The sequence below is a fragment of the Vanellus vanellus genome (genome assembly GCF_965231255.1).
Source record: "Vanellus vanellus genome assembly, chromosome: 5".
In the NCBI taxonomy this organism is placed as follows: Eukaryota; Metazoa; Chordata; class Aves; order Charadriiformes; family Charadriidae; genus Vanellus; species Vanellus vanellus.
In genome coordinates this window covers 28,676,291-28,809,239 of record NC_138910.1, presented here as the reverse complement: position 1 = coordinate 28,809,239, position 132,949 = coordinate 28,676,291, and the positions used below count along the sequence as shown (strand labels likewise).

The following is a 132,949-nucleotide window of genomic DNA, read 5'->3' as shown; positions in this document are numbered from 1 at the left end:
TGTGGGGAGAAGAGGGGTGACTGCCCAAGAGCACCGCTACTCTGTCACCCAGCAGCCACGCGTCAGCGCAGGGCTCTGCTAGCATGGTGTCAGGCTGCCTGCAGCTCTCCCCATTGGACACTGGCACTCCCTGCCCTAAAACAACCAAGGACTGAAGAAGTGAGTGTCATACAGCCTTGCTCTTGGTGGTCTCTACCCCCAAAGTTTATAAACCATGAGTAATACATCAAAAAATACCAATTTTGCTGAGGTTAAATAATAAATCCTGGTTGTCAACCCCCTTGCTGATTGTCAACACGCCTTTTGAGAGAGCTGATCTGAGCCTTTGCTGCAAGGGCTCTGGGAAGAAAAGCCAACCAAATCAACTCCCAAAGGGGCTGCTGTACAGTGTGGAGCTCCAAGCCTTGTCCCTTACCTCCAAGAATCAGCCATGGCCAGGCTTGCACCTCACCCTGATGAATAACAACTTCACACTTCAGTAATGGGCCCCACACTCCCTCCTCCACAGGAGCTTCAGCTTGGACTCTGCTCATGTCACATCTGCTGCTGCTGCTGCTCCAGGGGTTGTTCACACCCACAGTCCCAGGACTCCTCACATTTGTGCCAGGCTGGAGGCAGGCTGAGGCTTTCCTTCTCTCTTCGTTCATTTGCTTCTCAGGTGTGAAGTCAAGCTGTCATTTGGCAACTCCCCAGTAAACCTGCATGATCCTTCTCTCTGCAAAAGGAGAAAGCTGTCAAGATGTAAAAAGGAAGGTTCTCCAAAGATGCTGGTAGGAGTTTTAACTTGGATTAGCAGCACCAGACTGTAGGGAGGGAGAACTGTTAATTGTGTCATCTTCTCTCTGTGCTTTTGGGTGCCATCAGGGCCTGCTTTTAGTGGAAACCTGTGAGAGTCTGTCTGCTCTCAGATCTGTACTCAGTGTCACCAGCCTTCTTAGAGGGAGCTCCCACCTGCAGGTCAGGCACCTCTTGACCTCTCAGTCGCCCTGCCGGCAGGTTTTAGGGTGTAAGAAAAAGTATTATCTGAAATATGTGCACACAGCTGTTCACCAGAGTAGCTGGACTAACCTGTCCGCCTAATTAGGTGCTTGTTATCACAGCATGTTTACATTTTAATAGGGTACTCTTTTGTGGATTTAAATTTAAATATGAAGAGCCCTCCTGTCAGAATAATGGCCAACCTGTAATCCTCTGTACACATACAAAAAATAATTAGAAATATTGTTTAAATTAGACCAACTGAATCCAACTACCACTTCCCTAAATTTACATAAATGTCTTCCCATCTGTCAAGTGATGTGCTAAACTAATTCTAAGTTTTTATATTCCCTCAGCCCTAATTACAGTATTACACACTTTAACTTTTCCAATGTTTTTTTAATCCTTTTGTGCAAGATTTTCCCTTAGATCAATATCTTCAAGACTGAAAAGCAAACATATTTTCCACCTAAACATGCTGTTCAAACAGTCACCAGAAAATAGAAAGTAGCTGGAGACTCCAAATTGGAGGTCGAGATGCAAAAGCACAGGGACACCACTATTATTCCGAGTTCCCACACATGCATTAGGTTTTTACTTCTGCCAGTCACCCAAGGGAGTTCCCTGCTCACAAAAACTTGCACAGACAAGCAGATCCTTTGGTCACATGCAATCTTGCAGCTGGGCACTTTGTGTGCATGTCCCGTATGCCACACCGAGAATTACCAATTCTTAATTAGACAAAAGTAATAATGGGGTAACTCAAAGGCCACCTATTTTTGGCACCACAGTAAGAAACCACAATCAAAAGCCTCTTCTATTTTCTTTGCTATATGGAAAACTGAACAGCACAATCACCACATTGGGGTATGTGAATAAACATCCCATTTAGGCAGATGACCAGGTCAGATCTCTGGCAGATCCTGCTGCAGGTTTTCTGTTCACTTGTGTAAACAACTCCACTCTAGTTTAATGAGGTTCCCATTTTTCCCTTTTTTTTTTTTTTCACGTTTTTAAATGGTAGAAACAAAAGCTGAAAATCCTTGTGCTTGCTGCATCACATGGAGCTGAGCAGATTTGCAGCTGGATAAATGACAAAAGGATTCTGTCACCGAACATACAGTTGTGTACTGACCACATACATAGGACCATGCCCTTTAGCCAGCAGGTAGTGTTTACTGGAGAGGTGGGGGAGGCAGAGAAAATTGGACAGTTGAAGGAAATAGTCTGTAACTGAAGTATGTTCCTTCACTCCCTCAACAAGAACAAAGTCATGCAACCTGCTCACTTCACATAGTGTCTGGATTCGCCTTTGGCTGGCTGGCAGGTCTTTGCCAGTCTCATAATCCAAAGCACCTGAAGCGAACAGCAGCTTATTTAACTCCCATGGCTATTCCAGAATGCCAGGGGTGGCTTCCTGGCGCAGAATGCAGCTCATACACGTCCAGTGCTGCAACAAATGGTGCCAGGATCCCTAAGGCATCTTAAACACTCAACCTCCAGGCCTCAGTATAAAACAGAATGAACAACCCACACACCCTGCAGTGGCACATTCTCCTCCTGCTTCCTTGGGCATTCAGCAATTTGCTGGGCAATCAAGATTGTAACCACAGATAACCTCTCTCTGCTTATGAGATACTGCAGCTGGGTAAAGCGCTTGCTGCACAAAGGAGAAGTGACCCATGGGGTAGTTTATGTCTCATGGAAGCATTTGCCCTAACACTGCTGTTTTAGAAGCACCTCAGACAGAGACAGTGCATGATTGACACCTGATACCTCACAGCACCTCCAGAGAGGGATGGGACATGTTGCAGAGATTCAGACTGTTGGTTTAGGACATGTCTCATTCCAACTACCAAGCTTTTTTTTCTAGGAATTCAAGTTTTCTCTTGAACTTTATTTCAATATAGCACTGTGCAAGGACAAACCCAGTACAGGGGGAGAAACTCTCCAAGGGAGGAAGAGGTCAAGCTAAATAGAAAAATAATGATCTCTTTCTAACATTTCAGACTTTAAAAAGAAAACAGGCAACAAATGGTCTCAAACAGAAGCCAGCACAAAGCATAGCTGCTCATCTGTTTCCCTCCAAGGGTTCAAAGGACAAAGCACTTAGGGAGGGGGGGAGGAAAGAACTGCTCTAATTTGATTTTCTTCCCTGCCAGTATTCCTTCTCAAAGATGCCAATCCAGACCAACCGCCAGGCCATTCACACCCTGTCCTGACCCTTGTGGCATCCCCTCAGTAAGGTCTGATACGGCTGCTGAGGAGACAGACCCTAAAGGGTAGATAGTGGAGTTAATGCTCCACTACAGCACATGGGAAAATTCATCCTCTCTCAACTGTTGATTCTGGCTCACTACAGACTGGAGCAGATGTTACCGGCCTACTTACACTTTTTTCACGTTTGCAAGTTTGCTCTGCAGCTACAACAGTTAGAACCATTCTATGAGGTCTTAGTTTCTTCCTGTATGTAATTTAAGTTCAGATTTTTAGGTACTTGCATAACTCCAGGAACTTGTCCCCTGGAGCTTTTTTAATCCTGTCCTGTTTGTATTCATGCTTTTCCCACTTAAAAAAGTTTTTTATGACCTTGCACATTCTTAGGAGCCACCAAACAAATGTGTGTTGTTCCTGAAATTAGCATAACTCCCTTGCATGAGAAGGATAATAAATAGCATCTGTGAAGTCATCTTTCCTCTTTCCCTCATGCATCTGGTCAAGTAATCCCCTTTCATGAGGCTGTGAAGACTGTTCCTCTTTGCACAGCTTTTGTTCACTATCACAGGTTGCATCTCTGTCCTTCTCCTAACTGCTCTGTCCTCCTGCTTGGCTAACACATGGGAGTGTTTCAGCACTTTCTCTCACCCACAGCTATTTTTGACAGTATGGTAACAGCACAAATCTCAACGATGCAGTACTGCCTATCAGGAGATGGAGACTGATGTCTCCCCTTCAGTTGCAGCAGCTTCACCCACCTCAGCCTGAATCTGGTTTGACAGAATATTTATGCGCAGAAGGCAGCCAGGCTTCCCTGCACTGTCTCCTCTGAGAGGGAGCTTAAAGGACTCATTTATTTCGAAGGCAAAGACATCTCTGAATTATATGAGTGAGCTTTTAGCAGGAAAGAGTTAGAGCCTAAGCTGTACCCATCCTGATACAAACTAGTCAAAGTTACAACCTCTGCAGCCTGGAATATAAGACAGGATACAAATGACCGACTATCATGTGTCAGCACACAAGGTTTGATCTGTCTCAGGCAGGTATAAGGATTTTTATTTTTCAATCTTTGTCTTTGTAGAACTGGGCTTTCCAGGGAACACAATGGAGCGAGGTGTTCACACCCCTGTGAACAAATAGGGCAGGGTATTTAACCTATTTTGCAGATGCCAACCTTAGCTAACAAGCTTCTGGTGGGTTGGGGCCGAGCTGGTGTGCAATTGGGGTGTACAGCAACTTGTGACATTGGTTTCAGGAGCCCCTATAGGACTACTGCTTCCCCAGGTAGGGAATGGGATTGCTGCGGGAGATATCCCCAGTGTGGAGCCAAAGGTGAATGGCTGGAAGGCCACGGGTTGGTCACCCTTCACCTAATGGAGTCTGGGGTTGAGCCATTACTGAAGGAGAAATAAAGCTGAAGTCTGCTGTTCAAAGTAATCATACAAGTCTGTGCAGATCCCTGGCCTCACACAGAGATTTATTTGAATCCAGTACACCAAGGCATTCATCCTCTAAACAGCCTCATTCGCCGCTTTGTGTGCTCATGACCCATGGGGCCCAGCTACGCATTAGATCCCCTCTTTCCCTCTCTGCACTTTTCTGCAACATGTATTCGCTAAATATAATCTGACAGCTTACTTTCTCAGGTCCACAGCCTCAACACCCATGCGTTGCTTTGCTGTGCCAGAAGCTCTGTTTGACAAGTCAAGCTGTAGTCTCCCTCCCAGCTCATCTTGCATGAGGAACGAGCACATCCTTGTGTCCTCTCCCTTTTCACACCCATCGCTGTTGTTGGAAGGGGCTCACACAGCCATTTGCAGTAGCACATCCCTCAAAAATCTAGCAGACTCAGAGCCATGCAGGTTGTTTTGCAAATGCCAACTAGCCCTCAGCTCTAATCAGTTTGTCCACTTCCAGTACTTCCAGTTTTGGCTTAATTCTAAGTCTCTTTGAAGCCATCACACATGTATAATTTCATTCCATAAAGGGGTTCTCACATCCAACTTATATCTTACTACTCTTCAATAACTTTCTGCCTCACCACTTCCAGAAGTGCCATATTCCTCCAATGTGTGCTCACTGAAATGTCATTGAAATCTGCCTGCTAGTTGTATTACCTCACCTATTGCACACCAAATCTCAATGGCCTATTATTTATTCCAGAAAAATCTGGTCCTTGTCAGGATATGTGACAGGTCCAACCAAAGGGCTCATTTAGCCACTTGCTACCTGTAATTCTCGATTCAGCAATCCAGAGTTCATTAGAGTACTGAGTGTTATTTAAGTATTTACATCACTAGGATAAAGAGATTATTTCAGGGCACAGACTGGCCATCATCTCTTAATATGTAGGGAAAGGAGCAGAGGAGCAAACATATACAGCTGGTGTACTTTTGTTCCTCTGCTGACAATCTGATTTTTCAAGCTGGTTTTATAAAGAAAAAGTAGAATGGAGAAATCCTTATCTTAAAAAAATGCCTGGGAGCTCAGTGAATTCAGCAGCTCTTTGGATAAAATACCCACAGTAGCCTTCCCCCTCCCCTGCCTCCTCAGGAACCAGCAGTATTTCTCACAGCTTTCCATTAACTACTTTTATTATCTGAATGTCTGCCCACATGAGTAATTGAGTGAGTCACATCAGCAAAAGACTTGGAGTTTTATGAGGAGGCTGCACTGTAAAATTTTTTAAAATCACAGTTTAATTTACAGAACGAGGATTTTTAGCTGTGGTGACAATTTCAAGACCAGTGCTGCAGTAGTGGGAGAAAGAAACACACACAGAGGTGATAAGGATTTCTAGTTCTTGAGGGTAATTGAGAAAATGTGATTGCTCAGCTCACTTTACCACACTGGAACAGTACAGCTATAAAATATATAAAGGCTAATGCAGGATGTATGTTTGCAGTAATTTTACCTTTACTATGTAAAAGCCACCATCAAGCTTTCTCAAGCACAAAAGTGTTTCACTGGGATCTATGGCGCATATATAGCAACAGGCCCTACCTAGTTATCACTGCTGGGGTATGAAACTGGAGGCCTGATCCAGCAAACCCTCTATACCATTTCCTTTTTCTTTGCATTATGGCAATACTAGACTTACAGAGCCATCTAGCATTTAAATAGTCAAATAGGTGTTTATTGGGATATTCAAAATCCAAACACATAAACAGCTTCAAAAATTTGGTTTCTAATGACTGAAAGCCACAACTAAGATTTAAGTGCAACTGTGCTAGGCCAATATATGAAAGTCAGTGGTATTCAATGCAATCACACAGCATAAATAATAGTCACAGTCATACAAAGGTTTGCAGGCCCTGGCCCACACTTGAGGTTAATTTAGAGCAGTCTGTTAGCAAGCAATCAATTTGCTCCTTCCTTTTATAAGAACAATACCATCAAATCAAGGCGCAGGCTCTGGGAAAATTTAATATGAATTCTGCACAGCAGAAGGACTAAGTGCTCCAAACACCCTCCCTGTTCCCAATATCTTGCTCACCAATGCATGTGGGGCAGCTGCAACCATTGATCCAGTTGGTTTTCCGTCATCCGCGATGGTGTATTCTTGTAGGCATCCCTGTCGGCTCCCATTAACTCACACGGCTCACTCCTCTCCTCCCAAGGCACCTCTCACCCATTCAGACTCCTGGAAGAGCTTGCAAAAGCAGGACAGCTACCTCAGAGCCAGGGCATGTTCAGAAGCTAATCTGCCACACAGTGGGCAATCTCCTTTCTCCCAAAGCAGGACAGTGGTAGGTGGTAGCCAAGCTGCCAGAAGGCAGGGCTTTTTAGCCTGGAAGCTGTGTTTGTGGAAGCTTGGAGCTACGTGAGAACACTCATACACGTTGCAACAAGACAGCAATCCAGTTACTGCTAACATCCATGGTGTTCCCAAACCCCATCATTGCACCAGGCTGACTTACAAGCAGCCAAGGATGGAATAAGCTTGTGACATACTGGATACTGAAGGCTGCTGAGCAGGGATTGGGGTTGCTGCATTTCTGTTATCTCGGTATCACAGAGTTCCTGCATCTCTTCAGCTGTAAGGCAAATGCATGGAGCTACAGCGTCAGCATGTGCAGCACAAAATACCAGTGGTCTTAAAGGAAGGGATGGAATAAACATGATATATATAATCAATAACTCACAGCTAACAAGCCATGCATGAGTAAGTCATTTGCTTTTCAGTCCAAGAAACTACAAAGCCAGAGTCTGCATTTTCATGTTAGTGCTGACGTCAGGGCATGAATATTATTCCCAGGATTAAAAATAATATATCTGACGGCAGTGAGTTCCAATAGAGGATCCAACAGTGACATGAAAAGTGCAGCTTTTTTCCACGCTGATGGTGGGCTTTATCAACGAAGATGTAGGGAAGGGTAATAGAGTTGCCCAAACCATGACATCACCTTAGCTAGATCTGAGCATTGCTTATTCTGTATCAGGATCTCAGCCAACACACAATAATGCTACCAAGTGCCAATTTCCACACTTTGCTTTTTCAGACACCCTTATTTGCTTCCCCTCACCCCAAAACATAAATGGCCAAGTATGATTTGCTGTTTTTCTCTTCCTGTTCCAATATATTTTTTTTCCTTTCCTGGATTCGCAGCCTAGGGAAATTTGGTCAGGGCAAGAGCCTTAATGGGTAAATAGCACTTTCTCTTTTATATACAACTATTCATTCCCTCCCAGCCTTCCCTCCCCAAGGCTCCTGAACACAAAGTACTTGTAGGAATCATTCAGTCTATTGCCGAAACACAGCCCCTGAGCCAGCAGATACACAGCACTGCTAGCGCATCTAGTTTCATCAGTTAAATTAAAGAACTGAATCCAGCGGATGGCTGGGCCCAGCAAGCTCTTTTTTAGAGAGGGTACCCAGGGCCTTCTGCTTAAAGCTCTGAAGGGAAGATGATCGCTTTACCCTTGCTGCAGTGTCTGAGTCATTACTGAGTTGGAAGCGACTGTTAAAAGAAAAAAAATAAAAGCCTTTTTTGGTGAGACTAGAAAGTTGGCAGCCAAGCAGGCACAGCATTGGGTGTCTCACTGCCAGGCTTGTGACAGAGCTGACCTGCCTGGATGCCAGCAGGGAGGTGGGAGCAAAGCGTGCCAGGGCCCGTGAGTTGCTCAGCACTGCAGAGACTGGAGCAGAGAAGCTTCAGAGAGGTTCAGAGGTGGCCCCAGCACTGATACCCCATGTAAAGAGCAAACATTTCCTGCCTAGTAGTGTCACTGGAGCATCACTTGCCCACCTGCAGTGACGTTTCACTGTCCTAAATGTAACCAAGATGCTCACCAGGGACACATATTACTTGGTTCCTCTGCCCTTTCAGTTCTGCATTATCTCCTCTTTGGCCAAGGCAAAAGGCCTCAGCGACCTTATCACCACTATTATCACTTATCTGTATATCAGTTATAATTAAGATTTTGTTCCAATTTACACTGGTTTTAATGTGGAATCCTGCAAGATTTGTCCTTGTGACTTTTTACCGGCCTAGTATTGATCTATTTAAATGACTTTTCCCATTAAAGAGATGATCAAGTGCTTGCGCCAGAGATGTTGGTGTAGATACAGAACTATGATTGATGCTTTTTGCCTCCTGGAAGCTAGGCTTTTCTTTACAGCAGCATTAACATCAGAGCAATTGCACGTACTTCATTTATCTTGGGTTTAGGCTCCTCTGTAAAAGAAATAGGAATGACCTGAAAAGTAGGGGAAAAAATTCTTTCCACTCCAGCCCTCCCCCAAATCTTTTTGTGGGAAACACAACTGTGTTTTGAATGCTAAAATTCACACAGATTTAAAAATACTTATCTTCAAGGAATGTTGCCATGGAAACCCTTATCTTCTCTCCTTCTCCACCCTCCATATGTGAGGAACATTTTCTTCATCTTTTTTTTTTTCCTGCATGTGGTAGTTCCTCTTCCCCGTCTGCTACCATCAAAAACCTGGCATTGAATCCTAAGAGATGTCACACAGGCCTTTTGTTTAGTTGAAATGTGATTGCTAAAAACCAGTCCTGAGCTCAACTAGAGAGAGATGCCAAGATGGGTACACACTCTCAGGCTCCAGAGAAAGATGCCTGGAATATTTTCCAGCAATTCCTGCTTTGGACAAGTGGAAAGAAGCAGCAAGAGCTGACATGGTAATTACAACAGTTCCACTTCCTGGTGGCATAACCCTTGAGTGATGAATATTTTCCTTTTAATTAGAAGCCTTTTCTTCCCCTTCCCTGTCACTCTTGATAAAAAGGTGCAGGGAAGCGGGTAAAGTCCTGTATGCTCAAAGTGCTTTCATAAAGGTATTGCTCTACCCCATTCTTTTTGCCCCAAAACTACAAGAGGATCTGAGCACAGAATGGAAGCTAATAAACTGTAGACTTCACTTTGCTGATCAGAATACATCTATATCCAATGGTCAATGTCAGGGACCCCCTTCTGTAGCATTAACAGAAAGCTTGGGAAGGTCATACATGGCCCTACTGAAGGGTGAGACTACAAATATGTCCTGCTGTCAGTGAGAACATGTGCACAGTAACTGAGAGAGACAGAGTACGAAGGCAATGCTACTTACCTGTGAATTAAGCAGTATGAAAATGTTCATGAACAAACTATGCAGGTGAGATAGATATATTGTTTTCCCAGTTCGGACTGCCGGCAGCTCCAGGTTGATATAACTGGTTAATGGGGGAACTGGCATGAGAGCTGCCTGAGGTATTTTAAATCAGCAAATGTCCACTCTGCCCAACAACCAACATTTAGTTTTGCAGTGAGCAGGACAGAAGTTGCCAAGACCGTCTTTTTCATTTAATGATGGTAAATAAAATATACAGCCCTCAACTCTGTGCTGCATGCCATAGCCATTACCTGCAAGTCCTTAAACTGCAGGAACAGGAGAATAATATTACTAATTTGCAATAATGGCTCTATATGCAGCTCAGGTTAATTGAAATCTAGAGGTAACACCATTCGTGGATATTTTGGAGGTAGTGGGAGGCTAGCTCAATAAGCTGTTTGCTCTGTTCAAAGTTATGTTAACAACTGTCTCACCAGTTGCCTCCAGTACAGGGGGCAAAAGTATATGGCTTTGTCAGCCAGAAACAGCCATGACAAACAATTAGCAATGGTTTGACTGCTCCCGGCACCTGTGCTAGCTGCCTGCGTCTAAGAGCAGCAGGTTGCATAGGCACAGAGATATATTTAGCCTCCTACCTTTCATGAATTTGTAGCCCTCTGTAGAAGCTATTCTACAGTAAGAGTCCAAGGAATGAAATGGCAGCTTTTCTGTATGCTTTTCAAAACCAACCTGTGGAATTTGTGAAGCAGCTTTCTGGTGTAAAGCAGGAATACAAAGCATAAAAAGCAATCATTCCCTGTATTATAGAAGCAACCTCCCCTTCTTGGCTTTGTTCCTAGACTAAGGCATTTTTTTCCCCAGGTTGCAATGCTTGCCCATGTCTCCATGTTGCAGCAAGAAGGGATCTCTGGGCATTAGATGTGTTCTTAGTGCGTGGGGTCTGAGCAGCAGGACTGACAAAACCCTATTCTCTATTGACTGGACTCCTGAGGTTGGCTATCTGCTACAGTGCAGGCGCTGACTCAGGCTTTTCCCCAGGCTGGCACCTAACAATGCTTCGGCTTTGGCTGCAGTCTTGTGACATGTCTAGCATAGAATCCCTATGCCCAGTCATCTTTTTTTTTTTTTTTTTCCCCAACAAAATTTATGGGAACATAACAATGTTGAGATTTCAAACCCCGATCCCTGTCAAATGCAGCTGATTTGGCCCAAGGGCTCAGAAGTTACTTCTTGTGAGAAAAGGGGAAAATGGCCAAACATAAGTGGGGAGGGGGGCATGCCCTATGAACACAAGTCTTCCTTAGGAAACCAGGCCAAACAAGAACCAGATGACAGGATGACCATGAGCCAGCAATGTGCCCTGGTGGCCAAGAAGGCCAATGACATCCTGGGGTGCATCAAGAAGAGTGTGGCCAGCAGGTCGAGGGAGGTCATCCTCCCCCTCTACTCTGCCCTGGTGAGGCCGCATCTGGAGTACTGTGTCCAGTTCTGGGCTCTCCGGTTCAAGAAAGACAAGGAACTACTGGAGAGGGTCCAGAAAAGGGCTACAAAGATGATTAGAGGATTAGAACATCTCTCCTATGAGGAAAGGCTGAGGGACTTGGGTCTTTTTAGTCTAGAGAAAAGAAGATTGAGGGGGGATCTTATTAATGCTTATAAATAGTTAAGGGGAGGGTGCCAGGGGGATGGGAACAGTCTTTTTTCAGTGGTGCCCAGTGATAGGACAAGAGGTAAAGGGCACAAAGTTGAACATAGGAAGTTCCATCTTAACACGAGGAGGAACTTCTTTACTTTGAGGGTGGCAGAGCACTGGAACAGGCTGCCCAGAGAGGTTGTGGAGTCTCCCACTCTGGAGACATTCAACACCCACCTGGACGCTGTCCTGTGCAACTTGCTATAGGTCACCCTGCTCTGGTGGGGGGTTTGGACTAGATGATCTCCAGAGGTACCTTCCAACCCTGACCATTCTGTGATTCTGTGTCAGTGCATGCTGGACAAGGGGTGAGGGGAGAAATGGGATAAAACTGGTATTTCAAGCTTCCAATCAAAGTAGATTAAAACTTTATGATCTTGATAGTTAGGCTGTTTGAAATGATCAACACACATAGAGTGAGGAATGGAAACTTACAGACTTCAGCAAACAATGTGGTTTTAACCTCAGTGTCACTCCAAGCAGTGCATAACACATGCTTCAGAGCGCCTTACCTCCCTCCTTTCCCTCCATACTCAACACATTTTCTTAAATGATGAGTCAGGATGGGTTTTTGACAATAGTTTTGAGCAAACACAAACTAATCATTGGCTTTCTCCAGCACTTTGGGCCACATCCTTCTTTCATATCAGTCACAGACTCCCATAGTCCGTTTCGTTACTGGCCCAGACTGAGAGCACAGTCTTACGGGTTGCAATACCTGTACAGGCTGATGGAAAATTAATAACAAATTATATGGAATTACTCCCATTTTTCATTCCTGTAACTAGGGAATGGCTGTTGCAAGGCAGCTGGCCCATACAGCTCCAGCAAGGCAGAGAAAAGCTGTAACAGAAGTCCAGACAATTACACTTGGGCAGCTTTTCTGGTGTCCGAAAGCTTCACTCCTATGACACAAGAAAGTAGATCTTTGCCGCTCAATTATATGACAGTCAGCTGTTCCCTTGTCCAGTTCCTAGCAGGGACAGTGCTATCCTACCATTTTTCCCAAGAAGGCAATAACAGGCTCCATTTTGCCTCCTCTGCACACCAGGGATGCTTTAAAGTAAAATCCTTTACCACACTGATTTCTCCAGAAGGCTTAGGAAACATCTGCAACCTTCAAGAAAAACAGGCCTTTTTGCATAAGCAGTGAAGCAAAGCCTAACACGAATTGCCATCTGGGGACATGACCAACCTTCAGTTAAATGGAGGTCAGGTTAGCAAGAGCTTTCTTGCAGTTCATTATAAAAATCAATGCGAGAGGCAGCAAGCTGAACTGCACAACCCTCCTTTTTCTGCCCAGCAGACAAAAAACTGGAGAACAGCATCTCTGTCTCACCTCTCCCCCAACATGAACTGCGCTGGGGGGGATCTGAATCTCTACAGCTCCACCAAAAGCAGAGCTGACACATTAAACCCAAGAGCAGAATTTTCTTTGTCTGATGGCATCAGAGGTTAACCCCATAAGAGCTGGCAGGCTGGCACTAGGCAGCAATAGAAGAGCCAAAACATTTTTATAAAAGCAGCAGATTTCCTGACCTGGAAGGTGCCAGTGAAAGGAACAATGTCTGGAGAAATGGGAATTGCAACTACCAAGTATTTGTCCCTATGTAAAGCATGCCCTGTCTGCAGAGGCAGTAGAAAGTAGCTCTAATGGGAGCCACACATTCCTGCCCTGCTCTGTGGTGCATCAGTATCTGTATACAAAAGCAGCTCAGGCACACACAGCTGCAGGTTGAGCAATACCTCACCTACCACCACACAGCTTTTGGGTGGGAAGGGGGCTAGGAACTGGAGCTAACAGAGAAATCAGGTTTATGGGGAAAAAATTTATAAAGATCAAGTAAAGAGTGACCCTATGTAAGAGGGAGGGCAGGGGGGAAAGGGAGACACACATGAAAAGGAAGTCAGATGGTAATTACTCCAATGAGACAATGGGGTAGGAGGTTCCTGCCTCGCAAGCCGTTCAGTGGGGCTCTGAAAAATCTTTCAGGAGTTGGCCTATGATGGCCAAAGAGAAAGAAGAAGCAGGGAAAAGCACGTGAACAAGGTATGTGATGCTGCTCTGTCTGGCACCTGTTTTGGAGAAGGAAAAGGATTCTTTGAAAGGCTTTTAAGTTATTAAGTGCAACATTAATCCAGAGCCCTATAAAATCAGCACTCTCCCTTTCCAGTATTTGCATGACCAGTCTCAGGCTGACCCAGTGCTGAATGAATTGCAAGCATCTGTCCATTTCTGATGCTGATTAGATTAGACACTGCCCTCAGAACTGTCAGGATAGAGAATCCCTCTCTCAGGGCTTTGTTCTGTGGTTTTATTTCATTTCATTATATTATTACTGATGCTTCTGTTTTCTCAGGACCAAACCAATTTTATTCCTCTTGGTTTACTAGCATTTCTCAGTTATCCTTTCTCTTGCAACCCCACAGCATGGCAACATTACACAGCAAGAGAACTGGTGGTACAATTCCCACCCCACTTTATTTCTCTCTTTCTCTCTCTCTCTCACACACACACTCACACATAATTCTCACAAGATATTATCTGCTCTTCTCAACAGTTATAGCTATAGCTCAAGGGAAGAAAAGACACTTTGAATAAAAATACCCTATATAGAAAGGCTTTGTCCTTGTGTCTCCAAGGTCTTATTTAGCTAGGGTCCATGAAGAAGCATTCCACTGGATAAGAGAGGCACTCTTATCCAGTTCTGGCTGCTGTTGGAAAGGGGCTCGATTAGCCAGAGGTCTGGTCTTCGACTAGCTGGCACCCAACAGTTCATACACATACCACTGCAAGGTTTTATTGCTTCCTTTGTAAAGGTGTGGCCAGAGATCCAAAAGCAAATGTAAAAAAACATATAAAGATTAAATCTACTTTAATATGACTACTAGTTGAGTTAGAAAAAGTACCCAAGAGAGGTATATGGTTAAGAACGTGGAAGGTAACAAAATCTGGATAAAAAATTCCTTGGCTGAGTCACTGTGGCGCCAGCGTGATTCACCCTAAGACCCTTGCTCAGAAACTCACTGCCGGCAATTTTAGCCCCTTGCTTCGCTTGCTCTTAGTTTCTCTTAGACACGGTTATCCAGGCTTCCTCCTTTGGTGAGGTTACCAGCTCGTATTTGGTCTCCATGACTTGTCCTTTCACTGGGTGGAGATACAGTTTCCTCACCAGGACACTCAGCAGAACTGTAGCCACCATATAGGCAAACCTGAGGGAAGAGGCAGGAGAAAAGAATAAAAATCTTTCTGTGATGTAAATCTGCCAACGGACAACTGCCAACTTGGACAGATTGTCTCTGCAGTAACAGGAAGAGACTGAAAGCACCTTCTCTCTTGTCTGCCACTGAGACACACAAAGACCTCCTTCCCTACACTCACCTCAACTCCGGGCACTCCTGACTTCCTGAAAAACCCAGCAAGGAGAGGTTTTTCATGGCTGATTCCTCATTGAATCTCTCTGGGTCAAACCTATGAAAGACAAAATACACTGAGGCTTTCTGTGCAGGCATAGGGTCCTTTCAGTGGCCAGAGTCTCACTAATTCACTCTCTCTAAATCATGCTGGGTAATTCCACACAGACATATAAAAGCAATCGTGCATCCACCCCATCTATGTTCCCAGCTGGTCAGCTGTGTCCCAGCTTGGTCAAAATGCTGATAAACTGAGTTAGTGTGACACAGGGCTGGAACTAATATGCGTTACCTCTCAGCAGTGGGTATTTAGCTTGAGTACACAGCTGAGCTGAATCTGCTACCTGCCCTACATTCACCTCCAGGGCATGCACAATCTGATTTGTCTCCCTCTCTCTCTCCCTATGTGCCTTCCTCTCTCACTTCCAAAAATACTTCTCTTTTCTCCTTGCCCCTCACCCTTTTCTTCAAGCAGCTGGTGTGTGTATGTCTATGTATATGTGCTGGGGGAGGGAAGCTGGTGACTCATTCAAGTGAGAAAAGTGGTTTCCAGCATTAGGGTGGTGGAGGCTGTGAGAAAACTATTATGCAGGACTGGCATGAGTTAAAACAAGATTCCCATAATCAACTAACCAGAGGGAGACTAATAAAATATCATTCAATTTAAATATTTTTTTTAAAAAAAAAAACAACAGGAAATTTGATGGATGGACGGCAGTTCTCTTTCACTTTCTGCTAAATATTTCTGCTTACACTTCAAGCCTTTGGCTCCCTGCCTAAACATCCAAGCTCTGCTTCTACCAAGGTGAAAAGGCATGTGGGTGCTGATCCTCAGTAAAAGAAGCATCAAACTTACGTTCCCCCTGAACCGAAGTGGCAAATCACAGATGTTGTAACAGGAAAGAAAATGCAGCTACCTAGCAAAAAAACAGGGAGGCCAAACAGCCATGCACAGTGTTTTTGTCCAGTAGCTAGGTGAAAGGATCACAAAGAGCTGATCTCCTATCTCCGTCACAGAAATACACATCCACCTCAGGCTACACCTCAGTCTCCTTCTCCTCAGAATAAACACACTGTGTCCATAGCAATCCTCACTGTCCCTCCCACGAGGCCTCAGCAAATCCTTCCTAAACACAGTGCGTGTCCTATCCTAGTGGGCAATCCCTGCCAAGAGGCTTGTAGATCAGTGCATCAGTGCCTGACCCTTTTGTAAGTGCTACACTTGCAGGAGAGGGCAAGTGCTGTTCTAAAAGCTCTATTCTTTCTCCTAAATCTCAACTGCCTGTTCTTTCTGTCTAGAATAACTGACCCACATTTTTTTCCAAGCCCAAGTGAAGTAAGTCAGATACATGTTAATATTTGCCACCTGGAGGCCACAGAAAGCTACAGCAATTTTTTTCTTTAACCTCCAAAATACTGGCCTAAATCCAGTTTTATTTTCACAGATAAAAGTAATGAGGTAGCATTTTCCTTCACCCTGAAAAAACAGAACTTCAGACTGACATTCCCTCCCTTGCATCATTGTTTCATGATGGCAAGCAGTGATTCCAAAGCCATTCAAATAACTGTTTCTCTCTCACAGAAAACCTTAAAAATAATTTACCAGCATTTCTCAGGGAAGCTCTGTGTGTGTGTGCACACCTGTGTGTGTGTGCACAAAAAAAAAATTGTTACTAAACTCTAACACATACACACATGCAGACTGGAGCATGGAAGGATCATGACTCTAATCGCCCCAAAATACCACCCATGAAGACAAACAAACCAAGACCTTCATAAATGATTTTCTTACAGACTCTCTTTCATCTCCAAAATCTGCTTAAGGCAGGCCCTGCAGCCAAGCAGGCTAAATAAGATCTAAAGAATATTAATTAAAAAAGGAAAGAAATTAGTTGCAATAAAAGTCTTGATTCTACGTACTTGTATGGTGACGGCCATGATGAACTATCCTGCAGCATCACACCAAGAGCATAAAGCACAAGTGTCTGCAAAGAAAATTAGGAGATGTATGTCAGAGCAGAAGGAAACGCACAATTAAAGACACCTCTGGACAGACCTGCTGGATGATGATTATTCTATAGACTACTCATATTTATTAAGTGGATTAAAAAGATAATATGCTATATTCATCTACAGATTTCCATAATCCATGCCCAGATTTTAGAATTTTAACTTCTAAGGCCCATGCTGCAACTGTTGGTGGTTAGAGAGGGTCTGATCCCGTTCCTCTTCTCTTGCTGGCATGTATGTATGGACTACTTTATTCTCTGCAATGGAAGGTACCACTCTGTGTGGGAAATATGGGTAGTATGACCAGGCCTGAAATCATGCTCTTTTATGCACAACTGAGCCCATAAGCCCCTTCAAAAGTTGATTCATCCCCAGAACCAGAAGCAAACCTGCTCAGCAAGAGAACATGAATTCTCAGACCCTCTCCCACAGAGGAACTGCAGGGCAAACATTGAGCTACACTCTACTTTTAGATGACAGAGCAGCTGCTCAGGTTCAACAGTGTGAGAAGAAACAGTCTTCCTGCCTCACCCCTCCATGGGAAGAGGAGGAAACACCAAATTTCCCCCCAGGAAAGGAGAGTGGCCTCATGCTCCCAGTACTGCCCTACCTCTTTGGGGATAGTGTGTTGGTCGACTCTGCCCTCCAGCTCCTGCAGCTGTGCAGCAATGGGAGTAAGCTTTGCTGTTCGCACTGTCTCACACAGGACTTGCCGGCAGTATCTGCAACCAGTAAGACTTGGTTAGTTTAACCTTCCCAGAGAAAAACTTGTCCACGTCCTTGTGGCAGCAAGGAGAGCTGAGTCACCTGCTGCATTTAGGGTCACAGTCTGCTCCTGGAGCTGTTTCAAGCCACACTGAGGCACTTCATATTTTTCTGGCAAGGAGTCCCAGCATCTTTGCAAGAAGCATTAAATCTTATTATCAGCTTTTAGGGAAGGTTATCGAAATCTCTCTTCACCACACTTTTTTCAGATTTTAAAACAAACTAACTCTGCTAAAAAGCATAAACACACCAGCCCTTTTTCTGAACCTCTCACCCATACAAGAGGCAGCAAGAAACCCACATGCTCACTACTCCCTTACTGAAGCTCTAACACTAGTCCAAATACAAAATGGACCGAGTTGCACCAACAGACACACGAAAAATAAAGGCACGCTATTGACCAATCATCATCGTAGTTCTGTGGCCCTTCGAAAAAAAGATTATTCCATGCTTTCTCTCTACATATGTCTAACATGAATACGACCATTAAAATGACTAATTACCTCTACTTTTGGAAAACTAGGACAGAAACCAAGCAAGACAGTAAGCAAACAAATTATGGCCTGGCAGCCAGGGCATTGATTCTGTGCTCTCCTCTACTGATGAACCTAAAGGGTTTCCTATAGACACCCTGAAGAGAGCAGCACGATCCCCATGTCTGGAGCAGACTCTCTCTGTGCTGCAAGTCATCCTGTGGTTTGATCACTTCCAGAAAAAAGAAGGGAGTAGCTTTTGGATGCCTTCTCCTAGCCCAGAATGGGCTGGGCATCAGGCTCTAGCACATGAAGCCCCCGTGCCCACCATATGAGATAACCTTCTTCTGTAGTTCCTTCCATGGGACCCACCTGAGCTGCTCCATTTTCTCATGAGTAATTGGTCCCTTCCCTAGAACATGGTCCATCTCCTTGTAGAGATTCTGCTGAACATCTTCTGAGGTTGTTAGGAAATAGACTGCCCAGGTACACACTGGAGAAGAAATCAAGATAAGACTGGACCCAGAAAATTCAATCTTTTACAAACTGCATTCAATTTTCTTACTTCCTGTATTTGCAACATTACTTTTTGACTCAAAAAAGGGTGACCTCTGTTCACAGCAGGCTGTACTGATTCCGTATTCAGTAGCAGGAGTATAGGCTGAACTCCTGTGTAACAAGAGACCCGCAAGCTAAAATTCTATTTCCAATGCCATGAGGAGCTTAGGGAGCTGTGCAGGAGACTGAGCCATTCAGCCTCACAACTCTGGGAAAGGGATTACACAGCCCAGCAAACCCTGGGGAACCAGGGTTATTAGACCAACCATACAAATGAAATCATCAGAAAATTCCCTTATTTAGGGGGTTTCCCCAGCACATCTCAGGTGAGCGCTTCAGACAGCCAATGTCTGGGGCTCCTGACAGGGAGCAACAAGAACAATACAGCTCTCTGCAGCAGGTTGGCCAGCACTTGTCTCCTGTACATCTATTTTGTGAGGTACTTAAGAGATATCTTCAATAGCAGAGTGAAAAAGAAATCTTGCATAAGAAATAAGCATGCAGGATGCAGTTTCCCTAAAGCTACAAAGAAATGTTTCTACCACTTTAAACAATCTATTCGTGAGAACTATCTGGAATCCCTGAGCAGGCAAGCCCCTTAAAATGACAGTCTTCCTGGAGTACTTGGAGAGGATATTCTCTAGGGAGAGTATTATTATAGTTGCCGAATTTAATTTCCACGTTCTTTAACACTCAGATGCACCTGGGAGGTTTTCTTTGGAGTTCCAACCCCATTGGCTGAGATACAGGGCCTGCTATTCATCCCCCTATCATAAGAGATTTTACACATCTCCAGTTTGTATTTTTACTTGGCTTTTTTTCATAATCTTTACACAAATCTCAAAGTAGCTCCTTTGAAAGTCTTCCATACACAGAACACACCTATCTTCCAGAAATTCAAAGCAGCCAGTCAGATTCCAGCACTTTGTTCTAATTTCTTTCCCATGTGCCAGAACTCATTTTACAACATGATCCTTGTGGCTTACATCTTTTGGTGCTTTTTCATCAAATTTAGAATCAGTTGGCTGGGGTTAACGTGCAAGCGGAAAGGAATCGGAAGAAATTCTAAGGTTCACCAAAAGACTGGGAAGGTTGTCAAACACAGCTTAGTTTCGACTCACTAACTGTGAGGCTGTGTCGAGAGTCCGCTGTAAAATTAGCTTCTTCTATACATCTGTAGCTCAGGAGAAACAGAATGATGAATATATTTTTTTATTAGCCTAGAATAAGTCTTATGTCATCACACACAGTTTTAGACAGCTGAGTGTAAGGATGGAAAGTTACCTACAATCTGTACTTACAGTTAGCAGTGATAATGCATCCTGCCAAGGAGAAAATCATTGTATCTTCCATAATCTAGGAAATAAAATCTACTTCAGAGAATGAAGTTCATAAGACTGTAAAGATAAAAAAGAAGTGGCACATTCTCCATTCAAGTGCATAAAATCCCTTTAGTTCAGAGAGCAGGAAATACATCTAGAAGACATGGACTGAACTCTCTACAGAACTTCCACTGGAATGGCACGAGACATACTTAATACTAACATACTTCTGGTTTATAAAAATAGCAACGAAGCAGTGCCAAGGAAAGCTACCAAAGTCTAATGCAATTAAACATTGCAGGAATGGAAAAAGAACGAGAAACCCTGCTTTAGTAAGGAATCTGACCTAAGATGCAAAAACTTAATCAAAATTAATCAAAGGCTACAATGTAATGAGCTTGTAATAGCAAAAGTTCATTACTGTGTAATGACATAACAGCTGCACAGACCTGCTGGTCATTCAGGTTCCCCTGCAGCAAGCTGTCTATAAAGACGTGCCTGTTGAATGATCTGCCTCGGCGCTCCTTTGTAACTTTCCTTAAGGTGGATTCCATCTCCATCAGAGCTTTGGAAGCAAAAAGAAATGTTTATTTTAAAACCTGGTCATTCTGAGTGCTGCAGAGAAGCAAACCCATCTCTCCAAGCAGATTTTCAGACCAGCTGTCCCTGCTGGGCTCACTTACAGAAGCAGCCTCTGTTACATGTTACTGTCAATTTGGAAGGTGGTATCTCCTATTTAGTTGAAAATGTAAGAACCAAACAAGACAGGTTGCATATAAAAAGCCACCCTTACAGGTATCACCAAGACATGTACTCTACGAGCTGAAATCATGTAAGGCGAAGTCAAGTAACAGTTAGCATTGAAACATCAGAGAACATGTTTAATCAGCCCCCATAAAAAACATTTGAGCCAGATAACACCAGTTGCATGGCCTGTAGAATTATAATGACTGAAGTGTTAAAGCACCTCCAGCCACTGATAGTGTCCCTTTTGCTTGGTGTTCTATAAGCGCAGTGCAAGAGGATGACTCTGTGCTAAAGAGTCTGCATAGACAGAGAGAGGCAGGTGGGGAAAACATGGGAGGATTTTGGCACAAAGAGTCTGCACATCTGAAGATATTTGGGTGCCTAACTCCTGGTGGCTGTTGTGGGAACTGGGGGCAGCTAGGAACCTAGATGCCATTGGCTGTCTGATTTCAATGACCTACTCAAGACTATCCAGGAAACACAGAGCAGAAGTTGGATCTGAATCATGATTTACCAAGGCCCAATTCAGCCCCTCCATCTTAGAACTACCCTTCCTCCCTCCTCTCCACATAGGAAGGCCAGCAACACTCACTATCCAGACAGAGGTTGTGAAATTACGCCCTAATGCATCATCCTACTACAACTCGGGAACAGTCCTGAACAAATGCCCATGGGAGAAGCCCATTTTAATGGGGCAATAGTTCTCCTCAGGTTCTGAAACCCACAGAACCAGCAACATAAAGAAGAAAATACTGGGTTTGGAGGATTTACAAGCAAATCCTTAGTTCTAGACACAAGCTACTTTTGTTTAACATCTATCAATCAACACTGAAGGCTTTAACTATTAACAACAAAAAAGACAGGACAACCAAAAAATAACATAACTTATTGTGAAATACATGAGAAGTAAAAGCACTGCCATAACAGACCTGTAAATCATGTTACATTGTAATAGCACATCAGAGGCTGCCACATAGAAGGTACCTATCAAAGCAGCACCTCTGTACTTGTGTCTTCTAGCCTGTGAGTGACTGGCAATGCATTCACCAAATGATGCACCATAAGAATGACCATACAGGCCAAACCAAGTGGCACCATCTGCCTCCACCTAGCACAGTTGCCTGCCTCAAAGAGAGGTCAAAAGTGGACACTAGGGAACAGAACAGGAAGGGAGCAAGCACAAGATACTTCCCAGGATCCTCTATCAGCCTCCAGATTGGACAGACCCTAGAACTAGACCTGGAACTAGGGTTCTAGTCCTACAAATTTCTTGTGCAATGGCAGGCTTGCCACTCTACTCCAAAACAATGATCTTATGCAAGAGTAACGAGGACACATCTGGTAGCTTATGGCGTGATGATCAACTCTGCAGAAAAGCCAAGTCAGCTAGGCAAATTAAGTGCTTCCATATGCTAGCTAACTCTAAGTATTAATCAGAGTGGGAGGAAGACTGTGATTTTGGGAGAAACCTACCATCTTCATAGAGCTTCTTCCTAGTCATGTTTTTGTCAAGGGACCCATCCAAGAAACCCTTCCCAATCTCCGACCAGATCTGAAAGAAGTACAGAGAGAAGAGCACCATCACTCACCACAGGCTGAGACTGTTGGGACTCTTCAATTCTTCCCTATTCAGGAAAATTAAAACACCAAATAAAATGAAGACTTCCTGTGAATACAGAACTGGTCTCCTCTTTAGGACACCATGTTCCATTCCAGATATTACATCTATGATAACTGAATTGAAATGAAACAACTGTAATTACAACTGTAGCGGAAAAGACATGGGAATCTTGAATGGGAGATGGAACTGTTTCTTTCCCACCCTGTCAACAGTAGATTTAAAATCCTCAGATGTGAACACAGCTTGGGACCTCCTCAGATTTTCCTTTCTCCGCAATGTCACCGAGCCTTCAGAAGATCTTTGAAAAGGAGAAGTTCCACTGGCATTCCCAGTAGAGTTTAACTGACTTAGATACCAAACACCTCTCAAATGCCATTGGATCTGGGTTTCTGATCCCCACAGACCCTTTAGAAACACCTTAGATTAATGGCAACAGGATCAGCAGTAGGATCTTTCTGATAGTTTCAGCGTGGGACAATTGAGGCAGAGCCCTCAAGCTCTTAAGCTTAATGTTAGCTTAATGTTAAAGTCTCAGTAGTAGCTTGTACTAAAGTGTACACAGACACAAGCTGTGTGCTGTTGGCATGGAAAAATATAATAGGAAATTTCCTGGCTCTTTGTGACACTTACTGCATCATGGTGCCTGCGGAATCGAATGACTTCCCGGTCGTCTTCAAAGCTGCTACCCATAGCTGTCTGTGTGACAGACTTCATGGCAAAGCCCAGCATGTGCTGGCAGAGTGGCACATGTTGTGCCTCAGGGAGGGAGAGCCATTTCGCTAGTAACTCTTCTGACAGCTTGAGAGGAAAGGAACCATTAGTTGGCAGTAATAGCAGCAGCCTATTTATCAAACATACCCTGGAGACATTCCCACCCAGTTCCTAAGTCAGACCACACCTTTATGGCTATGGCATGAAGCTACACTCTTTCCAGGGTTTCTTTCCATTGTTACTTAAACAGTAACATTTTAGCCTCAAATATTCTGCCTCTTCCCAAGGTTTTCCCCCAACATGGCAGCCCTGTCCTCCCCTCTTGTTCCCTCTGTCACAAAATAAACCTTAAAACCTTTAATACTAGTAGCTCCAGACTGGGAAAACAGATCATATTCTGTCTGCTGTACTGAGTCAACAGAACAATTTCTCACCTATTTGTGGTCCCAATAGCTGATTCCTTGCTCCTCCCTCCTGTCCTGGCAAATAAATCTAGAATCCAGATGCTCCAGTACCTTTAACTGCATCTGGTATCTTGGCATAAAAAGTCACCAAGCTCAGCCCTTCCCCCCAACCCACTGGAGCTAAGAGAAACCAAATATTCACACCATGCTTCAACAGGCAGAGGCTGTTCGCTGTCTCAGATGCCTACAGTTCCAGCACTAGTTTGAATGCAGCTCCTTTATCCTAGTGATCATTCTCACTAAGCTTTCCCCTGTGAGCCACACAGTGCTTCTGTGCTGTACGAAGGCAGTTACGCACCTTCTGGATGAGAGCAAAGTTACTTTGCAAGGACTTGGTGACACCATTTTCATACAGCTTTCTCCTCATGTGGCTCTCTCCTGTATCCCCATTCAGGCTGGACTGGTACCTCAAGAGGGATTTCAGCATTGTCTCAAAGGGATCCACTGAAAGCAAATAAAGGAAACACCAGTCAAAAGTCAGGCTAGTCACACCACACAGGGATGATGAAAACAGCAATCTCTAATCAGGCGCTGCTACTTCTGGGCAGTGAGCAAGGCATGGCTCCTTCCCCCAGAAACAGTCTCTTTGGGGTGTCAAGCTTCTCTCACTCAGTGTGGGCTGGGACCTCATAAGGTCTCGTCTCTGTTCCAGAGTACCAGCCTGTGATCAGCTCCCCCTGTAAAGGCTGCCTGCTGGCTCTACCAATTAACTCTTTAGTAATAACGCCTTGGAAGCTTGTTCCCAGCTTGCCAGTTCCCAGCTGGTTGTGCCACTGACTTGATGAGAACAGTGAGCTCCTTCCCCTTCTCCTCCAGCTTGATCTGCAGCCCCTCTAGCACATTCCCCCTTGACATCTGGTGCACCCTCCTGCCCTGACCATGGCTATGCACTCAAGACATAGGAGCTCATGAGATACTTAGCCAGAGGTTGCTCTCTGCACTCCTTACCTTGCTTTCCAGCCCCAGCAAACCTCATTTGACACCCTACTGCTCCTGTGTGATTTCTCTTGCAGGCACCGAGTTCCCTGCTGATGAGCTCTTCCCAAACTAACACCTACCTCTCTCAGTCAGGACTGCCTCCAGCAGAGCAGCTCTTACAGAAAACAGTACCCCACTAAGCTGCAGAACGCTTTCTAGTTCTAATCACCTTACTTTCCATCTTCCTTCTGCACAGACATTTGCAACAGTGTACAACCTAGACAAAAACACATATCCTCCATTTTCCATATCCATGGCTTACTTCAGTTAGATTTTTAACTCTGAATTTCAGCACCAGGGGCTTCTACTTAATAAATTTGCTAAAGTATATTAGGTACCAATGCAAAACTGTGCAATAAAAGATGGCATATGCTTTTCCATTTCTGTAAGCTTTTCTGTGGGTCTCACAGAACTGGCAGAATCTTTAAGGAACTATTTAGAAGCAGCAGTCAGGGGTTTTTCAAGAGGGATATTTTCACTGTTAATCGCAGTCTGTTATTTGTCCCAGATGGAGTGAAACCTCTGAGGCATCAGAAAACATCAAGGCTGGCCTAGACACCTAAGACTCTTGCCAACTGTGGATGTATCTAGGATTCCCAGCAGAGATCAGGGCCCTGTTACGCCACTGGACAAACATACAAGAAGAGGCAATTCCCACCTGCAGAGGACTTACTAACTAATGACACAAAAGCAGCTAATGAGGCCAGAGGCATGAATATGGTAAACTTTTCTAACTGCTTTTCCCTCACATCATTTCCCTTCCAATGTTTTTAAGCTCGGCATCTCACCCTCTTTCCCACTTTGAATGACAAGTAGTATATGCATGTGTCTTTTGGCACAGCAGATGGTACCTGCGGCTCTCCACGTGGAGTAGGCTGTTATGTGACTCTAGCTGCTGCTGCCAATTCCTCCTCCGAGGTACTTTGCCATGGAGTGGCTGCTGCTATTCATGCCACGATTCCCTGCTGACTGGCCCTGGCAGAGCTAGGCACAGTACTGGGGTAGCCAGAAAGACACATGGCTGGTGGTAAAGCCCACACAGCAAATCTGGCAAGCAGAGCCATTTGGAAAGGCCAGAAGATGCTTAGCACCATCATCTGCAGAAACTGCAAAGTTCTCCTGGTGCATATGAATGAAAACTCCTGGATGAGCCACAGGGTCCATTTTTTTCTCCCCTGTCTCTAGTGCAACCAGGCAGTCCTGTGCCACTGATACACTCACTGTTGTGATCTCAGGAATGCAGAGCCCAGGCTGCCCTTTGCTGAAGGCTGGCCCTGCCTCACCATATTTGGGAAACAGCTATTTCTCCGCAGCTACAGGAGGCTAGTGACTCCACAAGGTACAAACCGCCTTGTGGAGACAGAGCTCTGTCTTGCCAGCACTTCCACGGATTTCTTCCTTTGTTCTTGTCTTGAAAATGTCTCTAGAGTTACATTTTCAGTCCTCTTAGTGAAGCATACACAAATTTTGACTGTTCCTTCCACTTTCAAGGAAATTTTCTCCCTCATTCCAAGAACCTCAGAATGCTCTCCTGGACACTACTGCAAGTAAACGTGGAGAAAATCTCTAACTCTGGATAGTCGAGACAGATGCCAAGTAGAACTGAACATCAGAGATGGAAAGGACCTCTGAAGCTGCATAGTACAAATGCAAAGAAAACAGCAGTGAAGCTGTCATGCTGAAACAGGACAGGATCCATAGCTCCATCTTGAGCATTCAATGTGCTTCAGGTTCATTCTACCAACCCAAAAGGCACCATCAACTCATGGGAGTTTTCCAAGTGGGTCTCTGAACCCACTGCTCCTGGCAATCCTGAACTAGTCCACCCTCTTCACATCCACACCCTTCGCAGGCCTGGACTGCTTCCCCAGAGCCTCTCATGGGAATCACCAGTATCAGCAGCAAAGTTTTACTTCCTTTGAATTCTCCTTGCAAATTAATCTCAACCAAGCTTTAAGAGGCCATGAAAACATACCAACTTCAAATACTGCTTTATGCATGAGGAAAAGCAGTCTCCTGGCGTTGAGAGCCTGTCAATAACTATGGATGCAATTAGTCCAACTCCAAGGCTCTCATGAGACACGCACTATGAGCACCTCTCCCTCTCTTCCTCTGTCCAAGAAGTTTGGCCGTATCTGTGACACACTCATGAGATCAACCTTTCTACACTACTTGGAGCCAAACCCTGCACCTCAAACTTGGAAACTGACAAGCAGGCATCTATGAAGAGCAGCTCTGGCCTCAGGTACCACAGCAGGCTGAGGAGGAGTCACATGGCAAGAGTTTTCAGGTGGGACCAAAGTCAGGAATTGGATATAACCCAGTCCACAGTGGGCTGTTTCCTGCCCCACAGCACTGTGGGCACAGAAAAGACACAGGCAAGGCCGGGTCTCCAGCAAAACTGCGAGCTGCCCAGAGCCAGTTGGTACCTGAGAGCTACCACAACACTTAATCCCACACACCAGGAAATGGTAAAGGAACTGTTTTGCTGCAGCCACTCAGCTACTATGTGTTATTTATACCTCAAAGCTCCAGGAAAAACAATCAATAAGATTCCTCACCTCTAATAAAATTAGAGCACTTCTAACAAGTATTAGTGCTAAAAGGAAAGCACCACTACAACTACCATCGCTGTCTTTTCAGGTCTGAGCTCAGTACAGATCATGAGAACCCTCCTTAAGCCTGTTGCTGCTGCCTGTACGAGGATTCCCCCATAAGCTCTTCCTTCTGCTGGGCTGAAGACACTTTCCCGGGCTTCTCCTGCACAACAGGCTCCCCGTTCCTCTGAGAGCACTGGCAGCCTTTCTTTACGCTTGCTTTATTCAAAATCATGCCTGAGGTCAGAGGTGTACATAGGATGCCAGGTCTGGCTCACGTTCATCGTGTGCAATAGCCTAGATGCTTTCCTCTCTCCACAGAAAATACATGACTCAATGCACCCTTTTCTTTTTTTCTATGGCCATGTCATCCTGCAGGCAATTAATACAGCCTGCTCTCGCTCCTCCCCTTCCTGTTTCTGCTACCCCACCCTCAGGGGTACCCATATCCTTGCTCCAACACTCTGCTTCACTGTGTTGACAAGGGGTCGCAGCGTGACGCCATCAGGGCAGGCTGCTAACGTACGTGGGAGTACCGCACCTCCCCAGCCCAGCATCTCTCTTTCCCAAAACAATCCAGCCTCACTCCCTCTTTCACTTACCATATCCCATTACCTCCAGCTTCTGTGGTGACCCAAGCAGTGTTCAAGCAAATGCTGAACTGAAACCCTGACAGAAGCACAGTTCTATCACTTTCCTTGTCTAGAAGTGTATTATCAAAGTATGGCATGCATTTCCTATTTAACTCCATGCTTAAAAAATACATTTAGCCTGTGGCATAGCAGGACACCAGACTAGGCTGTGACTGCCTGGGTCACGTTTCCTGCCCTGAAGTCCACACACTGTATTTGTTTTTCTCCAGTATTTGGGTACTCCAAAATTCAGTACATTTCTGAGAACTTGCCTGCTCAGGGTCCTGTCACCACTTCCCTGAGCTTTGAGAAAGTAACTGTCTGCTCAATTTCCCCCAAACACACTTGAGTGCATTCAGATCTTTCAGGGTGGGTTTCCACCTTCTGGAGTGCCATTGCTATCGACTGTGTCTTGCTGATCTTTGTTAACTCCCACTCCTTTCCCAGATCATCACCAATATTTTTTGAGTCTGTCATGCAACTGTACAAGAAGCTTACCCATCATGACCCCAGCATGAAGTGATAATGAGATATCTGCCTGTGCCTAAAGATACCCTATAGTATCAGGTCAGAGGCGTAAAACCAGCACCTCATTCAACCATAAAAGATAAAAACTGGAAAAACAAGAGGTTAAACCTAAACATCAACTGAGTTAACTTATTGTCTGTGATCACCTTAGAAAGCAAAACACCCACCTAAGAGACTTACACCATAAATCAAAATATTCTCCCAGGGCTAAGAGGGTCAACTCAGCTACCAGCATCACTGACTGCTTCCAAGTCTGGAAGGTCACTAGAGATTTTCAGCACAAAATTCTACATGCCAAAGAAAAACAAAAGTTAAATAACTTCTTTAAATAATACTTTAAAACCTCCACACCGAACCACACACAGGAGCTATTACAAACTAGTACAGTTCTTTCCAGACTTAATTTAGCATATTTCCCCCTCCTAAATTATATTTCAAGCTGCTTTTAAAATCAGTATCAAGTTGTTACAGGATCTTCGACTTACTGTTTCAAATGACTAACAAGCATGATGCTTTCCATAAACATTTGCCTGTAGAGACATGGTAAAAGACACAAGCATACTAATTTCTTGATGGTCACTGGACAGCAGCAACTCTTGGTCACTGATATTCAAGTCCAATACGCAGGACAAAAGAGATACCTGAACCACCATATCAGCTGCAAACTAATTCTCATTTTCTTTCTACTTAGAATGAAACTCCAGTTTCCTTTGACATAGGGTGCCCAGCAAGGCCAGAAGGAACATACGGACTCAAAGACAAAGCAAAGGACACTCACATAATCGGTTGGGGTTAATATGCTGTTTCAGGAGATTGATTGAGCCAAAGCTGACAACAAGACGCCTTCCAAACCAGAAAGAGACCAGTGGGCCATATTTCTCATGAAGGTTCACCAGGAACTCATGCAGACTGTTGCTGGCAATGATATCTGGCAGGTTGCCATCCCTGAGGAACACAATGAGGATATTTGGTCATGAACAGCATCCACTGGCAAGGCTGAACTTGACTGGTGTGAAGATGGAAACCACTTACTTTTCATCAGTTGGAGCCAGCCCAGGGATACCTGATGCTTGCCTAGATGCCTGGAGAGTAAAAAGAAATGCATCAACCTCCGTGAGCTTAGGTTTTATACAAGTCCCACTGCTTTCCAACAGGAGAGCTGGATTTTCCACATCAACACCGCTGCACTATTTACAAACGTTAAACAAAGGCTGGATAAGCCCCATCTTCAGGCCTCAAACCTGCTAAGGCTTATGAAGCCAATCAACCGTGTGTGCCTGGTCCCACTAGCCAAACCAGGACTGTTCGCCTGGTTACATGAAAGATCTCCACATAAAGACTTAATGGATCAGGTTTGCAATATCGACCTTACACGCAGATTTTTGCCCCGGCGATCTGCACACATGCAAAACTGCAAGGTGCGCAGATGAAGCCCTCCTTCCTCAGAGGGGTCCCACCGGGGCACCTAAAACCTGCGGGGTGTGTGCCACAGCGGGCGGGCGGGGCCGCCCTCCGGGCGACAGCCACCTCCCCGGCAGGACCCGGGCCCCGGGGGCTCCCGCCTGGGGACACCCCGCCCAAGCCCAGGGATCGCGGGAAGGGGCCGGGGCCGCCCGGGGCGCGGTGGCGGCTCGGCACCGCGGCCGCTCGCTCCCTTCCCGCCTGCTCCGGGGCCCAGCACGGGCCGTGCCGTGCCGTGCGCCCACCCCTGCCCCCGCCGGCATTACCGGATAGAGGTAGAGCACAGCGCCCACCAGGATGAGGAGGAAAGTGACGGCAAAGATGGCGAAGTCCAGCATGGCCGGGCCGGGCCGGGGCAGCGGGAGCGGCGGCTGGGCCCCACCCCGCGGGCCGCCGGCGGGGCAGGAAGGGGCGGGCCGGGCCGAGCCGGGCCCGGTCACGGGGCGGTATGGGGAGTCCGCGGCGGCTGCTACTGGTCTCCAACTCCACCCTGCACGGAGGGGGCTACCTGGGCCACTGCCAGCAGCACATCAAGAGCTTCCTCGGGGAGTAAGCGCCGCGCCAGGGGCTGCGGGAGGCCGGCCCCGCGCCCTCCCCCGCCTCCAAGCGTTCTCTCCCTTCTCTTCTCCCAGGAAAGTGAAGCGGGTGCTGTTCGTTCCCTACGCCCTGCACGACCGAGATGCCTACGCCCGGACCGCCAGAGAGAAGTTCGAAAGCTTGGGTAAGGCTGGCCCGCCCCGGGCGCCGAGTCCCTGCGGCAGCCGCTGTGGGACCGTCGCCTTTTGGCGTGGGCTAGCAACCGGGCGGGCGGGCCAGCAGCCGGGCGGGCGCTCGCGGACCGCTGGTGTAAGAAGGGGATAAGGCAGCGACCGCCTCTGGGAAATCGGCTCTGCAGCTGTCTGGTTTTGGGGGATCCGGAGGGGGGCGGTGCCGCGCAGGGGGGCTGGGCGAGCTCTGGTGGTGCGCGCTGTGAAGGCGCGGGGAGCAGCGGGGAACAGCAGGGCCGTGTTTGCCAACTTCAGCCGAGAAGGAGATGCTTTGAGAGGCCTCCGGAAGAAATCTCGTTGCAAACACTTCTAACCACTTCAGGGAGGATGTTTTTGTTCCTGAATACTAAGTGGCATTTTTATCCTCCTTAATCACACGGGGGGACGTTTTTTCCCATACATCTTAAACCTCTGCTGAAGCTGTGCAACTACTGGTGTTAAGTGAACACCATTACTATAATGCACTTCAACTAGCCAGACATTTCCATGATGAGCAGCAACTGAGCTTTGCTTCAAGCAAAGATCTTTCCAGAGCAGCCTACAGCAACACCTCCACCTAGTATCTATTACCGTTCAGGGTAACTTTGGACCTGTTACTGTAGTAATAATCAGTACTCACTTCCCTGGGCAGCACACTTTGCTCCTTGTCTTGCAGAAAGAGTGCTGCTATCAAATGTCCATGTTCTTCTGTCTCTCCTGGCACTTCCTGTACTCAGGGAACCCCAGCAGGGCAAATCTGTCAAAGCCATACGTTTTAACTATTACAAAAAAAAACCCAACAAACTCAGATCAGGTATTTGCACTAGTAATGCTAGACCAGTGATGGCACATCCTATTCAGACTCACAGCCAAGCTGAAGACTGACAGCTTTTTCCTTCTCTTATTTTCTAGTTAGCCAGTAATGCTCAGCAGGGCTCTGTGCCTCAGCCTGCACCTGCTGAGTGAAATGCTCCACTCTTAGACACTAAGCACATATACCCATAAAGCAAACATTTCCTTTGGTAAAGCTGAATGCAGAAGCCCTGCATAAATGTAGGATGTACACTCTATGTTGTGGAGTTCTCTGAAATTTCCCTGGTTGTCTGGTGAGACGTGGCTCAGGGCTGGGGGGGCAGGGTGGGATTGAACATGCCACATTCTTCCACCAAACTGCAGTGGCAAAGGTAAATAATTTTTCATTTAAGGTTATGGGCTGGACAGCATTCATGAATCTTGTGATCCAGTGGAAGCTGTAAGGAAATCTGAAGCAATATTTATCGGTAAGTTTTACTTCATGCTCCCTGATAAGGGTTTATATAGGGCACTGGATTAGTCCTGCTCAGAGCTGGCACTATAGAGACAACAATGAAAAATTATTAGAAAGTACAGAAAACAGTACTTTAATTGGGAACAGTAAGACCCTAAATTTAGTGGTGGGGAGGAAAGTAGGGGAGATTCATTAATGGAACTTCATCTCCATGAAGTTTCAAATTATTAATTTGAACAGGACTTCAGCATTAAAAACATGATCGTCTCAGCTGTATCATCGCTCTATCAAGTCTAAGAAGATTCGGGGCTACTGTGCTCAAACTGAGCGTAGTCCTAATGCCATGCCTCTGGGTATTAGAATAGCGTCTGCTGTCAAACAGCCAGCTTCAGTGTTACATGAAGGACTCTAGGCATAAGCCTGTGGCCTGCCCAATGACCATTCTTTTGAAGCTTCTGTTTTTCTGTTGTTCAAAATGGGATACTACCCTGAATACAGCATAGAAAACATTAAGCCTGCTAAGTTTGTAAAGGCTTCAATTGTAACTGATGTTGAAAGCATGTTAAATAAGCTGGACTCTTTTTCTGCAGGAGGTGGGAACACATTCCGTCTCCTGAAAGCTCTCTATGACAACTGCCTGATACAGGAGATCAGGAAAAGAGTTCTTGAGGTAAAAACTAAAGGACTTAGGCCAAGTCTGAATGGCAGAATGTCACGCATAATCTTTTGTTCAGACAAATCCAAGTTGATTTTACATCTTTGGTTTTAATATATTTCAAATATTGAGCCATCTCATGCAACCTGGTGAACTGAAATTTGTGGCCAAATTAGGCTGTCATTAGTCACTGAAGCCTGAAAAGACTAAGGTCGGAGATCTGTCTTTCTAGGGCAGTTTCCCAGATGTGGGACTGCAAGACCTTGGGATGTACAATGCTGCGTAGTACCTTATAAGTAAGCGCCTCAACTTAAAATATCAATGAAGAGCAGTGCAGCATTTAATCTACGTCTGGAAACGCTGTTTTTCATCTTGAGATGTCCACTTTGTATCTCGCTAATAGATACAGATGCGTTCAAATTGCAGGTTGTCTGCTAATAAAGTGACAATAGAGTTGGATCCATACATGCCTTGTAGACAATGTCCTGCTGACGTTGAAAATGATGTAATTACCTTAGGTACCTCCTTGACCTGGAATTGGGAGGTATGAGTGCCATTGAGCCCTTCCAGTCAGCAGCCCCATTCTGGCTGCTGAATCTTGTAAGGCTCAGCAAAGATACACCATCCATGGAGGAGAAAGGAAGCAAAGTGTTCCCCTAGCAATGCGGAACTGCAAACGACTTCAGACAGATTTATGCAAGCACAGTATGTTTGAGAAGGCCAGTTGCCAAGAAGAAAGGTTAGCTAGGCTATCTTAATATACAGAAATTCAATGCCTGTTGCGAGCAGAAAAGCCAGAAAATGTTTGAGTCCTTGTGAAGTCTAAATAGCTATTTGGTTATATTAGGACCAGTTCTCTCAAGATAGCTGATTTTTACAAATTTTCCAACATTATCCATATACTTGCATGTTTGTATGGAATCCTTCCATGTACAGCACGGTACATAGTACTATGTACACAGTAGTAATACCTAAACTAGCACTAAACTGGCTGGTCATAGTACTGGTAAGCTGATGCTGTGGCAACGTTGTACTTGGCTTCAGATGGTCTACTCTCTTCAGAAGATAATTAAAAGCTAGTTCAGATATTTCCTGTAACTGCAAGGTAGAGAAGTCTCTCTTCTCTTAATAGTGAAGTCCAATATATGTGCTGATAACCTTATCAGTTCTCTCTTGTGATGGGGTCAGAGTTGTGACTACAGGATATTCAACAGCTAGTTCCCTGACAACCATGACATATACAAACTATTGCACACCTCAGAACCTGAATTCTTGTTCTGCTTTTCACCTGTAAAGTTAGTGAGATGAGATAGAAGGACTTAGTCTGATCTGATTGCTGAGTGTCTGAGATTGACAGAAGATGCTGTAAAATGCAGTTCCCAATTGTGACACTGCATACTAATCATTGCTTTTGTCTTTCAGGATGGGATTCCTTACATGGGATCCAGCGCAGGAACTAACGTTGCTACTGTCAGCATCAATACTACCAATGACATGCCAATTGTTTATCCACCTTCCCTGCAGGCCCTAGGTTTAGTTCCTTTTAATATTAACCCCCACTACCTGGACCCAGATGTTAAAAGCACTCACATGGGTGTAAGTACAGTACGCCAGAGCTAACACGGTAACCAGGATGCAGAGGCGTAACGGTGGTGTGCATTTGTGAGGCCTTACACAGCTATAGAATGTCTAACAGCTGCTCCCTCGAGCAGTTGGAAATGCCAGCGAGGCTGTAACATTTTACTCCCTCCTAAAGCTTTTCTTTGTGTGGGAAGAGGAGTTGGCAACAGTATTACTGAGGTGGAACAAAGTGATTTTCACAAACAGAAGTTGTGCAATGTCTGAAATACTGTTGCTTCATACCTGGCATGAAAATGGGAGGAGGGGGAAGAGTGAGAGAAACTTGAAATGCGATGCACTGTTTCTGGAAGGTCCTGCCATAGTCGGTCTTGCCTGCTGCTTGAGAAGACCTAACTTAAACATACATTAAGAGGCTTAAATATCTGAAGGAACCATCAGAACAGGGAGATCTTGAGATTGCATGCAAACTTGTTGTGTAAGAAAATAACTAGGCACTAGTGTCCCTGCAGAGAGCACACCCTGTTATGTCCAGTACCGAGCAAGCACATGTACTAGTATAGCTAAAAGAAAAACACTTTAACCATTGAGCACAAAGACTGACATCTCCACTGTATGGAGAAGCTGATTTTTGAATACCCTGTCAGGAGCTAATTCCTCAAGGGAACAGTTTCTGTGGTGCACCTTTTAACAGATTAAATACTTTACACCTTGTAATCAAAATTTCTTCATGGTTAGAGGAAGTATTAAGAATTAGAGGGCACTGAAGAGATGGAGGATCAGGGCATGCTTCTAGAATTTAGATGAAGTTGTTGGTACTCATTTAATCAGCTTGTCGCTAGATAAGCAGGCAGTCTTTTCCCTATAAATAACTTTTGCTATTTCTCCAAGAGGAGGCTAAAAGCTCTGTGCAGTACCAAGTCCCTGCTGTGTTCCTGTGTTTCCTTACCAACAAATCCTTCTGGTTTGATTTATTTAACTACTGTTGCTCAGTTCAGCAGCAAACCCTCAGGAAACATGGCAGAGCTGTTCACAGGAGGAAATTCTTCGGTGTAATACCTACTTGAGGATAAACAAGCAGATATTTAACCAATGGAAATCCATGGTTCACTACCCTCTTTCATGAAGGTGGCATCTCAGGCATTTGCTTCCACCACCTTCCTCAGCGCTCTTGTTCTGAGGGTGAGCACATAGAGGTAGCATTTTTTTAAAAAAAGGATGAAGTTTTAAGGCTTTTCAGGGTTGGGATTGTGCAAGTTCTTTTTGATCAACCTACAGCAATTGTTGCTAGTGATGAAGGGTAAAACACATATATCTATTAAAGTCAATCCTGACACTTCCTTCAATACATTAGTCTAATGAAAGCATTCTGTTTGAGAGGAAGTGTCTGCTTTGTTTAATGTTATGAAATTGCTGAGTGTCACACTCCTTGGATAGCTCCAAGTCCTACCTTACTGCCTGGACAGCTAACCCTACACTCATTATTGCAGGAGACAAGAGAGGAAAGAATTCGTCAATATCATGAAGAACCAAACACCCCTCCAGTTCTGGTGAGTAGTAGTTCCCAGTCAGGAAGCTCATGGCTGTAATGTGGTAAACACTTGAAATGCATTCTCACTAGCTTTCAGTGTGGGTTCCCCTGCCTGAGAAGCGTAACAGCATCCCCTCCCTGAACTGTGTCATGGAAGGCTGATCGTATTCTTGCTAAGAGCTTCAACTTTGGATTTTGCTGACTTGCACAAAATGGATTAGAAAAATGAAATGCATTCTACCTATTAGATGACTGGAGTACTCTTGCCAAACACTATATTTTAGGCAGCTCTGATCTTTCCAGTCACTGGCCACCAGTTGTATATTGTATGTTGGGGGTGGTGTGCACAAAGTTAAGATACGTCCCCCTTAATCTTTTTTGCAGATAGTTTTAACTTTACATTTTGTTTTAATCTCTGTAGGTTTCTGAATTTGCTCATTCAGTAGTATGTTCGTAATTACAGTATGTCTGTCTGGGGAAGTGGGACCTCTGAGTTTCCTGTCCCTGTGCTTGAGCCTGGAGTATAAAGTTTGTGCTTTAACAAATCCAGCTTGGCCCAAACTGGATCTAAGAATGGTGGTAACAGAAGTAATTGTGGGAAAACCGCATTTTCATTTTCTGTTTAATGTTTTCTCCTTCTTTAAAAGGGGAGAAAAAACCCGAAATCCAAGAAACCAGCTTCTAAAACAAGATAACTCACCTAATTTTGTCTTAGCATCTTTGCTAGAAATAGGCGAGCAAGAAAGTTTTGTTTGGAGCCATGGCAAGCTGCACTAAGACTGACCTGCTTGTGACAAGCATTCTAGCCTTTCAGATAGCTTCAAAATAATGTTAAATGTTTCCACCTACATTAGGGCTTGCGGGAAGGTGCCATGCTGCTAGTGGAAGGAGACAAAGCCACCTTGCAAGGAGTGACAGGAGCACGTCTGTTTTTGAGGTAAATGCTTCTTTTGAATTTGAATGGATATCCTCCTTCAGATAGAAAGGAAGAGACACTTCCATTAGGCTCCTGGCACATGCTGCCTGTCCCCCACAGCAGAAGTTACTTAATCCTTGCTTCCATTTCTCTTTGGGGAAAACATGAGCATTGCTTTATGCTGCAAAGGAGCAGGCAGTATGACAGCACTCTAAAGGATGTCTAACTTACCCAGTAAGTGCTATGGCATTATTACATCCATTGATGCTCAGGTTTCTGAACTATGGTTACCCTTCACAGAAAGGGCCCTAGTAGTCAGCTGTTATTGAAGGCCAGGGGAATGCCAGTTTGGCCCTAATGTCTTGAACTCTAGGACAAGGGAACTCTTGTCTTTGGTAATATGAACATTACTAAGAAATCTAATATATACATCCCGTGATGCAGGCAAGGAAGGGAGTCAAAACTCTGCTTGTTATGAATCAGGATGCCTTGTTGTATCCCTAGTAACAGATGGAAGCACAGTAGTCCTAGCTCCTGTTAAAGCTCACAGCATGGTTTGTCTTATTTAACAGGGGTAAGAAACCAACTGAACATGAGCCTGGAACAGATTTCAGCTTCCTCCTGATTGACAGTAATCTCCAGAATCTGTAGCCTTGCGTATTCTGCAGGAAAAGTCACTGTATGGCAAGACAGTGAGGAGGAAGGAAAGAGATGCTTCTAGTCCCAGGGTGGGTGGAGAACCTTAGCTTTATAAATAAAGGTAAATATGCATTAGTGGGCTCTTTTCCCCACCCTAATTAATGTTTCAGACATCTCTGCTTCCCAGCAAAAAGACAATTTTTATTGCAATACTTGAGTAATCATAGCTATTCTTAGCCTGAAAGGGTCTGTACATTCATGTATCCACTTTGATTCCTTAACCACCAAAAAAAGTTACTTTAACACAATTAAGACAGGACACCGAATCAGCTGTTCCTGATGCCTAGCTTACCTGCTAAATGAAAGAATTGTTCGTTTCATGTACTCCCACATTATTAGTTTTGGTTTTGCGCTAATAATAAAGGGAGAAGTTATGCATTCAATAACTTTTATTTGCTTCAGACTCATGTTAAATATATACAATGCTAATTATGTACAAAAGTGTGCATGTTAAAAATTGTCAGGTTACAAACTTGCAAATCCTAGAAAAGTGCAAAATTTTAAAACATCTTCCACCACGCTGTACAGAAAAAAAATCCATCATTAGCCAATATACACACTCTTAAAACACACTGATCAAAACAAAATAAGACAGACAGTATACTCTTAAAGCACCCAGAAGGGAAAAAGATATTGCACAGAAGACTGACAGCAAGTTCATTACAGTGCCTGAAGGCTCATTTTTGAAAGTAGGTATTTCCAACACTCCTCAGACCTAACATGTAACTCTTAAAAAAGGCATTTTTTGGCATTTAAAAATCCATTTCTAATCACATAATTGCACAATCTGCAAGAATTAATCAGAAGATATGATTAACTGCTGCTGTAAGGCCTTTGTTTCCACTCCCTCCTTAGCTTTAGTAAAAATTCATCAAGCAAACTGTGTGGCATCACAGCTTCCATCAAAACACTGACCAAAGGGAGGTAAGTCTTACAAGCAGCATTTCTCTAATCTTATATTAAGCTGCTCCTGCATAGTGAAGGGTTGCATCAGAACATGTATCGCAAGTTTTCCTTGATTTTTTTTTTCCCCTCGTGGCTTTCTTTAAGCAAGAGCTCACAGCTACGTATGACTAAAGCAGTACTGTCAGGTGCAAGACTAAGTTTATTTTTAAAAGTTACTTCAAGGCAAAAAACATGGCTCCCTCAAGAGGAAAATACTGACTAGACAGGAAGCTAAATAAACAAGTGGCCTCCAAGTTCAGTTAGATCTATGATATACGTGGATGGATGTTTTATATTTCAATCTCAAAACACCTTAGCAGCTTTAAACCATAATGTATACTGACAATTGTGCTTCTGGGACAGAAGACATTATGAAATTGTGTCTGTGCTGAGTATAATCACAGACCTAAGGTCTGCCAAATTTCCCAAGTCCAGTAGATGAAAATAGAAAGAACACACAACTGAAAGAACTCTCTCCTGAAGAAAAGTAGTGAAACACCTATTTTATCTGGGCCATTTGGGTAAATGGTAACTAAAAGAAAGATGCACCAGTTTTCTTCCACAGATGCACAGCAATTAGGTGAATTAAAACTGAACAAAGCGTACCTTTGATTAAACACTACTAGCAGTTCCTCACGTATGGGGTGTTCAAAACTGCAGTAAGATGAATAGCACTCGACTCAAACTGTACAGAGCATGCTATGCTGCCACTCAGAGGCATTTCTGCATTCAGGCATCTGATGACTATAATAGTGAAGGGGACAATAGTATTTTACCTTTTTTTTTTTTTAACTGCAGTAGCTTTTCAGAAAACCCTTGCTTCCTTTAAATGGATGTGCTAACAAGGGCAATTAGTAATAATGAGAATTTGGCTCCTTGGGATGGAAGGAGACATCTTCCAAACACTTCAGCTGAGTCTAACATTGGTATACAATAAACCTATGTGCATATGACTGCACAAAAACTACTACTCTCCTGAAAAGGAGATTACTAATAAGTGTCATGTTCACAGCTGAACCCGACATAGCTTTTAAACTAAGAAATATGAAAAGCCCATTCTAGAAAGCACTGAAGCACATGCTTGAATTTCCACCCAATTACTATAGCCCAACGTAGTGCTTTCATCTTACAGTATTTATTAGATCAGACCTTAGGTTCACATTAGGATATGCATGTAGATGTGCTTTTTAAAAATTCTTTTGAAAGGAAAAAAAAAATATTCACAGCACATAGACTCAGCATCTAACTATGCAGCAAGGTGCCTTTAAGAGTGGAAGAGAAGAGTGCCTTCAGGTGACAATACAGAGCAAGTGTCTACACAGACTCTCAATGTAGGAGCAGAAGGAGGCTGATACCTCCTCTACTCCCCTCCCTAGCTCTAAGGCTCCCTACCATACCATGATCTGTATATAGATACATTTTCAACTAAATACACATACAGAGTAAAAGCTTTGTGAAGCATTTGGTTGCTGTACATATATTTTCTAATGATTTTGTTAATTGAGATTGGGAAAGACTTGCAGAGGAACCAGGAATGAGGGAGACATTGTCTAGGGAAGTGATGTATATGGCTCCCATTGGCTAAGACAAGAGTTAAAAGGCCTACCTAATTAGCATGCATTACAAATGAAAATAAATTTATCATTGCTGCAGGACTACCTTAAAGCAGACTGATGTAGGACTGTTATCAGTCCCATACAGAATTTTTACAGTGCAGAAACTTAGTTCTTTGCACTTCATTTAAAGGACACAGAAACACAACTTTGAAGAAGATGCTTAGAAAACAGCCAAATGACTAGGCTACTTAAAGCCTGTAAAGATTTTGATAAACCTGTTTTGTGAGAATAGTAATGATAATAGGTATACCAGGGGGGAAAAAAGCTTGTTTATATCAAGGTTGCAAATTAGCAAAACCATTGTAATGTGTGTGTTTGTTACTGTTTGTTTGTTGTTTTTTTTTTTCCCTTTTTTCTTTTTAAATCAAACAGGCTTCCTAAAAACCTAATTTTCACAACATGTATTAACCATCAGAAGAAGTGGCTAGTTTAAGATTGGACTATTATATTGTGCTGGTGTTGGTAAGGTACATGGATGATAGAAGACATGGTTTCTAGATATCCTATGAGTGAGGATATAGAATAATTCATGTAAGTCAGGTACTAACTTGAACAGCAAACATTTCACTTTCTGAATGCTCGTACAGTACAAAAACTGCACAGACTAGATGAGACTTCACTACAGATAAAAAGACAACTAAAAATACTATCAAGAATAAGTAAATTGATAAAAATTTAAACATTTTACTTGAAATAAAGGAGAGACGTCTTCTAAATATCATCCTTTGGTATGCAAACTGTGCTAGGAAGAAGTTACTCAATACTGCTAACTACTTGATCTCATTTATATACAGGTATGGAAAGAGAGTCAGTTTTCAGTTTCTTTTAGATATATATATTTACACTCCTACTTACTTACTCAGCTTCAAAGGTAAGCATATCATAAACTTTGATAAATATCATTAGGGTTGTTTCAAAAATTAAATGTAAGAAGATACCAAGTAGATCTTGACAAATGTAGTGTTATGAAACAACTGTCACTCAAGACTTGTTTATTCTGAATTCCTAATCAGAATTCTCCCATCTCACAGCTTTACTTTTTACACTTAAGGAAATCGTAGTTCAAAACCAAAGGAGAACCTTATTATTTTTATGAAAAACAAGATGCTATCCTAAACTTTATTGACTTGAGGAAATCAAAGAATTATGAAAATCAGTTCACTGATTCACAGTGCACTGCATAACAGACTGCAATTCAACCAACCTAAACAGCTGATCAGAAAAATTATTTTCTACTTTTAAGAAGGACTTCTACAAATAAGTTAAAACTAAAAGAAACAACATACCAGCTAATGCTCACACTTATCACCTATATCTTTTATCTAAAGCTGGTTTTAGATAAAGGCAAAGTGCAGACCTTCAAACCTATGGGGGATCTTTCCAGAGGGCCTCTGGCAAGACCACTGAGCGTGTAATGGTGTATGCCTCCCATCCTCAAGGACCAGATAAAAGATCAAAAGGCAATGGATGTTGCCATTCTGCGTAGAGCATGAAGCAGCTCAGAGCTCACCTGTTTCCCTCCTCATTCTGCTGCTGCTTTGTGTGGAGCACAAACTAGCCCCAAGTTTGAGAGCCCAAGAACTGTCCACATTTCAAACTGTCCCAGGTACTTGTGAAGATCACCTAATGCTTGTGACGCACTGAAATTATGGTATTCAAATGTCAAAGCTCTTCACCATAAACTTCCCCAATTATTGCAACTACATTGTATTTTTACTTAAACTGACACAGTGTATTCAGTATTCTTTAATATTAAACTACTAAGAAATTAATTCAACTGTTGTATAAACATATCTAACCCACAGTAGGATGTTTTCAAACCCTTATGCGAAGCCCTCTGTGCAAGTGACAAAAAAAACACTATGCTCTCCCCAAACACTACAAAAAGACCTGTACCCTCAATTTTTCCACTTGATTCTGCTAGCCCAAAACATCACTATTTCCTGTCCCCTTCCCCTGCAAGTAAACACTTAACCTCATATCTGCATTTAAACAGAACATATAAGCATACTTATAAAAACCCATCAACTCAATGCCCCAAATGAGTTTTTTTCAACTTCCCATAATACAGAAAAATCTCACATTCTGAGCTGAAATTCTTCTAAACTACTCTCAAAAAAGCTCCCCTGAAATCCTTTCTTCATGAAATCATAATGGACAAACATATTTCACATTCTCGTATACGCACTTAATACTTCCAGAGTATCCTTAGTATTCTTACTGGATAGGTAATTGATTAAAAATAGTATTTTTCACTTCTCTATAGTTTATTTGAAAATATGTGATGTGGTTTTTTTACATACATGGATTCCAAAAAGAAACCACACTGCTCTACTTTTGGAAATGTAATGCTCTCTTGGCAAGCGACTCAGGGAAATAATTCTTATTTTCTCCTAACTTTCCAGACAATCCAGTCTGTCACAGTGTCACAGTTAGAATATTGCAACTGTGCATAGACCCACTTGTTCACTAGTCTGATTTATTTCATTTACAAAAGTTAAGAAAAAGCAACACAACTTTCTTTACACAGCGCACTAATCAGTCATTAAGAAGGATTTTTTTTTTTTTTTTCCAGTAAAGAAATTGAGGGGGAGAAAACAGTTTTAATGAGACTTAACAGAACTTGTAAAGATTATCCTTTTGCAGGGTAAGGAGGTATCACTATTTCTACAAAGTTAATAAATATTGTGCTAAAAGTTAATGAAATGAGATTATACATTATGGAGTTCCTCAGGTAGTTCAATAGCCCCCCGGCCACAGGGAATATCTGATAACATTTATAGGAGACACAACACATTAATTTCCATAAATAAATAAAAATAACAAGAACAGTGATGGTAAAGGGAAGAAAGGGGTATCCAAAAGGGAACATACTAGCCAACAACCAGTTATAGCTCTGCCTTATATCTATACTCCCCTTAACCTCATGGTATTTTCTCATTTTAATAGACATACATACATGTATATACATATATATACACAAACATACGCACATATATACACATGCACACATACCTTCGCATGCCGATCCAAAAATTCATATTTTTCCCTCAGCACCAGGCTTTTCCAACAGAATGGGGTTTATCATTTAAATCATTAACATTATAAAAATGTCACAATGATAAGAAAACACACAACCTTCTATCATCATCACGTATCGCTAAACCAAAAAAATTAGTAATGGCTTCTCCAAAATATAGCATAAAATCCGTAAGTATTTGGTTGCATATAGCACATGTAAGGATCTGGTATTTTCTTTTCCCAGGTCTTAAACACATCTTGAAAATGTATACATTATCTGTTTCCCTGCTGTTTTTACAGAAAAAAAAAAAAAAAAAAAGAAAAAGGCTAACAACTGGTTTGGTGAACACCAAGCCAAGAAACAAACAGGTGCTATTTAATCAAATTGTGCTGCAATGTTGTTAAAATGATTTTGCAGTGAAAATTTATCTCTTTTTTTGCCTTACTAATGAAGCAGATTGATCTTTGATCAATATAGATACTGATTCTTCCTCTGTGTTTCTTCAAGATATTAAATATATTATGGAATTTCTTGTTGTGTGTCTTAGTTTACTTAACAATATAAATAATTTTCAGCAGCAAGTATTTCCTACCTCCTTCAGCTCCTTCACCTCCTTTGAAGTTATTCATGTCTGTACTTTAAACAATTCTTATAATCAAGTAGTGCAACACAGATGTTCCTTGCAGAACAGCCTAAAACTGGAACTACACAAAATAAGACAGCAATAGCCATTCCCAGGAACAAATTGCAATAAATTGTTCATTGGGCTTAAAACATATTGAAAAGGCCATAACTGTCAGCTATCCCAATTTGGAATCTGACCACTGCAACTGCCAGAATTTTAATTTACTGCTGGGGAATTACAAAGCTGTCAAAGCAAAGCCAGGTATCTTCTTTGTGATCAAGGAGCATCTGGCCCTATTCAGCTTTAAATCAAATGCTACTTATCTTAAATTCAATTAGCAATCTTGGGTTTGGAGGTTTGGGGTTTTTTTTGTTCAGTTTTTTTTTTTTCCCTTTCTTTTTTGTCTGAAACAGTTTTAGCAGCTACTTAGAGAGGGATTCTGTGACCAAGTCAACACAGTTAAGGAAAAATATGCAAGCAAGCTAACTTGCATGAGTACATATGCTTATTACTATACCTCTACCATAGGTTCATCTTCAACGGACTTAAGAATCAAGCCCCTGAAAGTTGAGATATACATTTAAAGTGACAAAAAGATTAAACATGTTTCTGGAATCCATGAGAGACGGTAGAAGCAGCAATCACTTGGAATCTTGAGTGTTATATTCAGTCTCTCCTGATGAAATCTGGCTGAGCCGTTTGCTTGATCCCCACAGCTTTCGGGAAAGCTGACCTGAGCGCATCTGTTTAAAAGTAATTCAGAGAAACAAAAGGAGGGGGAAGGGATAAGGTGGATAAATTAAAAAGGAATTCAGACACTGATTCTGGTGAAATGCAGACACTACAATGTACTGCATAAACAAAATTACACCAACAAAAATTATTTGAAAACAAACCAAAAGTTACACTTAGGGATGATTCTTAGGACTGACAAAAACCAACAGACAAAACACTAATCACAGTCTTCTCTGATTTTGAACACTTAAAGGGATCTTGCCAAGTAATGCGTGCTTAATACTTAACCTACTTCAAACAGCTTAGAAACAGTGTTTAGATTGCTATTTTGATAGGAAGGAAAAAAGAGGTGAATGTCAAGCAAAAATGAACCAAATTAGAAGAAAGAACATTTTATTTTACAGATTGCAAACAGAAATTGCTAGAAGTGAAAAGGAAAAGATAACCAAAATGCAGGGCAGTGATGGCAGAATGAAGGAAAGAGAGAAAGGTTATCTCCTGGTGTCAAATTTATACGGTCTTCCAAAGATCCTGGGTGAAGTGCTCAGAGTAAAATTTAAACCAGAAACAAGTCATACTGAATATTCCATAAGTAAAGACAGATAACAAGCAACCAGAAGCTGTATTAAATCCAGCATCTGGTAGGTCTGCAATCTGACAACAATTTGTAAGAAACTGTTTTAATTTACTCCTTAAGTACAAGGCTTATGATTGGCCAATAATGATCAGCCTGGCAGCTGATTTCATAAACTAATGAAATTCCTTGAAGTTTAATAAATAAGATGCTTGCCTCACATTTCAGAACAGTTCCCAGCAGTTAGTACTACAAATTAAGCATGCTTATGAACTGTGTTCTCGAAAAGGCACAGTGCTGACAAGGATTAACACTAACAAGTGATAATCCCCCAGACTTCTGCAACATCCCAAACAACTAAGTAATTGTTAAAAAATACAAAAAACATTTATTATACTTCACTTGGTACTGTCAATGCAGAAACACTAAAGGCCAATCTTAATACCAAGCAACATTTCGCTTTATGCACAATAAAGAAGGCCAGTCTCTCCCTTTATCCTAAGGATCTGTATCACCACCAAAAGCCAGAACTACAACACTACCTTCTGCATAAGGATAATATTCTAGTAATTAATGTATTCCTTCCAAACTACAAGTCAATCAATCAACAAATAAATACCCCACATATACAGTTTTTTCAAATATATTGATTATGCCATTATAGAAAACTAGAAAATCTGGGACATAACATTGTTCCTTGTATCTTTGTGTTTTTTAAAAAAATCTATTTACATCGATATTAAGCTTGCACATCACCTGAATTATAAACAGAAAATCTTGAGGGAAAAAAAAAAAAAAAAAGGTCATTGGAAAGCCTCTACATTCTTAAAAGGAACCCGGTCTATGAAACAACACTTTCTCCGTAGTTAGAAAAATAGATGTGCTTAAGAACTGAAAAAAAGAAAACAAGAAGCCTTCAGTCTAATGAGATACATAAATTTCAGCCTACAAAAGATCTTTTCTATGGAATAGGAAGCTTAGAAATGACAGTGACTTTAAAACTGCTGTTACAAACATATGTTTAACCACATCATAAGCAGCTCCTTGTTAATTCTACAGTAGGAAAAAGCTGTCCAACTGGAAGCCAGGGAACCCTCCCTTTCCCATTGCTGCGAGCAAAATCAGACTACTATTGTGTGAAGCCTGTTTCAAATATTAAACTATGTATCTCCTAGCTAAAAAATTTTAAAATATTGGCAAATAAAGTTGGTCTGATTTCACAATTAAAATATAAAATTAAGACACACTTTTCTGGCATGTACTAAAGGTCATGCAAAAGTGATATCACATTTTCAAATAAATACACTGCAGCACAACAGAGATCGGGTTATAAAGAGAAGCAGGTTTAAGCTAACGGAAGTACTTTGAAAGTCATGACAAGAAGTACTTAAAGCAAAATCTGTGTTTTGCACAAGAAAATTGGGCATAGCTATTTGACAGATGGATGCTCTGTATCTGATATTGCATATGCAGTACCAACAAGTTTATATTCACCATATGGAGCACAGAGCATATTGGGAACCTACACAAGTGATTCTTTGTGCATTGCAATTAGAGACTCTTAACATAAAGAAGTAATATTTTTTTCCCCAATGTCAGTCAATGCATATTAAAAGACATCTGACAGAAACCATAAAAAATAATAATAATAAAAAAAAAATCAAGAAAGTAGCTTGCTCTCTTTTGTTTCCAATTTTCTTCTGGAAAATTATTTCATCAAGAAGTGGCTGACAACACTATCACGTTCAGAAAAGGTTAGCTACTATGACTTTGCTTATTCAGATGCGAGTGAAAGTCTGGAAGTTAGTCCAGCTGAGCTTCCCATCTGCAATCCCTATATACCTTTGATTCTTAATGAGAAACTTCAGTAGACCAGTCTCAGAAGTTATTTCTTTCCCACTGAAAACTGAAACTTGCTCTTAAATTTACCCTGCCATAGAGGAGACCTCTTGCTCAACTGGAAAGCAGAAATAAGTGAACTTCCCACTGTTCGGTAGAAAAAGTTCTTGATGGTGGGTTTTACCTCTGCTGGCTTGCCAACACCAACGATAATCAACTTGCCGTCCTCCAAGCCAACAAGGATGTGGCTGTACTCTTTGGTGACAGAAATGCAATGAATTGGCAGCCGCATGGCTAAGGGGGAGATGCTCAGACTCAGGCTGAAATGAACAAAAAACACAGAGAAAGCACATCATGTATTTGTTTGCACATACTCCAAAGAATCACACTGCATTTGAAATTGCTGTCCACAGGTTGCACTATAAAACATAGTTTCTCAACGATCCAGTTTACAATTTCAATTATTGTAAACTCCTTACAATAATTTACAATAATTTCAATTATTGTAAACTCCTAAGGAATGACCTACCTTACTGATGGGTAAGTCAGTAAATAAAGACATTTTCACTGAAGAACAGTAACATTAGTCCCACAACTGCCTACATGACAAAGATCCCTCCTATTCTGAGGAGCAATGGAGCTCTACAGAGCGTAGCAGTAAGTGGAGTTTAAAACTCAGTGCAGAACTGCATGAGGCTTGATCCTGCAGTTGCTCATCTCCCAGTGACTAGTCAAACATGGGGACAATCACAGCTTCCAGATGTTAGACACAGCTATTCCTAAATTCTGTCAGTTCTAGGTGTATAATTGGGATAAATGCCTGGGAATAAAGAGGTCTAGTACACCTCTTATTTTTCTTTTCTGCCTTAGTTCCCCCCTGAAAGAGTTTTTTCAGGAACACAGAAAAAAGTGCTACCACCGACAGCATCAAGCAAAGTCCACGTTACACAGCCATTTCTCAATGAGCCGTCATATTTGCATCTCAATAAACAAACTGATGGTGGTACATTACCTGTAGAGATCCCGTATGGAAAGAAATCCCTGTAAGCTGCCCATCACGATATACTCGCCAGTCACACACATATCTGACACTTCCTCCTTCAGAGTCTCAGAACCCAGATATTTTCCATTGACAGAATAGAGATGTAACGCATTCTTATCCTGAACAGATCAAAAATAAATCTGTCACAAAGGACTGACTGGATTAAGAGTGTATTATTTGTATCTTTAGCTCAGTAACAGGAGCTAACTTGGGCAATAACCCACAGGTAATATTGCTGACAACAGTTTCCTTGTTGAATGATACAAGACTACTGAGCCTATATGCAATGTGTATGCATACCAGGTCCTGTATGGAAATTTTTGAAGTTTTTTCTTGTTACCTCTTGATGTAACATGGTGTACCTATCCATCTAATCAATTCCAAATTTTCTGGAAACAACCATGGATTAATAGACAGGTCCCTATTTTATAAGGATTTTCGTTAAGCAAGAAGAAAGGAAGAAGGCATTCTCTTCTTCAGCCCTGCTGCCACCCTCCCTCCTCCCCACCCTAAATTGAAAAGCAGAAGGAAATAGGTATATTTCCACAGAGCTAGATCTAGAATAATCTTCTGGACAATGCAATGAATTCTTGACAGATCAAAGATGCAGCTAACACAACCATCTTAAGTTCCTACAGACTGACAATACCTTGGTCTCTTCCGTCCCCATCTTCCCAATGCAGCTAGCATGCCTACATCCAATAAATTTGTCTTCAAAGAAACTTCCCATGCTCATGGAAATCATAACAGCTCTACCCTTACTAAAGCAACTACACAGCTACTCAATAGACAGAATAAGTTACCCTGTGAACCTTATAGCTTTCTCTCCAATCCAAAGCTAAGAAACATCAATGTAGTCACTGGGCATCTTGCACCCAGAACTTACTGCTCCCCTTATAAGCCTCTGCTTCTGTGCACAGTGGAACTTGTTTACCCTAGTTTTCCACTTCAAAGCAGCTCGCCCAGGAATATTCATTAGCACATGCTTGGGCATCCTCCTTGCAGGTGTTTGGAGATTTTCATGAAACTTACAGAAGCACAGTATGTCTGTGATTTATCTTTTAATCAAATTTCAATCAAATTGGCTAGCAAAATAGAAAAATAAGGAAACGGACACAGCATGCTCAAAAAGTGTCGTTACTTTAGGAAATAAGGATAGAGTTAGGTACATTTATGATTAAAGTTTTCAGCAAAAGAAACAGAGGTATTCCATGAACTTAAGTACCTTAAGAGTAGTCTTTCCTTCTATGCTGGTGTGGACAACTATATGGCCTTCCCAGGACACAGCCAGATTGGGAACAGTCAGCAGGAGAGAACTCTCACAAGGTGGTCGCAAAGTCCTCACGTACTGACCTTTCCGAATAGTGCGGACAATTACAGTCCCATCCTGCAGCAACCAAATTTAGGTAAGTTGTTACTCAGTGGTTAAGTTACTGCAACGCACAGAAGGAGTATTTAAATACAGAGGGAGTATTTCAAAAGCACTTAAATCCTTAACTAAAGATGAAGACTCCTGAGCATTAGGAACTGTACACAAAGAAGCCTTCCCCTCAAGGCCATGTACTATAGGCATATGAAAAAAAACAAACGCAAACAGGGCAAGAGTGGAAGGATAGGCAGCAAATCGTATTTCATAGGTCACATTTATGACTGCAGAGTCAGAAACCTGCCAGTGTAGTACAGTAAGGTAGCGCATGGGTAAGCTGCACAGAACCTTCAAGGTTAAGGAAGAAACTGTCACAGAATTGTTTTCATGAGAAGCTTAAGATCTCCAAATAAGTCCACACACATTAAAGCTCATCTGTGCAGAATAATACAACATGGTAGCTGAGGCCTATGCTGTGCACAGTAGTTTGAGACAGCCTGATTTAAGCAGGCAGAAAGGAAGATGGCACAAATCTTCCTGATGAGCAAGGCTGAAGAAAAAAATAATCATTAAATAGTCACATCTTTTGTATTATTCTTAATCAACTTCAAATATGCTCTATGGTTTGAGTAGAGAAGAGGCAAAGAAGGGGAAAATATGAGGGTGCTTACCCTGGATCCTGACACTGCCATATCCAGCTCAGTGCTGATGCCAACACTTGAAACTTCATCAGTATGCCCGTAAAGGATCTGTAATGGCTTAGGTGCCAGGCCTACAGGCACTCCTCCCTGAGAGTAACAAAAAGTGCAATGACACATTCTCTTGCAGCTGAAGGACAAACAAAAAATAAATTTCTGGTATCTTCAGTATCAGTTGTGTGATATGTATATTTGACATAGGCCAAAACCAAAGGCATAACTCACCCATTCCAATTTATTGCCTATTATGTCAGCAGCCCTATTTACTGAAATCACAAGAATGAATGAGCATACAGTTACTATGTGAATGTGAAAAACAGAGTTACTTAGCTGACTTGTTTCTATCCCTTCAGATGTCCAGTTCTGCAAGAAGCACAGTGAGTCCTAACAGGAGTTGTTCACCCACCCATTCACTCACTTTTTCTTCACCTGTGTATCTGGGCTTGTTCAGTTCTTACAGTTTACCCTGGGGTTATGCACTATCTTCACAGCCAAGCTTAAAGAAGCTGAAAGCTATTTTGCTTAAAATTATAGCAAATCTCTTCCATTTTCTAAGGAAATAATCCTTCTCAGTGAGTACCAGTATTTTCTAAGGAAATAATCCTTCTCAGTGAGTACCAGTAGTATGATATGCAAAGGAAATCCTGCAATAATGCTCATTAAAAATAGTCATTTTCCCACATGACTGCAGGGTATCAAAATTATTTACTACTTTTGTTCCAGTGAGTGTACTGTCAGCATATCTGGACTTATTCCCAAACCAGTTCTAAGGCAAGACCTGTGCTTAGAGAGAAAGTACAGTAAATAGCTCTGCAGGGGACTCTTTATTCTCATTTCTGTGATAGAAATTTGACTGCCAACCAAGCCTTAAAAGCCTGAAGCATGCAGGAAGGCAGAGTAAGTGTCAAAATACAGAGCTGAGAAAGAGGGTGACAATGCAGAGCAGATAAGAAGACCAGAAGTGACAGTATGCAGTCCGTTGCTGCCACTTTGTAAAGACCAAGATAAAACTCTCACAAGAAGAATTTACAATACATACAACATCAAAAATATATCCATTATATAAAAAAATACATTAAAAATCTTAACAAAAAGCAATTCTACACAAAGATAATCTCCAGAGGATGACTTATTTAACTCACACTGAAAAGATAAATAAACCAAAAAATTTCCAACATTTATCCTCCCTTGAGACAAAAAAAAAATAAATACTGTTGTGAGCACTAAGGTCTCACCTTTTTGACCAGGTACCATTGGTACAACATACTTCTTGGAAAAAATTATAAACACTCCCACCATAATGACAAATTCCACAAAAGCACATGCAGTTATGCACCACTGTACTGGTTTAATGCGCTGACTTTAGTTCAATCATAAGAATAAGGTGACCTGACCAAATGTACTGTCCACAACATGACAGTTCCCCCCTACAGTTAATCCTACTTGTATATCTGTAATGCAGCAATCAGAAACAAACATTTAAAATGCGTAACAATGGAAATAACCTCACATTTTGAGTGTAAGTAGATACATACATCACACAACCACTTTCATTGTGTGAAAGCACAAGACCAATATCAAAGAATTCTGAAATGCCAGCATAAATCCAGGTAACAGACTAGAGTTATCTTTACTAACTCCTAGTGTAGTCATCAGTACTTCCCACAGAGGAAACGCAATGCTAAAATGCAAGTACTGGAGTGAACAGCAGCCTAGAAAGATAAACATTGTTCTGACTGATTCTGGTAGTACTAAGTAGTGTCTCTCTTCTTCCATGCTCCCCTCTGTACAATGGGCGATAATATTTGCCTATCCTGAAAATATCTGTGAAATCTTTAAGAGTGCCTCTAAAATAATGTACTTCAGCTATATAGTAACTAAGGTGGATAGTGAGTATTTCAAAAATAGAAGACAATAGGAGTAACAAAATTACTAAGCTAATCAATTTTAGTGGACTATCTTCCCTGCAAACCTGAAGGAAAGGAAATCAATAAACCATCATAGCGAAACAGAAGCACAAAAAAGCATTCAGAAACTGCTTCTCAGAGTATGCTTAAATAACCTACCTGCTGAACTATTTGCCATATCATACAGGTAGTATCTCTGGAGCCTGAAATCAAATGAATTCCACAGTAGTCTATTGCCAAGCAGGTCACAATATCTAGATAAAGGAAACAAAACACATGGATATTTAAGACTGATTTCCCATACAGTGACAACGTGCACGCAGTATGTCAACAACATATCCTGATCTGCAGTCAGCATAAAATGTTTCACTTTGATAAGAGCTGATGAGACTGTATTAAACAATGAAGTCATTGTACAGCCAGGTGTACCCACCTGACTTAATTAGCTTTGCTACCCAACATCAGCAGTCAAGCCTTACTTTGAAACTACATTAAACCATCACTACAATGACTAAAAAGCAATGCTCAAGTATTTATATATAACCATGGTTGAAGTATTCTTCTGTTCTTAGGCTGCCATTCTTTATAACTGATACGCTTGTCTGCCCAAGTTCACTGGCTATAATTCTTTCCCAAAAGATCAAACATCAAGGTACAATACATTAAACCTTTCATTTCACAATATAAAGAGTTACTAACCCATGTGCCTGATGTGCTGTCCAATCAGCTTGCCTTTTGTAAGAGATGTCACTCTGATGCTATTGTCCCAGTGTCCTCCACTAAAGAGCAGTTTTGCATCATGGGATACTGCAAACAACTTAGAAGTGATCTCCAGCCCTGGTGCAAAAGGACCGCTCATGTTGCGTTGTGTTCTGTAAGCAAATGATGAGCAGTTAAAAGTAATGTACTTTGCACTTCCCGTATCCTTCAAAATGAGTAAGAAACCCCATCTATAGAAGAGGCTCTATCTAAAAAAAAAATTAAAAATAAATAAATAAATAAATAAAAAATCGGTGAAATTTTGGCCCCCGATATCCATGGTAAAACTCTCACTGCCATCAGCAAGTGGAAGTAAGATTTCACCTTAGATCTTTTCAGTCTTTTATGCAATTTGATTCTGGATAATTCATGTCCCTACTAAGTATTAACATTAGGAAAAAAAAAAAAAAGGAATCTTCTAAAAACCAGAGAAAGAAAACCACCACATATACCTGCACTGTAGTATAAGAAAGTAGGAAGGCTGCCCATCATAGAGTCCAAGATAAATTTTTATGATTCATAATTAGAAAAAAACTACAGAAATAGCTCTAAGAATGAAGAACCCTGAAATGACACTTACATAACTCTTTACTAAAACAGTATTACAGATTCGAGGTAATATTAATGAACATCAGAAGATGGATTCAATGAAAACAGTACAATCCACTGATTGGAGACCAATTACTGTATTTTATTACTGTTGATGCATTCATCTGCACCTCTCCTCATCATTTGCTTACTTTGGGTTTGTCACTGTGGTATCTCTGATGAATGTAAAATAGTTGGAGATATTTTTATCATAAGGTAGCCAACCATGAGTTCCAATAATGCAGTTTAGACTTGCCGTTACCTAAAAAATTTGATAGGAAAAAAAAAAAAAAAGTCAGTGAAACCCAGAGGCATATTTTCTGCTTTCCTTTGATGGTAATGGAGCTTGCTTAAAATCCAATGTAGGCTTCTTGAGAATTTAGCACAAAGAAGAAAGCACACACACCCTACCCTCACAAATTTAAAAATAAGAAATCATCCAGCTCAGATGAGTTAATCCACGTGGTACATACTACCAAGTTAGAATAGTGTATGTTCTAGATGGGTCAGAGAAGTTGGGGGGCGGGGGTATGGATGGAACAGAAAAACCAAACAAACCAACCAACCCAAAAAAAGCTCAGCCAATCAACCCCTCTCAAACATTTCATTACAATTCAGTCATTTAGTTTAAGCTGCTTCTTTCATTCTTTGAAATAGTAAGCATTAATCATTAACAAATTAACACAGGAAGTTTCAAAAAAATTGTACTACAGTTCTGTTGCTGAGAAAGTAAGAAAGGAATCTAAATATTCAAGGTTATTTTCATCAGATATTTATGAAAAACACAATGAGAATATTAGATGTGTTCAAATTCCAAATGACATATACACATACCACATTAAGCCAGGACAATAAGTTTGACCTACAAAATAGGAATATTGGAAAAGAATAGTCTTTCCTGCAAAACACAGGTATTATTGCACGGGGACCAGTATGCAGACCATACATACAGAGGTACATACAAAAACACTCTCCTCCTTTCACCATTTGGCCATCTGTCATCGTACCAGCACCTGTATTAGTCAGTGCAAAAGTTAATTTTAGGAACAGCGCAGGCCTTTGTAGTGTGTGTACGCTACATATTGTATAGCTTAATATATGGGTTGGAAAGTAATGATAAACATAATGATGCCATTAATAACTTAATCCTGTCACTTTAAAGCTGGGCTGCATTGCACTAGGAAATTTATTGCTACTATGGAAATGGATCAAGTGGGCAACTTAAAATACACCTCACTACAACTTACACTCATGTCTCATCAGCTCTTAAATGCCATTCAACAAATCAGCCTGTCTTCAGAAGACAAATATTTAACTTGTAGCTGACATTCATTATAGGTTAAAGGAATATATTTGAAAAGGAACAGTTAAGAAGTGTTTCTCTAGGAGCTGTATGAAAAAAAAAATACAGCTATTTGACTGTCTGCAGTCTAAGAATAGTATTGACACATGCAACTCACCAAGATCTCTGGGCTTCCCTGAGAAATAAAGGAACGTGACTGATTCCTGGGGACAACAGCTTTGACGATGGGCACACCATCACTGATTCCCTAAGAGAAAGGACATGGGTTTGGTCTGATTATATCCGAGAGATAAAGGACAAATCTAGAACCTGTAAAGAGTAAGGCCCAACACCTCTGGAATCAATGTCAGACCTGTACAATACTCAAGGGGCTGGTACACACATATACAGTTCACACAGGTATGCTTTGTCAGAAACACCAGAAGTGAAACCCTGGCTCTTCAGTGAGCCTTCAGATACCACCAGTGATGCTCTTAGCTTTCTTGGTGCGGTAGCTAACTTAATACTCAAACAAGACTCCCCCCCCCCCCCCAGGTGGACAGCGGATATAAATTTATGGGGCTCAACCTCTATGAAGCTAACTAAAGAAACAGACCTCACTTTATACACGTTTCATTTTAAAATATTTTCTTTAAATAGGAAGCAAGCTTATTTTCATCTACGTTGTGACCTTTTGTTTCAAGTACATCAGAAGCTTCAGATTAGACTTTAAACAATTTCAAGTAACACATCTACCTCTATGAAGAATGACTTCAGTTCAGTGAGGTGTTGGAAGAGATTCAGAGTAGAGGTATCACTTTTAGTTAGTCTTTGCACTACCTCTTCTGCTGACAGCCTTTGCGGATGGGGCTCCTAGAAGACAATATTTGAAGGAATATCAAATTAGACAAATTTATCAATTTGTTCAAGTCACATAAGATACGCAGAATCTTATTGGCAATCTACAGGAAAACAGACTCATAAGCACCTAATTTCCCTTCTTAAAGTAAATGAATTCATTTTGAACATGGTATGCTAAATTTCCACAGTGTGACTTTTACCAATGGTAACATGGCAAAGACTTAACATTCCTAAAATTACAAACTGTTATCTTACAAACCATTATTTTCCCATTTTTTCACAGGTTCTTTGTAATTCAGTTGGATTTAACCACAAAAGTCTGATTGAAAGGAAACAAAGAGTATTACCTTTAACAGCTGACAGGGAGTTTGCCCAAAATTGTTTATCATCCCCTCTAAAGCTTTCCTTTCTTTCTCATCTGTTAAAGCATCCAAATCCACAGCCCCTGGATCACAAGCAGAATGATGAAGGGCAGAAAAAAGGAAAAAGAACATAATCCAAACAATTTATTGAGAACCAGTATGGTCAACAAACGTTGCAAAACTTTAATTGCAGCATTATCACCCTTTACCCCAGAAAAATCTCCAAACAATGCCTCCATATAAAATACAATCTGAAAACTCCACTCTGCACATGGAATTTTAAGTGTATGTGTAAAGGCAAGAATTGCAGGCTTTTGTCTTATCAAATGAATTTAATATACTTCATGCATGCAATCAGTTACACACAAAAGCCACCCAAAATTCACCTTTGGAATTAACAGACTAACATTTGTCTTCAATATTTGTTGTTTTTAAGCAACTTGCCTTTACTCCTAAACCACAAGAAACCTCTTCCCATAAATGCTTTTAAACAAGAAAATGAGAAACTAACAAAAACCCCCAAGCATTTTGAGATATAAAATACAAGCAAATGGAACGCACCCCCCCCCCCTTTAGAAAAAACTTTATTAACATTTTAGGTTCACAACTTCTGATCAAAGCATTAAATATTCTAGTTATTTGATGATATATTACAAGTTATGTTGCCATATTTCATCTACAATTCTCTTGCCTTACCCTATGCTACTGTATGGCATACTCACAAATCAAGTGTTTTCTGTCTAATACTGAAACCCCACAAGTCTGATGACAATGACAAGAGAGCATACTTCTTTTTACCTTCATAAGTACAGTAATAGAACACATTGAGTGCCTCCACTGCAGCTGGTCCCCTCTGCTTGTAGCCAAAAATCAAATCTATCCATTCATGAAGATGAGCAGAAACATACTCAGATTCCTAGAAGGAAAAAATGCTCTTGTAATAATAAGAAAAGTATCACTCTCTTCTTGAAGTATTTACTATTTTCTGTGAAAGACATTTAATTCATAAACTAAGAGTATCCACAAACTAGGTATACACCAACGTGTAGGGCAGAAGCATAAAAACATCCATTTTTGTTAAAGGCAGTAACCTGCCAGGTAAGAGGGAAAATTAATACAGTGAAGCATCACACCTAGACTATTGAAATGCAACTGCGCAAGGGAAGGTAAGCTGGTAGTTCCCTAGTACCCTACAGAATAATCTATAAAGTGCAAGGGCAGCCTTATCACCTAAACCCACCTAATTCTGCATTTTATCTCCTAGGGCAACAAACTCCCAAATGATCAGTATCTTGAGGCTCTTTCCTTTTTTCTTTTGAGCATTTTATTGGCATGCACAGGGCTTTTAACTGAAAGTTCTAATGGTCCTTGTAATGTCAAATGTAACTACAACTCTACTTCGAATGTAGTCCCAGTATTTTACACTTAAGTCACAGTGACAATGTGTAGGTGTACTTTCTTTATAATTACTTCACACATATAAACATCACCTTACCAGAGCCTTCCTGTGTTTATAAATGAAGTCTTCTGGGGAGTGGGCCCATTTGGGGAGAACAACATCATTTACCACCTCTTTGGACATTTGAAGCTGACCTAAGTTAAAACCTAGTGAATAATTTGGAGAATTTTAAGAGTTACTACAAAATATTTCAGATATCTTGATTTCTCAGTAAAGATTAAATAGCGTTATTTTCTCAATGCAAGGGAAGGCTATTGAAAATTTTTTAATGTAAATCTCCAATAACCCTACCACTGACACCAGAGGCTAAGTTCTGCTCTAAATCTTTAAAATGTTAAATGATACAGGATAACAATTGTCCAAAGCACATAAATGACTTCGAAGCTGAAGTACCAACCTTAAAAGTAGCGTTAATCATGTACACATCTATCTGTAAACATATCTGCATTTGCTTTGTTTTACCAGGATTAAGAGTCAAAAACATTTCAATGAGGTTATTCATAAGAATGAAGTTACTTGTAGGTTTAAATGATTGTAAAATCAAGGCTTCCAAGAAGTCTTAAATCCCACCAGCTTTCATTAGAACAACTCTAAATACTTAAATGACTTTCAAAAGCATGATTTAGTTGTTTCCGGTTTTTATAACTTAGAAGTCTAATAGCCTGTAGCTAGCAGCACAAACATACAAATCCATTTTTAAATTGTCTAAGAGGTAGAGAAACAATTCCCTGTGCAATAAATGCGAGTTAAAAATGGCTAGGAGTCTCATATCAGAATGCAGGAGGCTATCTTTTCAGTCAGGATTTTTTTTTTTTTTTTTCTTCTTCTTCTGATGGGTAACGAAACCATGAAACCTTACATGGCTCTGAAATGAGGTGACTTAACACTGCATTGTAAGATAACGGTAACAATCAGAAAATATGCTGGTTGCCTAGAACAAATAAAAGACCTCCCATGTTTGAAGATGTCCAAACTATATCACCCAATGAACCCAGTAAAAAGAATACTAGTATTAACTTTTGCTAACTATTTTATCAGTATTAACTATTGCTAACTTCTTCAAACATCCAAATGAGCATCTCTGATATTTCACATTAGGTAAACAACACTATTTTTAGCCATCCTCAAGCCTCCAGTCCGAATTTTAAACAATGTTTAGGCTGCTGCGTAACACAACTAGCATCTTCATTAAACAGTTTGAAGCCAGCATGATGATTAATTTCTACAAGCACACTATAAAACTTAAATAAGAAGTGCTCCGTTACATTCACAAATTGTTGTAACATACAAGAACAGTTTTGTATGAGAATATTCTGAGCAGTCAGTTTACCATTTTGATTCTCCAGGAACTCTGGGAAGTAGAAGAACTCTGGGATAAGTTCCTTGACATCATTGGGGTTGTCCATGAGCGCCTGCCAGGTAGCAGGAATAGAGTGGAACTGCCTGTCAGCACAGTCAAATCTGTGGGTCAGAAAACCCAGGTTAGACCTTGGTCATTCCCTCAGTAAAATTATAAGGAAGAAAAATAAAGGTGCTGCTTATTTGCTCACAGTATACCTGCCGCTTTGAAGCTGGATATGAAGTGTTGTGAAAGGTTCTACCCGAATGAGATAATGCATGACACCAGCAGCATTTGAGTAATGTGTCCCATAGTGAAATTTGTCAATTATCCCAAGGGGATCCTCGAAATTCTCATATCTAAAAAAAAATAAATGTTTATAAATGCAACTGAGCACTACAGCTGATTTATAGTTGAATTATACTTATTGGAGGTAAGGATTCAAATGAAATGATCACAGCAATCTATAAGAGAAAAATACATTGAGTTCTATTAAACATGAGGATTCCAATTCTGACTTAGAAAGTCCCTAAGCAAAAGACTACTGAAAGTTAGAAATGTACACCACATGAAGCCTTTGCATACCCGCTCTTATACTCTTCCCTAGGCATTTGCTATCAGCTGTCAGAAAGTGGATAAAGGACAAGACGAGCATGATTTAGCATGACTTAATAAAACAGACAAAATATCCCGCATCTCTAAGCTGAGTATTTATTACTGAAGTGACTTGTGACAGTTTCCTGCAAGATTTAAAACCCCATAATTTAAAAAAAGTGTGTTACTGTCACATGTTGAGAGATATTAGTTGTTTAGCTTAAATAAGTAAGCTTTAATTAGAATAAATTACTTAGGGTTATAATATGGTGTGATTTATGCTCTTTGCTTAGCTTTACTTAGCATGAGTAGCTAGATTTGCTGAAGCCTTTAGGCTGCAAGAGTTCATTTTCTTGGTAAATTTTCCTAGCAGCTGGTACAGTGCTGTGTTTAATCTTTATTAGTGTAAGAAAAATGTTGATAACACATTGATGTTTTGGTGGTGTTTTCCCTAGGTCTGGGACTTTTCAGTTCCCCATGTTCTTCCAACTAGTGCAGGTGCACAAGAAGTGTAAACCAGAAGAAAAGGAGGCTACAACCATCAGCAGAGACTGCAAATCAACAAGATAAGAGCAGTCAACACCCTGCCTGCCTGGACACAGAAAAAGAATCCAATAAGGTGTTAGAAGATCCCAGACCAAAAATCACCATTGGACTAAAAGATGTATGAACAGCTCACCAGGAGAAGCTGTATAGATCACAAAGGTGTGATCTATACAGGGATCTCTTTGTTCAAGGTCCCTCCCCTTTTTGGAGGCACCCAGCCTGGGCTGACATTGCTGCTGTACCTTTCAATTAAATTACTTATTTTTATAGAATCTGACACCTGAGACTCTGCTGCAGGAAACCTAGGGTCAAATCTGAAGGAGGGAGAGTGCCTGTAAGCATGTGTGTGTGGGGAGTCGAAGGGGGCACCCATCGGTGCACCGGAGTTGCCTGCTGTGAAGGTACTCTGGTCCGAGCTGTTGAAGAGTCGGGTGGTGTGTATGACTCCTTGAATAGTATGTTAATGCCTAGGCAACAGCTTCTCCCTTTAACAGAGGACGCAGAAAAGAGATTTATTTAATACTCGTGCCTGTTTCCTTTACTACTGGCAAATTTACTCTAGAGTACTATGCCACCACCTGGCTGACATATTCCTCAGTGCCACAAGGCTAGTAAGAGAAGTTATAGTTAAACATACTGCTAGAGAACCAATTTCATTACAGTCGGAGATAGAGCCTAATCATTCAAAGAAAATTTTCCATGTTCCAATTTTCAGAAGACAGCTGGTTTTGGAAGAAGCCTAGGAAGTGCAATCTGGTATGATAACACACTCACCCCCCACACTAGCAAAAAACGAAGGATCGCTACATGGATGTGTGGGTGTAAGTACTTGTCACTCCTACCTACAGAGGAGTTGCTGGAAGTCACCAAGCTATATTTTATTTCAAAGATAATAATCTATGCTTGAAAAAAGCACAGGAAGGATCAATGCTACCTCTCAGCACAGGCAGCTCAACTCATCAGTATGATTTCACATTCCTTAAAGGAGACATGGGACATTATGTCTCTTCAAGCTGCTGGGCCATTAAATTAAGTGCTTCTAGAGACTTTCAGTTTTTCATCTCCACGTCCAAGAAACAATTGAAAACTTACCACTGTAAGTGTTGCTGTTTCAGTGCCATATAAGCTAACTAATCTGAATGCAGCAGGAACAGCAAATCACCAACCTTTGCAAATGCCTCTCTGATGTTATAAAACTAGCTTTTAAAAATTCCACTGTCACCACTTTATTTTAAAAATGTGTTATTAGCCTGGATGCTCAGAAGAGACACTGAAATATAACTTGTTGTTCAAATACATACTTCTCTTTCACAGCCTTAGCATTCTTCTCATTTACCACCCCTATGGGTTTGGACAGATCCCTAAAGACTGCAGGATTATTCAGGTCCAGTTCTTCTGAAGTATAATCTCGTAAAATCCAGGGGAACTTAAAAAAAAAAGTCAAAGATCAAATTGAGATCAAAAATCCATCTTTCAAAACAGAAAAAAATACATATCTTTGTCAAAACTTTAAAAATTATTTTAATTACCACAGGATATTGAGCAAGGTCATTGTAAGTTCGTCCTGCCATTGTGTTCAGCTGAATAAGGTAGTCAAAGTTGGATATTTCTCTATTCACCCATTTCTGAAGGGGAAAAAAAAAGTTATAATGGAAGTCACTATATCAAAGATACTACTATTGCAAATTACATGTCTTGTCAGTATTTATCTGCCAGAGCATAGTATAGGCACAAGACTGTAAGAATGGTATGAAAGTCCACGTTTAATGCCTCCTAATAAAGTTTATTTTCCCTTTGATTCAGTGGCTGCACTACCTATATTTAATTGAAATCATGTTCCTGATTGATGCCAGTGCTGTTTTAAATACAGGGCAGCAGAAAACTAGCAGCCTCAGAACAAAAAAGGAGAAGAAAAACAGAAATCAAAGAAACAAAAAGAAGGCAGGTAAACAGGTACTGAGAAAAATGGGAACAGAACGTTGAAATCCATTAGAGTTCTGAGGTCAAAAATTATTTATAAATTGTTGTCCTGTTGGTTAATGGTACAGGAATTTGTGAACTAACATCACGCTTGTGCCTTTGCTCCACCGTTATATTTTAAACCAAACAACAGACAGAGCTGTGTTCAGAAGGGCTCAATATCTGTCTGTAGTGTGATGGAGACATTTCATTACAGATGATATTTTTGCTACTTCAATATACACCACGATAGCTTTTACCGTTAGGGAAACAAAGAAAAAAAAAAAAGTATTTCCAATATTTTAAAATTCATTTGTAAAGCTTCCTCCCTCAGAGAAAACAATAATTTTGGCATAAAGAGATGGAAGATAAATATACATTTATTACATTTAAAAAGACTTATCCATGTTTATGGTAATACAGACATTTTGACATTTTCCTTTTATACCAATATTATTCATTCCCTTTATACCATATTTCCTGCTTAATCTTCACATGGGTTTTGTTGAATGCCCCATAATAAAAAAGGTAGCAGGGAAAGTTATTTGCACATGTAGTGAAAGAAGTTCCAAAATGTGTACTCAAATCATGGACTAAAACCAGAAGCAAGTCTGCTACATGTTTTCCATGTTGGAACACTTGTCACAATCACATCAACAGAGCCTGGATCTATCCATTTACCTCACTGACTGTAAACACAAAACACAGCAATTCTAAAAATATGCATGTGAAAGTTCAGGGACCAGACTGAGGGTACAGCAGTTGGCAGTTGCCGTCTAAACACAAGGGGGGGAAGGAGGAGGGGGGGAAGGAAAATCAGTAGTTCAGGAACTTCCAGGACTCCTTCAAGAAGCAGAGGAACACTCTAGACCTTTTAGACTGAAGTCTCGTACCTGCATCAAACCTGAAGCTTTAAAAAGCTCCTGCGGAGATCTGGTCCCAGAAATATTTGGAGAACGCAGTGACAATATTCGACTATATACTTTATTTCGTACCTGTTAGTAAACAGCATTAATAAAATTATTCTGGAGACTGAGGCTGACAAGTAAACAACTTCTCTGCTAATTAAAATGTGAAATAAATGGAACACAGTTACACTTTTAAACACTTCTATCTCTTGCTGCATAAAACATTCAGATGTGGATGGATGTGACATCCTTCAGTTACAAGATACAAAGGCAACGTATGTTACAAAGTCTTTTTTTTTTGTATAGATGCTACACAGAAAATCATTATTCCCACAGAAGTCTTCTAGGAAATACTGCTGTTAGTCAAATAAAGTATACAAATGTTTTCCCTACAAAACTATTGCAAACATTTATTTACTTAAAAAAAACAACAAAAAAACCCACAACGACCCACAACATTTTATAGGAGTTATTCATAAATGACCTACTAGTATGTAACTTACCCTATGTTCTGATATTTATCTTTGTCCCACATACAAAGGATCACTTACATTATTGGGGGGGGGGAGGAGTATTATGAAGTATTATGAGTATTATGCAGTATTATGAAAGACACCAGACTCAAATTAGACACAATCAATGAACTTAAACTTGACACTTGTGCTAATTATATAAATCAAGGAAGTTTGGGAAACCCATACCTCCTTATTGAAGTTGAGGAAGTAGTTGGTTTGATCTGTAAGGAAGATCTCCAAAGCTGACCTCCTCAGGTTGTACCGACGCAAATGTATCTCTCGAATTTGAGAAAGGTGCCATTTGAAATCAAAACCTACCCCTAGGAAGAACACTTTGATTATTGACTTGAAATATATCAAAAACTTTTCATATAGACATAATGCAGTATCATTTCCAGTCACCCCAGAGTCATTCCTAGAAAAGGCAAATTTTATACGTGGCTTGATTAACCAGTTTGCTAGGAAAATATTATTAACTTCAGCTATTGTTCTGCTGAAAGAAAGAGGCAGCAGGAAATATCTGATAGAGTGTATTTGTTTTTACTTTCTGATCAAAGACACATTATAAATGTATTTTCTTGACAGAAAATATGAACAGGCTCAAATAGAAGCTTTTATGGTTAGAATTCCCAAAAGGCCAACTTTTTGATATACTGTTTTTGACAATTTTACCATTATTGGTGAAACATTTCAGTTCAGTGTTTTCATACTCAACTGTGTACATTATATTGAAGTTCACTAAATTAATGTAGATGATTAATGTTTACATACTACCGCTTTTTAATCATTAGTTACCACGTTTTTTAATCAACGTATGAGTGAAAACATCATTTGTCAGGTAGAACAGGGAGGTGCCATTTAAGCAGCAAATTACAGGTAATGACTTTATTTTTCAGTCAGCAAATTTAATTAATTTTTTTAACAAGTTTTTTTTTTTAAGAAATACTAAGAATAGTGAGTCAAATTAACAGCTCAGCAGGTACAGTTCCAGATTCTTGATTCTGAAGGGATCAGCCAGCCACTGACCACCAAGTACAATATTAAGTACAGATCCACAACTTGTCTCGTCACAATTAGTTTGGCACTCATTCTCAAAAAAAAAAAAAAAAAAAAAAAAAAAATCAAACAGCCTACTAAAAACAGAATGCTGAACTGTACTTAAAAGAAAGAGATACTGATCATGCTCACCTTCCTCTTTTTCAATGCTACTGTCAAAGAAATAGATGTGCTGGGTAGTGATCTCCAGCCTGCCAGGTATCACATCAATTACTGTAATGAGTTCACAGTCTTCAGACAATATTAGTTTTTCTTTCTGACTTTGCTCGTCCTTCTCATCCCTACAAAAATATCACTAAGTGTTAAGGGTTGGGTAGATTATACACTTGCTTAGCTACTTGGTAAGAGTACAGTTCAGAAAAGAATCAAATTTGAATAGCATTAAAAGTACAGTGTAAGTGATTATATGAAGCTACTTCCATCAGCAGTCTTAGATGTTTCAGACTAGGCTACCAAACATCATTTCATAGCATTGCTCTTCAGGCTCAATATTTCAGTCTCAGGCACAATGGACTTGACCGCCCTTGAGTATGAAAACATGAGGCTGCATTTCCCTTTCTTATTTAATTGCTAGGTGCTTAAATTTTCTGGCCCAGAGCAGAGCTGAGTCCTGGTTCACGTGACTAAAGTTATCTTCAGAAGTATTTGAAGTAATGGTTGCTCAGAAGCCTACAGATATGACACATCACAAGCAAGCATTTAATAACCTTTAAGGTACAAGCAAATGCATTGGTATCACTCAAAGACGTGTCACATGTCTACCAGACTTGAACAGCATAGACACACATAGGTGCATGCACAATATCACATATCCAGCTACCGGAGTGAAGCATTTGCTATCTCCCCCTGGCTGCCCCATGTGCCCCATGCCCGCCCTCCCCCCCACCCCCCGCCGCCAACTTTGTCACACAAGTAACATGAAGAAAGCACAGCAGGCCTTCTCTCTAGAATGCTGTGAATCAATAACAGATCCTCACAAATATCTGCTCTGCCTTCTTTTCCCTGAGGCTCTTTATGTCTCATTCTTGACAGTGATAAATCCAACACCAACTTTTCTGCCATTCAAAACTAGTACAAAGCCCTCAATTGGATTGTTAAGGTCAGACAAAGAAAGAGGGAAGCTTTGTATGCTCATCAACTCCACAAGTTGTTTCTCACTCCTAATCCCTATCACAGAAACAAATTTCAACCATTCTATTCTGCCATACTTACAAATTGGAACTGGCTGCTGTGTCTTCCTCTGGTAGTTCAAGAATATCATCTTCCAAATCACTCACTTTCACCTGCTTCACTGCCTCCAGAAGCAGAGACTCACTAGAGGGCTGTGTCTGGTGCACACCTATCACAAACAGACATTTCAACTCCGGATTTTTTTTGCAACAGCACTTTCAGAAAGCTAAACTACTGAGTGTATCTTCTACTGTTGAATGTGTGTTTTAACTAAGAAGCAACCAGACTTCTTAAATACTTTCAGGGGTAAGCAGACCGCTAAAAATACTCCCTGAACTACATTGAAATATATGTCAAAATATAACAGTATAAAGGGAAAACATAAACACATTAGAAAATTTTAAACTGAATTCTAATGTGGACATTTCCAACAAAATATTTTGCAGTGTTCTGCCAGACACTGTTAAAGCATGCAGATTTCATGGAAATACACTGCATTTCTTTTTTGCTTACTTGGGTTTACAAGAGTTCTTTTTTTTGGTTTGAGTATTGATATCCAATATACCTAACTTAAAGAACAGTTTACACCACTGTTTGGCACATTTCTGAAACAAAGCGATTCATATCTATACATTTTAATCATAAGCTCTAAAAGGTTTTAAATAAATACTGCCTGGTTACTCTGATCTCGTTGCTTCCTTTTCTTGAAAAAATAATCTTATGCAAGAAATCTATGTGACTGCTTATTTTAAAACAAAGGAGTTTTTAACTTTTTTGGGGGTTAACAAAAAAACAGATTTCAATGAACAGGGGTAAATGAATTCTATTCAGTAGGAAGATGGTGTTTCAGGCCAAAGCAGCACTCTGATGTTACACATTTTACTATACAGGAAATAAAGAAAAATCAAGATTTAGGTATCTACTATACACTAATTCTTGAATACAAAGAGTAAAGTGTGTATCTTTCTTCAATAAACATTGAAGAAGCCCAAGTGAAATAGCAAATATGATGCAACTTTACCTAAATTATCTCTCAGGTCACTAGCATCCTGATGAGAGTTGAAGTTGTAATTCTGCACTAGTTTTAGTCTCATACGGGAAAAATTTTCCACATTTGAAAGTTTCCAGTGAATAAGATGCTGTTTCCTAGGAAAACAAGAATATTCATAAAAACAGTTAAAAGAAGGTAAAGACCTACATGAATCAAATTATTACAAAAGTGTACATATTTAGAAAAATACTGGTCATCCACTTGTACACTGTAAAACATAAGAGCAATAAATGGCATTTTAATTTTATGTTTTGTATTGCAGCTGTGATCATCCTAAAGCACTTTGTAAACAGTATTTATTTTCTATTGAAACACATCAAATTGTTTATGCTTTCAGTTAATGACAATTTAAAGAAAAAAAAAATCTTTGTCCAGAACTTACCCAAAAGTTAAGACAGGCAAATTGTACTCTTTTTAAATTGAAATTAGCTTAATGCATAAATAGACTCAAAGTCTTTATTAATAAAAGTCTATTCTCTCTTTTCCAAAAGAACCACCGATCCCATAGGATGTCTCAAAAAGTTTCTGCCATCTCTTCATTGATAACTAATTTTTATTTGTCACTTGGCAAGAAAATCTAGTATCCAGGTAACCAGCTCAGCATTACACTTCAAACTTTGCATTTTGCTAATTAAGTGCAGAAAACATAAAAGATGCATTCAGTATTAACTTCACATCTCAAGAATGGTTATCAGTCAATGTGACTAGCTTCTAACCATGTGAAAGAGTAGGTTAGTCATATGAGCATATTCCTTTTAAGCACCATATACAGTTTGATTTAAGAACTTCACTCTTACATTTCAGACCAAGGACCACGTTCAGAGAGCAAGTAAAGCTGGGCTGCTCTCCACTGTCTCATAGTAGCTGTGTGTTGACTATTAAGTTGCTTTAGCATACTGTTGTACCGCAGATTTTCCTGTCGAGCTTTTCTGCTGAAGGGTTCCACAAAATGCTCCTGAAAGACCATTAAAAATAAATCTAGCACTGAAATAACTCTGACCTTTGAAAACACAGTTTTGTGGCTTGCAAGAATTCTCATAAATTAAGAAGAAATAGCACCAAACTTCAACTTAAAGATGTGAAGAAAGGGTTATCAATGCTGAATCCATATGAAAGCAATTCTTCATCAGTCATCAGTATTGGAAATCCTATTATAATATGTAAGTTTTTCTTTAAATTCTGGTATTTTATAATATGACTCATATTGTATTCTACCTGTAGCTACTTGAATAAAAAAGACTTACTAAAAGGATCCTTATTAAGAAGACTAAGAGAAAACAAGAGAAATGTAACTTAACTATGATATTTGCTGTAATTACCAGTTAATTCTAATGCTTAAACTGAGTCTGGACCTTATACAGAAAGGTCAGTTCAGAAACAATTTTTCCACACATTCAACTGTTCACCATTTTAAATGTTTTCATTATATTGAAAAATTCAAAAAAATAACCAAAACCACGCTGACTTAGGTCATAATGGAGAAGAAGTTTTAATTAATTCAAAACATAAATCAGATTAAAAGAGGATGCAGCTTATAGCTGAGCATAATCTTAGGTTGCTCTACTATCAGAAAAGCCTACTGTTCTGAAATAACTCTGCTTACAGGCCAGACTTAAGTAGAATGGAGAGAATTAAAAAGCATATCCTACAAGTGTATATAGTCACACTACCCATAAAGTCTTAAAACAATTAACCTGCCTGCAATCACTTGAATTGGATCATCCTGGAATTCAGTTTCTCCACCTTTTAGAATGCAATTCCCGAGATAGTTCTTTTAAGAGCAACTTGCGCTCACTCAAAACCTTACCTGAAATTTAAGCTTACTTTCTCCCCTCTCCCGGTCTCGCTTGTGCATGTTCACCATAAATGCTTCATAACAGTCTTTCCAATAAAGTGCCATCTGCTCATGATCATGTCTGAATGAATTCTCTTCATACTGCTTCATATTTGGAATAATCTGGTTCCACCAAAACAAAAGAAAAAGCACAATGTGATTTCTGAATGAGTTTCTCTACTTTCATGGATAAAAAGAGGGGGGAAATGATACAAAAAGAACCTGTTACTTACATATTTGTCAATATAAACTTGCCACTCATCAGAGCTGCAGTATTCTTGAAAGTCCTCAAAGAAAGATGGGCTGCCATTGGTGGCAGGCAACGAAGGGAGATGCAGGTTCATGAAGAGAAGTTCATAAATCTTGGATACCAATGTCCGAACAAGGGGAATCAAAAATGAGTAAGTTTCTGTCTTCTCTTCAATTGATCTACTCAAGATGCCTTCTAGCTTTCCCAAGAGGTAGCATGCTTCAGGTTGACTCTCAATTACTTTGGTCTGAAGGAGGGTGTTTAGTTTAGCTGCTGCCATAGCACAGACCTACACAGACAAACAACAAAAAAAAGAATGCAATCTTCAAAATAGTAATTTTGAGCATCTATCTTTTTATTACAGGAGTATGTACATATTCTGGCTGCATCCCAAGTAGCCTGAAGGCACACATGCATCAAATACGGGCACTGATCATTTCTTCATCCTGTGATAACCAAACCTGGGTCAGCTGCAACCCCAAAGTCACAAAGCTGCATTAAGACAATCACATACCTAAACTAACAATCCTGGCTTCACTGAAGGGCTCATGTTCCAGGCACAGCTCTGCTAACTTTGTTCCAAATATTGATATGACAGAACAGTCCAGGTTCATGTGCACTTAATGTATGCAAACTTGAAACTGCTAATAAATGTATTTTATGGTAGAAACAAAAGTCACAATCAGAATCACTATCTTACTGCCGCTATTGCCTACATAGTCCCATCTTCAAACAGATTGCCCTCTACCTCATTCTCATGCTCAGGAGGTGCACATTGACAGGACTGTAGAGTAAATTTGCAAATGGTAAGAACCAATAAACCATCTTCCCTATAGAAGGAAGAAGGACTGCCATCAGTCTGCTCACTGCTATGAGCAGCTGCCCCATAAACCACAACCGTTACATCAAACATGCACTTAAAACACAGTACCACTTGCAGGAATTTGCAACCAACCTGTAAATTATCTTGTGCGATGAATCCAAGGAGCAACTGGACTTGCACCTGTGAAAGCCTGATTGCTTCTAGGCCAGCAGAGTACCAGACTGACAGGCTATCCATAAGAGTCACTAGTTCTTCCAAGAGCTATTATAAAAACAGAAGATTTGGATGAAATAAAATTAACAATAGCTACCCCAGCTGGAGACAAAGAGCTGAAGAGGGGGCCATGTTCACATTTCTAACTTACCCAAACCCAGAAAATTATCCCAGAACACTGCATTTAAACCAGTAATTTGAAACAATTCCTGACTACAAAAGTCTACTTGAGTAGGTTAACTCAAGTATCTCCCCTGAATAAAGCCAAAATCAGTATATAATATGTAAGTTTATGTTGTGGGTTTGTTCCTCCCCCCCCCCCCCCCCCAAAGTAGCCTTAAAAAACCCTAATTTTTTTAAAAGAATTTATCATGACATAATGATAGTTTCCCTATAATACCTCTCCCCTTTAGCCTTGAAAAATGGAAAAAACAATGACAACTCAGACAGCGAAGGAAGCAAAACCACTGCCAGAAATTACATAAATGTTGAGGCAAATTATGGGTGACTACAACACATACATCAAGGAGGAAGAAGAAGCAGCCAGATGACAGAAAGCTGCTTTACCTTACTTATTGTGTTTGCTAGTCATTTTCTTCCTCAGACTTCATGTTTCTGACTCCGATATATAAAACTGAGCTATTTGCACATATATGCACAAAATCATGTTGAAACTCCAATACATGTCAAACCCCAGAAGTGACATTTCTCAGCTTGCAATTGAGAGCAAAGTTTTTGTCTGGTCTTTTATTCAGGACACACACAATGAGTCATATGTGCCAATAAACAGTGCAAAATCTGTTTAGGCTACAACTGACATTGTTTCATTACCTCCTATATTTTCTAGAAATTTCTCCAGTCTGAAGAGACCTGGATTTTCAACAGAGTACCATTTATATGCCTATTTAGTTTGCAAAACTAACTATATTCCCTGTAGTACATATATACACTTTTTTACTCATTTAATGGGCAATCTAATCCATTCCACTATGAACCCTTACTCTGTAATATCTATAGTTTAAAAACATATGCCTAGAAGGGATGACAGTATCCAAGAAGACAACTTTTTCATTAAAATTTTCAGCCTATATACAGTACTTCCATTATGTGACTACTGTACCTTTTCTGTCCATAAATTCGAATTAACTAGTCCTTCTGCCTGCAGGAAATCTTGTACAATTAGCAAGAGCTTGAAGGCATTTTCAGCATGTGTAGGGAGAGCTTTTGAATCTCTGTTATCAGTGACTGACCATTCTAACATCTTCTCCAGCAAGCTGCATGGAAAACAAAATCCCAAAGTAATTATTACATAGCCTAAGTGTAAGCGGCTTTAAAAAAATCCAGTTAAGTATTTAATTGAATCTCTTAGTCTGCGGCAACATAACTGCCATCTTCCCAATAAGCCAATGAGGTAAAAGAGATTTTGAGAAGCTCATGAAACCAGCAATACAGTTTCAACACCTTATGGCCACACGACACTACTAAATAGGTAGCAGAATATAATTCTGACAGTATATGAAGAGAGAGAAGAGAAAAGTACATCTTTTTGGGAAACATCCACCAATGTTCACTTCACTAATGCCCCTTACTTTTTCTGCTTTTCCTCAAAAGGGGTGAAAGAACCCATCCTTGAACTGTACACTCACTTGAGTTTTATTTCATCAGAAGGTCGCAGCAACTCATTAGATATCCCCAGTTTGGTCAGTGCAGAAAACACCTGTCCTCTCTCAATCCAAGCATCATCATCAGATTTTTCAATGCCTTTCCACATTATACACAGTAGAATGTCTGTAAGTAACTGTATGAGTTCTTTATCACTCCCCTACAAAAGAAGAGAAATATTTACAGCCCTTCTAGCCTAGAAAACCTTCAAAACATTTCTCATTCATCACAGTCCCTATGCTTGCACGTTTCAGCATTTTCGAAAACTCTGCAGTCTAAAGTCCAATTGCTAAATACATGAAAACGCAAATATATGAGACTGTGGCTTGCTTGTATGTTGTAGTATATACTGACTTGACTTCTACATCAGTATTTCAACCTGACATTTAGCTACCCTTGATTTTTTCCCAGCAAATCTGTTCCATGCCTCCTCTGGAAGACAAAGAATGCTGAAATACAGAACAGAGGAGGGGAGCTTATAGTTTTTTCTTTGTTTGGTTGTTTGTGTTTTTAACATTAAAGCTATTCCAACTAGACAACTGAAAAAGAAGACACATTACAAAAGGAAGTGCCCCCACTCACTGTAAAAGTGCTATATTGTTTGCTTTTCTGTTGGAAGATTGGAGGCAAAAAAAAAAGGACAATAATTATCCATCAGGGAGATAATAAAAAAAAAATAAAAAGGAATTGCAGACATTAGAAAAAATTAACCACGTAGAGAGTGAATTACTTACTCCTTGGTTTTCAAATAAAGAAAGATCAGCGGTGAAGCTCACATCACTTAAAACACCCAGCTCTTTGTCAGGCTGCCCAGAGAATGGTTTTGTGTTCTCTATAGGTGATGGTGTGCTGGGCTGGCTATCTGTCATCTGATTCACAATGTCAGCCAATTCGTAAGAGTCAACACTGGACAGATCTAAACTCAAATGTGAAGGATTACTGTGCCACAATTCTTCTCGGTCCTCTGACCTAAAAGACATCTCTGCTGTGGATGCATCTTCCAGTGGCATAACAGAGAAATGAGCAGGGACATCCAGGGATTTGTTGTCTTCTAAGCTCCACTGATCAAACAAACCATTAACAGATGCAAAGCTGCCAGTTTTGTCTCCCTCTGTCTTATCAGATTGATGTTTCTGGAGCTCTTCAGCAGGAGGCTTTTTTTCCTCTTCCCTTGAGGAATCAGCCCTGCTTTCTTTAAAGCCAATCCGGACCTCTGAGTTTTCTTTCAGGAACAGTCTAATCAAAGTGTCCTGCCAGCCCAGCTGCTGAGAAATCTGTTGTGCTGCATCCAATTGGGAATGCAAAAGGTGCAAAACCTAAGGATAGGAGAAGATATCCCATACCTACACATTAATTTTAGCTTGTAACTGCATTCATTCTAGCTTTTCAATTAGACATTTTATGACGTTGCAACATTTTTGCTTTTATTTTTAGAACCTTGTAAAAGAGCCACACTCAATTAATTAATAATAAGTAAACAAGCCACAAAATCATTTTTCTCATTGGAAATATATATTTGAGAAAAAAGAAAAAAAAAAGAATACAAACAAAACTTTCATCATGGTCTTAAAGCATGCTTTGAGAAGACTCAGTAATTCAAGGAGTCTACTATCTCTAACCTGTAGAACATATAAGCTATTTGAGAATCATGATAGAGGCTTTGCTTTTTGTTTTGGTTTTTAAAAGGAGCTGAATACACAAAAATCAACATTAAGTGACAGATGAGCTTCGTTTTTAACATAAATCATTGCTAAAGAAAGCAGTAGCAACAAATACCACCGTCTCAAATAAATAATTAAGATATCACACTGTACGCTTATGGGCTTAAAGGACAGTATCCAAGTTTTAAAGATGAAAACTAACCTTTCTACAGATAACCACTCTCATGTTTATATCTGATCTATGAGCCAGATGCACTACAGCTATGAGATCTTTATAATTCACAGCAGGATCTGTAGAGAAGAAAGAAAAAGCAACACAAATGATATCACACAAGAAAACGTAACAGCTAAATATTAAAAATTGCCTTGGAGGTCACCTCTACATCCAGGGGTAGTAAAGCAAACAAATTTCAGGCAACTAAGAAAATGTTAGCTGAGACCAATGGAAACTTCAAACAGAATAGCTCTGTAAGGTAGCAACTCTGGTTTTCCTGAATAAAAAAACAAATATGTTTGCCTCTGAGCAGCAGGAGTTTGCTAACGGTAGACACAACACTTGCCAATTACCTGCATACAGAACTTGGTTAAGAAGGTTTTTAATGAGAGAAACAGTAACTGGCGATTCATTCAGAAGCAGCCCCAATCCAGAGTATCCCACTTCTCTGAGTCTCATACGGTGCTTACTACGTTCATAAACTTTAGTACATTTCAGCATCTCTTCCACAATCTGCAAGAAAACGTACACACAAATGCAAAATAAACACAAGGGAGCATCCAGACCTCTTAAACTTGTATATGATGTAACATGCTTGTCCAGAGCTTACAAAGTAAACGTTAAAAACCAACTCAAACAACATGGACTCTTCCTTCTTTTTTTTTTTTTTTTTTAATTTACCCAATACTTAAAGAGAACACTAATTCCATTTTGACTACAGCAGTAAACAATAACATCTAGCTAATGTAACAGAAGAGAAAATATTAAAACTAGGATGATTAGTATCTTTGCAATTGCATACACTTCTGAAAAATACAAATTTATGTTCAATCAATTAATTTAAGAACATATAATTCAATTAGTTACCTTGAACACAAGTTCTCTAAGCCTGTCAGAGTATCTTTGATGCAGCAACAGAGCATAAAGAATATCAGCATTCCCTGGCTCAAAAAGCAATAAGAAAAGCTGGTCTGGGGTTGGGCTGGAATGAAGTAGGCTGAAGAGAACATCCAGAATTCCACAGAGCTACAAAATTAAGACGACTAAATTAATCCACAGTTCATTCAGGCTTCATGCTCTGTTTGGGGAAAATTTTGTTCGCTTTTAGATTTTACCCTTTGCTTGTTATAAAATGGATATTTCATCTGCTCAATATTACTGCATTTAAAATTAGATTTTTTGATACATTTTTTTCTATATATAGAACACCTTATCAAACTGTAATTAGAGCTACAAAGCAGTTCAAGTTCTGTTCATGTCTACAAAATAGAAACTGCATCATAATAACTTCTGATCAGATGAAGTCCAATTCATTTGGTTTCGTAAACTAAAAGAACTTTTCTCATGGCAGTATTACACATCATGTGCTTTCTGCCCTCTTAAGGGGGAAAAAATTAACCAATAAAATAAGACCACCTGCAGAGCACTTTGTCAAGTTTCCTGTGTGCTTCTATAGCTTGCCTCAGCTACATCTAAACAGAACCACGCATGAAATAACACTTTGCTTGTGCTCTTTTTCTTTTTTGTTCCCCACTTTTAAGCACACAAGATGATTTCTAAACACCAAGAAGCAAACCCAAAACATGTACAGTTTAAACTATTAATTTATGCCATATTGGATACCTGCTCCTCTTCACTGGTGGCAGCTATGTATCCTACGATGCTCTGTATTTCTTCATGTGTTCCACCTTTGCTCAGGAAATATTTGATCAGTCCATAGAGGGATGTCCGTATTGTTCTCAGGTCATCAGGAGCCAAATCACTGTCTTTACAGCCACTCCTATACATGTACAGACAAAAAGAAACCTAAGGAAGTTCTTCTTGACTCATTAATAGCGATTTGATTGCAGTGGTTTTGTAATTTTTCATTGACCCAGGTATCATGGCCCAAGCTATCAATTTTTACTGAAGTAAGGCAACTGAGTCTACCAAGTCTATAAAAGCCCTGAAACGTAGACTTGTATTGATCTGAATACAGGTCAGGATTTCAGGTTTCCCCCCTCCCACCCTTTACAGGAAAGAGCAAGGTCACTAGCCAATCTTCCTCAATGACATAACTATATTCATAAGCAGAAATAAATCACCAAGACTGAAAGCTAAAATTTTAAATTCCTAAAAAAGTCCTACTTCAAATTCTACAAGGATATAAAAGAAAAAAAAATAGCTTAAAAACACCCTCGCTTTTCATAACGGTAATGATCTATGACTTAATTGGCATTGTTGATAAAAAGTCCTTCAATTTTGTAATTTTATTGACTTTTCCAAGCATTTCTAGTATCATTGACATAAATTTTATATAATGCTATCATAACAAAGTCAAGCAAAAGTAGCAAGTCAAATTAAAAAAAAAAACTTTTAATGCAATTTTGAAAAGTAAATCAACCACCAAAAGCCAACCTGCAGTTTTATTTATTAATTTTCTCACTCAGATGATGGGGAAAAAACCCGAGTCACATACAATAATGAGGAGGAAAGAGAAGAGGTAAACGTCATACCCATAATAAATCCTCAGTGTGTCTAGAAGGAACTGCACACCATATTTCTTTCTGAAGAGTCTTCTGCTGTCTTTGATGATTGTAGAAAGATATTGTATATGCCCTACAATATAAAGTTTTCTGTCAGAACCTATATAAAGATTCATGACAAGTGAAAAGCACTGTGTCTTTGTGCAGTTGCTGACGTCCAAGAGCTCACCGATTCTGAAGGGGAAGTCTCCGCTGTTCCAGATACTGAAGTCAAACAGTAAGTGTTGATACATCTGTTGCAAAAGCTGCACGTTCTTTTCTACTGAGACTTGTTCTATCAACAACTGTACAGCCATCAGCACATTCACATCCATTAAGTTGCTTGGCACCTTTCAACACAAGAACAGGTGTTAGCACTCAAAATACTGAATATCCTAATAAACTTCATTTTTTAAAAATAAAATTTAAAAATTCTTTTATATTCTACAGCAATGTTTGCTTCCATTAAAGCAATAAAAGAAACATAAAACCAGTCCAGTTTGAAGAAGTCATACAACACAGTATAACAAAAAAGCAGAACATGAAAAAAGGCAAAACAGTTTCACTTTGCAGATCAAGACCAACTCCTCACACCTTTTTGTTTTCAGAAGCAGGAGAAAGAAAAGCATGTGCTAAGGAGACCTTTGAAGACCCTCACATCCTGGAAAACTAAGAACGCTTCAAAGTAGTCAGGACCTCATCCACAGCATTCATTATGAAAGGATGTTTCTCAAATTTGCTCACCTTCTGTAACAAGGCTCCCAGGGTGGCAACTCCATGGGAGTGAATGAGATTTTCTTGATTAACATGGTGTCTCTGAATAAAGTGTTTTATCATCAAGATGAAAGTTGCAACAATGTTCTTCTCCAGGCGTGCTTCTGCAAAACAGAACAACAGTAGCAAAAGCCTCGTGGTTTATTATTGGACCACTGCATAAAAGTAGAGGGAAAGAAGTAAAAATCAACTGTTCATATTCCTCACTATTTCCTGAACTTCTCAACTCTTTTTCTGTTTGTTCCCTAGCTGTAGGCCATCTTTAGAATTTTTCAATGCAGAGTCATAGTCATTCCATAACTCTCCAGAACAAAGTGATCCCAGTGCTGAATTCAGTTGCTTCATTCATCTGGCTGTAGGTTACAAAATTCTCTTTCAGTTACAATCTTTTACATATGCTGCAGTTACTCTCCCTCTGTAGTTGCAAACTGACACTTACTAGCCATTACATGCAAAAAATTAAGAGAGAGAGAGGTGTTTTGTTTTGGGTTTTTTTTTTTTGTTTTTTTTTTTTTTTTTTTTTTTTTTACTTTATTCCACCATTTCATATTTGAAACAAAAAAAAAATATGTTGTTTTCCCTTGCAAGGTCTGATTTCCCAGTAGTCTCTGTTAAGACCAAAGTTCATCCTCAATACTATCACAGTTTGTAAAAATCTATTCTTAAAGTTTCATTTCCATTTTTTTTTTATTTTAATATTAAAATCTAACTGTGTGTGGAAGAGGTAGGAGTCTCAACATTTTCCTAAGAAAATAAGAGTTTGGCTTAAACAGTGCTGTTCTGATGCTGCAAAGTCTTCACGTGGCTGTCTGACGGAACGCTCAAGTTATAGGAAAGCTCCTCCTATTGATACTAATAAGCTTTGCATCAAAATTAATTTCTCAAAATAATCAGAACAAACTTTTCAGAACAGAAATTAAAAAGCTGCATACTTTTACACTAATGTAATAGTAAATCATGAAAAGAAAAATAATGCTATTAAATATATCTATATTTGAAACATATTAGTAAATTAATTTTATGCAGTGCTGAAATCCTGGTATTCAGTATTCACAGACATCTAGGAACAGATAGAGCCTTTCAGCTTGACATAGGTACTCTGGAAAAGCCAGCACGTAATAAAACGGCTTTCTGTCACTCACAGGCAGACTTTTAAAAACAAGCTTAAAAATTATTTCAGTTCAACTGTATTTTCCTACCTGATGCCTTTGTGGATGACAATACCACCCAGTCTTCCTCTACAGGAGTAACCAGTTCTGGAGGTAGAGTTTCCCCTTCAGACTTCTCAGGCATCTGTCCACCAAGAAAACTGATCTGCTCCAGCAATGGAAACAGCACATTTACTCCACCAATACAGTTGATCATATCCTAAATCAAGAGAAAAAGGAGGGAAAACATCACAATAAATAAAATCCCCGTAACAACATAACAGAAATTTACTCCAAATACAAGGAACCTCACATACTCACAAATTAATCAGAATCTTCCACATGCTACTTTGAAACTAGTTTAAAACTCTATTTAGTAACAGAGCTGCCCAAGTTTTAGATGCTGCAATTACACATGTGCTTTCCTGTCAGCTCTTGTTTTGAAAGTGCATTTTTACATTTCCTTCCTCCTCCCCCCACAGAAACAAGGGAAACTGAAGGATACAAAACTTAGAAAGAATCTTCTGCTAAATATATTTTATAAACAGGAGACACTTATTTTTCTGATTTCTAAGTTACTTGCAGCAAGCAGTAAGAAAAGATTAAACACATCTGTGCTTAAATCACGTTCCTGCAAGATTTCAACTTCAGGCATTTAAAAAAAAATACAATTGGATTATTTTTTTAAGAGTAACTTTACACATACCCCAATTCTCTTTTTAAAATACAAGTCTCCTGTGCCCCCTTTTTTCCCCCATCCTCACAAGCAGGGATAGCATGAGACTTCAAACAATGCTTCTTGTGCTAAGGTATAACACATTAAAATCACAAGATTTCTTGAAGTGATTCACAATGCCACTTAGAAAACCAGGGTCTTAGCAAGCTAACCAGAGACACCTAATCAGTTGCCCAGATTAGTCCAATGAAAACTATTGTGCAGTAAAACTTTAACAGCCAAAAAATCCCAATATCCTGTAGGCCAGTCAATTAACATGGGCTATCACTCTCCCTTTCGAGTCAGAAAGGTTGGGGAGAAGTGGAGAAAATAATCTTTTCCATTGTTTTCTACCTTTTTAATTGTTACTCTGCCCCACATGTCTTTATGATGCCCCCTCTCCAGCCCATGTTTGTTAAGGTGAATTTAACAAAATGGAACAGTTAAATTAAGAAAGTTTTTTAAAATCTGCAAAATTTCTCATGGATGAAGATTTCTATGTTTGTTGAGCAAAACGAGGCACCACAGACCTGCACCTTTTGGAAACAGAAATCAACTTAAAGTTGAAACCCAGAATTTGTCTGAACCACAAGACAGCAGTAACTGTAACTCCTTCTAGGTTGTACCTATCTCCTCATAAGCTCCTGAGCAGCTCTTGTGTTTTTTCTGCACACTAGTCCTCCTCAAGAGGGTGCTAAACCCCATCATGTTTGTTAATGATTCTCCTAAAACTTGTACTTACAATACACTTTCCCATAACTCTAGAGCTATCACCCCACTACTGGGTGAAGAGAACAAATTGCAGTATTTTCAAACTATTCATATCATAGCAAAATTAACTAGCAAGTGTCTGAATTTTCTTAGCATTAAATTCCACAAGTCAGCATATGCACAGCGTAGCTCCAACAACATTTCCTTATTAATTAGTTGGCTAGTATAGTTGATTGTTCACTGTTCTTAAAAAAACCCAAACAACAGTTCATATTTATTTGTTCATACATTTTTCCTCAAGACAAAAAAAAAAAATGTCTATTCTACTGACAAGTTTTCTACACTCGGACTTCGGATTTCCTTTTTTCTCAAAGCTAAGAGCCCTTAATCAAAGAGTCTGCCTATAAAACAGAATTGGATGAATTCTATCTAAATTTAAAAGAAATAAATCCTCATTCATGTCACTGTTTTTGGATCAAACTCTGACACTCCAAATAATTTTGCTTCCTCATGCACAGAGCAGCACCTGACTGATTTTTGACATTAATATGTGTTAGTGATCAGGGAACAAATAAGCAGACAGGTACAGAGTTATTTATTAAGCCGGTGTGCATTTCATGGTTTCCTCCTCTCTGTGAATGAGCAAGTAGAAGATCATTTGCTACTTTATGTGAATAGACAAATAACTTGCCTAAATGGTATTCTGCTTGTGGAGCTCCATGAAAGTCTAAACCATCAATACTAAATCTCATTGGCAGTGTTAGTTGTAAAATTGTGAGCTTTAAGTTTATAGTATAAAGTCAGATCTGACCTGTCAGTGGCATAAGACTAAGGAATTAACTGATTAACCAGAAGGATGTAAGAATTCTATGTGTTGGTTAAGAAAACAAACAGAAAAACCAAACAAAATACAGGACAGTTTTGCTATAATAGAATGTTTGAGCAGGAGACTAGAAGCAGGTTTAGCCAGAAGATGTTAAATATTAAGTTCCAATACTAATACAGCAGTAGTACTGTGATTACAACTGCTAGCAAAAGTTAAACAAAGGTGATTTGAATAGCCTGTAAGAATGAGCTATCCCAATGCATCCAACAATAAGGGAAAAATATCAGACAATTAGTGTATAGCAGAGACAGAATAAGGTATAACGTAATGGTGAATATTTCATGTTTTCTCTGTGGTAAGGCTATTGGACTGTGAGATCATCTAGTTCTGCCAACCACAAACCAAAAGATAACTAGATTAACTTATCTCCTAAAAAAACACTAGATTCTCGTAATATTTTAACTCCATACTTTGTTTTCTGCTTAAGTTAGTCTGCAATTCAATAATATTTTTTATGACTAACACAGCAAAAGTCACAAGTGTTAACTTAGCCCTACTAATCTTAATGTAATTCAGAGTTTAAGACTGCAAAACCATGACAGAATCCCCTAGAGATGATAAAATGCCTTCAATAGATAACATGCATTGAACAGATTATGAAGAGTAGTCAGCTACCACAAAATATCTTAATGCATTTCTATGACATTAAGAGCAGTAGCCCTTGTAAGTTCTCAATAAATGTAATGCAATACTATTCCAGCTATAGCATTCACCCATTAATTCTCATTACAAACACCATTTGCATTATGATAATAACTTCCAGCACTCCAAAAGTTAGGTGAATATATACAACTACTCTCTTATTTACATCAGGTTTTGCTTCTTTAGTACTCATTTACCTTGATGTCCCAGTTCACCACTTTGTTTCCAGTTAGTCTTCCATGTAAAAGATTTGCAGACAGGTCGAGACAAATTGGGTTTCTGCAGGCCTGTTAAACAAATTAAGAGGCTACAATATCATTTAGGAAACAAGTTACAGATACCTGAACACATAAGATTTCTGAATGATGATATGTTGATATGTTCCAGGAAGTTAGTGCCTTTGTGTTGATATTAAAGTATTTAAACAATCTGGAACTCCTGGAACCTCATGAAGTTCAACAAGGCCAAGTGCAAGGTCCTGCACATGGACTGGGGCAATCCCATGCACAAATACAGGCTGGGCAGAGAATGGATTGAGAGCAGCCCTGAGGACAGGGACTTGGGGGTGTTGGTGGATGAGAAGCTCAACACGAGCCAGCAATGTGTGCTTGCAGCCCAGGCAGCCAACCATATCCTGGGCTGCATCAAAAAAAGCGAGGCCAGCAGGTGGCGAGAGGTGATTCTCCCCCTCTACTCCGCTCTCATGAGACCACACCTGGAATACTGTGTCCAGCCTTGGAGCCCGCAACATAAGAAGGACATGGCCCTATTAGAGCAGGTCGAGAGGAGGGCCACAAAAGATTATCAGAGGGCTGGAGTACCTCTCCTATGAAGACAGACTGAGAGAGTGCGGTGGTTCAGCCTGGAAAAGGGAAGACTCCAAGGAGACCTTATAGCAGCTTTCCAGTGTCTAAAGGGAACCTACTGGAAAGCTGGAGAGGGACTTTTTATAAGGGTGTGTAATGATAGGATGGGGGGTAATGGCTTCAAACTTGAAGAGGGGAGATTTAGAAGAGATATTAAGAAGAAATTTTTCACTTTTTGAGGGTGGTAAGAAACTGGAACAAATTGCCCAGGGAAGTTGTGGCTGCCCCATCCCTGGAGGTGTTCAAGGCCAGGTTGGATGGGGCTTTGAGCAACCTGGTCTAGTGGAAAGTGTCCCTGCCCATGGCAGGGGGGTTGGAACTAGGTGATCTTTAAGGTCCCTTCCAATCTAAACCATTCTATGATTCTATGATCATATATGTTATCTTAGATTTGACATTCGCAATTGTACAAGATAATTCTGTCCTTTTGCTAAACAAGAACAAAACTCACTATCTCTGCACAAGACTACAGTTTAAGAAAGCTCTCACTGCTCTTTATCTTCCCATAATAACCACAGTGCAAAGATGGCACACTCACCTGTTCTATGAAACAGCAATAGCAAAGCAAATAAAAAGCACCATCTAGAACATACTCTGAAATTACTGTACACTGTGTAAACAAAGAGAAATTATGTATTGTTTCATACCTTTGGTGTATAATGAAGCAGCACCTTACTGGGGAGATCTGCTACCTCAGCCTCTTGAGACTTCCATGGAGTTAAACAGTTTGGACCTATTAAAAAAAAAAAAGTTATAGATATAATTATATATTTATAACATAAATATTTACAAGTCCACTGGATATTGATGTTGACCTTCATAAATTTTATAATACTATACTTTGTTGCAAAAACAAATAGGACACTCTGAACCATACCTATGAGACATGCTTTGAAGTAATCTTTATGACTCAAATCACACACTCCATATGGTCTGCTTAAAAAGAAATACATTTTTGATAAAAAGCTAAAATATACAAAGGCAGGGGTTTTTTTTATACATTCAAACAGCTCTAATGTTTCTGCCTTTATAATTTCCTATCTCATATTTGTCACCAATCTCTCTGTTATTAAGACCAAATGTCCAGAAAATTAGTAAACTTCAAGATAGTTTTGTTTAGTAATACAAAGTATTTTCTTTAAATGATGGAAGTGTTTTTATGCTAATCTCTAACAATGTCAAGTCATTATGGAACTTAACATCTTAACACCTTGAACTGTAAGACACAGCTTATCAGAATTTTTTTCAAAATGCCCCCTTAATATTAATTCTTGTGAAAAAATGCTCAAGCATAAGTCACCTTTAAGTGGTCTATCAAAACAAGGGTAATACTTCAAAGAGTCTTAACTGCAAACTCACATGTAAGCAAACAGTAGCAAAAATTAAGAACTTACAAGTGAAGATGCTACTTAACAAACATTTTGATTTTGGCAAGTTTGTACCTATGATAAATAGGTGAGCTTATGCAAACATAACATTTTAAAACTTCATAAAATACTTCTCATTCCATTTTCAGCTTATTTGTTATAAGGGCCTCTCACTTAGGTTAGCTCTGCAGTTAGGTTACCTCTCCAGTTCTTCTGGATTGTAACTTCTTCAATATGTGTCAGTGTAGAGCAAAGCTCAGTGGGGTCTTGTCCATAACTGATCCCTTTTATTCCACTAAAACCAGTAAAATCACCACTTACCTGCTAAATATAATGCTTTCACCTGAGGAGGTTGCAGTGCTTCATGAAAGATGATAACTGATCCAAGTTGGCCCTCCAAAGATGTTGGACATCCCCATTCACTGTCCTGAGTCCCTGCTGAGATCATCTTAGTGATGAGCTCTGGTTTTCCAAGCATCCCACCCCAACTTCCTGTAGAGAGAATGCCCCCAAGTGATGTCCGATGGGGCATAATAGGGGAGGAAAAAGGTGGATCCGGTATCTGAGATGGAGGAGGAGTTGTTGTTCTTTGACCAGCTGAACCAATGCAGCAAGAAATAAAAGACTGGAGAGTCACACATGGAAGAAAAAACAAAACACATACTGTAAATCTAACCTCCTATTTTCACAGTTTACAAAGTAAATCTGAAGACTATCTCTAGCAAACCTGAATTAAATAAATTAAACCAAGAGCACCAAGTTCTGGCATGCCCTGAAAAGAAGCAATTCAGCACAGCAGGCCAAAAAAAGAGCATATACTTCCCACAACAGCAGAGAGTGCTTCAGTTAAGAGCAATTTGGTCACCCGAACTGCTGTATGACTGGCAGGAGCAGAGCCAGGAAGGACAGTGCTCCAGATACCCTGATAACATTTCAAGCATTTGAAATGGTTAGATAAACTGCATGTAAACCACTTATCCAGCTAACAAAGCAGGTACAAGATTAGCATATTAAGGGAACATACAGAAAATACAAGTAAAAAATGTTACTGCTGAAAACAACAGGGAATATTCCTCTTCGAGTACCGTCACACCAATCCTACTGGCAGAGGTGTGATTATTATGATTCACTCATAAATTGTGTCAGTATGCTCAGGTAATTATGTTGGAGAAAACCTCACAATCCAATCAAGGTTATTTGGGTTTTTTTGTTTTGTTTTTAAACTGACATGATTAAACAAGCATTAATTAATGGTTAGTTACACTCCATATTGATACTTTGGACACTGTCCAAAGTTGAACAGAAGCTTATTAGCAATAGGCTAAGCTATCTTAAACTCTTACACAATTTCCAAATTAAAAAAAGCAAACTATGTTCTCATTGTTCTATGAGAGCTCATCAGGACAGGGGTATGACTCAGAAGGCAAACTTACTTCATTCATGGCAGGGAATCGAAGTGGAGCAGAGACCTTCTGCTGTCCATTGACATAGATGTACACAAGGCTCTGACCAAAGGGCCTCTTTCCAGGCATGTGAACAATAGTTATGTTGTGCTGGTTAAGCAATATAAAATAATTAAGTCATTATTAAAAAACAGTGAAATTACTGTATGGAAATACTTAACTTCATCTCTATTAATCTTGTGATTAAACCACTTAAGAAAATAAATCCAAAGCATCAACCAATAGATAAGACCACTTATAAGTGGCTTCCATTTTAAGGTAGTTTACATGTAAACAGGTTTTAGAAGGGAAAGAGATACAGCTCTTTCATGATAATGCACATCAGTCCTTAAGTATGGAAATAGAAAAAGGCAAGGCAGAAACACAGTAGCACATTTTACTCATTCACAGAGCACCACAGCCACATATGCTTGTTACAATTTAATATAAAAAAATCTGCATGTTAAAAAAATCTCTAGGCACAATGCTGTAACCAGACTGTCAATAACAAATGTCTAACATAGGCATAATTTAACTCAATCAACCACTAATCTACATGGAAATTGCTTGCATTATTTGAGATTAGATCTGTTCTTACACAATAAATTGTTTAAATATGATAAAATAGACCATTTGTAACACAACCAAAAAAGTGAACTTCGACTTCTGAGCTAACATTACTATCCTAAACAAAGTGTTTTTCAGTATCAAATCTTACCCAGAGAGAGTCAAAAAAACAATGGTCAGGCAGCATCACTGTTGCATATTCCCTCTTTGTGCAAACTGCAACCACCAATACACCAGAGTATGTAATAAATGCTTCAAAACCCATACCACTTCCTGTAAAAAAGCTACAGGAAAAAGACAGCAAAACACACAATCAAGGACTTACTTCATCAAAACTACTGGAAATCACCTAACAGTGCATTCACTAAGGAGACAACCAACTTAAGCCATTTGTCACTGGTCCAGTATTTGACTGGCTGTTACTCTTGTTTCAAAAAAAAAACCCCAAAGATGAACTGCCTCAAGGAAAGGACTCCAAGGCACAGGACACACAGGCCAAATGTGATCTCAAAACAGCTTGTAGCCATCCATCTTTTACATGAAAACATAACCTTGGTCACAACAAATAAGGCTTCAGTTCGACCTACACAGCTTAAGCTGGTTCCGTTGCAAAATCTTGCCTGCTGCAGTCTCTGGAAGCTACAATATTGTAATAAAAAAGAGACTGGTCTGCAACCTGTGCTGTTTTCTATCAATTAAATTGTGTCTGTCAACCCCTGGTAAAGCTGCCAATATTGAGAAACCTTTCATTTTTTAAGCATTTGAATACAAAAATTATATATAAATTGCGAACCCCAGTTTTCTAGAACTACAGTCTACTCAAGATCTTTAGTGGGACACACTGACAAACTCTGGAAACAGTGTTGTGGCAGTTGATCAGGGCTGTGCTATACAAATATGTAGGGCAGTCACAGAAACCCAAGGGATCTCCACCTGCCACCACGGTTATTAATAAACCAAAGTAACACTCTAAGATACAGGGGTTTTGAAAATACTAATTCTGTTATGACTAGAATTGCATTCTTCAACATTTCCCTGAAACTGCAGTGCAGTAAAATAGACTGAAGGGAGCAAGAAATGCTTCAACTAGTATTCCCCCAAACTGCATTTTGTTTGCTGCTGAATGTTAGCACCCAGAAAGTTAAATTATATCAAGAACCATCCAAGTCAATGTCTACTATTTAAGCAAATGAAGGTGTCCTTTTCATCATACTTTCATATAGGAAACAGATTTCATTATCTTTACAGGAAACAGCGTTCTGTTTTGGGGTGTTGGTTTTTTTCCCCCCACTTCTTTTTGTTGTTACTGATTTGTTTGTTTGTTTAAGCTATGAACCTGAACACAATTTGGAGTTATAGGTATTGAAACTATAGACAAGAAAGCATTATAACTGAGAAACTACATGCTTATTTCTGTAAAACAGCCTGGCTCTGGTGGCAGATGAAACTGCTCTGTTTCACAAACTAAGCGCTATATATTGCATTCTACAAAGATAAGGAGAAGTACCACATGTCATAGGGTACCATATGCCACAGGGAACAGTTGACCAAGATTTGTGCTGTTGAAGTAGTTATAGTAACTATACCTATAGAGTTGCTTCCTCTTGCCACTTTTGCTAGTCGTGCTAGGGTCCACGCGGTCCTGGTCAAGGCAGAGCCAAGCGTTGAAAGAAAATGCAGAGCCCGGCCACTTATGAATTGATGGAACAGCAATTCCAGCCATGCTGTGGTACAAGTTGAAATACTGCAAGGCACTAGCCATGCCCTGCTTCCGGGCCATTGCTAGAATGGCTCGCATCACTGGAACAACATAGGGGTGAGCTCGTTTTGGTTCCTCAGTCCTCAGGAGCCGTATTAATTGGAGCAGCTCTTCTGAGCCCATTGACTGGCTCCCCAAAGAGCCTAGAATGGCAATCAGGTTCTCTGCACAAGTACAATGGAGTGCGGAGTGGGAATTTAGTGTCTCAATGATACGGATGACCATGTTCGCATTGACACACGTGGCACGACTCTGTCTGTTAATACAGCAGATTCGCCTCAACCAATTTGAGATGAAAATCTGCAGGTCATGTGATTCTAGTTCTGGAAGCCACTGGATAAGCAGCAATAAAGGCTGGACATTACTAATGCCTAGTATCCCAACCGCCATGTGGTCACCTTCAACAGCCTGAAAAACAGCAGAGAACTCAGACATGAAATACAATACAATAGGGCTAGAAGTACTGTTGAAAAAAATGTAAGTGTTTGAGCATTCAAAGCAAGCACATCTCACCATATTCATGAGTTCTTCCAGCAATTCCCGTGAGGGCTGACCCAGTGATTTTAGTACCTCATATATGTGTGAATAACCAATCCTCTCCTTGAAGACCTCCTGAGGATAAAAATCCCAGTCTCACTAACAAATAAAATGGACAAAAATTGCTCATCTACTGCAGCAGGTTCTAATTTAACGCAATGTTAGACACAAAATAATTACAATGCAAGAGCAATACTTTACAGGCTAGAAATCTCTTTTTGATAATGTGTCCATTGTGCTACCTCTAGCATGCTGCAGATAAGAAGGATCTCACTGCAGCATGCAGATAAATAAATAAAAGATCAAAGTTATATTTTAATAATTACCTATACAAGAATATAATTGCTTTGGTATAATAAAAATGTTAATTCTATCACAAAATAGTAATATCTTAATTTTTAAATGAAAACGATAGCATGAAATGAGGTGATTACATTGAGAATTAGAAGTATTCAGATATTAATTTTTGAGTGAAAGATTTACCTAGACCAGCTTGATTAAAACCCACTCATCCTAAACACTTCAAAAATTAGAAAAGTGTTTCAAGAAAGTTTTTGTGAAAAATAATTGATTTTACATTAAGAAAAAAAATAATCAAGCAGTAAAATCCAAACTGTAGCATCCATTTATGGTTAAGTGAGAAAACAGCCAACACATCATATGGAATGGATAGTCTTCTGCCGGCTGTATTCTGCACTGAAATTAACTTTTTTTTTTTTTCTTAAAAAAGGATGAATCTGTCAGCAGAAGCAAGATGATTGCTTAAGTAAATACAGTAAGAAAAAAATACATATGCTGCACTGGAAGTACAATTGAAAACTTTACTGACCCTTTGTGAATCACAGCCAGTCCCCACCTCCAACATATAACTCTTCCCAGGCTTTCCAGAGTCAGTGGAGAAATAAGCACTCTGAGTAATGCTCTGGAGGAGCATAATTGACCCTGTCGTTTCTCACTCAGACTGTACTGCAAGTAGCAACCAAATCAGATGACTCCCACTCTTCCTTTAGCCTCCACTGTGCAGCCACATCCCTTTCCCTGTGCCAAGACTAGGGAATCATTCAACCACAGTGTGAATCTAATGAACTCAGCAATCTAAGAATAAATACACTATTTTCCTGTGGGCATAGCTTCCAGTCAGATTCATAAACTAATCACAACCTATCCATTTTTCAAACCACAATAACAACTACAAAGGAATGGCAGGGGAATGGCAAGAACACTATTTGGAACTCAATACCATCCTGGGTTAGTTTAAAGCCATGATAAAACTACAACACAAACTCCTGCCTGAAAATTCCTGCAAATACCCATTAAGTCTACCCCACATATTCTGGGACAAGTAATGATGTAATTCCTTTACAAAGGTTCCAACTGCCATTAACATTCTGATCTTCCAGTTTTGATAGAAAGATGGCTCAGTGTCCAGCCATTAGACACATATAAAGGGATAAGAGATGCTAATCAGGTATTCCTATCTGGCAGAAATGCGTGACCACAATCTGCTCATCTTCATTAGCAAGATTCATCAAGTTATTGTGATAAAAACACTAACTAGGAACAACATCGAAAAACCTACTGCAAACAGACCTCTGCATATACAGTTACCTTAGCAGCTGGAGACTTGTGCATTACTGCTGTGAGGGCTTGAATGGTTGATACTGCCAAGCGGTCTAGGTGTCCCTGAAACATCTGAAAGTAGCAGGTACAGAAGTTGTATACAAGTGCACAAAGACAGTTCAGCTCCAAAATCTATACTGTGCCCTCCTGCTAGGAGGAAAACGACAAGTTTGCTAACATGCTTCAAAAATCATCTCCCCACCAGTCAAGATATCGTAACCCCATGGCTTACAAGGAATCACATAACAGTAGACAACTAGCCACATACTTCAAGAGGAGAGAAGCATTCACAACACACACTGCACTTCAAATATTCTGATGGACAAACAGGTTTTCCTCATGCGGCTAATGGACAACCTCAAGAGGGAGGGAGGAAAACAAATTAGGAAACCTCTTGCAGTATGTGTGTGTGTGCTGCCGGTCAATCAGGCACCTGCAGTTCATATAAAGTTTTCTTTTTCAAGCCCCTACACGCCAATGCAACACACACACACACACACACAAATTATAAGAGAGAAGTCACACGAGCACGCTAAGGTGGCTGCCTCACCCATAGCCTCATCACATTGATCAACATCTCTTTTTCCAATTTAAGTCATCTTTTGAGGGTTTTTTTCCTATAATTTTTGTTTATATTGATATTTCCATGGTGGTTTCAAGGACAAAAAAAAACTTTGGAACACTATCAGTAAACCTATTTAGCAAAACTGCGCAAACATACATACTGTTTCATCGTATCTGAAATATCATATGCATATCAAACATATTGCAAAAATGAAACATCAAGAATCAAAGACAGTGTTAGATGTGAAGAAATATTTACATGCCGTTAGTGTCGCACTGAGTTTCTAAAAAAGCCAAAGCTATTAGTTAGAATCACAATTTGTAGATTCCCATACCTTGTATTTAGCATTTCTTTACATTTTCAATCAGAACAAATCATTCTACTATAAAATTAATACAACAACAATTTGCATTTGAAACTCTTCACAATATTTTGGGAAAAATTAAAGCAACAGGCTATTCCTACCTCCCTGATTCAGCCTGTCCATTGTTTTGTGAACATCTGTTCTTGATGACAAGCAAAGAATCAGGACATCAAATACAACCATTGAGATTCACAAACAAGGCCCCAGAATCCAAAACACCACAGTGCTGAGACAAAGAAGCAAAAAAGAGGAAAGGGAGGAGAAAAAAAAATCACCACCAGGTTGACAGAATTTATTTGGATTCCACTCATGTACTTCACCTTTTCCTTAAAAGAAGCATAACTGAAGCTTTTTCTATTGCAAGTATCTGCAACTTGAAGCAGACAAATAAAACTGAGGTTGAATTGAATAGGTTAGCCAGAAAAATTATTTTCCAGAGACAGGAAATACTGATGTGTGCAGCAACACAAGTTCATCTTGCTGCAGCAGGCTTAACGAGGATGGTTAAGGTGAAGCACAGGAATCAATTTTCCTGTGATTGTGCCTTGACTTCAACTGAAGCAAAATACAGGTTAGGTAGGTACCTGGTCCTCATTCATTTCTGTCAGTAATTTGTTGGCAAGGTCTTTCTCACTCTTGTCTGCCACTTTATTGTTAGCATTTAAAAACAGCTGTTAGAAACAGAGACAAGAATAATGGAAAGAATTGCATTAAACAGTTACCTGCAGCCAAACCTGTGGAGGCTGCCTTGGATTTGCATTTCACATACAAAAAGAAAAAAGTAATTCTCACACTGGTGAGACACAAATGCTCCATTAATATTAGTTTTCTGTTAATTCTTACAATACTGAAGATTACATTCTATTTTTGCTAAATAGTAATCACTTCCCCCCCAGAATTAAATGAAAATATGTAATTGCTGAGACAAAGAAACAGATCTATCTGGAATTTATCATAGTCACTGGCCTAGCAACCATGTTTTCATTTACAATATGCAACATGACGGGAGGTTCTCAAAAATTTACTTGTAAGAAATAAAAACAACAGTGGAGCATTAGCAAAGAAATGGATACAGATGTTTCACCATTCTCCACTTGTTTCATCCTAGGTGAATGCTGAAGACACCTAGACAGAATATTTTCATCTTCAAACAGCAACAGCATTTCTGCAGCACATAGTGTCTAGGACAGGAAGAAGGGTAAAACATCTCTGCCATCATCCTAAGAATCAGACAGGTTGTAAATAGCTTTAAATCAAACATACACCTATATTGCATCTTCAGCTAAGAAACTGCTCTGCATATAGTAGCTGGATTCCTTGTCAGTTCCTGAATTTGCAAGTTTAAAGCTCACCCAAATATCTTCATAAGAGATTGCAGTCACTTTGTGTGCAAAGTTTAGCTGTAACCAAATCAGGACTAAAATTTATCATCTTCTGTTTTTACATTCTGTTGAGGTGTTAGAAAAATTCTTGATCAAAAAGTTTTAAAAGTCCCTTCAAAAAAAGAAAAAAAAAAAAGGAACACCATTTTCCTTTAGTGGGTAAAAACTAAGCATTTGTCTTTTTTTTTTTTTTCCCCTCATAAATTTTGTTCCGTTATCTGCTAGGTAGTCTCTCTGAAGAGGATCAACCTGAGAAATTAACTTCCATAAATTAGGGTAAACAGAAGGACAACGCTCAAGATAATACTTTGACTCACACAGGTGCGAAAGCACATAGTTAGAAACACAAGTCATTTTGAAAGGTACATCACAGTCAAGAGCACTTAACACTGCAAAATAATTATAATATGACTCAGAGGATTATAACGTTAACAAGTGGAAATAAGAACATTAAACAGAAGCAAATGCAGACATGCAAAAAAAAACCCAAATTTTTCATATGGGTTACTTAATTCTGATGACACATGTAAAATGGAAAAATAGGTTTTATTACAATGTCCATATGGTTTTAATTCTTCTATTTAAAAGCTGTTTAGAAAATAATAATCTTTTTTAACCAGTCATACTGCTAGAGGTCATTGTGCTTTGCTCAAAGTCTGTCTTCTAAGAGAGTTTAATAAATGAGAAAAGATTCAGGACTGGCAAAGCAGCTTATTAAATGACTCACTACAGAATAAACACTTCCTGATACCCCTGAAGTACAGTCCTTTTTGGACGTCACAGGCAAAAAGCAACTTTCAGATCATTAAAACTTAACCGAGCAGTTTTGAAAAGGTTTTGTGCAAATCTGTAACCCTAGAGCATAGTTTAGGGAAGACAGTGGGCTCATAAGCCTTAAAACCAGCAAATATGAAAAGAAAGATTTAAGTTTTAGAAGATTGTTGAACTGCAAATGACTAGGAAGTACATCTAGAAGTATGGCCTTGAATATCCAAAGATCTTTAGGATATCTATAGCAAAAATAGCAGTATGGATTTTGTTTACTCCCTCCTTCCCATGGAAATTTCTTGCACTTCAAATTTGCAAAACAGCTTCCTGAGTTTCGTATGGACTCACCTGCTATCTGCAGAGCTGCTGAATGCGCTTTACACAGCTTGCTGGTGACCCCAGTAGCAAGATTTTCATAAGTAAATAAAAAATACCTAGAAATAGGGTCTCCACCCCCAGCTAATAAGGCAAAATCTAATCCCACAGCTAAATTAATCTTTGCTATTTGGCTTTGAAAAAGAATGGAGATACAGTATATTGGAAAATATAAATATACAACACCTTCCCAGCTTCCACTCTCTCCCCGCTTCAGATCTTTGGGGGTATTTTGACTGTGAAAGGTTAAAAAACCACCCACTATGTAGCAAACTGGCAACAGAGATATCCAACTAATCACAGTAATATGTGAGGCTGTATCACAGGAAAAAACCCTCAGAAGAGCATACCTTATGACATACATACATACAGGCAGAATAGAAATAAAAAGAGCAAGCTGCAAAAATAGAATAGCTGTCCCTGCTTTCTTAAGTTTCACCACTTTTTTATATGAGAGCAGGAACATAGCTAGAGTCTCCAGGAACAAGTAAACATCACACTGCTTGATGATTTAAGAAGAAACTAAAAAAGAAATTTCTGATACAGTACAAGGTCAGTACAAAAATAGGCAGATTCCCAAACAGAGGAGGAGAATGGAAAGGTCGAACAATGTATTTTCAGAAGGAGATAAAAAACTACAAACACTATTCAAAACACTTGTCAGTTGGCATTCTGCCACTGATTATAACTACAGTTAAGACATAATCCAAACACATGTATTTTAATATATCAGTGCACTGAAATATGTTCTAATTCAAAATCTAAATGGATTTGAATCAAATTGCATACTGTAGCTAGCATTAAATTATCTAGCATTAGAAGAGCTCAAAATAGCTACGCCACCAACATATCACAAAAAGAGAAATATAATATTCCACAGAGTTACATCATACCTGTGTTGGTTTTTGGACAGGGAAAAATGAAATCTACAAAGCAATCAGTGGGAGACACTAGATTGCAAATCATGACCATCAGGGATTGAGACTAAAAAACAACATCTATATAAACACTAAATCCTATGTGGAAGAACAATCAAAGAACATTTGTAACAGCTTGAGCTCATGTTTTATGTCAGCTACACAAGACTCAAATATTTTGAAACACTTACAAAGGCACACCAGCAAGGTTTTTTTTAAATGGAAAAATATGCCTCTGAAATTAGAATTCAGACCTCCATCTGGCAGCAGTTGTAAGCAGTTGTAACTTCCTAGCAATATAGTGACAGACTAGTAAAAAACAAACCAAAACAAAAAATAAAGGGGGGAGGGGAAATGAGGGACAGGACTGATTCCAGTAACAACCCTGACAGATTTTCAGACTGAGTGGGGTCTGTAAAGGTATTTTGCTCAGGACTCAAAATAAGCATTTGTTGCTTTAACCACAAGACAGACAATAGACACCTCTACTTCATCAGAAATAAAAAGATTTTAGAGCAACCTGGATCTTTCAGGTCTTTCATGGCATTAGTAGCTCTAACTGATGCAAAGTTTTACTTCCAGTATGTAGACACGATAAAATTACATCTAATTCAGAAGGATGGTATAAAGGTAATTGATATACCTGCAATATTACAAGACAAGTTTTGTTAAGTTGTGCTTGATAAGGGAAAATTTACCTTGCAGTTCTGCAACAGTCGAATGAGATGCTCAAAGCAGTTACTGTTAAGGAAAATTGCCTGCAGAACAGGCCTATCTGTGCAGTCTAACATGGCTGTGATGGTATCTATAAAATTAAAACAGAACTGGCATCAAAGACAAAACACTTCCCAAATCCATCAAGCATTTTTTCTACACATTACACAACAAACATGGGGGGAAAAAATATACAACAAACTATATGCTATGAATTCTTTGATCATGAATGACATGCGTTTTTAGCACAGAGCACTAGGCCTAAAGCTAAACATTTTGATGCTGTAAAAATTATCACTTAACCTACTATATCTGGAGAAAAATTCAGCTACCAAATATCTGATTGCTTTGGGGCTCTTTTTAAAGTCATGACCACTTGTGAGTACATAAGCAGCACGCCTTTTATTTAAAGCACACAAACATTTGCTTCCTCATCAAGCAATTACTCTGCATTCTATACATTCCTTACACTACAAGCATTCTTTATTGCCTCAGTACTATCCTTCAGTGTTCTTGGAAGTTTAGGAAAAGAAATACCTTTATTTATATTTCCCATTCTGTACACCAAAGTGGAAAAAACTCCAAGTCCTGAATTCTAATCTAATGACTTAAACCCCACTGTTTCAGACCATCAGCTTTGGCCAATGTTTACAATAATGCCTTCTGAAAAGCAAACTATCACAAAACAGCCACTATTTTATTACAGACCCATCTTATTCTGCAATTATTAAGGTGCTGATGAGTGTCAGCTGTTGCCTAGCAAAAGTTTGCCTTTTTTTTTTTAACGGAGACTGGCAGTCCATGAACCTTGACACTATGATTAAATGGTGTAGTGTATGATTAAACAAGAATACATCTAAAGTAGTGTCAATGAAGAAATGTTTGAAATTTTTCAATTGGTTAGCCAAGTGAAGGTTTTTTGGTAGAATGTTCAGTTACATTACTATCATGGTTCAATCATGACTTGCTTCGGAGTCGTTATCAAGAGATATTTAAAGAAACTGCACAATAGGGTACTCACTCAGCATTTGGATTTGTAGTGCTATGAACTTGCTCTCCCACTGCCTGCATCGCCTTGGATTAGGTAAAGCTGAATGGTCTGAATTAAGTAACTTGAAATAGTTCTCCAATATTGTACTCGTCTCCACTTGCCGCTGGTCAGAGCTGCTGGTTAGAAGGATATGGACAACTTCTGTCAGGCACTTCAGAGTCAGCTCTGCCTTCCTGCTCACTTCCTCAGGGTTCCTGTCATCCCAGTTGTCACAGTCTGCTAAAACACGCATCAAGACTTCCATGGTGGCAGGAGATACTGCTTGAAGAGCATTCCTCTGAAACCCACAGAAGAAAAAAGTGATTAAGCAAAAAGTAATACTAAATAAACAAATAAAATCCATTATCTTCAAACCAGCAGTTTCTGAGTTATCTGAATCATGCAACACGCATTATTACGTCTGTTAATGCCATGTAATTGTTAAATAAATATGAAATATTCTACTTGTATTATATTGATGGCTACAGATGAAATGTATCCCATCCTGTTCACTTAACTAGGCTTTCTTTTTCAAGGGAATGCTTATAGGGAAAAGGAAATATAATTTAAATGCATGTTACAAAATTCTTATAGGGTAGCCTTGATAAACTGTTAATTCTAGGTAAACGTTCACTTGAATTTTCATTTTAGATCATGAGATTCATGATATTTTAAGGTTTTTGAAAAGAAAATAATAATTAGCAGACATTTGTCTGGGCCCTGAGTGCATTTCCCTCACCTCTCTTCCTGGGGGTCTGACTGCATAGGCTCAGGGCCACCTTACATCTGGGGCAGGAGCCCAGCCTCACAGAGAGCTTTGAGAAGCCTTGTCAGAGGCTCCCTGCCTTCTCTAGGGAGCTGCATTCAAGCTGCAGCTCTCAACCTTTTACCTTCCTGAGCTATGCTGCAGTCATGCCCATGCCTAGCCCAGTACTGTCTCGAACCTGACCCACAGACTTGACTGTCCAGCTTGACCTTAGACCTGCCTCATCACTATGGATGGGCCTGGCAACCACTGGACTCTTGACTGACCCTAGCCACCATCACGAGACCAAATCCCCACCCTGAGATGCTGACTAGACTTTCTGGCTTGATCTCAGGCTTCATCACTACAGACTTGTGATCTGTGCCAGTTGATTCTGACTACCACCAGACCTGCTCAGATCACCTTGTTCAGGTATAGTGAGACCGCATCGTTAGCCAGTGAGGTCAACTGCCTCTGCCCACCTGGTCATCATGCTCAGTCTCAGCTTGCCTTCCCTGGTGGAGCAGTGCCTGGCTTTGCTGATCCTGATAACATTTAAAAAATGCTCTCTCTTCTGGATCATCAGAAGTAACATTTGCTTGTGACCAGACTAAGCAGCACATTACAGTCAGCCAAGACAGTGGATGTTTGCTTTGCTGATGATGAACACCCTCTTTTCTTCACATTCTTCCAAACGTTTTAAACATCTTCCAAGCTATAAAGGCCCTGTGCCTCTTACTGAAACAGCTTACTTCCAACACTGCAAAGTAAGCTAGATGAATTTCATGTGTTGATATAAAACTTACATCTTTGCAGGTGAAAATTCCTAATCCAGTTACCCACATTTTTTCTTTATGATGTGAAACTGTAACAGTAAGTTCATATGAATGTGTAGTTATTATAGACAGCAAATTTCTACTGTTACTTGAAAGCAGGACCTAGCTTTTAGCATTTAGATACTATTGCACAGAAAGACCCCAAACTTCATAAGACAAGCAAACAATTCATAGTCAATAATAAATTCTTCTCATTTATGCGTTATAGATTATTTATAGGCCTTAAACAATAAACAGGCATTTGGAGGCTTCAGCAACTGGAAAGAGTTTAGAAAATCCTTACCTGACCACCAGCTACAATAGCTCCAAAGAGATGTAGCAGACAACATTTTAGGCTTTCTTTGAGATGTTCACTTTCTTGAAAGCATTCTGATTGGAGTAAATACAAAGGAGAATTATTCCTTACTTTGGTCATGTAAATTGTACGAAGTTTTGCCTCTCAAAAAAAACCACCAATAAACAAAATAATAAAAACACCTCCTCTACTCCCTGTCATCATGCAAATTGAAAAAAAAAATTCAACTACATAATCTCCACTTTCTTTTACATAAATCAGACACAAACACATCAATTCCAGCATTATTGAAGTAACACAACAAGACCACATTTATCAGGAATTCACAGGACCAGACTTCCAGCTTACATAAAATTTTTCATGCAGGTTGACAGAACTATAGACATACAACAACTGTTGACCCAATCCATAGTGTAAAATGAGCCCATTTTGTCCGTTCTAATGAGAAACAGAAGGATGTGCTAACACGCAAGCAGTTAGCAAACATGACAAAGATTAGAGAAATTTTGGCACAGAAAGTCTAATGCCATATGCAGTGAAGGCAGCTCAGAAAAACAGTCCCTGAGCTTGCTCCCTTTAAGCCAAACTTCCCAGGGAAGCCTGTGCAGGTCTGTAACCTTTCTAGCAATAATCTCTAAAAACAATTATCTTGCATCACTTCTCATGCCATATCTGATATAAATTAGCTATAAACAGCCTCAGGAACTCTTCTTAGCAATAGATACATCCTGGATATTGTTGCTATAGCAATAAAACTAGACTCAAAGTAGCTGCAACAAAGTATTTTTTTTAATTAACTATCATAAAACTTCCAAATACTTTATGAGATAGAATTGATAATGACTCAGATTTGTAAAAAGTGAGATTTTAAACAAATAATAGAAACTGAAAATGCAAGAATTTAATATTCCTTAAAATAATATAACCTTTAAGATAGTTACCAATTATTGGCAAGTAAGATTTCTGACTATATACTGAATGTATAAGCCTGTTTTAAAAGAAAACTACACGGCTTTTTTTTATTTTTCAAAATCCAGTCTTCAAAGGAAACAAGGCTTAGATGATCACACTGTTGGTCTGCTAGTCCCACCACTCCCTTGAATTTTAGCCTCTGAATCTTTTGCGGAACCCCAGACAAATTCAAAAGAGCAGTACCTAGCAGATTGTGAATACATCATTAGGCCGAGTAGACCAAAAAAGCCTCAAATTAGTGCTGCCATGGCAGAATGTCTAAACCACATGCTCAGCATTTTTTTGTTCTGTCTTTCTTGCCAGTTGGCCAACCAGCAGATGACTGTCTGCCAGCTAACTGGTACTCTTGTAGCTCAGAGTGCAATGCGTTGAATGGGGAGGGGAGAATCTGCAGACGGCATTCCTCAGTACCAGCTTTTAGAGTGCTCTGGCACAAAGATAATGGCATTTTACTGGCATCAACTCTTTGATCATTTTGGCAACTAGCTTATTTTACATACACAGACAAGGAATCTTGAGGAACAGGAGGACTATGTGACTTAAACCTAGAGAAACTAAATTCATAAATGCTACTACTCTGGGAATAGAACCTTCACTTTTTATTTTCAATTAAAGCTGAGTAAATGCATAGCTGCAAAAAGGAATGATTTCACGCATGTCCCCACCCCCCAGCATATTCCTGCTGCTTTACTTCTGTTGGCACTAGCACTTTGGTGTGCTACACTGGCAAACTAGCTGGGCATCCCACCTTCCCAAGATTTAAGTACAGAACATGGCCACATAAGTCCTCGTTTTCCACACAGCCAATCTGTAATTGTAAGAACACATGAATGCCAAAGTAGCCATCATGATATTTAATGACTTAACCAGACACAAAACAGAGTAGTTTCCCAAACTGCAGTCCAAGGAGCATTTGCTAGTTAGATGGCACAGAGTTTCCTTCTTTCTAGCTATTAAATCATATTAAGAGACAAAAATGCACGAACACTTTCCTAAGATTATTTTTCCATGCAAGTTATCATTACAGTTGCTACAGGGATCTTAGTCCAAACCGTGTATGTACCCTAATAAATGGGAAAGTTGGCAATTCACAGAACCAACCCTATTAAACCATGTTAGGCACTGAAAGAAAGTCTGAAGAAAACAAGGCTTTCATCTTACAGATGAGTAAGAATGGCAAGATGGTGACGCTCACAGCAAAAAAACAAGAAAACAAAGCAACCCACTTCATTCAGCCTCAGAAAGTGAGTAAGGGGCTTTTACATTTATCAGGCATTCTTTGGGGAAAATAACTTGTAATCAGTACTTTCACTCCTCCAAAAATGACTGTTTTTAAACATGCCGTGATAATACTTACGGTAAAAGAAAGGGACAAACTCAACAGTGAGGGAAGCTGGTTTATACTTCTGTCTGCTCTTTTCAACTGTACTAAGGAAACGTCTGCAATTACATTAAAAAAAGATACACCAAAGAAATTAGACATGATACCTTTGTTTATGACTGACTTACTAATTTATGACATCATAGTAGAAAACACTGCCAAAAATCATGGCAGAATTTATCTTTTGCCTACAGCATTAAAATAGTAAAGTAGTATTTCATCCTGAAAAAATGAATCACAGCTAATCTCGTATTTACTGTTCTGCTCCTAGAAATACCTTAACTTTTTACAATATGGTTTAGTTTTTTTAAAAAAAAAAACAAAAAACAAAACACACCAATCTGTGACATAGTCCTTGCTTATTGTAACTAAGGCACCAGCTAGACTGCCAAATTTCTTGACCGTGTAACTTGAAATGGGCACAAAACATTACTATGGGTTCACTGAGGGGGGGAACAACCATCAAATTAAAGGGATATAATTCTACCGGTACACATAAACTTCTTTTTGAAGACACAACATATCTATACTGTCATCTTCAATAACTTCTTTTGCCCTAATTCAACAAGATCTGCCCACCCCATTTCTTTTGTCTTTCTTGTTCCATCAGTTTAGAAAAATGGGACAGTTTTTGAAAGGAGAAAACAGAAGCACCTTCATGCTGGTCAGTTACAAACACACACCTCTTAGCATATCCTCAATTTTCATTCTGTTTTAACTTCTGGACCACCAGTAAATATATTATAATTTTTAAAAGGTATTTAAATCATATCCAGTTTCAGAAAGCATAATACTTTTCTGTGGTGTGATGATATTGATGCATTGCCAAACTCTGCACCTTCATTGGTTGTAAATTTACTGATTTTGAGTACTTATACTCTACCTAAGATACTATGTGACGTACTGGCATTACCTACACTAAATCTGAAAACAGCTTAGCAGTACACTGGCAGGTCATATGTGAGAACTAGTGTCAATTCATGCACTGTCCTAGAAAAGGGGAATTCTCCTGTTGCACAAAAATACCAGAAATTGTGATCCTCATATGCTCCTTAAAACTTTGTGCACAATGATTCAAGCTGTTATTGAGAATACTACCTTTTGTTTCCTTAACAGCCTCATGAAAACTGCAGTCCACGCAATATTATGGCATACTGCAGGTTTCGAGCTACAAAAAAAACCCAGCAGCCAAGATACACAGCTCACACAATCCTCACTCTGTCTGTACAGAGTCGTACAAGTGATTTGCTGCACAAATGCAAGTCACAGAACTAGCACAAATGCTGTGCTAAATCTACAGAATGTCTGCTGTGAGAATGGACCTGAGGTTGTACAAGACTAGGTAACATGAGATATGACCCTTCTATGCCTTTGCCTTTAGTTATTTGCATGCACAGGTCCAAAAAAATGGTCCTGATGGAAATAAAATCGATGACCTAGAGGAATAGCAGCTCTGAATGGCAGCAGCAAGGAGCAAACAACTTCAGCCCCTGTACACGCAGCAGAAAAAACACATTAACTATACAAGACTATGTACATTTAACATTACTGTAATTCATTTGGGGGTAATAAGGGAGAACTGTACATGAAAAAGACCTCATAGAAATTTCTAAGAGGTCTCTGAAAAGCCTGTTTACAGCAGATAAAGTGAATCACTAGCAGTTTCTAGACTGTGCCTAGAACGACAGAAATTAAGCAACTCGGAAATCCCATTTCCTGGCTCTCTACACTTCCCACCTTTCAAAAAGCCTCACAACTCAGCTTTCCACTAAATGGAACAGGATATATTAGTACTCTGAAAACCTTGATGGCAATGAAGTTCAGTTTCAAGCACGCCTGCTTCATGATTTCAATTCTGGTGGAAAAACTATTTCATTAATGCTATTCTAAAGGTGTACCTTCGGGAGGGGGAAGCTAAAACACAGTATCATATGCTCAAGGCTATTAATTCTGACAGTTGTAAAATGCAACAGCAGAAGAATATACATGTAACTAATTTTTATTTTAGCTTGACATCAGGCAGCACTAGTTCTGTCAGAAACTTTACATATTGTTTATCTAAGGTTATCATAAACCACAGTATTTATAATCCTCTCCCAGTCCACATGTACCCTGCAATTCGTTGCCTCCAGTTTCGATATGGATCGTAGAGACTTTCACAAAAAGCCAATGCGTGTCTCACAAATTCTTCTATGGGGGTCTGATCTGCCACTTCTTTTTCTTTTGTTTTACTTTTTAACTGCGGAAGAAAAGCAAGCTGTGGTCAGATTTCTAGAAGTTGAAAGTTAATCTTGATCTCCTCCAGAACAGTTCTGAGCCCACAAATTGTTCCCCACACAACACTATTATTGAAAAAACAGATCACATAAGCAGGAGCAGGAAGCATCAGATGGAAAAAATAACAGATGAGAATTGTTAACCACATACCTGTTGAATGTATAACGTAGTCATGGTGATAACATGGTTAATGTATGAACACATCCCAATCTCCTCCACATTAGCCAAATTTCTATGAAGACAACATAAAAACCACAGAAATGTACACAGTGTACCATTTGAGGCTAGTTCAAACAATGTTTGTTTTAACATTCTGTCTATAATCATACAAAAGTGTATCAGCATTTCAAAAATACTCTCCTAAAGACTGCATGTACTCAAATGTTTATTTCTGTCACAGTAACAGAGCTCACAAGTTTTCTTCTAATGGGAAGGAAAAGAAAGGCCCAAGTCACTATGCTGTAGGCCAATTCTATCTGGAATTCGGGGTTTCAGAGGTTAAGCAGATTCCCAGGACACTCTAAATAGAAAGCTCAGAGATGGCATCTGATAACAAAGACAATAACTTCCACTTTTCCCACATTACTAGTGCACACACTTCCTAAAACTTTAGCAAATATATTACCTAGAAGCTTTTATTCACTTTAAATGCTCCCAAGGAAAACAAACTTCTAATAAATTCTTTTAGAACATAAATAAATCAACAGCAACAAAGAAATAGTGAGCACATGTTATTTCTCAGTCTTGAGGACAAGTCAAAGATCAGATACTGAAGTGATGACATAAGGAGAACTTTTCAGCAATTAAATAAGACTGACAACAGTTTGTAATTCAGAAACACACTGCCACCATCTACTTGGCTTATATTTAATACTCCAGGATACTTTAAACACTGGTCTACAGCCCTTTGTATTTTTTCGGGGGTAAGGAGAGCTGAAGGACCCAAAAAAGCTGCTTCAAATACTCCTCAGAAAAGGATATTCCCTATTATATTTTATCCCCTTCCTCTCTTAATGCAGTTTGCAATAAAATATTGAAGAAATAGTGAGGAACAGATCTCTAAAAACAGCTTGTTCACCTGCTTCAAAAGAATTACAAAATAAAGCATAAGTTTCAGAAGGAAGCCGGTTGCATTAATAATGTAATAAGTCAGTTTCCTAAGCTGTTTATGGAATTATAAGCATGTTAAGAATGCAAAATAGTTCTTCCTCTACAATTCTCTATTGAGTTATTTCACATCCAACACTTGTTAGAGTGTGCCATTTCTTTTAGAAGTATTTCTTATACCAGGTACACTGTATCTTGAATTCCCATAGATATATCTTATGAATTACAAGGAATTTAATGTTTAATCCCCTTTTATTCTATTTCTCATGGCAAACATTATTGCTAGATGATTACATTGCTCCCTTCTTTCTCTTTTATTCCCTCTTCCTTTATTTTGAAGGCTGTGAGAAGTGGGATTTCTCTGTTTCTACTGGAAAGTGTCAAATCACATTGTATGTGTGATTAGACTATATAGGCTGTATCAAGATTTCTTAAACAAAACAATAGCCTCACTGAGGTAACAATCAGAACAAATACCTGCAAAGGATGATAAAGAATTTCACAAGTAAAAGTGACAGAGCCTGCTGCTGCTCTTCTAGTCCATCTGACATTTTCTGGACACACTGTAACAGCTGGAGCCTGAGGACCTGAAGAATGTTATCAGGAAGCAGCGATATTCCTGGAGGAATGTCATCCACCCTAAAGAGAAAACACACATACAAAATTGTTTGTCATGCAAATGACGTGTTACCAATCAATTTCAAAGTTCTCCCATAGCGTTCCAATAAACCACAATAAGAAACGTTACTGAACTGATGGCTTACAAATACTTTCCAATGAACCACAAGGGAATGAGGCAGCAATGTGCCCTTGTGGACAAGAAGGCCAATGGCATCCTGGGGTGCATTAAAAAGCGTGGCCAGCAGTTTGAGGGAGGTCATCCTCCCCCTCTACTCTGCCCTGGTGAGGCCACATCTGAAGTGCTGTGTCCAGTTCTGGGATCCTCAGTTCAAGAAAGACAAGGAACTACTGCAGAGAGTCCAGCAGAGGGCTACGAAGATGATCAGTGGACTGGAGCATCTCTCTTATGAGAAAAAGATGAGAGACCTGGTTCTCTTTAGCCTGGAGAAGAGAAGACTTAGAGGGGATCTCATCAACGCTTATAAATATCTAAAGGGTGGGTGTCAAGGATGGGGCCAGACTCTTTTCAGTGGCGCCCAGCAACAGGACAAGGGGCAACAGGCACAAACTGGAACACATGAAATTCTGTCTCAACATGAGGAAAAATTTCTTTACTTCCAGGGTGACAGAGCACTGGAACAGGCTGCCCAGAGTGGTTGTGGAATCTCCTCTGGAGATATTCAAAACCCACCTGGATGTGTTCCTGTCCAACCTCCTCTAGGTGAACCTACTTTGGCGGGGGGATTAGACTAGATGATCTCCAAAGGTCCCTTCCAACCCCTACCATTCTGTGATTCTGTGAAATGCCTGGTCACAATATGCCAGCTCAAACTTCCTTTTCCCAGAAATGAACTACATTGAGGAAAAAAAAGGGTTAAAAATTCATTAAGTGGATTCCTAAATGCTCCTCCATGCAAAGATCTACCTTAATTGTCACAGAGAAATTGCATGATCTTCAGCAGGTGAACGGGTAGCCTGGGAAATCCCTAAATAAGGAAAGGGATGGGCACAACAGAATGAAACATGAAAAATAAACACACGGGGAACATTTTCAACTTTCTACTGAAGATTAAAAGTGTCCAAATAAATGAGATTCCAATTATTAAACAGTTATTGAAGCCCTGCTGGTATTCATCAACAGCGAATCTCATGTCTGTCTCACATGAGTTACAAAAAGCCATACAAAATAAGATCAAATACGAAAACTGTTCACAGTAAGATTAAACAAAGGAAGACTTGAAAATCAGGGTCTGAACATGCAGGAGAAGGAGCTCTCAAAAATCCATTTGACTCTGCACACTGATTTTGCATGAAAAGCTGACCCATCCTTATTGGTTTCTGGATATCATTAACCCAGCAAATAGGTTTTTTCTGCTATCTAATTATTTTTAGAAGACAAAACACTGTTGTGTTGATGTCGAGTGTGACAACTCTACCAAGGCCAGACATGACCCCAAAGAACATTAGGTATTCGTGCCTATTGTTTTTGCTAAACTGAAACATTTTTAGAAATACACCAGCAAAAACCAAAAGAAGAAAAGAAAAACGAAGGGAAAAAAAAAAATCACAAATAAAACCAGTAGCTAAGCCAATGCTCCAGGAACAGCCATACAGAAACCCATTCCAGCAACAGTATAGAAATATATAGATGTGTCGGAACGTTCTCTGGGATGAAGACTGTTTATCCACTGTTGCACATGCTTAAAGAGAGTTTGCCTTTGGCATCCGCTTTTTACCCTGACACATTCTATATGAACTCTACGCAGGAAAAGGACACAAGCAAGAGCCTTACAACTTACAAAAGTCTGCAACATGGCCAAAGCCAGGGGGGAAATTACAACAAACAAAGAATTCAGCTAGCTCAAAAATTCACTAATACGACACTTGCACACATATGTCTTTGTAAGAATAAGCAGCACAAAGTGTGAAGAAATACAATGACAGTAAACACTGTGATACCAATTATTCGAGGGAAATCAGGTACAATACATTGTTTAGCTTCTAAGTTGAAAAGGAATCCTACATAGAAGGGAAAAACTGAGACCCAATTTAGTAAAACAACTGGATAGGTATAAGTGACAGCAAGCTCCCATGTCCTAGAAAACAAGTGTTATCTATACATATACAGAGGACCAAATACCGTTCATTCCCTTGCCTCTTCAGAGTGTTGTGCAATATGCTTTTCAGATCCTGGGATTTAGAATCTCAAGGGATTACAAAAGTTTTGAAACAAATTTTGTAGGGCTTAGGCCCTAAACTGATAGAGACACTAACCACAAAACTGAGAGCAACTGCTTTTTTCCAACACAACTGCCAAGAAAGAAATTTTAATTTCTGTGATAGCAGCTTCACCCCTCATCATGCCAGCAGATCCATACCCTCTAGGACTATAAGCATGGTCTTCATAATCTGATAATCTACCATCTCTGTATAAGGAAGACCATAATTTTTGACAGTTGAATTCATATAACCAGAAGTAATTTCCCTAAAATGGCCAACAAGTCTTTTTCAGTAAGATCATAAAATGCTTTACAAGAGAGCAAACAGCATACCCTTCATGCCTCACGTCCCAAAGAATGTTTTCTCTGCAGTAGCTGCCTGACTGTGCTATTGCACAACCCATGAGAATTTACTGCCTTATGCAAAACTGGCATAAAAAATACTAATCGGGATTACTCAAACTGAATATACTACAGACTACATAAATAAATATAAATATTTATAAATAATCAAACTTCTTTTCACTCCAGAAAAAATTACTACTGTATCACCACAAAAATCAAAAAGTTAAATTTGTGGACACATAGTATCAATTTTTCCCAACAAGACTAGGTATGTAAACTAAGTATTGCAAAAGGGAAAAAAAAAAAATCTCAAAAATCATACTTTAACTAATGTTCTTATTTGACTGCTGGTACCCTACCTCAAAAATATGAGAAAGACCTGGACACATTGGGTTCTTTTTATTTATAATTTCCTTGCATTACGTTAACATGGCTATGCAGCAATATAAACTGCCATCTCATGTGTTTGAAAGGAAGTTAAATTAGTCTCTAAATCATATTCACCTATTACAGCTCAAATTCACACACTGGGACTTTCAACCTCCCCTCTGCCAGAGCTAAGCACTCTGGAACAAAAAGCTGCAGAAAACCAGGCTTTACTTTTCAACAACCATGAAGCCATGTAACCAACATTCCTATCATGACTCCCGCATCATTTTTATGTGGGTTTGAAGTCAATAAGTTAACAAAGTATGGTTTCTATGGTACTTTGCATGAATTTCCTTTAAGCTCCTTTGCTCGAGATCATGCAAACCAAAAGCAGAAAAAGCATGACAACACTCTGGAGGCCTTTGTTGTTTCTAAAAGTATTAAATCAAATGACAATTCCTTTCCTTCAATGAGGGGAAAAAAAACCCCTTCCACCAGCTGGTAAAGGTTTTATCCTTTTCATGGTAAATGAGATGAATAAATGCTTTTAGGGAAAGAACAGACAGGTGCACTAATCTTTTGTGCTCAATGCTCAAAGCCGTCAACATACCTGTTTTCACCTTTTCAGTAAAATCGACTCACCTTTTCAGTAAAATAATTGAAAACACCATTAATGAACTATTTCACTTAAAAATATAGAGTAGATGGCACAAAGATGGAGGTAGAACTGAAGCTGTATAAGCCTATAAGCTGCATAACTGTATAAGCTCTACTTATACAGTCAAATCATACCACTGGATAGACTCATCCTCTATATTTCCAGATTTCTTAATTCTGCACTATGCAGAATCTTTCAGATTTCCAAAGCAGATTTCAAGAAATTATATATTTTCATTTATAGAAGAAATACTCTTACCAGTTAGATCAGCAAGTGACAGTGCCAATTAAAAGTCCTTCTTTCAGGATAAAAAAAAAAAAAAAAAGAAAAAAGAAAAACACTGATATAGTTTCATTAGATTTCTTAAATGGTGTTTCTTGGATGCTAAAAAAACCCATATGTTTTACATTGACACAAAACTTCATGCCTGTCTTCCAAAAGGTTAGTTTTGTCCAGCAATCTGCACAAGCTTTCTTCTCCCTACACAGTTTCTCATTATTTCCTGGCATTTGCCCTTCGGTACACAATGTCCTTCAGGCATATCGCTGCAAAGCATATAAAGACTTATATAAGGAAAAAAAAAAAGTATTAGTCCACTCAGTTTCTCACTTCAGCTAGCATCATATATTATTTCCAAGACCAAAAGACAGAAATAATTATTTCATAAGCAACTCCATAAAAAAAAAACTTGAGTCCACAGAGTCCTATGGCCGCAAGAGAAGAATCACTGGAAATCAGCATTTGGTGTTTCCACACTGACCTACTTGTTCTTTTTCTCAGGCTCAACAGTATCAGTTCTACAATGTAAATGCCTGCAATCTAAATTGACAAGCCCCGAGAAGATGCCAGTTTTCATGAGTGTTTATCTCACAAATGCAAATCAGGCAGAAACTGTAATTCTTTGTTAATTCTAATATCTGCTCTCAAACAGTGTAATTTTTAATCTAGCCATCAAAGAACAGGAATGATCTGCCTTCATCCCTATGTTGTTTTGATACATTTTCTCTACATCTGTTACACAAATGAGTCTAAATCCACATGGGCCTATTCTTCCAGACTAAATCACTAATCCTGTCATTAACCTCAGAAAAATACACTATTTTCATGCTCACAAAACCATCATTAAGCACAATGAAGATGCTGCTATTGTGTGCAACTAAGCTTCATGTTTGGTTTTTATCTTTTGTGTTGCTGTAAAAAGAAAAACAACCCAAAACCATGAACACACATAAACCAAAAAAAAACTCAAAACCCCCAAAGTACCAAGATATTCTTCTCTTCCACTGTTCAGATTTCAATATTAAATAGCATGTTAAAGATAACCTGTATCAAAGGATAAACTTTTTTCCTTAACTAAACACAGTGAGGTGCATTTTTGACACTGCAAAGAAAACAGATCTTCTGAAAGAGCACAGAATTAATTTGAATGTCTTGCTTATTGGTAATTGCACTATAACTTTTGCATTCATATAGGCATTATGGGGAAAATTTTAATACAAAGAGCCAAGACAACCAGTTGTTATCCACTGAGATCCAGTTGCAGCATTCTTCATTTCCTTGTAACAGTAGAAGCTATCACTTACACTTCAAACAGGATCTGATCCAAAGCCCATTAAAGAATTTCCATTGATTTCAACAGGGCTTGGACTGCAGCCATCACACAGGGAGAACCATTCTTTGCATTCAAACACCAGTAGTGGTATCAGCTATAATACTGACACCAGTTCCCATGATTTCTGAATCCTGTAACATTTGTTTTTTCTTCAAACCCTTAGATCATGCAAGTGTCTCAAAAGCAAGGTAAAATACCGAGTGCCTAAGTTTCTATTCCTCATTTCCAAAGTTAGATCCTTGGAACACCGCAGACAGTTCAAAATACTCAATACGGAACTCCAAAATTAGACTTTAATACCACCTCATGATTATATCTGAGAACTTATGATCAGCAACATGGGTGAAGTCAGCAATAGCCTTGCCCTTAACTGAAGTCTTCACAGATGCAAAGAAAAAAAAAAAAAAAATTAAAGTCCATCATTTGTGCATATTTTAATTTTTAAAAGGTTTTCAGCTAAGATATCCAAATCTTTCATTAAGCATTTCATCTCATCCTTAATCTTAGAGCAATCCCTGAAATAAATTACAAAACTCTTTACCTACCTCTTACTTCTATTCAGTCATTGATGATACAGATACCAAGCACTAATCCTGACTAATACTATTTCATATGCAACATTTAATGAATACTTATTAAAAAAATGCACAAGTTATAATGATTATATTTCTATGAGCAATAACAAGTGAATACTCATGCCATCTCCTGATATAATGCAAATACCTAGTTTCATCATTCCCAACCCAACCTGACCTTCAAAAGAATGGGAGTGCCACTGAACAACTAAAAGTTTTTCTTTTGTTTAAAGGCACTATTGCCACTGAACAAGACTGGGCTCTCAGCCAGGTTTGTTTCAGATATCAAACAAAGATGAACAGGTCTGTAATTTTACATACCTAGTTGGCAGTTTCTCAAAGTCCACATCCAAAAACTGCTCATAGCTAGAAACAAAACTATCCAACCAGAGCTTCAGGTAATCTGGATCTTTCTGTAAAAAAAGAAGAGGAGAACATTAGGTAGTACTGCACTCAAGGTCATCCGTCAACAACTCTGTTGCACTAACGTGAATGGAAAGCTTTTCTTTAATGCATTACAACTGGGAGAAAGAAGGGAATATGCAGTTTTTTAGAAGTAAAATGAAAAAAAACTGTCCTTTGAAATTCTCAGCCATGTTGTGCTGATGTGACATTCTTGCTCTATTCATCAGTTCATGTGTTTCCACTCCCTGTTACCAATGCCAACAAATGCATTTTAGCTTCTCCCCCCACCAACAATCCTTACTTACGCACCAGAGTAATACATACCAGCTTTACAAAATCACTAGTACATTCTAGTCTTGGTAGCATAGACGTTACTACACAACACTCTTTATGGCTTATAAAATTAAATAACTCCAGCCACAATCCTAATCACAAAATAATTTGCTTTTTACTTCATTCATTGATCAATATGGCCGCTAGCAGCAGGTTAGAGCCAGATGAAATGTTCCAAGAAACAATGCAGAGCCTGTGACTTGTATACTAGATATCTATAATACAGATAGCAACCTAAATTTAGGTTTCCTAGTTGTTCTTAGTAGAGCACACAGGCTCTGTTCATGACCAGCAGTTCCTCAGGGCTGGGCACCGTGCCAGCAGGGAAGACAGATACTAGAACCTGTAGGATTGCCAAACAGACAAGACTTGCAAAAGCAACAGGTAAATTGTATGCCAGAAGCATTTGGCTGATTAGATGTTGGTAACTTAGGGCTAAGATAACACCAGGAAAAAAAATATATTCTTTTAGCTTCTACTAATTCATCTGATGTAATAACAAGGCTTCTCTTATGCCACATCATTATAATGTTACCACATTCAGGGTCATACCCCGGCAAACCCAAGAAAGTCATAAAAGTCACCTCTGAGTTTGGTAGCCCTAAACCTGAAATCATGTCCAAGCTTTGTATTTCCAAAAACACCTGTGTTTCTCATTTACCCCAGACCATTATGAGAAAAGTAAAATAGGATATTTTAACATAGAAGAAATTCAAGCGATATTAAGAATATGCTCTGAAGGAGCCACCTTGCAATATAAACTTGCATAGGAAAATGTCTGCCCCTGGGGAGCTGGGGAAAGATGCTAAGGAGCTTTCAACTTTTTTTTTTCCTTATTCTTACAGAAAATTCTATGCCATCCAGTTGCAAAGTGGATCGCTACAGTGTGGGAGTACCACACCTGGAATTATCAAGGAAAACAAGTTCAATTTTAGTGAAAGCACTGTAAAACTCAGCTTCACTGCAGTATATTAGTTTACTGTCTTTTGATTGAAGATGAAATGTTATTATCAACACCACCTATGAAGCCTGAGGCAGTGCTGGCTGCCATTTTAATGTCTAATGAAACTGAATAATCTCTAATACATTCTCCTGTCACTCTCACTGTTCCCCATCTGAAAGCTCAAAGCAAGTGGCTTACAGATGGGGGAAAGGAGGGTACTTTAACATAACATGTATACCAGATATCTATAAAACAGATAGGAATTTAAATTTAGGCTTCCTCCTTGTTCTTAGTAGAGCAGACACACTCTGTTCGTGACCAGGAGTTCCTCAGGGCTGGGTACTGTGCCAGCAGGGAAGACAGATACTAGGCTACCATAAACCAGCACAGGAAAATTCTGTCAAAATATGACATTTGAGATAGTCCAACTTTAGAAGTCAAGGTGCTTAATTTTCAAAAGCAAGCTGCCAGACCACAGCTAACATATTCCTCCACAAGGACTGTAAAGTCATGTCTATTAACACACTTTCATGCAGTCCCACATTCTATGTTATAAATAATTTTCAAAATAAATTTAAAATATTTGCCTAAAGTATTACAGATTTTAAATTATTTCTAAACCTACTCCATAATTGATAAAATTTTGCAAAAGTTTTAAACTTTTTTGTTCAGCCTTCTCTTTTCCCTTTTCTGTATCTCTTCCCTTTTGCTTGTTGCCTTTATATTACCATAGATGTTTCCAAATAACACATGATTTCCCTGCAGTGCTAAGGTCAAGGAACAATCTGTGAATAACTAACACACACACACAGTATTCAAGGGCAATGTCAATGTGAAAGAAAGTGTTACCAAGGAAGACTGACACAGAGTCCTGTCGGTGCAAAATTGCTACCTACAAAAGAGCCTCCTGGGGTAGGGGAGGTGGGGGGGGAGACCAAAACAAAACAAAACCAGAATAAAATAAAAATGGAAATCCAGAATCTGAAGTGCTGTAAAACTCTTCTCAGAGCATCTTTCCACAGCAAGTACAGGAGTTACAAAGCACGGGAATCCCCTTCTCGACTTTACCCTTCCCCATACCCCTGAAGACCCCTCTAACTCAAGCGAGAAGTGAGAGAAACCTCCAGACACAATTTACTTCACTAACACTATTAATCATATATGAAATGTGTTCAGATACTGTGACACAGATGACAAATAACCCTCCTGCCAGATAAATATTTTGTCTGATTATTTGCTTCCACTGCCTTTACTGCATTTTCTTGTTCATTTTTCCTAATTGTTTCCCCTTTTTCCACTTCATTCCTAAACTCTCCCTCCTTCATAATCTTTTTTCTCATCTCTGCTTTTATTCCCCTTTCAATGGCTTTCTTTTTTAAGGTATCACTCCCTTTCTTTTTCTCTTAAAAGCTTCTCAAAAAAAATTATGTCCTGTAAGTGTAATAATGTAGCCTTGTCCTCATGTTTAATATGCATTGAACTACCAAACGGTTAAGTTATCTTAAACACACACCTATTAAAGTGTCCTCAAGATGAAATTGCAACATACAGAATGAAGCAAGCCTTTGAGATAAAGAATAATTTCAAGGTTTCCAAGCTACTGGTTTAAGCTACAGAGGTGAATATATTATCTCAACCTGGTGAGTATAGAATACACATTTCTCAGGTTCAGAGATCAAACACCTTGAAAATCAAACCAAAAGATGGGCAAGAAGTAAGACTTGCTAATATCCTAAAAGAATGAGCTAGAAGCAGCAGAAGATGTTGTCTTCAGATACTATGGCTTTTTAAAAATGTTCACATACTTAAAGCTTTAACTTTCTTGTAATTCACAGCAAGTTATTTTAGCCACATGCAAGCTATTTCACAAGATCATAAAGATGAGGAAAAGCAGGATACGATTTTAGCAATTACAATATAGCTCAGGCTACAAAAGGACAAAGCAGTAGCACCCATGCTGAAGTAACCAACAGAAACTCTGCCACATCCATGTGTCCATGCTTCTAATGATAATGCCCATGCACGTACAAAAACTGAACCTATTTGACTTTTTTTCCTGTTGAATGAACTGCTTTATTTTTTCTTGGCATGAGCAACTTCTCCTTGAAATACAACATAACTTACTAAGTTGATTCTATTTGTATTCTAAAATTAAAATAGTTTGTTGACACAGCTGAGGCTCATCACTAGTTGTTGACAGCAAACTTTTGTAAGAAAACTCAGTTCTTCTTGGTCACATACCATGAAAGAAGCTGTGCAAATAACGTCATTACCTGACTTCACTAATTAATTAAAATTGCTTTAACAAAAGGTTACTGATGAGAAAAGGGTAAGAGGAGGACAAAAGACAAAATTAGATTAAATGTCTGCTTGCTCCTTTTTAATGATATAGCCTAAATCAGCTTCAAGCTTTAAATTAAACCTCCTTATTCTGCAACTATAACACCTTTGCAAGGCTATCGGTACAGACTAGCAGTAAGGGAGAAATTGGCAGATAAAATACGCAGGAAAAAGCAATTATGTAGATAACAAGACTAGGCCACAGATGTAATAAAAGGCTAAAAGTTTTTGCTTACTTGTGGTGTGCATACTGCTTAATTCACTTTGCCACTAAAACTCCTCCCAATTCTGGTAGAAACCAAGAACTGAAGTAGGGTCTGATCATTACCTGCAGCATGCTCTAACCCAACTCCCTTCTACCTCAAACCCCTGCCAGCCGATTACTTAAATATTATTCTAAGTTATTAAAATAATCACCTTTGATATCAAAATACCAGGTAACACTACTGGTATGTGCCAGTAGAAAACAGCTTACACAATAGTTGACTCATTCTGAGTCAAATCTAGAGATTTCCATACAAGCAACAGCACTAACTCAACACCATTCAGGAAAAAAAAAATTTAAAAAATAATCAAGGCAAAAAAGTAAACAAGATCACTTAGCAACTGAATCTGCATAAGAAATACTAAGAAATAAATCTTCATTATAAACCACCTAATAGAAATATGTCACCTTTCCAGAAACGAACAAAAATGAACTAGGAGCACATCATTCCAGGAAAAAGTGAACAAATATTGAACAATTTTGCTACAAATTAAGACATATAAGTAATGTCAAAGATGTTAAAAGCTGTTTTTAACTTCTGTCTCTAAACTTTGAACCTGGGCCAGGTTTTCCTTTTTCTTTATTAGCAGCAATCAACAGAGACCCCATGCACCAGTCACCCATTTGAAAGCTGCAAGAAATCTAAATTTTACTGAAGCAGTTTTAAGAAACAAAACTTACAAAAGTAAATGTTACCAATGGCAAAGTACACAAAAATGTCCATTCTTAAAACATAGCTAATTAGCTTTCTGAAGACCAGCCTACAAAATGCATCTTATATTTTCCCAAACCAGAAGTGAGATGGTTTAAAAGAAAAGCTGTCTTTTTACATCGGTTTAAAATTTTAATTTCATAATAAAAACAGAAAGTAGTAATGGGTATCAGCTATGTACCACATACACTGTAATTATCCTACCCAGCATCATCTTCATCTTGAACTGAACTTTTTTTTTTTTGAGGTCAGCTGCTGCCTTTTAATCTGAAGCTTAAATTCAGTGGATTTTAGAATTTATTTCTGTTGAGTTCTCTTCCCACCCACCTTTTCAACTATCCTCCGTTTTCTAATGACAGAAGTGGCAAACCACATGAACAGCAGAACACAAATTGACCTAATATTAACATGAAAACATCTGCGTTCTTCAATGCCAGATCAATTTTCCAAGCCAGTACATGTTGCAATCTGACAAATATCTGTGTTACCACGTGGCAGAAGATTGCATCCCATGGGTATGGCAATACATCAGATCTGTGTTGCTACTGAAAGCAACAAACCACTGAACTGCAACCCCAGCTCCAACTGATTCGTTATAATTTGTTAGCTACTCCATTGTATCTGCAGTCCTCCTAAGGAAGCAGTGTAACTTACCAGACCATAACAAAGCATCTTAAATACTCAGAAAACTTATTACCAGTAAAAGGACTGAGACCTATGGAATATATTATCTTATTCGCCACTTTCATAATTACCCTTTGTTGTCATTCTGCAGACAGGTAGCTGGAGGCTGTATGTCAGACAACAGCTCCAAATTGTTTTCCATGGTGCTGGCTGAAGATGCATCATGCTTTTAAAGCACAGCTCACAAAGCAATGTATGTTTTGATAATACACTGCAAGGACAAACTGTCATAAACCAATTTTAGACTGGTATCCTTTCCCAGCCCCACCACACACACTCTGCTGACATGCCCTTTGAGATCAGCAAGAATTGCAGATGGAAATTTTTGATTTGTACAACAGCAGTAAAAGTAGAAAGAAGCTGTAAGTGGTAATAAAACACCTTTAACTAGTTACAACTTCCCAATCACTAGAAGATAAGAAAAATGGTGACTTGAGAAAACTTGCAGCTTTCTAAGTTACAAGCATTGCATTTATTTACCTGAAACTTACCTAGCTTTTGTGCAAGACAAATTGCTGTATCTTAATTGAATAATAATTCATACATAAAAACTGCATGTCTTAAAACTTCTGGAAGATAATGTCTCCAGAGCTTGAAATTCCCAGAAGCTAAAATCCAACTTAAGTTAGCCATTTATCTTCACAGAATCACAGAATTTTCAGAGTTGGAAGGGACCTCTAGAGATCATCTAGTCCAACTCCCCTGCTAAAGCAGGATTGCCCAGAGCACATTACTCAGGACTGCATCCAGGCGGGTCTTGAAAATCTCCAGAGAAGGGGACTCCACAACCTCCCTGGGCAGCCTGTTCCAGTGCTCTGTCACCCTCACCGTAAAGAAGTTTTTCCGTGTATTTGAACGGAACTTCCTGTGTACTAACTTGTGCCCGTTACCCCTCGTCCTGTTACTTGGAACCATTGAAAAGAGCCTGGCTCCATCCTCCTTCAACCCACCCTTTAGATACTTGTATGCCATAATAAGGTCTCCCCTCAGCCTTCTCTTCTCCAGGCTAAAGAGTCCCAGCTCTCTCAGCCTTTCCTCATAAGGGAGATGCTCCAAGCCCTTAATCATCTTAGTTGCCCTTCGCTGGACTCGCTCCAGCAGTTCCCTGTCTCTCTTGAACTGGGGAGTTTCATAGTGATAAACTGAAACTACCCGAGTTTTAACAAGGCTATCTTAAGGGTGCTATTCTCAGGATATACGCGAATCTAAAAAAAAAAAAAGAAAACTAAAAAAAAAAGTAAAAAGCCCTTTAGTTGATAATTATGAAGCAAGCCACAAACCTGCAGAGCCTCAGCTTCGGCTTCTCAGGTCAACTTATTGTAATGAAGGCTTGTGAAACTGCTATAGCAACATTCAGTCATTCACCTGCACTAACAAAAAAACCCACCCCAAAAGTATTTTAAGCCTATTAAATCAAATGTAGCTCAGAGCACCTGAAAGTGAAAATACTTCCTTGATCCTTCCCTTCCTTAAATACTTCTGGTTTTCTTTAAAACAAACAAAAAAACCCCACACACCCACAAAACATCACACCACCCTTTAGGCCTGCATTTTCAAAAGATCCTCTCAGCACAATAACAGTGGTCATAGCTCTTTGCACTTTAAAAAGAAAGACTGCCAGGCCTGAGCAGTGTTTCTAGCAGGTACCTAAAAAAAAATAAAAAAAGAAATTTAAACCAAAACACACCAGACTAAAAAACCACAAAACATCCAGAAGAGCTGTATTTTTTTTTTTTTACCAATAGTTAGTACAATGCTAGAAAGAAAAAAAAAGTGCTAAATAAAACCAGTCTACCAGTCTACAGTATGCATAGCAATACTGTGGCTAAACACTGTCTAACAATTAGCAAGTTTCCCACGAAGTCTAACATTTTAACAGTTGCAATATATACATGAAAACTCTAGCAATGCCACCCTTGGACTTTATGGAACAGGGAAACAAGCTCTCAATGTTAACACCAACTTCAGTGTTTAACACTGAAACAAAGCCAATAGCAAAGAGAAGGACTAGTTTAATGCCCTGCTGACAGATACGACATTCTCTAAGGCAATGAAGTGAAAAGAAACTATAATCAAAAATCTACATTACATTGCAACAGGCTCTTGTCTTTGATATACTAAATTCTCTAGAAATTACAATAGCTTTCTCTACTCTTTATGAAGACTGATGAAATGAATGACAGAAGTGTTCTAATCCAGTTATTTTTTCAGCGACCAGTTTGCCTACGCAAGAAGGTCAACAAGTAAAATAATTTTTTGCACCAGTAATAGCATACCAGGTAGTATCGAATTCTTACAGCTTACTCTAAGTTAAATGAAACATTTTACACAAAACTAGCATTGAAGTCCTCCCACTGAAAGTCTTTGGACCTGCAACTATGGAACACAGGTACGTTTATCCAAAGTTTCAAATCAACACTATTTATGTCTTTATGTATGTGTTGCTTTTAGAGTTAACAGTAACTTCCATTTCTGCTAAGGCTTCAAGCAAATAGACACATCTAGAAGGGCAAAGCTCAGTACAATTTTTATAGCTACGTTCAGGAAGTATTAGTTGCTAAAAACAAAAGCTGGATCCACCCCAGGCTATTTGCAGTGTCGCATTCCATGCTCTAAAGGCAAAAATTCCCTGCAGGGCAGTTCAGAGTCCAACTGTCAGACAAGCCTGACTTGTCTGACAAGACAGTTGTTTGAAGTCGTTAAATTTAACATGCAGTCATAAAATAGCCAGCCTGGTCTAACTACTGTGTGTAGCAGTCGGTCAACCTTCAAAGTGGATTTCACCTTAGAAGCACTACCATAAAATCTCACTGGCACTTGTATTATGGTAACTAATCCCCCATCCCCAAGCATTATATTTAAAATAAGAACAATCCCTTGGTGTTAAGGCTGCATTAGACCTACAAAAAGTAATGCCAGGAAATTAAACATGAAATGCTGCCTTTAGATGACTGGTGAGTTCAATAGTCTTAGAACTAATTGAAGTAGGCTGCATAATGCAGAACTGTAGAACATTTCTCAACACTGTTTGAAATAGACTATTCATTGGGGGATTAGAAGGTTTGCTTTAAGGGAGCTTTTTCCTCTTCATATTTTCAGACATAACAGGCAACATTTTCAGCATGGTATCTCCTAGCAGCCTTTATTCTGAAATATGTTAAAGTGCTTATGCTTTTTGTGAACTCATCAAATGTGTAAAATGCCAAAATAAAACCTGAAAAGCTTCATTGTAACAGCAACACTACACTTAGAATTAATAAAAGACTTCATGATAAACCATTCTAAACTAGGTAAATTGCCTTGATAAATTCAATCAATCAATTCTAATTATCAAGGGAATCACCTCTGGGCACAACTTTTCATTGTAATCACATTACTAATTTGATCCAAAATTTGATCTGTTGATCCAAAAGCACAAAGGCTCCTGGCAAGTAATTATAAACCTCCTTTTTCCAAATTCACACAAGCATTCCATTCTGTTTCTGGAATTAAAAGAAAAAGGTGGGGTGTTTTGTTTTATAAATGGGAGTTGCAGTGAATCACGATAGAAACAACTATTTTGGGACAAGTTAAAAACTTCCGTTTGTCATAGAGAATTATACCAAAACAAACCTGTAGCCATCAATCATGACAAAACGTAGCTCACAGACGTTAGAAGTCAAAGTTAATATATTTATTCTCTTCTCAAAACAAGAAAAATAATTATGATCTTCCACTAATGCCTTAGGTTAAAGAAAAAGACAATTATCTGAGACCTGTTATTCAATTTCCTTTCTACTTCAGATCCCCAAGAAAACTGGAAAAACAAAATGAAAGATTTTTCTTACTAAAATGGAAGTAAAGCCTCTATTTTTCTTTCTCTTGCTCTTTCTTTTTTTTTTTTTTTGTTGCTGTTGGTTTTGAATGACAATACAATTACAGCCTTGTAGCTTGGAACTGGCATGTGACTGATGTCATCCATGGGACAAATCCAGTTAATCTGAACTCAGATTTTAACGTCTTCACATTTGACAGAAAATACCACTAGGCAAGTTCCATGTACAAGCTGGCACACAGTATTTCAGCCTTCTGGAGTCCACTGCACAGTCCACTTACCAAGAATTTACTATACTGTGACATATTACATCCTATTAACATCCACTTTTCCCATCAAAGTTGATATAACGAACCAACAGCAGTAAAAGCTGGAAGCTGTATTTTAAGCCTAGGGGAACAAGAAGCATCCTAAATAATTCAGAAGTCTACAGTGTCAAGATAAGCCTAAACTTAATGAAATTTCAAACTGTGGCTTAGGAAATGTTTAGAGTTTAAGGCTTGATTGCTTTGAAACTCAGTTATGCCATCGTTTTACAGAAGAAAAGGGCTGAATTTTAACACCACCACACACAAAGCCAGCTTTTGCCCCATAAAGTTTCTAACTTTCTGTGTGATGCAAGAGACAATAAAAGTTTAACACAGACAGACTGAAAGGAAGCAGGATGGTGCTGCAACAGTAAAAACATCAACCTATTATTTCAGTATATCAACAGCTAAATATTGTGAAGTCTTTCAGCAGATAAAGAAAAATGCTGAGAACTTGTGTACAGCTTATCAAAAAGAAGTCTGTATTTTTTTTAAAGTGTCATGTGATAACTTTACACCAATTTTAACTAAACCAAATTTTTATTTCTTTAGGTATGGATTTAACTGTTTGGTTTTGCCTTCTCAACATCACCAGGCCTTACATTAACACGGTACTGCAGCTGAACTATACACTGAACGGATAAAAAACCCCAAATCCACTTTTCAATAGCACCCTTAAAGTCAAACACTCGAAAACTAGGACACAACAGAATTTGCGTTACTTGTGCAACTGCTGTTTGGCATCCATTGCACTTCTGCTGGTACAGTTTTTAAATGATTAGCACTGGTAAATAATGAGGTCAGATTTCTGCAAATAACACCCTTGTTCTCTACACCCTGCTTTATTCCCAAGAGCTCTACCCATACGGAACAGTGAATGATGCACGGTCCTGTGGAGAAAAAAATATATGCATTGTATACCTGAGCCACTGTACTCATTGCCATTTTTGAGATCCTTTTCTGTATCTCGGGTTATTACACACTACAAATATTAAAGAACCATCCTTCGCATCACGGTATTTTCTCCCCCAAATTCCAAGTTTGCCCTTGAAAGCATGTGAACACTACAGATCTAACCAAAACTGTTACTTAAAAAAAAAAAATAAATCAGGAACATCACATAAAAACTTTTGCCTCCTTGCTTCTCAGAACATGCTAAACCATTTAGCCTACCATTCCCATGAAGCTTCAGTCATTTATCAAGAAAACTGTTCATTCCAGGTAGTCCTAAGTTCAGCAAATGCACAGGTAAATGAATATCAAGTTTTATATAATTGAATGCATTAGTCAAACATTTATTGACATTGAATGCATTAGCCAAACACTTATTTATATACAAGCAGCCTGCATCTACCACAAACACTTTCTACAAAACTTGAGGATTACATCACTGGAAACTCTGGGCTGATGCCCCACATATATTGTCAGTTAACATTTCCAATCACTATTCCACAGAACCCAAGCATTTACTCTTTTTTGCATGATACTTTTACAACAAGAAGTTTCAATAACTTTTAAAACTTTTTTTCAGTTCCTTTTTTTCACATCCCCAGTGAAAAGCAGCAGTAAACTGTATGAGGGTACAAGGTTTTCCTAAAATTATTACTCGTACTAAAAGAATAATCTTGATATCTTATTAAAGGAGTCAAACTCAAACTGCTTCTTTTTCACTTTGCTTTTCATAGATGTTTTTAATGCCAAAAACATCTTTCTGATGCGAGTGCTACCTTTTCAACCTCTGCCTTCACTTCCTTATTAGTTTTTAAATGTCTTATGGCATACTCCTATAGGTTCTTAAGCAGATTATAGTGAATGATAATTGACAATAAAAAGAGTACCAATTCTCCCTACATTAATAATTAAAAGCAAACACATTCACTGTATTCATTCACACTTCAGGACTACACCCTCAAAGATTTCTCTTCATCTCCCATAACTTCAGTCTAAAAGCCAGAATTAATAGGACTGGTTATTTGAATAAAAGTGCATTTTCTATGTTAAATTGTTCTCTATAAGATAATCAAAGGTTTAGCATGTGCTTTGATTTTATGCTTTCTTTGTGCTAGCTAAGAGTACTATTTAACCATTAATTTATTTTGAGGTTTTGTTTGTGCCTCCCTCAAATGCCCTGTAGATAAAGCATTCAAAAGCCTTTAAAGCCTTTGGAATTTAACCTCTTAAATATCCTCACTGTTTTAAAATATACTCTGATTTTAGATACTAGTATAATTAGCCATTTTTACAGGTAAATTTAATTCCTAGTTTTACACAGCCATAGTTAGCAGTGTTACTCCATGGCCAATCAATTTTTTAATGCCACTTATTCCTATTGCTTACTACAGGTACATGCAGTCTTCAATCATAAATCGCACAAACAGATTATTATAAATGCTCCAAATATCAGAGAAAGCATCACAAACAAATATTTTATCAGCACAGAAATCTAACAGCTAATGTTTAGACTTGCAGATGCACAGAGGAACCTTAGTGAGCTGTCAAACTTAAAACAGCGTTTATGATGAGAACAATCAAGTATAATTCTCATTTCTTGGTGTTTCCTGTTGTATCTCCCATCCTCCTCTACTGCTGCCTCCCATTTACTAGAAGATAAATTGGAAAAGTTACCTGAACAAATTTCTTTTAAAAAAAAAAATGAGATGTTTATCTGCTTTGGTGCATGCTTTGGTGTTTTTTTCCTTCTTATATATGTTTCTTTCATAAAGAAAAGCTCAGTAATTAAAGAAGCTCTTCTCTCTTCTATGGAAGCTGTTTAACCTTTCTGAAGCATGTAAATATTTTAACAGTATCTATTGACAACATTTGGATTCGGGCATTAAGCTACAATGCTGTTCAATAGGCAGCTGGCAAGCCTTTCTCCCATTTCCGTATTACAGCACAAACATACTGCATATTTGAGTTGATTCTGCAATATTTTTTTATCAGGACACACGCTATCCCTGGATCTGAACCAGATGACCAAGTTAGAAGTGGCATAACTCAGATACCACACAACAGCCCAGTGTTTGTTAAATGCGCTTTTATGTTAGTACATCAACACACAGAACTAGAAGCCTGTGCTTCTAGCTTTGTGATAAATCATTCAATTTAAGAGACACTTGATTCTTTCATTTCAGTAAAAGCTTGATCTGAAATACATTTGTTGGTATGTTCAGAACACCATTTTTCTCATTAATTCTGCGAAGTTTGAATTCTTGAACTAATCCACAAACCTGTGGGCATGTAGGGATTCCTACCTTATTCAGGAATTTACTGGTATCTAGCATCTTAAAGCAAAAGCACAGACAAACCTCAGACGCTTCTTTACCTAGAAGTAGCAGCTACATATATATATTGCCAAATAAATTATAAAATATAAGAAACAAAAATAATTTCTCTGCAGCTTGCAAAATGTTATGGTTTTCTTAGATCTCTGTATGTTTAGATTTATCTGCTGTCTTATTTCAACCTGAAGTTTGCATTCTCTGTGGCAGAGTCCCTGTTCTATGTCTGAACAACCATCAGCACAAGGTCGCCCTGGTCTGTAATTAAGGACAGTAATAGCTACTATAAGTTAGGAGATTAATGTCTTGTATATACACATTGGTTATTTATATGAAAAGTCCTATATTTGTAAATATCAGAATTATGTTAGTTCTTGGACTGAGGCACCTCTTTAAATAGCAGACAGTAAATTCAGAATTGAAGACCAACTGTTCTTGTCTATATCCATTCTTAGTTCAGCATCTCAAAGACAGAACAAAGATATTTTCAACAACACATGGCCACAAGTGACTTGTAACATGCTCTTCTACAAGTTACACTCTCTCAGAATGCAGAGATTTATTTAAAACAATCTGCAGAAAAGATATTTTACACAGCAATTGTTTAATAAATCTTCACTTACTACTTTTAGCAGAAGCATGAATTTACATGACTGACATGAAAAACTACTTTTAATGAACATTCGGTTTGCTCAAGCATTCATTTAGCTGTAAGCTGAATACTTTATCTAATATAACAAAAGCAATATATAGTGATGTGATATGAATCATGACAAATCAGCAATTGCACAAGAAGGAAGACAAGTGCAAGCTAAGTCAGGATGAGATCATATTTGGGATGCAAAGGTCAGTGTTTCACATGGAGCTTACAGTTTAACATCAAAGATTATATTGTTGAATTACACGTGTCTCACCACTACTAAGCATAATTTTACTAAAACCACGTTTCTTTGAGAAACACAGCTACAACATCATTTCAGTGAATAAATTCAGTTCAATCATACTGTTTTACACAGCCTTACCAACAGTCATGTCTAAAAGCTGATCTGATCACAAACTTTTTTAGTTTCTTTACAAATACTTTCCAATTTTACACAAGAACAGAGGTTAAAAACTTCTTACATGCAAAATCTCAGGTTATTTAATATAAACTTATGAACCATCCCTTGTAATTTCATAATACTCTTCCGCAAGGTATACATTTGCTGTCACTTGCTGAACATCATATTAAGTGTCCCAGTCTTTTGATGCAGGTGACTGATGGATTCAATTGAACTACAAAAATATTGTCTGTGAGGTAGTACTTTGTAAAACAGTAGCGAAGGGATGCTGGCAATGCAGCAGGACCCCTTTTGTCAGTGACAACCAGTTAGTAAGTCAGTTTAGCAAGACCGTAACACCACACACTGAGAACACTGGTATGTTCTTCTCCAAGCCAACTTTTTTGACTATCAAGATCGTCTTCTTTTTATGTTAGTTTTGGCCCAACACAAGGTGGCTGATGCAAACAGAATTCCCCCCAAGGAGTACATCATTGAAAGAATTCAAAGGCACATAAATTTATTCTCATAATTTAAGATAAAATTTATCTCAATTCTACATAGTATTGCTAGGATTAAGACATAGCAACAGGGAATGAATAGAAATCATTCTCTTTCACAGACTCTTCTCACTTACAGTACACATTAGTTTAAATTACCTGTTTAGTCCTCATAATGCAAATGTAAGTTTAACTCAAGCCAATTAATGCACGTGTTTATATGTTAAAGCTTCAGCTTCTAAGCATTTACATTGCAATGGTCTTCCAATCATAGAGACAGCCATGTAATCACAGGAAAGCTAGCACTGCCAGCACACCACAGTTTGTAGGACTTCACTCCTCACAGTGGTCTGCTCCTGACTAACACAGAAAGCATGATTTCTCCCAAGATCACTTATTTTCTCATTGAAGTGGTCTTCTGATTCCTGTAAGCAGCCAATAAGGACCACAAATGAGGAAAAAAACCCCTCAAAGTAACAGGACTTTAACCACTTTTGGACATTTTTAGGATAACGCATATAGTCACATTTCATGTTTTTTTCTGTCCAGTTTTTGATCTAGTGCTAGAAAATGCTCTCCTATAAAAAAAGTACCACCTCACTTTCTATGCTACAATATTAAATGAGAAGATATTTATAATATATAGATATCCCTCACTATGCCAGAGAGAAAAGTACAACATATTTATCTCAATATAATCAGATTTTGTAAATACAAATTAGAAATACAGCACAACATAAGAAAGCAGATTTAAGATGACAGTTTATTCACAAGTCTGCTTCATTTAACACAGCAAGGGATGTGACTGCCTCAGCCATCTGCATTAGTAAAGATGAAGCTTAAATATTCACTTTTCAACTGCTAACACATGGAGTCCTTACTGTATTAGTGACACTAAGACTGAACATTCCCTTTTTGAAATGTGAGGCACAAGCTAGAAGCCAGCTGAAGAACAGACTCGCAGCTTTCCCTTCAAACTATTATATCACCTACAAGATAAGGTAGTGTTTAAATCAAATCAGACTCTACTGAAGATGAGAGCATAAGAAAAAGCTCAGAACCATTGTAATACAATAATACAATGAAAAAAGAAGATTTTCTGGGGTCCATGTGGCAGCTAAGCACCTGCATTTATGCCTTTGAAACCCCTCCTCAAGGCAATTGGGGATTTATTTTTTTTCTTGACAGAGAAAAATCTCTTTCCATATAAAAGTGTATCTGAACACTTTCTGAGTAAAATCAAAAATATCAGAAATCCTGACATGCTTTAAGTCTAAGAGTCTGAAATACCTACCAGAACAACTGGAAGAAATGAAATACACAGTTAAAAATCTTACAGATAAGATAGAGGTTGAATCTCTTTAATTTGAATCTGCAGTAACAGTTACTTCAGAGGATTATAAAACCGGAATTAATTTTATATACTGATACATAATTAACATCTAAGAAAAGGTTAATTAACTAATATTACAATAGTAGTATTATTACAGCCATGCTGGTCTAAGGCTACGAGGCAAAATTGTTAGATATTACCTCAGTCACATGAAAAGGTCACAGGCACACACAAAAGCACGTCCTTTTTCCACACTACTTCGGTTCACCTAATAGAGCTCTTCTCCTGCCAACTTACATTAGCAAAGCATTTTCAGGTATCTGCTGCATATGCACTTATATAAGAAGTGTTTCATGCTCCTGTGTAGGTTATTGATGGCTTTGAACTGACAATCGATATGCTTGATACTACCTACTGGAGAAATTTTTTCCTAGCGACTTCTACAGAAAGGACCTGTGTTACCTATTCTACACATAATTCAATTATCTTAAAATGCACACATTCCTACATCTAGATGAGAGGACAGCAGCTTACATCTGTATCAATATTCAAGTGAATAACAGCATTGTACATTACAGAGAATTGAACAGAAAAAAAAAACAAAATAATTTGAAACTGAAAATCACTAAAAAGCATGCCAGCAAGTTGCATCCTTAACAGTGCTTTCTTTGCAGGATGTTTGACATCATTTTAAAAAAAGAAAAAAAAACAAAAACAAAACAAAACACAACACCAAAACCAAAACAACAACAACAACAAAAAAAAACAACAAAAAACTCAGGGCAGGAACAGCTCTGACTATTAACAATACAATGCTGTGATATAACCCCAGTGACTGAAATCTAAACTTCACTAAATTTAATGAATTTTTAAACTGCTTCCATGCAACAGTCCATGGGGCAGTCAGCATGGCTTTTCCAAGGGGAAGTCATGCTTGACCAACCTTTCCTTTTATGAGGAAATAACGAGGTGGATGGATGATGGCAGAGCGGTAGATGTGGTCTACCTTGACTTCAGTAAAGCATTTGACACGGTCTCCCACAGCATCCTCATGGCTAAACTGAGGAAGTGTTTAGCCAGTGGACTGGATGACCGGATAATTAGGTGGACTGCGAACTGGCTGAAGGAGAGAATCCAGAGAGTCGTAGTCAATGGGGCAGAGTCCAGTTGGAGGCCGGTAACCAGTGGAGTGCCTCAAGGGTCGGTACTGGGGCCCATATTATTCAATATATTCATCAATGATTTAGATGAGGGAATTGAGTGTACTATTAGCAAGTTTGCTGATGACACTAAGCTAGGAGGAGTGGCTGACACGCCAGAGGGCTGTGCTGCCATCCAGAGAGACTTGGACAGGCTGGAGATTTGGGCAGGGAATAACTTAACGAAATACAACAAGGGAAAGTGTAGGGTCCTACATCTGGGCAGAAACAACCCCAGGTTCCAGTATAGGATGGGGAGCTACCTGTTAGAGAGCAGTGTAGAGGAAAGGGACCTGGGGGTCCTGGTGGACAGCAGGATGACCATGAGCCAGCACTGTGCCCTTGTGGCCAAGAAGGCCAATGGTATCCTGGGCTGTATTAGAAGGGGGGTGGTTAGTAGATCGAGAGAGGTCCTCCTTCCCCTCTACTCTGCCCTGGTGAGACCGCATCTGGAATATTGTGTCCAGTTCTGGGCCCCTCAGTTCAAGAAGGACAGAGAGCTGCTGGAGAGAGTCCAGCGTAGGGCAACTAAGATGATTAAGGGAGTGGAGCATCTCCCTTATGAGGAAAGACTGAGGGAGCTGGGTCTCTTTAGTTTGGAGAAGAGGAGACTGAGGGGTGATCTTATTAGCGTTTATAAATATATAAAGGGGGAATGTCATGAGGATGGAGCCAGGCTCTTCTCAGTAGCAACCAATGATAGGACAAGGGGTAATGGATTCAAGCTGGAACACAAGAGGTTCCACTTAAATTTGAGAATAAACTTCTTCTCAGTGAGGGTGACAGAGCACTGGAACAGGCTGCCCAGGGAGGTTGTGGAGTCTCCTTCTCTGGAGACATTCAAAACTCGCCTGGACGCCTTCCTGTGCAACCTCATCTAGGTGTTCCTGCTCCGACAGGGGGATTGGACTAGATGATCTTTTGAGGTCCCTTCCAATCCCTAGCATACTGTGATACTGTGATACTGTGAACACCAGAAGCATTATAAATCATGGGTGGCTACTACTTTCATTGGGCATCTTAAGCTGCAGACTGCAATCTGCAGCTTTGTAGCTATTGCCCTACAGGATAGCTTTTAGGGGAATAGAAGTGGAAAAAAAAATCCAAAACCAAACCTCAACCTTAGATTAGAAACTGCAGTATGAAAAACAACTGAATACGAACTAAAAATGAACTTTCGCAGCTATTCAAACGTAATCTTAAGAGAAAGAAGGAAAAAACAAACAAACAAAAAAAAACCCAAGAAACCACCTCATACACGGTGTCATCCAAAGACCACTTCTATAGAGATCCTAATTACATGCTGCTGGCTGCTCAGATCTCCAATAGCTAAACTGCACAAGAGGCAATGAAAACAGAGAAATGCCTTCCTAATGTTACTCTCCACAAAAGTAATTGTTGCAACTGACACCTGATGCTGCCAGAGATGTCAAGCGACCACAAAGAACAAGAGTCATGACCCAGGATAGTGGTAAGATGGTAACGCAGCATTATCCATCACTTTAAAGCCGTGAAAAGCCTTGCTGCTGTAGCACAGGGTGCTATATTTAACATACTATCACAAAGGACCCGATTATATAAAAAAGGCAAGACAAACAAGGCTACTTATTAGCAACAATCTGAAGCATCACACAAAAAAAAGGAGCTTGGATTTCACTGTTTCTTTAGCTAACAAAGCTGCAAAAGCTAAAGCCACATATTTGGGATTTGCAGCACAACAAATCCCCACCTTACTCAACTGTGACTCTCCAGCAGTTTTTGTAGTTTGGAGAAACTGCCTAGCTTTCCTTCCCAGGATGTCAGCCACAACAAAGTCATGACAGTGCAACATACAGGATATGACACTACACTTCACTGGGTAGCCCCAGGTATAAAGAAACTTCTCCCTAAACCACTATATCCTGTCACTGGTGATTATTTATTGCTACACCTTCCCATTGTGCTATAGATGCTCCAAGAAGAACAAAGTACAGCACACAGATGTTTTCAATACATGACTGAACAATCTAATTTACATTAAGGTTTCACAACATTTTACATCCTAAGACCTAGCTTCTTCAGTTGCTCTTAACTTCACCAAACTTAATCCAAGACGAAATACGGTTATGCTGGATGCCTGCCTCAAGCAGAATGAGATATGATTTTAACCTGGACCAGTTGAGAGAAAGAGGGAGATAGAGAAGGAAAAAACAATTTTGTGTCTAGCACTTTTTCAAAAAGTGAAGACTCTTTTTTTGGAGTCAGTCTAGTTGCCTCAAATTTTGAAGACAAGCTATTTTCTTTTAAAAAAATATTTTTTCCTACTTAAGGACAAGTACTTATCAACAGATGAATCCATCTAATCATGCCCTTAATAGATGGATCTGGAAGAAAAAAGGCCAAAAAGTCACCAACAGCTCATGGAGGCTGAGTATATAAAAAGATTTTTTTTTAATAGTCCATCCCCCACCACCTGAGGGCTGACTAGACTACATACACATCATTCCCATAAAGAAACAGAACATCCTCTTCATGATCTAACACATACATATTTTAACTAGCACTCCTTTATTTATGTAAACTTCCTGCTAGCACGTGGACAACGTGGAAATGGAAAGCATACAATCTGAACGAAAGGTTCAAGCAAAGGGGGAGAAGGTATAAGACACACAAAAGAATTTTATAAAGAACTAGGGAGGAAAGAGAGAAACATCGGCTCGGCAAAGAAATTCAGAGCTTGGCTCATCTCTGCAGCCCCGTGTCTCCCAAAGCTGAGGAAAGCCTGGATTCTTGGAGTCTGTTCCAAGTGTCTTTGTTCTCCTCACATCGATGAACTCACTGGCAAAACATCCATCTCCCCCAGTTCTAGTACATTTCCTACTGCCATTAGCATTACTACATTAGTTTAAATGGCAAAGGTCTATGCAAATATGTTTCAACCCAACAGATTACCCACGTGGGTAGCAGTAAGAAGTCATACCATGTGTTATATTTGCACTAGTTTTATTTTTAACTACATGTAAAGCATTAGGGTTGCAAACTCACACACACACAAATTAAGAAAAGCTACAATTAAGACCGCTTTGTGCAACCTTCATCCACTGCTTTATGCACTTGCACTGTTAATATGGTCTGTACTTAAAATCTCATATTCTATGCTCTTGCGACGGGCCTTCCCTAGAAATGAACTGGGAAGAACAAGAGAATGTTTGTTCTACCCTTAATGTCCTACCGATTTGAAGAGTTGAAGAAACTGTGAAACATACGAAGCATGACTGCAAAGAGAAAAGGCAAAACAAAGCCAGAGAACAAGGCTATAAAAGCTATCCTTGCCACTGCCAACAAGTTCCTATATGACAGTAGGCCAGTCCTTTCCCTTGCTTTTACAGTTATTTTTATGTTCCTTATTTTACAGATAACTATTTAGATAATCTGCAATCCAATTTGTGTACGTACTCAGCATGCCTGGCAGCAATTGGGACCTGTGCTTTAAACATATGAATTGTTTTACACTGTAAAATGCAAATGGAGACAGTACATTCCTGCCAGGTGAAGGAAATTCATTATTATTAACGGAGTACTTAGATGTTATGGTGATAACCAGCAAAGGAAAACTCAAGAGTAACTTAATAAATTGCTCTTTGGGAAGGCTCTGGCTAACACAGTTTAAATGAAATTGGAGCTGCACAGAAAATATTAAGCATAAAGCTAAATACTTGACAGCAGTGAATTAAATTAATACAATACATCTTAAAGCCACGGCCCTACAAAACAAAGCATTATGTGAACATATGCATTCACATAGTTAAAAGATAAAGCTATAATAACTGCTTAAGCTGAGCCATGAACACCGTACAATTCACACTTCACACACAAAAATGCTCAGCCTAAACAGCTAATCAAGAGAGGAGGTTGTAAATAGCCTAAGAAGTGCAGTCATATCCTTACAGAAGCTAGATAAGTCTATGCAACTTCTAAAAAATCCAAAGTGTTAAAAGATGTTACAGACACATTTTAAATACTTGACTTCCAAACAAAAGAGGAAAAAGACAAACAGCCCGACCCCCCACCCCTCCCTGCCAAATATTTACCTTACTGCAGTAAAGCATCCAAAGCTCATACAGCCTCTCTCGGGATGCCATTCCTTCCCTTCCTCTTTTCTTTTCGTCGGTATCAGCCACTTTTGTTCAAGATCCTACCATGCTCAGCTCCCAGGTGCTCTTTCCGCAGTTTTTGCTTTATTGTTACAGTTATATCATAACCCGAGAAGAAGTCAAGGATGAAAATAACAGGGTGTCAGTCTCTCCTTTTCGGGTAAGCAACGCAGCACAACAGTAGCAGCCACAGACCAGTGTCAAGCATGTCCGTTCTTCCCCAGCGCTGCTTCGGTTTTAATCTCTGAAAGTGAAAACGTACCCTTCAGGCCTTTGGTGGAGGAAGGAAAAAACAAATCCGTACTTAAAAGCCCACAGGCGACCTCGGGAACTGCGCGGCGGCAGGTCGCATTGCTTTCCTCTCTGACATTATTACCCCTAAGACGGAGAAGTCTGATTTCTAATGTTCGTGGCGCTTTCTCTTGTTTTTTTTTTTTGGTTGGCTTGTTTTGGTTTGGGGTTTTTGGTTTTTTTTTGGTGGTGTTTTTTTTTTTTTTTTTTTTTCCAGGGAGTCAGCGGGGGGAAGGCGGGGGAAGCAGCAGGGCTGCTGTGAGGGGACGCCCGAGCCCTGAGGACGCGGGGAGAGGCGGCGGTACCGGCGCTTCACCCTCCCGCCGTGGGTGAGGGAACGGCCGACCGCCCCCCCGCACGCCGGGGCCGCGGCCCGGCAGTGACAGCCGCCGCCCTACTCCCCTCCACCCCCGGGCTCCACAGCCGGCCCCCGGAGCCCAGGCAGCGGCGTCTCCCGCAGATTAGCGGCTGCCCGGGTAGAGACGCCGGCCGCGGCCTTTGCCGTCCCCCGCGAGCCGCGGGAGAAGCCCTGCTCTGCCCCACCGCCCGCTCCCGGCTGCCCCGCGCCGCCACCTACCGCGCCCTCGGCCTCCCCCACCTCCCCCCTCGCCAACCGCGGCCTCTCCCCGCAGCCTACCCGGGCCACGGCGGCTGGCGGCCGGGCAATGCCGCGCGGCAGCCGGGTGGCGGAGTGGGCCGGGCCTCGCCACATCGCCCGCCCCGCCCGCATTCCGGCACACGCCCCGGGCCGCCGCCGAGAGGCGGGGAGGCCGCGGGCGCCATCTTGGCTGCGGGCAGGGGAGCGCACCTCGTCGACCGATCGGCGAGGTGCGCTCCCCTGCCCGCAGCCAGGCTGGGTCGGGGCCGCTGCGGACAGCCCCGGCGGCAGAGCCGTTCCGCAGCCCAGGGCGCCTCACCTGAGGAGCAGCCAGTCCCTGTCAGGCGGCGCGGCCCTCTGCCGCAGGAGGGATCTGTTTGCCCGTAAAAGGATCGGCATTCCCAGTCCTCCTTGTGGGACAGAGCACCTCAGGAAACCTGCGTGCTGCTCTGCAAGCGATAAAGGTTGTCAAGCACATACGCGTGGTTCACGTACGGTCCAGAGAGGCCTGTCTGCATGGCATATACAGCGTGGCATATACATACAGTCTGCTACAGCCTTAAAGCAGACCACACCTTGTACGCAGAGCTCGTATAGGACTAAGAAAACACTCCGAAAATAAAATTTCTAAAAGAGAGGCATCCTCTCTTGCCTTTCTAAAAGAAAAGGCATTCCACAGCTTGCTGGTGTGGCTCCTTCCAGGCATACTGGTAGTACTTCCTGAGGCGCAGCGCAAAGGACTTTCCTCCCGCTCATTCAACAACACAATCCTTTCAATGTGACTCGCAGGGCTCTCCCTGGGGAACAGGCTTCCCTCCGTGTCTGTCGGCTCCCTTGGAAGTTAATGTTGTGTCAGGCTTCCAAAGCAGGGAGAAGGAGATTTAAGGAGACCCAGGCCTTCTCCCCAGTTTGCTGGGAGATTGACAGCCCCACAACCTCAACCTGGGCCTTCTGCCGCTGGGATGTCTCCTCACCTGGGTAAATCTCGTGCAGCTTCATGTGATGAAGCATTCACTGCCAGTCCTTGCACAGTTGATTCCTTTGCAGGGGGATTTCCACACCGCTGCAATGGTTTCATGTGAGGATTTGGAAATCCTTTGCAAAGGAGTTGACTGGGCAATATCATATTGTCTGCTGTATAAAAAATTGCTAGGGATGGATAAGTGTCACCAAAAGCCTAGAGACAGTCTGAGGTGGGTCCCTGCAACATGCCTTTGCATATTTGTCTTGCTTTTAGAAGATTAGTGTAGTTTCCCTGGAGAAATTTAAAGGCTTGGTGTTGCATCATGTGGATCAGCAGCGCAGGAGTGGGAGAGTATCTTTTACTGCAATATCTAAACATAGTTCCTAGCACGGATGGAGGGACACTGACAAAAATGAGTCTGTAAAATTATTTTTAGTTGTGTGATACATGTGCTGTGGCACTTGTTGTTAGCCACAATAGTCTCCCGCCTTGAGGCTGCAACATAATTTTTTCCATCAAGAAAAAAGTAAGAGCTCAGATGTCTCTGTCTCCAGGGCAGGATCTGCTATGTTCAAACCACCCCGGGCCCTTCTCTGTTACCAGCCTTCAGGAACAGAGGAGATGCTGCCTCCTCCCTGAGGGAATTATCTCAGGGCTTGAGTTACTGCTAGGAGCTCCCCCTAACAGCCAACCTGCATCACCTTTGAAGCAAATGCAAACCGTTATTATTTGTCCCTTCCACAGTAACACAGGAAAAGGAAGCTCTTTGTAGCACACCTTTTGAGTTACAAATTTTTATCACTTCTTCTTAACAGCCTTTTCTAGACCAAACAACTTATTTCAAACTATTTTTACAACTTGCTCACTTCAAAGAGGTCAGGCCCAAACAAAACCACATACAAATCCCAATTTTCCCCTCAGATACCGCTCTGCTTTCTTGCATTCCTGACTTTTACAAGTGACAACAGCTGCTCCCACATATAGAAGCCCTGCAACAGGCTCTAGTGAAACAACAAAAACCATCATCTGATAGAAATGGGAGACTCCTCCCTTGTTAAGTGCTGCCACCCACGTAATTAGGATGGTCACAGACTATAAAGCAGCCATTTTCCACTCTGCTGGAGTTGGAGTGACATAGTTATCTCAATGGGCCTAGACAATCATTACTGCTTGTGTAGGCAATTCTTGCATTATATAGATGCTCTGGAGAGAAAGTAAAGCATTTGTGTTTTGCAACAAGACAGTCTTGTTCTGGTCACATATAGGGTAAATGGTTCTCCTGGTCTGATCTTCTAGAAGTTTTCCTAAGCCAGGTAGCTTACTGTGAGGTTGTTAAGGTGGCTTTTGGATGTAGGTCAGTCTTCACTATGACCTCTTGCTTATGTGTAAATATGAGCAATAATGAGAGAGACCAGTAGAGAAAGGTGGGCTACAGCCTTGTCCCCACAGGTGTAGTACAATTCTAGGTGAATGTGTATTTCGGTGTACTGACCTTAATAAAGACTCAGGATATAGAAGTCAAAGAATGGAG

The 132,949-nt window shown here is 39.6% G+C and overlaps 3 protein-coding genes across 6 annotated transcripts; 1 reads left to right on the top strand and 2 right to left on the bottom strand.

The window, feature by feature from the left end:
• Window positions 1-14,321: 14,321 nt before the first annotated feature.
• CYP20A1 (cytochrome P450 family 20 subfamily A member 1) lies at window positions 14,322-30,115 on the bottom strand. Its single transcript, XM_082484610.1, has 13 exons — window positions 30,010-30,115; window positions 29,315-29,364; window positions 29,061-29,227; window positions 23,846-23,991; window positions 23,003-23,170; window positions 22,225-22,303; window positions 20,454-20,569; window positions 19,984-20,038; window positions 18,497-18,617; window positions 17,497-17,608; window positions 16,797-16,861; window positions 14,845-14,934; window positions 14,322-14,675 (listed from the first exon to the last, which is right to left on the bottom strand). The coding sequence occupies exons 1-13, from the start codon at window positions 30,079-30,081 to the stop codon at window positions 14,525-14,527; spliced, it is 1,392 nt and encodes a 463-aa protein (XP_082340736.1). The 5' UTR covers window positions 30,082-30,115; the 3' UTR covers window positions 14,322-14,524.
• A 49-nt stretch (window positions 30,116-30,164) lies between these two features.
• On the top strand, window positions 30,165-59,563 carry LOC309672334 (alpha-aspartyl dipeptidase-like). 3 transcript variants are annotated; one of them, XM_082483819.1, is made up of 9 exons: window positions 30,165-30,292; window positions 30,376-30,464; window positions 31,695-31,769; window positions 32,347-32,426; window positions 33,834-34,007; window positions 35,480-35,539; window positions 36,375-36,457; window positions 37,009-37,083; window positions 37,370-37,525. In XM_082483819.1, the coding sequence occupies exons 1-9, from the start codon at window positions 30,192-30,194 to the stop codon at window positions 37,413-37,415; spliced, it is 783 nt and encodes a 260-aa protein (XP_082339945.1). In that variant the 5' UTR covers window positions 30,165-30,191; the 3' UTR covers window positions 37,416-37,525. The 3 variants fall into 3 exon arrangements, with proteins under 3 accessions (XP_082339945.1, XP_082339946.1, XP_082339947.1); XM_082483820.1 differs by lacking the exons at window positions 37,009-37,083; window positions 37,370-37,525 and adding an exon at window positions 59,204-59,563; XM_082483821.1 differs by having other exon boundaries at window positions 37,009-37,525.
• Window positions 43,845-130,469, bottom strand: NBEAL1 (neurobeachin like 1). Of its 2 annotated transcripts, XM_082483817.1 has the most exons (55): window positions 129,503-130,469; window positions 108,597-108,688; window positions 102,354-102,515; window positions 100,920-101,001; window positions 100,604-100,731; window positions 98,469-98,551; window positions 96,128-96,213; window positions 94,255-94,561; window positions 93,218-93,324; window positions 89,662-89,748; window positions 88,137-88,220; window positions 86,505-86,603; window positions 85,819-86,399; window positions 84,384-84,516; window positions 83,657-83,776; window positions 82,545-82,848; window positions 81,504-81,589; window positions 80,188-80,277; window positions 77,088-77,256; window positions 75,859-75,992; window positions 75,305-75,464; window positions 75,106-75,208; window positions 74,234-74,390; window positions 73,478-73,636; window positions 72,964-73,123; window positions 72,599-72,687; window positions 71,470-72,051; window positions 70,720-70,895; window positions 70,194-70,347; window positions 68,993-69,121; window positions 68,021-68,326; window positions 67,761-67,910; window positions 66,751-66,908; window positions 65,924-66,048; window positions 64,945-65,071; window positions 63,865-64,013; window positions 62,863-62,996; window positions 62,147-62,248; window positions 60,824-60,919; window positions 60,596-60,720; window positions 58,373-58,513; window positions 58,146-58,276; window positions 56,852-56,961; window positions 56,155-56,272; window positions 55,342-55,439; window positions 54,890-55,006; window positions 54,312-54,401; window positions 53,004-53,113; window positions 52,204-52,376; window positions 51,664-51,758; window positions 49,571-49,687; window positions 48,759-48,920; window positions 47,504-47,652; window positions 46,676-46,811; window positions 43,845-44,086 (listed from the first exon to the last, which is right to left on the bottom strand). In XM_082483817.1, exons 1-55 carry the CDS (start codon window positions 129,551-129,553, stop codon window positions 43,985-43,987), a joined length of 8,175 nt encoding a protein of 2,724 aa, XP_082339943.1. In that variant the 5' UTR covers window positions 129,554-130,469; the 3' UTR covers window positions 43,845-43,984. The 2 variants fall into 2 exon arrangements, with proteins under 2 accessions (XP_082339943.1, XP_082339944.1); XM_082483818.1 differs by lacking the exon at window positions 89,662-89,748.
• Window positions 130,470-132,949: the final 2,480 nt, after the last annotated feature.

What these genes read in the sequence shown, in the direction of transcription:
- CYP20A1 (XM_082484610.1), bottom strand. Translation starts at nt 30,081, where the DNA reads ATGCTGGACTTCGCCATCTTTGCCGTCACTTTCCTCCTCATCCTGGTG. An exon ending in GAAGAAGCTCTATGAAGATG is followed by an intron (nt 20,570 to 22,224) that starts GTAGGTTTCTCC and finishes TTGCTTCCAAAG; the next exon opens with CTCTGATGGAGATGGAATCC. An exon ending in GGAACCTGAATGACCAGCAG is followed by an intron (nt 20,039 to 20,453) that starts GTCTGTGCAGCT and finishes TTTATTTCCTAG; the next exon opens with ATTATGGAAGATACAATGAT.
- NBEAL1 (XM_082483817.1), bottom strand. Translation starts at nt 129,553, where the DNA reads ATGGCATCCCGAGAGAGGCTGTATGAGCTTTGGATGCTTTACTGCAGT. An exon ending in CAGAAATGAATGAGGACCAG is followed by an intron (nt 88,221 to 89,661) that starts GTACCTACCTAA and finishes TGCTACTTTCAG; the next exon opens with ATGTTTCAGGGACACCTAGA. An exon ending in TCCTCAACTTCAATAAGGAG is followed by an intron (nt 62,249 to 62,862) that starts GTATGGGTTTCC and finishes GTTTACTAACAG; the next exon opens with GTACGAAATAAAGTATATAG.
- LOC309672334 (XM_082483819.1), top strand. Translation starts at nt 30,192, where the DNA reads ATGGGGAGTCCGCGGCGGCTGCTACTGGTCTCCAACTCCACCCTGCAC. An exon ending in CAAACACCCCTCCAGTTCTG is followed by an intron (nt 35,540 to 36,374) that starts GTGAGTAGTAGT and finishes CACCTACATTAG; the next exon opens with GGCTTGCGGGAAGGTGCCAT. An exon ending in GGAGCACGTCTGTTTTTGAG is followed by an intron (nt 36,458 to 37,008) that starts GTAAATGCTTCT and finishes CTTATTTAACAG; the next exon opens with GGGTAAGAAACCAACTGAAC.